Source organism: Ranitomeya imitator, chromosome 4 (assembly GCF_032444005.1).
Source record: "Ranitomeya imitator isolate aRanImi1 chromosome 4, aRanImi1.pri, whole genome shotgun sequence".
In the NCBI taxonomy this organism is placed as follows: domain Eukaryota; kingdom Metazoa; phylum Chordata; class Amphibia; order Anura; family Dendrobatidae; genus Ranitomeya; species Ranitomeya imitator.
Window position 1 is genome coordinate 360,142,432 of NC_091285.1, and position 144,179 is coordinate 360,286,610.

The following is a 144,179-nucleotide window of genomic DNA, read 5'->3' on the forward strand; positions in this document are numbered from 1 at the left end:
AGTTCAATCGGATTCAGGTCTGGGGAATGGGCAGGCCAGTCCACAGCTTCAATGCCTTCATCTTGCAGGAACTGCTGACACATTCCAGCCACATGAAGTCTTGCATTGTGCTGCATTAGGAAGAACCTGCACCAGCATATGGTCTCACAAGGGGTCTGAGGATCTCATCTCGGTACCTAATAGTAGTCAGGCTACCTCTGGCAAGCACATGGAGGGCTGTGCGGCCCTCCAAAGAAATGCCACCCCACACTATTACTGACCCACTGCCAAATCGGTCATGCTGAAGGATGTTGCAGGCAGCAGATCGCTCTCCACGGCGTCTCCAGACTCTGTCACGTCTGTCACATGTGCTCAGTGTCAACATGCTTTCATCTGTGAAGAGCACAGGGCAACAGTGGCGAATTTGCCAATCCTGATGTTCTGTGGCAAATGCCAAGCATCCTGCACGGTGTTGGGCTGTGAGCTCAACCCCCATCTGTGGACATTAGGCACTAAGACCATTCTCATTGAGTCAGTTTCTAACCATTTGTGCAGACACATGCACATTAGTGGCCTGCTGTAGGTCATTTTGCAGGGCTCTGGCAGTGCTCCTCCTGTTCCTCCTTGCACAAAGACTGAGGTAGCGGTCCTGCTGCTGGGTTGTTGCCATCCTATGGCCTCCTCCATGTCTCCTGGTGTACTGGCCTGTCTCCTGGTAGCGCCTCCAGCCTCTGGACACTACGCTGACAAACACAGCAAACCTTCTTGCCACAGCTCGCTTTGATGTGCCATCCTGGTTGAGCTGCACTACCTGAGCCACTTGTGTGGGTTGTAGAGTCCGTCTCATGCTACCACGAGTGTGAAAGCACAACCAACATTCAAAAGAGAGCATTGGTACTGAGATGTGGTCTGTTGTCCCCACCTGCAGAACCACTCCTTTATTGAGTGTGTCTTGATAATTGCCAATAATTTCCATCTGTTGTCTATTCCATTTCCACAACAGCATGTGAAATTGATTGTCAAACACTGTTGCTTCCTAAGTGGATAGTTTGATTTCACAGAAGTTTGATTTACTTGGAGTTATATTCTGTTGTTTAAGTGTTCCCTTTATTTTTTTTGAGCAGTGTATATATAAAAACACAGGTCATTAAAAAAAAAATGTAAATACATATTTGGTGTCACCGTTTTCAAAAAAGTTTGATATAACATATAAAATTAATTAACTCATACTGTAAATCCCGTAAAGAGAAAAAAAATTGAGACTAGAAAATTGCAATTTCTTTTCAGTGCCACACTTCCATAAAATAGAATGCAATAAGAAGAGATAAAATGTGGTATCTACTCCAAAATAATATCAATAAAATGAGCTTGCCAATCAAAAAATAAGCACTCAGACAGCTCCATCAATAGAAAGGTAAAAATATTATGGGTCTTGGAAAATGACAACAAAAAGCAATATTCTTTTATTGCAAACTTTGGATTTTTGTTTAACTCCTTCATGACAGTTGACATTATGTATACCTCATGGTTGGATAGGGGTGCCTGACCGATGACGTGTAGGCACGTCATGGCATTCATTCTTGGCACAGAAAATGGGGCTGCCAGTGATGGTAGTCTTCATAGGCTATGCCAGGAGCATGGTTTTAAAAGGCTTCTGTCAGTGTGGCACTGACAGGTATAATGCATTGCAATGCTGGTGCATTGCAATGCATGATACCAAGGATCAGAGTAGTAAAAGTTAAAGTCAGTCTGATAGAGGGACTAATTTAAAAAATATGAAAATATAAAAAATAAATCACAAAATACTAAAAAAAATGGGAAAAAAAATTAACTACACTGTTCAAAAAAATAAAGGGAACACTTAAACAATAGAATATAACTATAAAGTATAAGTAAATCGAACTTCTGTAAAATCAAACTGTCCACTTCGGAAGCAACAGTGTTTGACAATCAATTTCACATGTTGTGCAAATGGAATAGACAACAGATGGAAATTATTGGCAATTGTCAAGACACACTCAATAAAGGAGTGGTTCTGCAGGTGGGGATCACAGACCACATCTCAGTACCAATGCTTTCTGGCGATGTTTTGGTCACTTTTGAATGTTGGTTGTGCTTTCACACTCGTGGTAGCATGATTCGGACTCTACAGCCAGCACGAGTGCCTCAGGTAGTGCAGCTCATACAGGATGGCACATCAATGCGAGCTGTGGCAAGAAGGTTTGCTGTGTTTGTCAGCGTAGTGTCCAGAGGCTGGAGCCGCCACCAGGAGATAGACCAGTACACCAGGAGACGGGGAGGGGGTCGTAGGAGGGCAACAACCCAGCAGCAGGACCGCTACCTCAGTCTTTGTGCAAGGAGGAACAGGAGGAGCACTGCCAGAGACCTGCAAAATGACCTCCAGCAGGCCACAAATGTGCATGTGTCTGCACAAATAGTTAGAAGCCGACTCCATGAGGGTGGTCTGAGTGCCTGATGTCCACAGATGGGGGTTGTGCTCACATTCCAACACAGTGCAAGATGCTTGCCATTTGCGACAGAACACCAGGATAGGCAAATTCGCTACTGGCGCCCTGTGCTCTTCACAGATGAAGGCAGGTTCACACTGAGCACATGTGACAGACTTGACAGAGTCTGCAACGCCATGGAGAGCGATCTGCTGCCTGCAACATCCTTCAGCATGACTGGTTTGGCAGTGGGTCAGTAATAGTGTGAGGTGGCATTTCTTTGGTCATTTTAAGGTTTTATTGTTCTCAGCACATTCCACTATGTAATGAATAAAGATTTACAACTGGAATATTTCATTCAGTGATATCAAGGATGTGGGATTTTACTGTTCCCTTTATTTTTTTGAGCAGTGTATATCCATAAATATGTATCTTTATATAAAAGCAAAAATAAACAAATAAAGTGCATACATTTGATATTGCCACATCTGGAATGATCTGATCTATAAAACTGTCACAATATTTAACCCCCTTCAGTGAACAATGTAAGAAAAAATAAATAAAAACAAAATTGTCAAAAACTTTGCTTTTTCATCATACCAATAAAACACGATCAAAAAGTCAAATATAAAATAACATGGTATCTCTGAAAATGTCATCTTGTACCACAAAAAAACCAAGCTAAAATACAGCTCTGTTAGCGGGGAAATAAAATAATCTATGGTTCTTGGAATAAAGCAATGCAAAAAACAATTTTTTTTTTATTGTGTAAAAGTGGCAAAACATAAAACAAATTATATAACTCTGATATTGCTGTAATTGTTCTCACCCAAAGAATAAAGCTGTCTTATCACTTTTACCAAATCGTGAATGGCATAAAAAAAAATTCCTAATTTTTTGTTAATTTTGCCTCACAAAAATCAGAATAAAAAGCGATCAAAAAGGTTATGTTCCTGAAAATGGTACCAATTTAACAACAGCTCTTCCAGCCAAAATAAGCGTTCACATGACTCTGTCGGCAGAAAGGTTTAAAAATTATAGCTCTCAAAATATGGAGATGCAAAAATAAAGCGTCTTTTAGTGTGACAGCAGCCAAACATTAAAAAACCCCTATATAAATCTGGTTTTAATGTAATCGCATCAACCCAAAGAAAAAAGTTGTCTAATCACTTAGTGCAGAGGTTAGTCAAAAGTCATTTGCAGAGCGCAGAGGTCGGTTAGGTCGATAGACCGAAATGAGGGAGGAGATGCAAGGGGGTGCCGCACTGTGGAGAGCTTTGTGGTTGAGAACAAGTACTTTGAATTGTATCCTGCAATGAATAGGCAGCCAGTGTAATGACTGGCAAAGAGCGGACGCGTCCGAGTAACGATTAGCTAGATGGGCAACCCTGGCTGCTGCATTAAGAATAGACTGGAGAGGGAAAAGTCAAGTGAGGGGGAGGCTAATTCGTAGAGCATTGCAGTAGTCCAGGCGGGAGTGAATCAAGGCGCCAGTGAGGGTTTTTGTTGTTTCCATGGTGAGAAAAGGATGGATTCTAGAGATGTTCTTTAGGTGTAAGCGGCAAGAGCTGGCAAGAGATTGTATATGGGAGGTGAAGGAGAGATTGGAGTCAAACATAACACCCAGACAGTGCGCCTGCTGCCGAGGTGTTATTATGGTGCCACCCACGGAGAGGGAAATGTCAGATTTAGAGAGGTTAGTAGATGGCGGGAGCAAAAGAAGTTCAGTTTTGGAGAGGTTGAGTTTCAGATAGAGAGCGAACATGATGTTGGAGACTGCGGACAGACAGTCACTGGCGTTCTGTAGTAAAGCGGGAGTAAGGTCAGGGGATGATGTGTATAGTTGTGTGTCATCAGCATAAAGATGGTACTGAAAGCCAAATCTGCTGATGGTCTGTCCAATTGGGGCCGTGTAGAGGGAGAAAAGAAGAGGGCCTAGGAATGAGCCATGAGGTACCCCGACAGTGAGAGGAAGAGGAGATGAAGTGGAACCAGAGAACAGAACACTGAAGGAGCGGTCAGAAAGATAGGAGGAGAACCAGGAGAGAGCAGTGTCCTTAATGCTTAGTGACTGGAGACTAGAGAGTAGGAGAGGGTGGTCAACAGTGTTGAAAGCTGCAGAAAGGTTGAGAAGAATGAGCAGAGAGTGGTTACCGTTACATTTTGCTGTCAGAAAGTCATTGGTCACCTTGATGAGTGCCGTTTCTGTTGAATGTAGGGGGCGGAAACCAGACTGTGAAGGGTCTAGGAGGGAATGAGTGGAGAGGTAACGGGTAAGGCGGGAGTAGATCAGGCGCTCCAAGAGTTTAGCGATGAAGGGGAGATTAAAAGATACAATGCTACAGTGTTTTCCCTTTAAGTGGGAGAAATAGGGATTTACATATTTAGGAATTAAAATTACAAAATGTGGAAATCTAATTAAGTTGAATCGCTGATTTCGGAGGTTCATGGGGACTTAGGGAGGCAGACCCTTCTCCCATTGTCATGGGTTGCCAGAATACAAATGGTAAAAATGATGTTGCTGCCTAAGATTACCTACTTGTTTAGATGTCTCCCCCTCAAATTCCCATCTAGATGGATAGGGCTCCTACAATCCCTATTGTTTAAGTTTATTTGGAAAAACAAAAAACCAAGGGTGGCGATCGGGGCTCTGCATTTCCAATATTCCCGTGGTGGCATGAGCGTTCCAAATCTATCTTTGTACCACAAGGCAGCCATTCTCGAGGCTGCAAAGGATTGGTGGGCTGGGAATCTTAATTATAGATGGCTCCAAATAGAAAGTAGGCTTGCTCCCCCCACCCACATGTCTGCTCGATTTTTGCTAGAGGCTGAACTTCTGAAGCCCCTGAATTCAAATTTTACCTTACATATGATGTCCTCATTGATTTCTTATTGGAATAACCTTGATAGAACACTGACAAAATCCCTATTTATATGCATTTCTGTAAAAGCGATAGAGGTACACATCTCTGGGTTGTCACTGGACCTGTGGGTGGAGTCAGGTATAAGCACCCTTGACAAACTCTTACATGGCCCTTTTTTCCCCTCCTTTGCAGATTTGTCCCAACTTTACAAGATTCCCAAAACGTGCTTTTACCAGTACCTCCAAATTCGTCATTTTATCCATTCATGTACATTTCCAGCTTGGTGGAGTCCTGACCCATCAGACATGATGAAGAAATACTTTAAAGCAGAATACCCCAAGAAACATGGATTGTCTCTGTTTTATAGGACTCTTAATTCGCCAGCAGAGTCGGTTAAACTCCCTGATATAATTGTCTGGGAGAAAGTACTATCTTTCTCTTCCACCTTCGAACACTGGTGGACTGCAGCCACATTTACTAAAAGGTACTCTTCCTGCATTAACCATCTTGAACAACTAAAGAAGATACATATGAACTGGTATCTGACCCCGTTTACAATTTCCAAATTTAACAAATCATATTCCTCATTATGCTGAAAGGGATGTGGTAAAAAAGGGGATCTGGGTCATATATGGTGGTGGTGCCCTAAGATTAGAAGATTCTGGAATCAAGTGGCAGACAATCAGGACTCTGATAGGTTTCCCTTTAACCCTAGAGGGGTCCTTGGCAGTCTTAAGTATTGGGTTGAACCTTCTTCCCCCAAACCAAGTTCCAGTGATAACCCATATTTTGACAGCAGCCCTTCTGAGCTTGGCAAGGTACTGGAGAGAAGCTACTACCCCCACACAGGAGGAACTCATTGATAGGATAAATTCTCATTATCTACATGACCGTTGTTTGGTTCACTCAATAAAGCAAAAAGAGTGAGTCGCCAGTGGGAGATTTGGGAGACTTCTGGATTGGTGATAGCTCACACTTGGATGGTTTTTAATATTTTTCCTGGTTCTTATGGTCTTCTCATAATCAGATTGGTCAGCTTGGCATACAAAAATGTTTTAAACAAAGCTCCTAAAGCTCATTCCCTACCCCTGCTATCCATTAATTTACCTTTTCTGTCCAATCCCAGCGGTTATAAGATTTTTTTGAATAAAAAATGTATTGTTATAAAAAAGAATACAAATGGTTAATTGGCACAGTATTTAAGGTGGAGCTTTGTACCACATCATTCCCACCATTTGTGAACATGGCTAAAAAAAATCTCAGTTATTTATAATAGGCAATTAACACCATAATTCAAACTGTTTTAACTGTTGTTACTAACAGGGTTTTTAATTTATAAATATTCTAGTATAATGTCTTTGTACTAGTTGTATGAATTGAGGACATTTTCTTGGATAGTGTATACAAACCATTGCAGATAGAGAAAACTATGGTGTACTTGAATTTTTTGCAAAATCCTATTCTCTAATACCTAGTTTTTTTCTAATGTTTTTATTCTCAATTGCATAGAATCTTTTAAAGTTTAGTTTAGATATCTTATAAATTAAATAAGACTCCTTCATTGAATATTTAATTATCATAATGGTTTAATATACCTATTCACTTGAAAAGTGCTATTATTCACGATGGATTCAAACTATTATTAGAGCATTACATTTTCTGCTATCCCTTATTGTAAACTTGTTATTCTATTGAAAATGGATATCCTTAATTTAACAAAAGAAATTTTCTGTAAATGAACACTTCACAATGACAAATTGCTTGTGAGGAAACAATGGATTGTGAATCTTCTAGTAAATGTTTTATTCTCCTGCTCTCAAAGCATTCATTTATAAAAGCAGAGTATACGTTCTCTTGTGTAGGAGTTTTTGAAATTTTCAGATTTAAAAACAAGTATATTTCACAATAAATGAATAATAAAAACAGAAAATTTGAATAAATGGAATTCTTGTTTGTGAAAAATAGAACAGGTGGCCATGTACATTTCTAATGTTTAAGAAACATACACTATGTATGTACAGACTTGAACTATATATTGCAATAATTTAACACCGCCAAAGAAAAAGGAGTAGCAACAAGCCACAATATGGATAAAAATTACAGAAGATTTTTATTATACAGTTAGGTGAAAAACAGATCACAGGCCACCTGGGGTGCTGCTTTGGTCTGGACTCACTATGGGTAAGCTTGTTAATGGGTGATGGAACTCTGCTATGGCTGTTTTTCTACGGGCATCTGCCTATTTATTGTTGATCTTGTATAACTTCTGATGTAGCTATAGCAATTTTCACCAACTCAGCTTTTTCCCTAGTCCATTTACATTCATGACCATTTACTCACCCCTCAATTTACCTCTCTGTCCTCCTTGGTCTAAATTATTATGTGTATATGGGTGTTATGTATACCTTATTGTATAATAAAAATCTTCTGTAATTTTTATCCATATCGTGGCTTGTTGCTACTCCTTTTTCTTTGGCGGTTGCAATTAGTATATTTGGAGTACTCCACTACATTATTCTCTTTATATTTGAGTGGGGAGAGCTTGATTGCACTATGCTCTTCACCCCATTACTTCAATGGTGTTGTATGATTATTGTTTCAAAATATTTTAATACCACTCTTCAACTTTTAGAGTAAAAGAATTTAATCAGTCTAATTTACAGTTAGTAAAAATTCACAGACCAGGTGCCTGGAGAGAATCCAGATTTCTTAGACAGTGACTCATTAACCAATCTAAGTTGGTAAAGCAACTGGGTTTACTAAGATCAGTTTAAAAAATGATCCATTAGCTATCATGGCTCCATTTCAAAGAGAGGCCATAATGCTAGTGCGCAAAAGTGTAAGTGCTAATACCTTATTTGTGTACATTTAATAAATAGAACTAAAAATGTTGAAAAATGTATTTAGTACTAATTAAGCATTCCAAGTAATACTCTTTTTTTATAACTCCTACACACTTGAATGAAGAGAGCTGTACTCATCTCATCTACCTGTCTGTTCAATCTGCATTTGAATCTGCAAAGGTTAGGAAACCCCTGTTTTTCAATAGGTGGAGTTCTCAAAGGTTTCACCCTTACTTAGCAGACATTTATATCATAAATACCTGAGATGTTAGGTGTCTCCTTGTGTGTGTATAGAGAAAGCTGTCAGTCTAGCGTAGTAGACAGGGAGAATGACTCTTGGACTATTCACCAAGTTCCCTTTCAGCTATTTTTTTGTCTGAGACGCATTGGGTTTCAGAGTAAAACATGCATGTTTCTAACACAGAAGCTGGTATCACTAAAAAAATGTGGAAAATATTTTATCAAATTTTTCTTTCTGATTGATTATGAATTTTTGATATTTCTGCTTTCTTTGCACAACTATTTGGGCAGTCTTATTGACTAGGCAGCTGTAACATATTTGCAAGACATAAACTGTACCAATACCTTGTGATATGTGCACAGGTGATTGCATAGATGGTATGGAAAAAAGTTGGCCTGAGCTACCTTGTAACCTACTGTATTGCTATATGCATACTGTTTTACAATACACGTGTTACCTTCATTTTCTTTCAGATGACAGCTCAGTAGTGATCTCCTTGGAAAAGGAATTGTCAGTCAATTATGAATTGTACAGTCTAAATTTGTATACACACTGTTTGGGGGCATACACTATATCGGATTCCAGAGCTTTTTTCCTAAAAATCAGCAGAAGTCTGCCAAAGTTCTGTAAATGACAGAGTTCACTAAGGGCTATTTCAGACGTCAGTGTTTCCATTAGCAGAATGGGCCGCAAAGCGTCTGGCACACGTGCATACTGATGACAAATGGATGACATCACTGTGTCATTAGTGTGACACATATCGGTGCCTGGGAATCAGCGGTACTGTGCTTAAGTGAAGACAGCTCACATCACTGTCACCTGCTCGCACTGTGATCAGTGCTAGGAGGGGACAATTTTGAGAGATGTATTCAACCATTAACAGCAAGAGCAGGCAGAGGCTGATGAGGGTATTCATCAGCGCCACCTGTGCTCTAAATAAATAAATAATAAAAATGATGTGGGGTACCCCTGTATTTTTGATAATCAGCCAGGCAAAACTGACTGCTGTAGGCTGCAAAGCTCAGCTATCAGCTTCAACACAGCATGTTATCAAGAATAGATGGGTCCTTCCGACTTATTTTTGTAATTATTTAAATAAATACTTGAATAAACGGGGTGGGGTCCCCCTTCATTACAGTGATGAATATGCGGCTCCACCCCTATTGGAGGTGGAGCCGCATATTCATCACTTTAATAGGCGGCACCACGTGACCGCTCATACAGGAGAAGCTGCGGTGAGGACAGAAAGCAGCGCCAGCGAGGGAGCCGGGTAAGTATTTTATTAACAGCGGGGGGGCACACAGGGGGTGGGAGGGGGTTGGGGACAGGGATCTTTATTTTAAACACCCCCCCCCCCCCAAAAAAAAAGATTTTTCATATCTTCTCTCCAGCGAACGATGCTGGACAGAAGAAATGAATGGCGGCTTTAGCACCAGATGCAGGGGACAGCGCTTAACTGTAGTGCTGTCTCCTGCACGGTGCGTGTGGTACCCAGTCAGCACACGGGCGGCACACGGATGCCGCACGTGTGCCACACTGATGTACCATGTGAGCACACGGACACGGATAATTCCGGTACCGATTTTTCCGGTACCGGAATTATCTGGACGTGTGAGACTGGCCTAAGGGGGTAAGTAGTAGCCAGGTGCTGCATCAAATGACTTTGATTGATTTTTCATCAACAAGTGTGAACATCTCATAAAGCCAGGAGTCTCTGCAGTTTGCTGGACTGAAGCATTTAGCCATGTTTGCTAACACAATGCCAAGGAGAAACAATATCAGCAATGATTTTAGACAAGCAATTGTTGCAGCCAATAAATCGTGATGACAATGTGACCACTGTGTACTGAATGATGAATGTTTACAGCCCTGCCGTCGCCCCACCTACTGGACGCAATTGGCTGCTTGGACAATATAACTTCATTTTCCCTCTGCAGCTGCTCTTCCAATAAAAAAATGCATATATATTTAAAATGGTATTTCCCTGCTGGTTACAACTATGGATGCAAGTGAATACTGTTTTTTTTGCAGATCAGTTCCATTAAAGCCCATTTTCAAGAACCCACAGGAACGTGATTCTTCGGTAGAAAACCTCTCAGGCATAATGTAATTTCTTCCATGCGGATGTCTGACAGTGACTATGCCAAGATTAATTCGCCCTTTGGTTTATCTGGCTAGGCAGAGAAGAATTTTGGCTCCATTGGACTTGTTCAAACAGATGCTGTCTCAGCATGGACTCTGTTGACAGAATTCTGATTGGGATAAGCAATTCTAGCCAGAACACTATTTTCCAGAGGCCCTGGCATATTTGGAATCAATGTGTCAATTATAAACAGTGGGATCTGAATACAATCTGTTCTACTTGCAATGATTTTATCTTAGTTCTAATTTTACTTACATCTCATCTACATGTGGCTCTATTTTACTCTTTCGGTTATTCCATGTGCTTTGAGCATGGCAACACTGCTTGTTTGCATTTTTAGTCCTCTCTGCAGGCACGCATGCAGATGTCTGGCAAAGCAGCTTTTCCTAAGGCTGGCCTTTTAAGAGATTGATACAGAAAATTATAATAATCTAAGTGCATGTTTAAATTCAAGCTGGTGTCTGCCTATTACTACATAAAATGTTTAAAGAAGTATTAAATGTTTTGCATTGTTACGTAAACATGCCTAAATATTAAGTTCAATCAAATATGCACGAACTTTGGATTATGTTTCATAAAAGCACTCGAAAATGAGTAAAATACTTATATGTTATTACATCCACAAAAGCTAGCCTATATTAAGACGTAAAAAGAATGTCAATAAAAGAATGTTCAATAAAACACTTTGTGTAGTACAAAAGAATCTTATGATCAGATACAAAAAAAACCCCATATCATGTCCCCAGAAAAGTCATGATGTTTGAGCATCATGGATATAAGAAAGAGGGATGAAAAGGAAATTTGCCATGTTCTTGCAAAAAAAAAAAAAATACTTTTTTTTGTTCTGTTTAGGATCTCTATAAGCTTTATTGTTTGCTGTGGGTTACCATTGACCCTGTTGTTGCTAAAATACCACCTGGTTACTTAAAGGGAACGTGTCTCCTCTAGAAATGCTTTTTACCTGCAAATATGGGTGTAATCTTCAGATAGCTTTAAATCCTGTCTGACTAGTTCGCTGGAAGAGAGGCTGGAAGAAAAAAAAGAAGTTAAATTATTTCTGTAGCTGCTCTCTATCAGACAGAGAGGCAGTGCAGGGGCTGTTAGGGCTAGCTCGCACTTGCGAATAAATTGGCTGAATGCAATCCCAAAAAAAAAATCGGATTGCATCTGGACCAATGTTATTCTATAAGTGTGTGCTCGTCTGCCTTTTTTCCCCCAGTTCCGATCGGACTGAAAAAACCCTATAGCATGCTGCGATTGCATGCGAAATTCAGATCGCACACACCCATACAAATCTATGTGTGCATGTGAAGCATCGAACTGTACTCGAATGTCACCCGAGTGAAGTGCGATTCAAGCAGACCATGGCAATGGAGGAGATGGAGAAATTACTTTCTTCATCTCCTCCACCCTTGTGATCCGATTCTTGCATATGAGAGGATCGGAGTACAGAGAACTGACATTCGGCTCACGCTCGCAGAAGAGCTGGAGCCGAGTGTTATTAGCATATTGCATCCGATGCCATGCGCTAAAGTGACTCAGGCCTCACAATCAATGCTCACTACACGGTAAGGGCACTGTTATCACTCCCCTTCACTATGATGGATAGTCTATTCCACACACATACTCTGCTGTGATGGTTGTCAGAGTGCAAGGGTATGAGGGGGAGAACAATGAGTGGGGTAGTGGAGAGGACACTGAGGTGTAGTGGGAGAGGACACTAAGGTGTTGTTGGTGAGAACAATGATGTTGCAGTGGTGAGGACACTGAGGTGTGGTGGGAGAGGACATTAAGGTGTGGTGGGGGAGTACAATGATGGGGTGGTGGGGAAGTACAATGATGAGGGTGGGAGAGAGGACACTGAGGTGTGGTGGGGAGAACAATGAAGTGTGTTGGGGAGAGCAATGATGAGTGGTGGAGAGGACACTGGGGTGTGGCAGGGAAGAACAATGATGGGGTGGTGGAAAGGACACTGAGGTGTGGTGGGAGAGAGGATACTGAGGTGTGGTGGGGAGAACAATGAAGTGAGGTGGGGAGAACAATGATGGAGTGGGGGAGAGAACACTGAGGTGTGGGTAAAACAATGATGGGGTGGAGGAGAGTTCACTGAGGTGTGGTGGGGAGAAAAATGATGATAGTGGGGGAGAGAACACTGAGATGTGGTGGGGAGAACAATGGTGAGGGTGGGGGAGAGGACACTGAGGTGTGGTGAAGGAGATCAATGATGGGGTGGTGGAGAGGACACTGAGGTGCAGTGGGAGAGGACACTAAGGTGTGGTTGGGAAGAATAATGATGGGGTGGTGGAGAGGACACTGAGGTGTGGTGGGACAGAACACTAAGGTTGTGGGTGAGAACAATGAGGTGTGGTGGGGAAGGACAATGATGAGGGTGGGGAGAGGACACTGAGGTGTGGTGGGGAGAACAATCATGAGGTGGTAGAGAGGTTACTAAGGTGTTATGGGGAGAACAATAATTTTGTGAGAGTACTGTTCCTTTAACACTAGAAGTAAGTCCCAGAAATTTCGAGCTCCCCCCTGAAGTCCCGAAAGAGGGTCAAATGACCCTTAAGCCCCCGTCACACACAGCGAGATCGCTAGCGAGATCGCTGCTGAGTCACAAGTTTTGTGACGCAACAGCGACCTCAGTAACGATCTCGCTATGTGTGACACGTAGCAGCGACCAGGCCCCTGCTGTGAGATCGCTGGTCGTGTCGGAATGGCCTGGGCCATTTTTTGATCGTTGAGGTCCCGCTGGGTAGCACACATCACTGTGTTTGACACCTTACCAACGACCTCGCTGACAGGACGTCCCATTGAATCATCATGAAATAGCATCGTTGTACAGGTCGCTACAGGTCGCCGCATCGCTGCTGCGTCGTTGGTAAGATCTCACTGTTTGACATCTCACCAGCGACCACATAGCGACGCTTGAGCGATCCCTGACAGGTCGTATCGTTGTCGGAATCGCTTAAGCGTCGCTATGTGTGACGGGGCCTTTAGTCCAAACTGAATAGAACTAACTAGAAACTAAATGGCAAACTCAATGGAAAACAACAACCTCCTGTGGTGCGACAGTGATGGCCTTAATTATAGAACAAAAGACGGTGATTAGAGGATGTTAGCTAAAATCCTTCAGGTCATTCGACCCATCTCTGGGTTCCAAAGGTAGAAATGTTAAATGACCCCTCTCTGGGACTTCTAGTGTTAAGGTACCGTCACATTTCGCGACGCTGCAGCGATCTAGACAACGATCCCGATCGCTGCAGCGTCGCTGTGTGGTCGCTGGAGAGCTGTCACACAGACAGTTCTCCAGCGACCAACTGTGCGAAGTCCCCTGGTAACCAGGGTAAACATCGGGTTACTAAGCGCAGGGCCACGCTTAGTAACCCGATCTTTACCCTGGTTACCAGCGTAAACGTAAAAAAAAAAAAACACTACATACTTACATTCCAGTGTCTGTCCCCCGGCGCTGTGCTTCTCTGCACTGACTGTGAGCGTCAGCCGGAAAGCACAGCGATGACGTCACCGCTGTGCTCTGATTTCCGGCCGGCGCTTACACGGTGCAGAGAAGCACAGCGCCGGGGGACAGACACCGGAATGTAAGTATGTAGTGGTTTTTTTTTTTACGCTTACGCTGGTAACCAGGGTAAACATCGAGATACTAAGCGCGGCCCTGCGCTTAGTAACCCGATGTTTACCCTGGTTACCAGTGAAGACATTGCTGAATCGGTGTCACACACGCCGATTCAGCGATGTCTGCGGGAGTCCAGCAACAAAATAAAGTTCTGGACTTTCTGCTCCGACCAACGATGGCACAACAGGATCCTGATCGCTGCTGCCTGTCAAACTCAATGATATCGCTAGCCAGGACGCTGCAACATCACGGATTGTTAGTGATATCGTTCGGTGTGAAGGTACCTTTAAGCTGTTGTATGTTCTCTGAACCCCCCTTCCCATATGAGCATTGTTCCTTTAAGCCGCTGTATGTACTCTGCACCCCCCGTGGGAGTACTGTTCCTTTAAGCCGCTATGTGTTTTCTAGTAGTCTGAGAAATATTTCATTGGCATCAGCCATTTCATTGCCATTGGTAGGCCAAAAAAATAATATTTCAGGTCTGCGGTGTGGTTTTTTTCATTGTTGCAAATAACTAATAGCATCAGCCATCTCTTTGCCATTTCTAGGCCCAAAAATTATTTTTTTCAGGAATGGTGTGTGTTATTTACTTGTCTGGAAAATAAATAACTGACATCAGCTATCTAGTTTCCATTTCCAGGCCAAATAAATATTTTTTCAGGACCGCTGTGTATTGTCTAGTTTAGCAAATAAATATATCGCATCAGCCATCTCGTTGCCATTACTAGGCCCAAAAAATAAGTTTTTCTGGACTGGTGTGTGTGTTTTTAGTAGTCTGGGAAATAAATAATTGGCATCAGCTATCTAGTTGCAATTTGTAGGCTAATGAAATAATTTTTCAGGACCGCTGTGTATTTTCTAGTAATTTAGCAAATAAACACAACGCATTAGCTGTCCTTTTGCAATTTCTAGGCCAAAGAAATATTTTTTCAGGACCACTGTGTGTTTTCTAGTAGTTTGGCAAATAAATATATTGCATCAGCCATCTCGTTGCCATTTCTAGGCTCAAAAAATGTTTTTTTTTTCTGAACTGGTGTGTGTATTTTAGTAGTCTGGGACATAAATAATTGACATCAGCTGTCTAGTTGTCATTTCCAGGCCAAAGAAATTATTTTTCAGGACCGCTGTGTGTGTTTTCTAGTACTGTTACAAATAAATGAATCTGCTCTCCCACCATATCTTTGCGAGTTGTGTTTTAAAAAAAGCACTTCCAAAAATGAGGAGTGCATCAATAGTGGCTGTGGTGGTGCTGTTATAGCCACTGATAGTGGTGGTGGTGGTGTAGCTGATGCAGGGAGAGAACGTGGTCATTCTGTACCTACTAAGTGCCCGAATACAACACCTTCCTTTGGTGCACGCAGGCAACAGGATGTTATGAATCCTTTCATAGGCCCAAATACCACTGCACAAATGCTGAGCCCACAACATGTGGAAAAGGGGTTAGATTGGGTGGCTGAGAGTGGCTACAGCTCCTGCATATTATCTTCCACCCGGTCCATTGCAGAAAGTGCAGAGTTGGCACCTGAGGACCATGGTCATCCATCTTCCACCTCATCCCCTTGCAAATCAGCCAAGCAGTCTGAGCTTCAAGTCATGCAGAGTCTCTTCTGATTTTTGATGACTCTGCTGGGTGTGGTTCTGTGGTCCATCTACCTGGAATTGGAAGAGACTGAGTGCACTCATGCCCACCACTTGTTATATTGGAGGATGAGTGCGTGGGAGGGCTAGTGCACACGGAAAGTGGACCACCACAGGACATGTCAGATGTTAACAAAACTGCATCATCTTTCTGCAGCATGCAGACCAGCAAGGAGAGCAGAGTTGAGGAATTGGTGAAAGATGATGTGGGGGGTGATCAGGTCCTAGACCCCACATGGAGTGGTGGTCATACTAGTGATGTGCACAGCAACGGAGGAAGAGAATGTCACCACGCTGCCGCAGCAGCACCACAAAAGAGGGAGCAGGGTTCAAAGGCACAACGAGTGGCCCCTAGCAAGTACATCGGCTGCTACAGGACACTGCACCACTGAAATAAGCACACCAAAGGCCGCTCAAAAGAGCTCCCTGCTGGCTTGGCATTTATTCAGCAAATGTGCTGTTGACAAGCGACAGGTGGTTTGCATGCTGTGCCTTCAGACCCTGAAGCGAGGTATAAATGTTCTGAAGCTGAGCTCCACCTCTATGATGAGGCATCACATTTGCAAGCAAGAGGTACAGTGGAGCTCACACCTTGAAAAGCATGACAGATCTGTGCCTCCTACTGTTACATCTTCTGCTGCAATCTCGGCCTCTTCTTCACGCTCAAAATCAACAGGTCCACCTGCTTCACCACAAAGAGAGGATGACAGCATCATCACAACCACCACCAGTGTTGCCGAGCATCTCCACACCATCCCATGGAAGTTTTAAGCTTTCTATCCTCCTTGAGAGAAAGAGGAGATAATACCCTCATCACCCACGACCCATGGTCCTGAATGACAGCATTTCCAAATTACTGGACTTTGAAATGCTCCCATTCTGAATGGTAGAGATGGACAGCTTTAAAAACTGACGGCTGTCCCTTAGTATGTTGTTCCCAACCGCCGCTACTTTTCCACTTTTACACGTTGCGGACGAAATCAGGTGCGCACAGCACAATGGCATGAGTGGCAAGATCCACATAGCCACTTACAGGTGGACCAGTAAGCACGGCCAAAGACATTGCATCTCCCTAACTGCCCACTGAGTAATTGTAATGGAGGCTGGGACAGAGGTGGAAGGTGTCCTAGCTCATGTCCTACCACCACCTAGTTTGCTGGATGCTTATCTGTCCAGGTTGCCTCCTCCTCCTACTCTGCTTCCTCTACCGCCTGCTCATTCAGTCACAAGAAGACCTGCACCCCTAGATGTTCTTGAACTCCTCTCGGGGAGAAATATCACAATTCTCAGGAACTGCAGGCTAGGATCAAACAGCAGACAGATGAGTGGTTGGTGCCAGTGAACCTCAAGCCCGGCCTGGTTGTGTGCGATAACTGACAAAATCTCGTAGCTCTGGGCCTAGCCGGTTTGACACACATCCCTTGCCTAGCACATGTGCTAAACTTGGTGGTGCAGAGCTTCCTGAAAAATTACCCACACATGTCAGAGATTCTGCTGAAAGTGTGGGCAGTGTGTGCTCACTTTTGTCATTTTCACCCTGCTGCTGCTAGCCTGTCTGCTCTGCAGCATCACTTCTGCATTCCACTCACCAGCTGATATGCGATGTACTGTAAGAGGAACAACAAGATCGGGTATACCTTTCTCACACCAGTTCCAGAATTACTGGGACTGTCACCAATGCTGCAGGGGGAACACTTTCAGACAAGGACCGACCCTTGCATGTGACTGTGGTAGGCGGGGCTGGGTTAAAAAGCACTGGGCATGGGAAAAGAGGGGGAGTCGAGGCAGGAAAGCTAAGCGGACAGTCAGGTGCAGTGTTAGCAGAGACTGCAGAGCACCCCTTGAGCACAGGCTGACTGGACAGATCCCCTGCGTATCGGTCTACTGAAAGTGGACAACAGGCTGCCAGTTTCCCGCTAACCTCCACACCAGGAGGTGACTCTGAGATGAGACCAATGACTGTAACGTGCGCGCAGCGTAGTGAGAAGCAGGTGACTAAGCCAAAGCCCCTTAGTCAGGTGTACACCGCGGAGTGAGGCTTTGTTCCGGCGGTACTACGTACTGGACTGAGCACAGCATTTGGCGTTTGGGAGTGCAGGGGCACTCCGCATTCTTCAAAGACTCGTCTCCCGCTCCATAGATTGGAACCCCGTCCTATGCAGACACCTCTGAGACTTCATGTGCTGCTTTTGTCGGTTCCACCGTTGGAGAACCGAGATGCTGCAATCAAGAAAACTACAGACTGATAAGTTTTATTGCCTTTGTTTCTACCTATCGAACTAACGTTCGTCCCTGTCCCTTCCTAGCTCCCCGTTCTGCCCTACTCCCTTACACCATCCCTGCACAGAGTATTTGTGTTGCTAATAAACCTGTTAACGCTTGATGTGCTTCCTGTCGGTGATGACATCTCACGTTCCTGCGATTTCTACAGTACCAACAAGGTGGAACTCTACCTTGCATATACTGTATACTGGAGAGACTGTGTGAGCAGCAGCAGTAGACAATAGCAGAGTTTCAGCTGCGGCATGCAGGTGTTGAGTCCTCTTTCCGTCCCTGGCTTCCTGGATTGAGGAATCCAAGTAAATGACACGCAGCACAAAGGTTGTGTGTTCATAAACAGGGGTAGCCCCGGAGCACGCCTGCCTCACTGGGTGCTGTCCCTTCTTTATATAGTAAAAAGTTAGGCATTTACAGACATGCGCACATATTTCACAATCTCTTACAAAACAAGTCTATATTAGTGAAATGTTACAATATCTGGTATGTGGGTGAAGGACTATGATAACAAGAAGGAATGCGCGCGTGATTACTTCCACAAAAGAAAATGTCAAGTTTGCTGTTTAGAAGCAGATTTCTCAGGAGGAAGACAAGATGGATTCTTTGGTTCAGTCTGGTCTCCACAATTCCCCCCTTTGACATATTCTTTTATAATCTATCATAAATTCTTGCATGAAGTCTGTGCATTCTCTTCTTTATACGGCAGTATACTAAAACATTACAAATTCAAGCATAAAAAATGACAAGGATTAATATGACGATCGGATAACATATAAAAAACTTTATATTCTCGTATCAATTACACAAAATTTATTTGTGCATACCGAGATACCCTTGAGTACAACCTTGAACAATACATATATAATTACAATAACAATAACTATATGTATTAGGCTTTGCATAATTCCGGTAACCCACCCACCGATCCCTCTGAACCAATTGGCCGGGTTAAGAAAAGAAAAGGTATCTGACCACCAGCTATCCTTATTTTGGTCATTGTCTTTGTCATACTGATCCCTGAGTCGTTGTACATCTTTTAATTTAAATATCATACTCATAGTACTATTAGGGTCTATATAATGACAGCAGGTGGGTCCGATGATTTGACACATACCCCCTTGTGAGGCAGTTAGGTAATCCAATACCAGGGTATGTTGGTTAGTGACTATTATAAGCTGATTCTGTACAGCTATACTGGTATTTAATATGTCCAATATGTCCCAAATCTGATCATCTAGATAATCCGTGGCTCTAACTAATTTATCCCACATTTGTGTTAACATAGGATAAATAAAAATGGTACTAGCAATTTTGTTGCGAATTCCCATGCCTCCGTTGAGGTTAACATTATTAACATCAATATCATGAGTCTTATACTGCTTTTTTGCAATGACTTGCGTGTATCCATGATGCCTTTCCTTCAAGCTTGACTGATGTAGGTGTTGTCAATAGGACTTGGTAGGGTCCGTCAAATCTTGGTTCAAGAGCCTTTCTGGTGTGTCTTTTTATATAGACTTGATCACCTGGTTCCAACTTGTGACTTCCTTCAGTGTTGTCAGGATCTGGAAGGGAAGCAAAAACTTGTGCATGCACCTTAGTTAATTGTTTCTGAAGATTTTGCACATAAGAAGTCAATGACTCAATATTTAACACAAGTTGCTGTGGAAAATAACATCCTAAATTGGCAGTCCTGCCAAACAAAATTTCATATGGAGACAGTTTAGTCTTACCCCTTGGGGTATTGCGTATTGAGTAAAGGGCCAGTGAAAGGCATTCTGTCCAAGGCTTTCCTGTTTCAGCCATGGCTTTCTGTATTTTTAATTTTAAAGTTCCATTCATGCGTTCCACCTTACCAGAACTTTGAGGATGATACGGAGTGTGTAACTGACTTTCAACACCCAACATTTTCAGTACATTTTGAAATATTTCTCCAGTGAAATGAGTACCCCTATCTGACTCGATCACTTCAGGGAGACCATAACGGGGCACCAGTTCGGTAACTAGCTTTACAGCAGTGTTTTTAGCTGAAGCCTTCCGAACTGGATAGGCCTCTGGCCACCCCGAGAACATGTCCACACACACCAACACATACTCATACCCATTACTCTTTGGCAGCTGGATAAAGTCTATCTGCAACCGTTGAAACGGGTAGAGAGGTCGGACGTGGTGCTTCATAGGGGTCTTTGCTGTCTGTCCGGGATTATGTGTCAGGCATATAGCGCATGCAGCACAATAGTCTCTTGCGTAGTTGCCAAAACCTGGAGCCAACCAGACTTGCTTTGCCAGTAGTGTCATTGCATTTGCAGACACATGCGTAGGGTGATGTAATCCACCAACTACTATCGGGTACCAGGCTCTAGGTAGACATATTAGTCCATTTTTCTTCCAAATTCCCTCTTGTTCTTCTGCCCCTTCCTTTTTCCACCTGTCCCTCTCCTCTTCTCCTGCATCTTCCTGTGCTTGTCTCAGGCTATCTTCAGTATTTTCTGTGAGGTTTACAGTATGGACCTGTTGTAAGGGTTTGACTGCTGCTGCTTTGGCTGCTTTATCAGCCCTATCATTTCCCCTAGATTCCCTAGTGTCGAGTCTCACATGTGCAGCTACCTTGATTACTGCTACTTCTTTTGTTTCTTGTGCAGCCTCTAAGATCTGTTTGATCAGAGAAGCATGTTTTACAGGTTGTCCTGACGCTGTCATGTAACCTCTAGCTCTCCAGATTACTCCAAAATCAAACACAATACCATGTGAATACCTAGAATCAGTGTATATATTAGCTGTCTGATTCTCAGCTATTTTTAGAGCTTCAATCAATGCTGTTAGTTCTGCTTCTTGTGCAGATTGTTTCGGTGGAAGCGGTTCTGCTTTGAGAGTTTCAGATCCTGACACAACTGCATACCCTGTATGGAAGTTACCTGTGTCATCTGCAAACCTACTACCATCTATAAACAGCTCTAAATCTGGATTTTGAAGTGGTGTTTCGGATACATTGGGTAAGCCTACCGTTTCTTGTAAAATGAGCTCTGTACAATCATGTGTGTCTGTAGGGAAAAAATTTGCGTATGGATCAGTGTCCTTATTCCCCCCTTCAGACTCGAGAGGTAGCAGTGTAGCTAAATTGAGAGTCTGAAGCCTAGCAAATGTGATAGTAGAGGGGAGCAGCAAAGAACACTGCAGCCGCAAATGTCTGGCCATGGAAATGTGTTTTGGTTGAACCTGGTTTAATATCCCATAAACATCATGTGTAGTTTGAACTGTGAGTGGATGCTCTAGGACAATTTCTGATGCTTTGTCCAACAATAGTGAGACAGCAACAACTACACGTACACAGGTTGGCGCTGCTCTAGCTACGGGATCTAACCTTGCTGAAAGATATGCAATTGGTCTTTGTTTCCCTGCATGCTTCTGGGTAAGAACTCCTGTAGCATGGGAATCAACTTCTGCAGCCATAAGCTGAAATGGTTTGGTGTAGTCTGGTAGCCCTAACGCTGGAGCTGAAACAAGGGCATCTTTTAATTGTTGGAACGAAATCTGACCTTCTTTTGTCAACAAGTAAGGTTCACTTTTTACACAGTCATACAGTGGTTGCATTAGTTGACTGGCATGTATAATCCATTGTCTACAATGAGACACTATTCCTAAAAATGCTCGTAGCTGTTTATGATTTCTAGGCTCATTCATCTGTCTTATTGCTTCAGTTCTTTGAGGTGTAAGATGCTTTTTTCCTTGAGAAATGCAATGACCTAGAAAGACCACTTTGGTCTGACAAACTTGTAGCTTTTGTCTATTCACTTTACACCCTTCTTTTTCTAGGAAACATAGTAAACTCACAGTGGACCTTTCTGCAGTTTCTAGATCTGGGCAGCAAAGTAGTAGGTCATCCACATACTGCAAAATTACTACCTGTGGTTCGGGTTCAAACCTCTGAAGGACTGTTTGTAGGGCATTTGAATAAAGAGTAGGGGGGTGTATCATTCCCTGTGGAAGGCGTGTCCACGCCAACTGTTTGCCCTTAAATATAAATGCAAACAAATGCCAACTGTCTTGGTGTAAAGGAACCGAGAAAAATGCATTTGAAAGATCTATTACAGCAAACACTTGAGAACTGGCTGGTATCTGTGATAGTAACGTATGAGGATTGGGTACAACTGGGGTGATTGGATCTAGAACTTTGTTTATTTCTCTTAGATCATGTACCATACGATATTTGGGCATAGAACCCTTATCAAGAGTTCTCTTCTTGACTGGATACAGAGGAGTGTTAGCAGGTGATTGTATCTCTACCAAAACTCCTTTCTCTCTATATCCCTCTATCTGTTTTGTAATCGCTAGTTCCTGCTGGGCACTCACAGGGTATTGTCTGAGCTGTGGGAGAACAGTTCCTGGTTGCACAGATAGTTTTACAGGAGAGATATGCAATAATCCCACATCAGTGTCACCCTGTGCCCACAGTGTTTCTGGGACCGTTGAGAGGTCTAGATCTGTGGTGTACTCTTTTTCTTCAGTATAATCCTCAAAAGCCTGAATTCTGACATATTGTTCTAATATTTCTGCATCATCAGGGATAGTCAGCATAACTGTGCCATCTTCCCTAAAATTGATGTTAGCTTCTAATTTCTTTAGGACATCAGTTCCCAACAAACATGTTGGGGCACCTCTGGCATACAAAAATCTGGATGCAAAACATTTAGGTCCTAAGGAGACCTCTAGGGGCACAGTGTATGGTAGTGTTTGAATTACCCCATCATAACCCTCAGCAAAAGTTGTTTGTTGTGAAATATCTTCCGGGTTTGGAAGAAAATCTTGATTCAAAATTGAGGAAGTTGCACCTGTATCTATTAAAAATGGAATCTCTCTTCCCCCCACATTCACCTGTATTATAGGTCTTCTAGCTGGTAGGGAAGTTTGTAACACATTGAGTCAATCTGAGTCTGGTATGGGACCATCCACTATGGATGTCTGTTGGATGTCTGAGGGCTTATTCTTTGGTACAAATTTTCCTGATTTTATGTCTGCCTGCTTCTTTCTACATTCTTTCTGGAAATGTCCTGGTTTCTTGCAGTAATGACAGGGAAAATTATGTCTTGCCCTTCCACCTGTTGTGTTTGCTTGCGCTATTCTGACAGCCTTATGATTTTCTCTTAAATCCATAGCAATGCCCATACATCTTTGTTTCACTATCTGTGGTTGTTCTAGAGTTCTCCAATCTGGCGTAGCTGACTTGAATCTTTCCTTAATGCCTGGTTCAAGTCCCTCAATCAATTGTTTAGTATAGAGCCGGAGGACTCCTGGATCAGCAATATTTAATCCCTCATCTCTAAAGCTATCTTCCAGCTCCCGGGAATACTCATCTATGGATTGACCTGCTTTCTGCATAACTATGCCTGTGGATCCTCTCTCCCTCTGTTTTCCTTGCATGAACTGATTTAGAGCCTCTACAAACCGGTTTCCTGACTCTATCACAAAAGGTGCTCTTACATTTTCTCCTGCTGGTCTTTGAGCCTGTGTTGCTACAATCAGCTCCTGAAACATTCCCGATGGCATTTTTAGCCTACATAATTCCATTCCATCCATCCATGAACCATTATGTGTGCGAATTATTTGCTCTATATAACTAGCAAATCTATTTGGGTATCGAGTTGGATCTGGTGCATTCATAAGAAGAGACATACCCTCAGCTGGTGTCCATGGAAAATACTGCTGTGTTTCAATTTGCCTAGTAATTCTTTGATTAGGATTCTCGGGATCAGCTTCTCTCACTCCCTTTGTTATTATCCTAACAGGTGCTAATAACTGATGGCCTTTAGGGGCCCCACAGGCGGAACACTCAGTTCTCCAATCCGGATTCTGCTGGCCACAATTTTGGCATACCCATCCTTCCACCCCGCTTAACCCAGGATATAAATTTGGTTTGGTTTGTCCTCCTTCAGAAGGTACAAATGGTTGAACATTCGGATCTAGGTAAGGAGGAGGAACTGAATGAGTCGTGGCACAACATTTTCCCGTACCCATACTCCATTTGGAAGTGTCTGGATCATACTTCCAATTCTCCTCTTTAGCTGTTTTTGAGACCTTTATCATACAGTGTATGATTTCTTCCCACCCATTGTCTTTGATAATTCCACCTCGTTCTTTACTCAGTCTTTCCCATTCAGTGCTAAACATAAGTGCTTCTGAAATTCCCAATTTTTCTCTTACCCTTCTGATCTGCCTTCTGACTGTCTTTCCACATCTTTCCTGTATGATATCTTTTGCTTCTACTTGTCCTAAGACGGATTTTGTCTGTTTATTTCCCATTTTTCTTTTCAATAATAGCTACACTTATCCTAGGTGACGTTTGGACAATCACCTCACTAGAGTGATGTCTCGTTGTCTTCTTTCCTAGGGAGCTAAGATATTGAAGGGCTGATCTGCTCCGTTCTTTCTAATGTGCAGAATAAACTTGATTCCTACAATGCACGCAAACAGGATCAGCAACACCAAACAGATCACCAAACTCTCCGTCTCTGTTATCATACTTGTCCCAGGCTCATGGACTCGTGTCCTGGGCTCATTCTATCAAACTCTTATCCAAAAATGAAGGAACAAGTTTCTCAAAGAGAGTCAAGCATGGGCGGAGGTCTCCCCGAAAGGACGCAACCACATGACCCAGTTAGGCTGACTTCACTAATAAGACTTGTCCTAACAATTTCGGCTTATTGTTTTACGTACTTTTATCCTTCTTTCATAACATGCCACAACCTTCACACTGTTCACACACTGTTCACACACTGCCAGGGACAGGACTCATAAATCTATACAATATGGTAACCCGAGTTTTATAGGTATCTACTCACTACTAGACTAACCCAGCGTGACACGGCTCGTAGAGATCTTTCGGATAATACAGGGCAGATAAAAGAGAACTAATAATGTCTCTTACCTGGCCAGGTTTTTCAGTTCATTTGCCGTCCATTATCCCAGATCTCCGTTGTCCGTATCCGCAGGTGAATCTCGAGCAGATACTCTCGCCTCGGGTCCCTGTTTCGGGCGGCAAGAAATGTTGAGTCCTCTTTCCGTCCCTAGTTTCCTGGATTGAGGAATCCAAGTAAATGACACACAGCACAAAGGTTGTGTGTTCATAAACAGGGGTAGCCCCGGAGCACGCCTGCCTCACTGGGTGCTGTCCCTTCTTTATATAGTAAAAAGTTAGGCATTTACAGACATGCGCACATATTTCACAATCTCTTACAAAACAAGTCTATATTAGTGAAATGTTACAATATCTGGTATGTGGGTGAAGGACTATGATAACAAGAAGGAATGCGCGCGTGATTACTTCCATAAAAGAAAATGTCAAGTTTGCTGTTTAGAAGCAGATTTCTCAGGAGGAAGACAAGATGGATTCTTTGGTTCAGTCTGGTCTCCACACAGGGCTGAGTCATTCTTCAAAACAACACCACTTCTTCACCAATGACTGGGCCATGGGGACATGTGTGCTGTATTGTTCTGCTTTGAATATTCCACTAATATGGCCAGTGCTGACAATGCAATCATCAGCGTTATTATACCACTTATGCCAGCTGGAAGAAACAAGCCAGGCCATGATGGATGAGGTGGTAGCACAGGAGGAGGAGCAGAGCCAATTCAAACCATTATCAGGCCTGTCATCCAAACATGTCTATGCAGGTGGGTTACTGTCCCTACATCTGCCAGGTTCCAAATTATACAGCAAAGCGACAGTTTGGGAGTAAGATGATGATGATGAGATGTGGGGGAGGAGGAACAATCATGTTCACAACAGGGTGACACTCAGATCAGCTCACGGGCATCACTGGAGCATGGCTGTGGGGAAAAACAGAGTACCCATACTATATACCTCCCACAGATGATGGATTGCCGATGCCTCTAGGCATCCTGGCATACATGAGCCAACACATGCTGCAGTGCCTGCGCAATGACCGCGAGTTGCCTATATTGTTACCAGATCATATTGCTGGGTGGTAACCCTGCTGGATTCCCGCTACAAGGACAACGTGCTATAATTACTTCCCTCACTGGAGAGGGATCAAAAAATGCGTGATACGAGCAAATGCTGATAGAAAAAGCACGCCACAACATCCGGCACCATGATCTGATACTGTCCGTTTTAGCAAGTCCGTTTGTCTGTTTTTTACCGCAACATGGCAGAAGAGTATGTGTCCACACAACTTCATGTGCTAACAGATGGGTCTGCCCCATTTAACGTCTGGGTTTCCAAATTGGACACATGACCTGAGCTTGCCCTTTATGCATTGGACGTGCTGGCTTGTGTGGGTTTAGCTTGGCAGGGGATGTCTTCACAGACAGGCGCATCCACCTTTCCATATCCAACATGAGGAGGCTAATATTCCTTAAAATGAATCAGGCATGGATACCACAGGATTTGTCCATACCTGTGGATGGCTAGACAACTATACTAGCCTGAAAAACAAATTTTGGCCAAAATTATATAGTCAAAAGATGGAAGAGATCCATCAAGATAAAATAAATAATCTTTATTGTAATTAATCTAAAACATGATTTAAAAAAATCAAAAATGGCAAGTAGGGGACGCTGCTAAGTCTTTCACACAATTAATACTAGGTATATACACAATTATAATATGGCCAAAAAAGATACAGTATTCATCAGATAATGTTAAGTCCAATGACTATTTGTTCAGGCCTTGCTATACCATAAAACTCTAGATACATCTCCTTAATGTTGGAACTCAATGTCAGGTCCAATGGTGTAAAGTTATAATTAGATCTACCGACAATAGAAAAAGTATGCCTATAGACTCAGTGAGTAGTCAAAACTGTCAGAGATCTAATAGATCAAAAGAACTCCACTGAGGAGGAGTAGGAAAAGTAAATCCAATGATTAATAAGAAGAATTAGGTGGCAAAACGCATGTCGGAGTGAGTGGACGCTGCATCGGTCATCATTAAGTAATATTCTTGGGTATTCACTAGTGATGAGCGAAAGTGGTCGCCACTACTCGGTACTCACCCGAGTATTACTGTGCTCGGTGTACTTGGCGAGCACCGAGTATTTCCGGCATTATTGGGCGGGAGCTCGGGTCTCTGCCCTGCAACTCTGGCGCTCTTTAGAGCGCCAATGACAATGCAGGGATTGGCTGCCATGCACTGTAATGCTGCAGCCATCTTTGTTGTGGCATTATAGTGATTGGCTGGCCACACAGCGTCATCAGGTCTATAAAAGACCTGGCACCGCCCTGCTCGCCACATTCTGCTCCAGACTTAGGTAGTGTAGGAGAGCTGTTGCCGAGATAGGGTCAGAATCATCCTTTTAATAGTTAGTGTGGGTCTGCTAGTGTGCAGTCCACAAATCCTGAGAAACCAACAGTCCTTTTAGGGCTAATTCAGTGGTCCCAAGATTGCAGCGCTTGGTAGGCAGGGGAGTCTATGTGCACATATCCACATCAGCGCAAGGCCTGCAGACACTGTATGTGAGTACATAGATCTCACTGCATACCTCCAAAAGCTCCATTCCTGTCTGCTGCTGCTGATTTTCTATATACCTAGCTGCAGTAATCCGTGGCAATTTTTTTTCTGCTTATACCTGCTCATTTTATTCTAAAGGAATCCAGAGCCCCCTTTTTTCTACATTTATTTGCTTGGTCACTCTGCAGACTACAGTCAGGTCATTGTAATAGAAGAATGTGCAAATCTTAGAATTTTTTTGGCCCAGGCATCAGATGTGAATGTGCCAAAAAAATCTGTCCTTTTTTTTGGTGCTATCTAATATTTAGCAGTGTCTTACAACATTTTGGGACACCATTTTACCCTAAAATCTGTAACTGTCCCAAAAATATTTAGCTACAGTTCTTAGAATTATCACTGTTATACGCCACACGCATCGCCTATCATTGCGCAAAATATATTTCAATTTTAGGACTCCTTTTTTTGTGTCATAGCCAACTTGTTAGCACAATTTTGGTGTGCCCAAAAAAATTAAGGCCACATTTAGATCAGTCTATTATTCTCATGGGTTTATGAGAAATCGCTCCTGTCAAACCAATCTAATCAGTTTTTATGAAGAGGTAAGCTATAGGCTGGACCACGGTGAGTCATTGGACGTGGTATATCTCGATTTTTCCAAAGCGTTTGATACCATGCCGCGCAAGAGGTTGGTACACAAAATGAGAATGCTTGGTCTGGGGGAAAATGTGTGTAAATGGGTTAGTAACTGGCTTAGTGATAGAAAGCAGAGGGTGGTTATAAATGGTATAGTCTCTAACTGGGTCGCTGTGACCAGTGGGGTACCGCAGGGGTCAGTATTGGGACCTGTTCTCTTCAACATATTCATTAACGATCTGGTAGAAGGTTTACACAGTAAAATATCGATATTTGCAGATGATACAAAACTATGTAAAGCAGTTAATACAAGAGAGGATAGTATTCTGCTACAGGATAAGTTGGAAACTTGGGCTGAAAGGTGGCAGATGAGGTTTAACAATGATAAATGTAAGGTTATACACATGGGAAGAAGGAATCAATATCACCATTACACACTGAATGGGAAACCACTGGGTAAATCTGACAGGGAGAAGGACTTGGGGATCCTAGTTAATGATAAACTTACCTGGAGCAGCCAGTGCCAGGCAGCAGCTGCCAAGGCAAACAGGATCATGGGGTGCATTAAAAGAGGTCTGGATACACATGATGAGAGCATTATACTGCCTCTGTACAAATCCCTAGTTAGACCGCACATGGAGTACTGTGTCCAGTTTTGGGCACCGGTGCTCAGGAAGGATATAATGGAACTAGAGAGAGTACAAAGGAGGGCAACAAAATTAATAAAGGGGATGGGAGAACTACAATACCCAGATAGATTAGCGAAATTAGGATTATTTAGTCTAGAAAAAAGACGACTGAGGGGCGATGTAATAACCATGTATAAGTATATAAGGGGACAATACAAATATCTCGCTGAGGATCTGTTTATACCAAGGAAGGTGACGGGCACAAGGGGGCATTCTTTGCGTCTGGAGGAGAGAAGGTTTTTCCACCAACATAGAAGAGGATTCTTTACTGTTAGGGCAGTGAGAATCTGGAATTGCTTGCCTGAGGAGGTGGTGATGGCGAACTCAGTCGAGGGGTTCAAGAGAGGCCTGGATGTCTTCCTGGAGCAGAACAATATTGTATCATACAATTATTAGGTTCTGTAGAAGGACGTAGATCTGGGGATTTATCATGATGGAATATAGGCTGAACTGGATGGACAAATGTCTTTTTTCGGCCTTACTAACTATGTACTATGTATTATCTTAGGCTGATGGCTGGTGTATCTGTGGTGGAAAAATCTTTTATTCGCAGGCATACGTTGCATAGTTCCATCTGCTAGCTTTGTTCTACTAATTTTTTTTTTCAAAAATTAACAACAAACATAAAAAAATTAATACAGTCTGTTATTTGAGGCTGAGGCTTGGTGTATCTGTGGTTGAAAATTTATTGGCAGGCATACGTTGCATAGTTCTGTCTGCTAGCCTTGTTCTACTCATTTTTTATTGATTTCAAAAAATCACCAAAAACATTAAAAAAAATATAGTCTGCTATCTCAGGCTGAGGCCTGGTGTATCTGTGGTGGAAAAATCTTTTATTGGCAGGCATACGTTGCATAGTTCTGTCTGCTAGCCTTGTGCTACTCATTTGTTATTTTTTTTTTTCAAAAATTACCAGCAAACATAAAAAAAATTTTACAGTCTTTTATGTCAGGCTGAGGCCTGGTGTATCTGTGGTGGAAAAATCTTTTATTGGCAGGCATACATTGCATAGTTCTGTCTGGTAGCCTTGCTCTACTCATTTTTTATTGTTTTCAAAAAATCACCAAAAACATAAAAAAATAGTCTGTTATCTCAGGCTGAGGCCTGGTGTATCTGTGGTTGAAAAATCTTTTATTGACAGGAATACGTTGCATAGTTCTGTCTGCTAGCCTTGTTCTACTCATTTGTTCTTTTTTTAAAAAAATTACCAACAAACATAAAAAAAAATACAGTCTGTTTTGTCAGGCTGAGGCCTGGTGTATCTGTGGAGGAAAAATCTTTTATTGGCAGGCATACGTTGCATAGTTCTGTCTGCTAGCCTTGTTCTACTCATTTGTTCTTTTTTTTTTTAAATTACCTGTAAACATAAAAAAATAATACAGTCTGTTATGTCAGGCTGAGGCCTGGTGTATCTGTGGAGGCATACTTTGCATAGTTCTGTCTGCTAGCCTTGTTCTACTCCTTTTTTATTTAAAAAAAAATCATAAAAAGCATAAAAAATAAAATATACAGTTTGTTATCTCAGGCTGAGGCCTGGTCTAACTGTGGTGGAAAAATCTTCGCTTAGCAGGCATACTGACCACATATAATTTTTCTACAAATAAATCCATTGGGATGGAACACATCCACCCCACGCTGAAGATTGCAGGCCCTACATCATTCAGGGTTGTCCCCACAGTCTACAGCTCTTGCACCTCCTCCTCCTCCTTGTCAGCCTCCATCTCTGAAATGAACACATCAGTCATAAGCTGGAAGCAGCACTGCCTCAGCCAAGTGGCAACAGGCTGTGCTGAAGCTAATTTGCATAGGTGACAAACCGCACAATGCAGAAGAGTTGTGGGCAGCGCTGAAAGAGCAGTCAGATATTTGGATGACACCGTTGAACCTACAGCCAGGCATGGTCATGTGTGACAATGGCTGGAACCTAGTGGTGGCTCTGAGGCAAGGTGAGCTCACACACGTACCTTGCCTGGCCCATGTGCTTAACCTCGTTGTTCAACATTTTCTGAAAAACTACCTGGAGCTGCCGGATCTGCTAGTGAAAGTACGCCATCTGTCTGCCCATTTTAGAAAGTCAGCTACAGCTTCAGCCGCCCTTTCTGTGCTTCAGCAGCGTTTGCAGCTTCCGGCTAACCGACTGGTGTGTGATGCCCCCACTCATTGGAACTCTACACTGCATATGTTGGAATGGATTTGTGAGCAGAAAAGGGCAGTTGTTGACTACCAGCATCAACAAGGCCGTCAATATTCAGTTCCGACTCCACACATAAGACCTCAGGAGTGGACATGGATGTCAGACATATGTACCATACTCCAGAACTTTGAGGACTGCACCAAGATGGTGTGCGGCGATGACACCATAATTAGCGTCACCATCCCGCTTCTCAGCATTTTGAAAACCTCTCTGCTCACAATTAAAGAGGATGCATTGCAGGCAGAGCAAGAGGACATGCAGCAAGGAACCATGCATGGTGATTACACTCAGCCCAGCCTCATGTCGTTGCAACGTGGATTGGTAGACAATGAGGAGGAGGAGGAAGAACAGGAGATACTTTCATGCGCTATAGACAGTACTACAAGCACAGCTGTCATACTGTCTGTTCAGCGGGGATGACCTGAGGACAGGGAGGAGGAGGACAGCATGGTCAGTCATCCTGTTAGTGAGGACACTGAAGTCTTGCCTGTTAGCAGTCTGGCACACATGGCTGACTTTATGTTGCGCTGCCTTTCCCATGACCCTCGCATTATTTAAATTTTCGGTGACACTCATTACTGGTTGGTGACACTTCTGGACCCATGCTACAAGGAGAACTTTCAATTTCTTCTTCCAGAGGCAGACAGGTTTACAAAAATGTTGCAGTACCAGAAGACCCTTGTAGCGGTATTACTTTAAAAATTTCCATGTGATAGCGCTGGCAGCAGACATCAGAGTTTGTTGTACAACCAAGGAGTCCAAGCGAGAGAGACAGAAATACAATCCAGCTCAGGCAGGGGAACAATGGCAAAGTTCTGGGGCAGTTTGATCAGACCCTCCAATCATGCCGCCACAGAGGCAAGGGGTGCTGGCACAAGAAGTGCAATGTTTGGGAAGATGCTGAGGGAGTACCTTGGAGATCGAACAAACATCCTCCGTGATTCCTCTGTGCCTTTTAATTATTGGGTATCCAAGCTGGATACGTGGCATGAACTGGCTCTCTATGCCTTGGAGGTCCTGGACTGCCCTGCTGCTAGCGTTCTGTCAGAGCGGGTTTTTAGTGCTGCTGGTGGAATTATAACAGATAAGTGTATCGGCTTGTCAACTCACAATGCTCACAGGCTGACTCCTATTAAATTTAACAAGGGATGGATTGGGCAAGACTTCTGTACACCACCGAATGAAAACAGCGGAACATAACCTCAAGTATATTGTCTTTTTTGTGGAGGTGTATTCTCATGCACCTCTTCCCAACCACACATTGGTATCCGCTTCCTGATTTGGTCTGTTTGGTGTTATCCTCCTCCTTATCCTCATCCTCATCATCCACAACCAGTACAACACCAGGGTGAACATATTCTGTGATGCAAAAGTCACTCAATTTTTGTGCAAGGGTGTTTTTATGATGCCCGTTACTAATTAGAAGCCAAAAAAAATACAATAATACAGGACCAGCTCTGGGACGTGGGAACTCTGCTGACCGCAATCCCTAATCCTATCACACACACTAGAAATAGCCGTGGATTGCTCCTAACGCTCCCTATGCAACTCGACACAGCCTAAGAACTAGCTAGCCCTAAAGATAGAAAAATAAAGCCTACCTTGCCTCAGAGAAATTCCCCAAAGGAAAAGGCAGCCCCCCACATAAAATGACTGTGAGTTAAGATGAAAATCACAAACACAGAGATGAAATAGATTTAACAAAGAGAGGCCCGACTTACTGAACAGACAGAGGATAGGAAAGGTGACTTTGCGGTCAGCACAAAAACTACAAAAAAACCACGCAGAGGGCGCAAAAGACCCTCCGCACCGACTCACGGTGCGGAGGCGCTCCCTCTGCGTCCCAGAGCTTCCAGCAAGCAAGACAAAAATCAAAATAGCAAGCTGGACAGAAAAATAGCAAACAAGAGAAAAACAGGCAGGAACTTAGCTTCTGCTGGAGAAGACAGGTCACAAGAACGATCCAGGAGCGAACAGACCAATACTGGAACATTGACAGGTGGCATGGAGCAATGATCTAAGTGGAGTTAAATAGAGCAGCCAGCTAACGAATTAACCTTGTCACCTGTGGAAGGAAACTCAGAAGCCGCAGCCCCACTCACAACCACCAGAGGAAGCCCATGGACAGAACCAGCCGAAGTACCATTCATGACCACAGGAGGGAGCTTGACAACAGAATTCACAACAGGGAACTGTCATCAAAATGAGATGTACGTATATTCTTCCCATTTATTCTTATATTTTCCAGTTTTACTATCTCTGGACCATCCTCTTATGACATAGTATATACCTCTCCAATCTAAAAATATTGAAATACTATTATATTATATTTTTATTTATATCCCTGTCTTTGAGCTGTTGCTAGGGACCAATATATCTCATTGGACACATTCTTGCTTCATATCTATGAACTTGTGTTCACCCCTCCCTTTTGTTATTTACTTTCATAGGTGGATTCACATCCTTTATTTATTTGTTTGATTTCAGTTCGATTTATCTTTATGTATCTTCATTCTCCACCACTAGATCACCAGGGTTAACATATTCTGTGCTGCTACAGGCAGTCCAATTTTTGGCAAGGGTGTCTATGATGCCCATAGCATATTTGAAAAAAAATGTACCCCCCATGGTAAAATGTTTGACAGGCAATGCACTTTGTGTATGGGCATTACAAGTCTAGGAGACCCGCTCCTTTACATTGGACCAAGTTTTTAATGAGGCCTTCATGAATGTCTCCTCATTCTCTCCACTAGATCACCAGGGTAAACGTGTTCTGTGCTGCAACAGGCAGTCCAATTTTTGACAAGGGTTTCTATGATGCACATAGCATATTTGTAAAAAATGTACCACCCAAGGGGAAATGTTTGTCAGCCCATGCACTTCGTTTATGGGCATTACAAGTCTAGGAGACCCGCTCCTTTTCATTGGGCCTAGTTTTTAATGAGGCCTTCATCAATGTCTCCTCATTCTCTTCACTGGCTCCCATTCCCTCAGCGTATCCAGTTCAAACTACTAATACTGACCTACAAGGCTATTCATAACCTGTCTCCTCCATATATCTCTGAAATAATCTCCCCATATCTTCCCTCACGTAATCTCCGGTCCTCCCAAGACATCCTTCTCTCCTCCACACTTATCCGCTCCTCACCTAACTGCCTCCATGACTTCTCCAGAATATCCCCCATCCTCTGGAATTCCTTGCTCCAACAATTCCGACTATCAACCACAATCGGATCCTTCAGATGGAACCTGAAAACCCACCTCTTCAGGAAAGCCTACAGCCTGCACTGACCTTGCTGCCTCCTCACCACTACCGAAGCTACCTCCTCACCAATGCTGGAGCTCCTATAACCCTCAACCTATTGTCTCCATCCCCACCATCCTGTAGAATGTAAGCCTGCAAGGGCAGGGTCCTCGCCCCTCTGTATCAGTCTGTAATTGTTAATTTGTTTTCTGTAAGCGATATCTGTAATTTGTAATCCCTTCTCATGTACAGCACCATGGAATCAATGGTGCTGTATAAATAAATAAAAAATAATAATTCTCTGCCACTAGAACACCAGGGTTAATGTGTTCTGTGCTTCTACAGGCAGTCCAATTTTTGGCAAGGGTGTCTATGATACCCAAAGTATCTAATATTATATCTAATATTTTGTTGTGTATTAAAACATTTTTGGACACCATTTTGCTTCCCCAAAAATCTGTAGTTCGGCCAAAAATATTTAGCTACAGTTGTTATATTTATCACTATAAGGTGTACGCCACACGCATCGCATATCATTGCACTAAATATCTTACAATTTTAGTACTCCAATTTTTGTGATAGCCAACTTTTTGACACATCTGTGGTGTGCCCAAAAAAATCAAGGCAACATTTTGATCAGTCTGTTATCTCTGGGTGACGCCTGTTGTATCTGTGGTGTCAAAATCTTTGGTTCGCAGGCATACGGTATGTTGCATTGTTCTGTCTGCTAGCCTTGGTCTACTCAGTATTTATTGTTTTACAAAATTACAAAAAACTTTGACAAAAATTTATACAGTCTGTTATCTCCGTCACACGCCTGGTGTATCTGTGGTGTCCAAATCTCCGCTTTACAGACATACCGTATATACTCGAGTATAAGCCGACCCAAGTATAAGCCGACTCCCTAATTTTGCCTCAAAAAACTGGGAAAACTTAATGACTTGAGTATAAGCCTAGGGTGGAAAATGCAGCAGCTACCGGTAAATTTTAAAAGTAAAAATAGATACCAATAAAAGTAAAATTAATTGAGACATCAGTAGGTTAAGTGTGTTTGAATATCCATATTGAATCAGGAGCCCCATATAATGCTCCATAAAGTTTGATGGGCCCCATTAGATGCTCCATATTAAAGTATGCCCCACATAATCCTGCATAAAGGGTAATAGGGGTCCCATAAGATGCTCCATAGAGATATTTGCCCTATATAATGCTGCACAAACGTTATGGCCCCATAAGATGCTCCATACAGACACTTGCCCCATATAATGCTGCACAAACGTTATGGCCCCATAAGATGCTCCATACAGACACTTGCCCCATATAGTGCTGCACAAACGTTATGGCCCCATAAGATGCTCCATACAGACACTTGCCCCATATAATGCTGCACAAATGTTATGGCCCCATAAGATCATCCATACAGTCAATTGCCCCATATAGTGCTGCACAAGCATTATGGCCCCATAAGATGCTCCATACAGTCACTTGCCCCATATAATGCTGTACAAGCGTTATGGCCCCATAAGATGCTCCATACAGTCACTTGCCCCATATAATGCTGCACAAGCGTTATGGCCCCATAAGATCCTCCATACAGTCTCTTGACCCATATAGTGCTGCACACGCGTTGTGGCCCCATAATATGCTTCATAGAGTGACTTGCCCCATTATAGTGCTGAACAAGTGTTATCGCCCCATAAGATGCTCCGTACAGTCACTTGCCCCATTATAGTGCTGCACAAGTGTTATGGCCCCATAAGATGCTCCATACAGTGACTTGCCCCTTATAGTGCTGCACAAGTGTTATGGCCCCATAAGATGCTCCATACAGACACTTGCCCCATTATAGTGCTGCACAAGCGTTATGGCCCCATAAGATGCTCCATACAGTCACTTGCCCCATTATAGTGCTGCACAAGTGTTATGGCCCCATAAGATGCTCCGTACAGTCACTTGCCCCATTATAGTGCACTTGCCCCATTATAGTGCTGCACAAGTGTTATGCCCCCATAAGATGCTTCGTACAGTCACTTGCCCCATATGCTTTTGTGCGATTAAAAAAAAATCACATACTCACCTCTCTTCGCTCAGGACCCCCGGCACTTTCAACATTTACCTGCTCCTCGTGCGGCTCCGTCTTCAGCACTGACGTTCAGCAGAGGGCGCGCACTGACTACGTCACCGCACCCTCTGACCTGAGCGTCACAGCCAGAGGACGATGAAGACGGAGCCGCACCGGAACGAGGAGCAGTAAATATCGTGCAGCGCTTCCCTCCCCGTATACTTACCTGCTGCTGGCACTGTGCAGTCCCTGCTTCTTCCAGCGCTGCATCTTCTTCCTGTATTGAGCGGTCACAGTTACCGCTCATTACAGTAATAAATATGCGGCTCCACCTCTATGGGAGGTGGAGCCGCATATTCATTACTGTAATGTGACCGCTCAGCACAGGAAGAATCTGCAGCACTGGAAGAAGCAGGGACGTGCAGGGACCGCACCAGCAGTAGGTAAGTATAATTAGACAGCCCCCGCCCCCCCTCACCTGCCGACCCCCGGGTATGACTCGAGTATAAGCCGAGAGGGGGACTTTCAGCCCCCAAAAATGGGCTGAAAATCTCGGCTTATACTCGAGTATATACGGTAAGTTGTATTTTTGGGTCTGCTAGCCTTGGCCTACTCATTATTTTTTCATTAAAAAATATTTTTAAAAAGAAATACATTTTTTTAACTGTCTGGTATCTCCGTCAGATGCTCGGTGTAGCTGTGGTCTCCAAATACTTGCTTTTCAGGCATACTGATCACATATAATTTTTCTCCAAATTAATCCATTTGTATTGAGCTTTTAAAATATTTCAGTTTTTCATTTGAAATGGGCAAGGCAAGGGGCAAGGGATAGGGAAGTGAATGTGATGCTAATTGTACATGCAAAGGACGAGGCCGTGGCCAAGCTGAAAGTGGGCCACAACAAAGACCCACATCTTCGCGCTCGACCTTCCTGTCCCAGTTTCTAGGGGACTGCAGCACATCACTATTGAAGCCAGAGCAGTGTGAAATGGTTGTTGGTTGGATAGCGGATAATGCTTCCAGTCACTTAGCAGCCACCACCACCATATATTCCACAAGGTCTTTCCATTTTTCCAATATCTGGACCATCCTCTTATGACCTAGTGTATACCTGTCCAATCTAAAAATATTGAAATACTATTATATTATATTTTTCTTTATATCACTGTCTCTGAGCTGTTGCTAGGAACCAACATATCTCGTTGGACACATTCTGGCTTCATATGTATAAACCTGTGTTCGCCCCTCTCTTTTGTTATTTTCTTTCATAGGTGGATTCACATCCTTTATTCATTTTTTGGATTTCAGTACGATTGATCATTCATTATGTCTCCTCATTCTCTGCCACTAGATCACCAGGGATAACGGGTTCTGCGCTGCTTCAGCCAGTCAAATTTTTGGCAAGGGTGTCTATGATGCCCATAAAATATTTTAACAATTTTACTCCCCCATGGGGAAATGTTTGTCAGCACATGCACTTAGTGTATGGGGATTACAAGTCTAGAAAACCCGCTCCTTAACATTGGGCCTAGTTTTTAATAAGGCCTTCCTACACATATCATCATTCCCCGCCACTAGAACACCATGGTGAACATGTTCTGTGCTGCTGCAGCCATTCAATTTTGGGGCAAGGGCGTCTATGAACCCCATAAATAATTTTAAAAAATGTATCCCCCATAGGGAAATGTTTGTCAGCCCATGCACTTGTATGGGCATTACAAGTCTAGGAGACCTGCTCCTTTGTAATGGGAAACATTTTTTTTGTGAGGCCCTCCTCCATAATTCTTCCAAAGGGGGATTGTGTTGCGGGCAAATTTGGTCAAGGTGGCCCTTGAATTCAATGCATAAAGAAACAGAATGGCAGGACCAACTGAAGAATGTGAAGTGGGTTTTCCTGTGGCCATCTGGTACCTGGGTTCAAAGGCTTATTGGGGTGCATATGACTTGGTAGCAGGGCAGGCCTTGCAGTTAATACATAGGAAAACAGTATGGGATTACAAAATGAATAATGTGAAGTGTATTTTCCTGTATCCATCCAGTACCTGGGTTCAAAGGCTGATTGGGGTGCATATGACTTGATAGCAGGGCAGGCCTTACATTCAATGCACTTTTGTTCAGGAGGCTCTCCTGTACCTCTTTTGAAAGGGGTATTTGATTATGTTGTAATTCTTGGCAGTCCAGCTACTCACTGCATAGGCAAATAACAGCATAGGAGACCCAATGTTTAATAATGTCCCTTTAAGAATATTAATGCCGCCTGATGCCCCTCTACAAATAGGGTTTTTGACTTTAAGAGTCCCTCCTTCAGAAATTAGACAAGATGTGTCTCCTTATATTTCACACACCACATGGTCAGCTAAGGTTGTTACATGTTACAATGACATTTCCCAGTGAATGCATTTGTATTGGTTGAAAGCAATGTGAAAGTTGAAAAACGCATAAAAAACGTGTGTGAACATAGCTAAAGTCGTGAAGGAACATTTAGGTCTGGGGTAAATTATTTTGCCTTATACAAGTCATTAGCCTGGAAAGGATGTACCTTAACATATTTCCCAGCAAAATCCATTTTGGCTTAGTTTGTGTATGTTTTTTGGTGCACCAAATGGAGTAAAACTCTGACAGCATTGCTTACAGCTGTGACCTAAGAGTCAGAAATGTTTCCACGGGCGATCCCCATGATGTTCCCGTGTCATTTCTGCAGTGTTTCCATCCTTTTCAGATGTTTTTAGACCTTAAAAGGGGAAGGGGGGGGATTACGATAAATACACTCGGGTTTACCACAGACTTACATTGAGCTCGCTGCTCGGGTCGAATACCCGAGTATTCCAATTTGCTCGATCCGAGCAACGAGCACCCGCACATTTTAGTGCTCGCTCATCACTAGTATTCACTCCTCGGCACCTTACGGTATGATTTCACTATTGAGGGGAGTTTCAATCACTGGCGGTACTTCAGGATTCAGTTCCTTTATTGCCTTGCACTTATTCATATTCTATCTTGATGAATATCTTCCTTCTTTTGGCCATATACTTTTGGCCAAAATTTGTTTTGCATTTGTCTTAGAGAAGCGCCATTTAATTTACTATTTTGGACTTTTGTGACTAACTATAACAGCCTATTTGTAATTTATTTCATTTGGGTGCCTCCTGCCCAAATTAAAAACCCCCAAAACTGTGTTGGCTACTTCCTCCTCCACCTCTTACACCTACACTGCCACATCCACGTCTTCCTCCAGGTGGTCCTCTGCCCCCTGGTTGAAGGATGTTAGTTTATTTTGGGCTCATTCTATATTCTTTAAAGTCAGTTCCCTAAAAAAAAAAACAGTGTTGGACTACTCCTCCCTCACCACTTCTACCTACACCGCTACGTCCACCTCTTCCTTCACTTGAACCTATGCCTAGTGGCTCTAGATAGCTAGTTTTAGTTTTGTAAATTCTAAGTTGTTTTCAGTGAGTTACAGAAGATTGTTTTCAGTGAGTTACAGAAGAAAAAATAAAATAAAATACACGGAAAAAGAAAACAAAATACAAAGAGAGGAGGTATAACTTTGCCTTTAAGCAGCTGTGTGTATTCTGCAACCCTGCCTTCAACTTTCTCAGGGAAATGTGAAAACGTTCTGTGGGTGAAATTTGTTACCAGCTTCTGAGGATGAAATGTGGAAACATGCTCTTTGGGCAGAATTTGTTATCAGCTTCTGTGGTATTCAGTGCATTGCGAAAGTATTCGCCCCCCTGGAACTTTTCAACCTTTACCCACATATCATGCTTCAAACATAAAGATACCAAATGTAAATTTTTGGTGAAGAATCAACAACAAGTGGAACACAATTATGAAGTTGAATGAAATTTATTGGTTATTTTAAATTTTTGTGGAAGTTCAAAAACTGAAAAGTGGGGCGTGCAATATTATTCGGGCCCCTTTACAAGTTCATTGTGGATCTCTGAATGATCCAATGTTGTCTTAAATGATGATGATAAATATAATCCACCTGTGTGTAATCAAGTCTCCGTATAAATGCACCTGCTCTGTGATAGTTTCAGGGTTCTCTTTGAAGCACAGAGAGCATCATGAAGACCAAGGAACACAACAGGCAGGTCCATGATACTGTTGTGGAGAAGATTAAAGCCCAATTTGGATACAAATTGATTTCCAAAACAGTAAACATCCCAAGGAGCACTGTGCAAGCGATCATATTGAAATGGAAGGAGTATCATACCACTGCAAATCTACCAAGACCCGGCCATCCCGCTAAACTTTCATCTCAAACAAGGAGGAGACTGATCAGAGATGCAGCCAAGAGGCCCATGATCACTCTTGATGAACTGCAGAGATCTACAGCTGAGGTGGGGCAGTCTGTCCATAGGACAACAATCAGTCATACACTGCACAAATCTGGCCTCTATGGAAGAGTGGCAAGAAGAAAACCATTTCTCAAAGATATCCACAATGGAATGGTTCACAAATAAACGCATCCAGGTGTTAGAATGGCCAAGTCAAAGTCCAGACCTCAATCCAATCGACAATCTGTGGAAAGAGCTGAAAACTGCTGTTCACAAACGATCTCCATCAAACCTCACTGAGCTAGAGCTGTTTGCCAAGGAAAAATGGGCAAGAATTTCAGTCTCTCGATGTACAAAACTGATAGAGACATACCCCAAGCGACTTGCAGTTGTAATCGCAGCAAAAGGTGGCGCAACAAAGTATTAAGTCAAAGGGGACGAATAATATTGCACGCCCCACTTTTCAGTTTTTGAATTTCCACAAAAATTTAAAATAACCAATAAATTTCGTTCAACTTCACTATTGTGTTCCACTTGTTGTTGATTCTTCTCCAAAAATTTACATTTGATATCTTTATGTTTGAAGCATGATATGTGGGAAAAGGTTGAAAAGTTCCAGGGGGCCGAATACTTTCGCAAGGCACTGTAAATGTGGAAACATGCTCTGTGGGTGAAATTTCTAGCTAGACTGCAGGTAACAAGCCTTGCTGTGGACCGCCAGCTCGATCCAAGATCATACTATCAGCTTTTCATTGGTGGATTTGTAACATATGCTTCTACTGTAGACATTTTGGGTCTGTATGGGTACTTTGCCCTATTGTCTGAGTGTGAAATTTTTAATCAGCTTCTGTGGTTGAAGTGTGGAAACATACTCGGTGTGGAATAGAACTCTGATTCTCCATTACCCATGTGCACTCTTCAACCCCGCCTCTGGTGGTACTGCACTGAAATTTGCTATTAGTTTCTGTAGGTGGGCACTGTGCACAAAAGCCTCTGTGTACTCTGCAGCCATGCCTGTATGAGTAGTGTGCCTAAAAATTATTTTCACTATACCTTTATGGCCGGGCTCAAAGCTTATTAAAGAATTTAACTTGTCATTCCAATTACAGAGCCTCTAAATTCTCATGGATGGCTATTCTGTCTTGCTACTTTAACTGCTGACTCAGTTGACAAGTGATTACCGTATATACTCGAGTAAGCCGACCCAAGAATAAGCCGACCCCCCTAATTTTGCCACAAAAAACTGGGAAAACTTAATTACTCGAGTATAAGCCTAGGGTGGAAAATGCAGCAGCTACCGGTAAATGTCAAAAGTAAAAACAGATACCAATAAAAGAAAAATTAATTGAGATATCAGGAGGTTAAGTGTTTTTGAATATCCATATTGAATCAGGAGCCCCATATAATGCTCCATACAGTTCATGATGGGCCCCATAAGATGCTCCATATTAAAATATACCCCATATAATCCTGCATAAAGGTTAATAATGGCCCCATAAGATGCTCCATAGACACATTTTCCCAATATAATGTTGCACAAATGTTGATTATGGCCCCATAAGATGCTCCATAAAGATATTTGCCCCATATATTGCTGCACAAACGTTATGGCCCCATATAGTGCTACACAAACCTTGATTATGGCCCCATAGGATGCTCCATACAGACACTTGCCCCATATAATGCTCCACAAACGTTAATTATGGCCCCATAAGATGCTCCATAAAGATATTTGCCCCATATAATGCTGCACAAACGTTATGGCCCCATAAGATACTCCATACAGACGCTTGCCCCATATAGTACTGCACAAACGTTGATTATGGCCCCATAAGATGCTCCATGCAGACACTTGCCCCATATAGTGCTGCACAAACGTTGATTATGGCCCCATACAGACACTTGCCCATATAATGCTGCACAAACGTTATGGCCCCATAAGATGCTCCATACAGACACTTGTCCCGTTTGCTGTTGCTGCGCTAAAAGAAAAAATCACATACTCACCTCTCCACCCCTATGGAAGGTGGAGCCGCATATTCATTACTGTAATGAGCGGTACCATGTGACCGCTCAGTACAGGAAGAAGCTGACGGCACCGGGGAAAAGACATGCAGGGACTGTGCCAGGAGCAGTCGAGTATAATTAGGCAGCCCCCGCTCCCCCTCCCCTGCCGAGCCCTGGGTATCACTCCAGTATAAGCCGAGAGGGGGACTTTCAACCCAAAAAAATGGGCTGAAAATCTCGGCTTATACTCGAGAATATACGGTAATTTGCTTGACGTTTATCAGGTTGCCTCTCCTGAATAGAACCCTGATTCTCCATTACGTGTGCTCTGTAACTCCCCCTGTGAGCGGTTATATTGGATTATTGGATGCTGAGAGTGCCTCCAGTTCCTTCACTTTGTGTTATACCAGGTCCCCTCTTAAAGGGAAGGTGCCACCAGTTTTCTTGCATTTTGTTTTTTTGTGAAATTAAGCTTAAAATAGTAATTAAAATGTATTAATGCAATGTTTGCATTGTTTGCAAACATTTCTATATGAAAAATATTATACATTTTTCTACAAATATACATATTTACCACTAGGGGAAGCATTTTCCGTTTTAGACCTCAAGCAGCTATAGTAACATTTAGCAGCTGCACTGTTAGCAGCAAAATTGGGGCAGTAACTGCTGACATCACCATTTTCCTCCCCTTTTGGGTGGTCTAATATCCCTGGGGCAGAATGAAGAGCAGCATCACAGGGCAGCACCATTTTGTGTGTGACTGCCCTGTGACCTGCTATCACCAGCAGTTACTGCATCAGAGGCACAGCTTGTTTACAGAGGAGCAGAGCACAGTGGGCTCAGCAGCGTTTTTTTGTGAATAACATTCTTGCCATCCCCCTTCCCCCACCTTAATCCCTGTCCTGTCAGCTGCCCTGCTCTCTCTCTCTCCAGGTGTCACCTCCCTCTCTGCAGGCTGTGAGTGCAGCTTACCAGAGATCACAGGGACTGTGTGTGAGGGGGAGGCAGAGACACAGCACGAGAAGCGTGTGAGGAGCAGAGGATGTGTGCCTGCTTGGAGTACAGAGGAGCAGTGAGGGCTTCTTCTGTCCTGCAATAGAGAGTAAGTGGAGCTCGGCAGATAGCGCAGGGCTATAATAAAATGGCAGCTAGTCACACCTACAGCAGTGAGTTGTGCAGCCCTCAGAGGCGTGCCCAGCTCACTGCTAATGCTGCTGCAATGTTACAGATAGGGTCAGCGCCGGTCTATTATCTCCTATGTCCATGGGGTGCCGTAATCTGACACTGATAGGGCCCTACTACTGCTGCAAAACCAAGATGTCAGCCCCCAGTGCATTCTTTAAACTTATATAACACATGAAATCTGTTCCACATGCATTTCAAACTTGCTTATAGCAGCATGTTATGCTACATTACAGTGATTTATTAATGACCTAGAAACGCGGTACCTTCCCTTTAATCATGGACCCAGTTCGAACAAACAAAAAATAGAAACTGAGTACAATTCCATTATCCCTCGCTGAAGTATTCAGGCTGTGGTTGCCTGCTTTGAACACTAATTTTTCAAGGGAAACACTTTGGGCCCCCAAGACCCTAATGCAACAACATTGGGGAGATGTCCCAAGGCAAAGAAGCTAGAACTAGTGTAAGCAAACCGGGCAGCAGGCAGCCAGCTGTATCCAGAATCAAATTATGAGGTTGGCTGCTCTACTGTATGCTACAGAAGAAAAAAGGTTGGTTCTGTGATATTTGTAAGCTGCTTCTGTAAGGGTACTCTGCCCCATGCTCTGTGGGTGAAACTTTTCATAAGATTCTGTAGGGGTACTGTGCTTCATGCTCTGTTGGTAACATTTTTAAGCTGCTAATGCAGGGGTATTCTGCCCCGTACTCTGTGGGTGAAAGTGTAAGTTTCTTCTGTGGGGTACTCTGCCCCGTGCTCTGTGAGTGAAATTTTTTATAAGATTCTTTAGGGGTACTGTGACTCATGCTCTTTGGATGAAATTTGCAAGCTGCTAGTGTAGGGGTACTCTGCCACATGCACTGTGGGTGAAATTTGTAAGCTGCTTCTGTGAGCGTGCTCTACCCCATGCTCTGTGGGCGAAATTTGTAACTGGACAGGCAGAAGCAAACCTTAGTCTCTGTGAGGGCACAGTTAAAATTTTTGATATTCATTTACTTCCTATTTTACCATGATTGCTATGGTGACAGTAATTTCCCTATCCACATTAGTTTGCAGAACAATTGTCCTGCTCTTATTTCCATCATTTTGCAGCCCCCTAGCCCTTACTCTGACCGTTTTTTTAAAGCCATTTTACAGCACTGAAGTTCAGATTCCCATTGGTTGCAGTTCGGCTAATCAACAAGCTTTTAGACTGTAGGCACTTCCGGAGCCATTGCACCACGTGACTCAGCTTGTATAAAGGCTGGATCACGAGTGCTGCCGCCATTCTGCTCTTATTACAGTAGGAATTTGGACCGCTGTGTGTTTTCTAGTAGTGCTGCAAATAAATAAATAATCGGCACCAGCCATCTCGTTGCCATTTGTAGGTCAAAGAAATAATTTTTCTGGATTGCTGTGTGTTTTCCAGTAATGTAGCAGAAAATAATTATTAGCACTTCCTGTTTACTGATATTTTTTGCAACAGAGTATTTCTTGGTGTTACTGTGCCTTTTTTTGTTCCAGTTTTTTGCTGGTGTGAACAATGTCCTTACAGGCTTGTTCACCGTGTGCATGGCTCATGTGTTTCTGTTTTAATAATTTTGTTTTCTTGTTTCTACAATACTAGGGAGGTTTCCACTCCTCCTTGTGAGCCATGCACATAAAAGCCGTTCTATGCTACGTGTCCACATTGGACATTACCTTTCTGAATCCTGCTCATACAGGTACTATACATATGACAAGGTTTTTAAATACATCAGATACGGATTAAATACATTAGTTAGGACAATTCTAATACGAGTATACCTTGACGTTTGGTAGAGTGGCTTAAAATACATTTTTTGCAAAAAACGTATTAACCAAATACCCTGTGTTTTTCCATCCTTTTATTAGCACTTGCTGTTTACTGATATTTTTTGCAACAGAGTATTTTTTGGTTTTACTGTGCCTTTTTTTGTGTTCCAGTTTTTTGGTAGTGTGAACAATGTCCTTACAGGCTTGCTCACCGTGTGCACGGCTCATGTGTTTCTGTTTTAATAATTTTGTTTTCTTGTTTCTTGTTTCGGGTGCTCGTTGCTCAGGTTGAGCAGATTGGATTACTCAACTACTCGACCTGACAGCGAGCCCAATGTAAGTCTATGGGAGACCCGAGTATTTTTACTGAAAATGATGGAAACACTGCTCAAATGGCACGGGGACATCATGGGGATCACCGCTGGAAGCATTCCTGACTCCTAGTTCACAGCTGTAAACAATTTTTTCCGAGATTCATGACATTTTTCCCGGTGCCACAAAAAACACAAAAAATCTAAACCAAAATGGATTTTGCTGGGAAATATGTTAAGGTACATCCTTTGCAGGTTAATGACTAGCCTGTAAGGTCAAATAATTAACCCCAGACCGAAAATTTCCTCCACCACTTGGGCTTAGTTCAGACGCAGCGTTTTTGAAACATTTTTCAACTTTAACATTGCTTTCAACCACTACCTACAAATGCATTCACTGGGAAATGTCATTGTAACATTTAACAACCCTAGCTGGCCATGTGGTGTGTGACACATAAGCAGACCCATCTTGTTTCATTTATGAAGGAGGGACTCTTAAAGTCACAGAGCCTATTTGTACTGGCGCATCAGGCGACATTAATCTTCTTAAAGGGCCATTATTAAACTATGGGTCTCCTAAACTGTTGTAGCCTATGCTGTGAGTGGATGGGCTTCCAAGAATTACGACGCACCACAATACCCTTTTTATAAAATGTCCAGGAGGGCCTCCTGAAAAAATGTTGCATTGAATGCAAGGCCTGCCCTGCTACTAATTCATATGCACCCCAATAAGCCTTTGAACCCACGTACTGGATGGGCCCATGAAAATCCACTTCACAATATTCATTTTGTACTCCCGTACTGCTTTGTTTTACACATTGGTAGCAAGGCCAGCCCTGCTGCATAGTCAGTCATATGCACCCCATTACGCCTTGGAACCCACATACTGGATGGGCCCATGAAAATCCACTTAACAATATGCATTTTACCTCTACCATCCTTTCCTTTGTTTTTATAAACTGGTTAGTAAATATTTAGATTATATTATCTAATCTTTGTGAGTATCTGCTGCTGTACCCCTCATCCTGTGGCTGTCTCTCATCCGCTTTTCATTAGGTGTATTATGGATGTTTTGATGCACAAAAATCTAAGACCGTTACTGCTACTGCTCAACCTCTAACCAGGAAACCAGACTGGAGATACTTGTGTGACATGTGCTACTGCCCAACCTAAATGTGTTACGGTGAATCCTGTTCAGACAAGATCACATTTAGTGACAGAAGAAGCTGACACAGTACTGAGGACATTGACTTTTGGTGAGGAGGCTGACAGTAGCCCTAAGAAGGAGGAAGGTGTGGAACATCATGTCACTCCCACAGAACATCTGGTCACCTCCACCACCAGACAACCATCCACACCAGGACCAAGGTGAGTGACTACAGTAAGACAGACACAGAAGTTCTGACCAGCTAGCTATGTTAAAACAGTTGCCTGATCATGAGAACCAGCCTTTCCTATTTTACAGACAAATACAGACAATAGAATGGATGTATAAGTTCACCCAGGCAGACCTAGAGAGTTTGATTTGCAATGGCACTTGGCACTCATTTAGTATGTTCAACAGGAAAATTTTATTGGATGTGGAAAACCCAGAAAAGAATAAAAACGTTTTGGTCAACAAGACCTTCATTAGTCTAACAGAAAAATAATAAACAAATGTACAAAATTATGAAAACAGAATAGAACATCATATGTATACATCATATGATGATATTTACAAAGAGGATATATTAATATCTTCATATCATAGACATAGCATAAAGATTACATTGATTATATATTTTGCATTTGTGAGGATGCCTACTCTAGTCAACACAGTATAGCCTGGACTGGGAATCACCCTGCAGATGGACTTGTCTAAGTTGAATTTTCTTGATTCATTGATCCTCAACAGATCGGAACAACCTCTTTAGTTATGATAGATTCCATTCCCCGCCTATGCAAAGGTCTTTACACATCTCACAATTTCAATAGGTAAAGGGGATAGTGTCCAATGAGTAAGTTACGACTCGACGAGATGAGTTCTAATTTCGAGATGAGGGGATATCCCCATGGGGTCCTACATCGGGCACGCAAAACAGGATCAGTTCCTACCAGATGGAACTTAGAACGTGTTCCCTTCGTACACACCTTCCACCCCAGTACCTATAGAATTCAGAAGTCTATCCATAGACATTGGCATATTCTTACAACTGCCTCTTGCTACACCCAAATACATACGTTTCCATGTCTTCAATGTTTGCAGTGTAATAAAATTCTCAGTGGAAATATGATCCATTACTCTGGTAAACGTTATCCAATAAGGAGCTTTTTTTACCTGTGATTCCACCAAAATCATTTACCTGATCAAATGGTCGTACGGTCTCACCTCGTCAGGGCAAAATGTGAGATCTGGTTTGGCTGTGTGAGAGGCGTCTGACGGGGATACGAGGGGCAGTACCCCAAAACACAGTGTCTGTAAAGTGAGAATCTGGTTTTGTCTATTATCCTACGTCATGTGACAAGGCTCTTTAAAGGGTAGACATTGACTTCTAGGATTTCTACTTCCTATAAGTGGTACTAGAGTTCTAGTCCTCTTCCTCTCTGAAGAGACAATTTGCATATTTCTCAGAGAAGCATTGCGACTTAAAAGTTTCCTCATCTTGATATGCTTAACATGTCACTCGCTGCAAGGAGAAACGATACCCCTTGGATCCTGGACTATTGCTCTGAGAGATTCATGTTCATGATAAACCTGTTAGTAATGCAGATTTGCTTTTTTTGTAGATGCTTCAGATATCACCAGTATGGATGATTCTACATTGGATATGCAGTAGAATCCTCACATGAGGTAACCCAAGCTGAACCACTCACTACTCACATGTCAGCACAGGAGGCAGAGTTGATGGCACTCTCTGAGGCATTTAGAACTGCTGCAGGTAAAGTCGCTAACATTTATTATTACAGCTCTATCTGGAGAAGTAGAGCTTTTCTTACATCAGCTGGTAAGCCTATTAAAAATGCAGAGCTGGTGAAGTAATTTAAATGGAGGCACTGATGTTACCAGCCATGGTTGGCATAATCAAGGTGAAAGTACGCACAAAAGGAGACTCCCTGGTGGTAGAGGGCAACAGAAGGGTGGACAAGGCTGCTACAGTAGCAGCAAGGTAGTCTAGGAAGCAGAGGACCATGGTGGGAAATAAGAATAAGGCTACTGAGGTCCCTGTTCCAAGTGATGGCGCAAGTAACACTTAGCCCACCTCACGCCTCAAAAAGGCACTTATATACAATGGTAAATGCTTTCTGGATCGCTCCTGGTTTCAGTAATGCAGCAGCGGTTCTGCCTCATCTGTTCACAACACAACCCAATTAAAAAGGGTTAAAGTCCCTAAGAAAGTGAAACCAAGGGCTCTCTACCAGTTTGAGAGACTGCAGATTGACTAAATACAATTACTGAACTGGGAGTGTATGAATATGTCCTGGTATGTGTAGATCTCTTCTCTGGTTGGCTGGAAGTCTATCTGGTAAAATGCGCTAATGCTAAACAACTTCAGACAAAATGTTGAAAGAACTAACCTGCAGATACGGTATCCCAGACACCATAGACAGTGACAGGGGTACACACTTCACTGGAGAAATAATGAAAGAAATTATGCAGTCCCTTAGAATAGAGCAAGTATTTCATACCTCGTATCATTCAGAAAGTAGTGGGAAAGAGCAGAGGTTAAAAGGAACACCTAACTAAAAATTCAAAAGGCCATGGCGGACACAGGAAAGAACTGGAAAGAATGCTTGTCCCTTGCACTCTTCTCAGTCAAACACAATCCCAATAGAAAGACAGGCTTGTCTTCTTTTGAAGTCCTGTTTCATAGTGCCCCAGCACGGTACTTTGAAAGTCTATGGTGGCCTATATAATAACTAATGATGAGAGAATTTGTTCGGAAAACGATCGCCAAACATAAATTCGGCACGAATATGGCACATTCGGATTCGTGATTGGAAACATGAGCAAAATTTTATAAAATCTGAAAAAATTGGTTTCATTTGGTAAAACTGTGGGAATATATTTATGTTGCCACAAAAGTATTTTCAGCACTTTAGCAACGATAATGGTGACGGGTCATGCGCGTTTGGCACGTGTTTGATGAGAGGAAGATATTTGCAGAGCTCAGAGGTGCGGTGTTCTTGTAAACAGTCATTTTTCCCCCCTAACTTTATGTGTGCACATTGCGGCTAGCCAATCAGGGCGCAGGAAACATCCACAATGTCCTCACACAATGGCTTGTATCATTGGCTACTGATATCACATGTCCCACTCAATACAAAGAGCCGACACCTTGTTTTAGGACCATCTTGACAGAGGGCAGAGAGGCTGCTCCTGATGCTGGCCCTGTTAGCAGCAAGATTTTAGCTAGTTAGCTAGGCGGTTGTATATCAATCAGATACTGTAGCTAGCTAGTGTCTATTGTGGCTGTTAAATTTACCTTCCAGCAATTTTTTTTTTGGCCATTACTGAGGTCCACCGACAAAGCCAGCAGGGCACATGTCCTAAAAGTGTGTTGTGCACTGCTTCTATTGTGCTCCATGCACAAGTATAGCATTCTAAAATAATATTTTTTTTACTAGCTAAAAGTGAAAAAGCCTGCTGTATCCCAGATTTTAGCTAGTTAGCTAGGCGGTTGTATATCAGTCAGATAGTGTAGCCAGCTAGTGTCCAGTGTGGCTGCTAAATATACCTTCCAGCACTTTTTTTGGGGCCATTACTGAGGTCCACAGACAAAGCCAGCAGGGCACATGTCCTACAAGTGTGTTGTGCACTGCTTCTGTTATGCTCGATGCACGAGTATAGCATTCTAAATAATATTTTTTTACTAGCTAAATGTGAAAACAGCCTGCTGTATCCCACCTTGTCATTTTGTGCTGTGCTGACATGAAACTGTCTGCAGACCTAAGACACATTAAAAACAATTATAATTTTTCAGTTGCAAAAAGTTAGACAACCTGCCATATCACATTTTGTTGGGATGAAATTAAGCTGTAGAGGCCTGATCCAGAGGCCGCAAAAAATTCTTCTGTTCTTAGTGTCATACACTAAGGGACCTGACTTTCAAATAATTTGCAGCATCTAGTGTGTTATAGAGTCCTGATCCAGAGGCCACAAAAGATTCTTGTGTTACTAACGTCATACAGTAGGAGACCTGACTTTCAAATAGTTTGCAGCATCTGATGTGTTATAGAGGCCTGATACAGCGGCCACAAAAAAATCTTCTGTTCCTAGTGTCATACAGTAGGGGACATCTCACATTCAAATAGTTTTAAGCATCTAGTGTGTTATAGAGGCCTGATACAGAGGCCACAAAAAATTCTTCTGTTCCTAGTGTCATACAGTAGGAGACCTGATTTTCAAATAATTTGCAGCATCTTGTGTGTTATAGAGGCCTGATCTAGAGGCCACAAAAAATTCTTCTGTTACTAGTTTCATACAGTAAGGCACCTGACTATCAAATAGTTTGCAGCAGGTAGAGTGTTCTCTTGTGTTCCTAACATCATACACAGTAGGGGACATCTGACTTTCAAATTGTTTGTAGCATATCTTCGTTTGTCATACAGACCTCATCCACACTCAAACAATTATTTTTTTCTGTGACTAACACGATACAGCACGCCATATTTCAACTTGGAATTTACTGTTGCTGAAATTCAGCTGTTTGCAGAGGTGGTACAGAATGTAAAATCTATTTTTTTGTTGCTAATACTGTGCTCCTACCACACTAGCTGAGCAACATGCTGGGGAAAAAGTGAGGCCGTGGTGGAAGGGGAATTAGGCTTGGTGTTCAAGGTGTACATGGGGTAGGTGGTATTGTTTGTGAAACCACTAGTAAACCAACGTCATGTCCTACGCAATGACAACTGGCAACTGCTGTTACTGGACGGGCTACTCCATTACCATTCTTTTGCAGATGCACAGCAGTAAGCCTTGTCGATAATGCATAGAAAGAGCATGTGCTTGAGTGGATGGCAAGCACAGCTTCAAGTGGCCTCTCCTCCTCTTCCTCCAGTCCACAGAGGTGGTACTCAAATTCCACTTTGCCCAAATGTATTTTTAGCTTGGATCCGGAGCATGATGAAGTAGGGTTCGAACAGCATCCTGACCCTAGTTATCACATGTTAACCTCTGGGGGGAGGTGATCCCGGTGCTGTCAAGCAGGAAGAGGAGGAGGGTGACTCCAAGGGCAAGGAATGTGATAATACAGAGGATAATGATGATGAAGTGTTAGATCCCAGTTGACATGAACACAGCTGAGTAGTTCATCTGGGGAGGAAGACGAGGAGGTTACGTTGCACCGTACTTCACAGACACGTAGTGATGCAGCCATGGCGAGCAATGCATCCTCAGCCACAACTTTGCCTGTGACCATCAGCATCCATGGATCTGCAACTCGCACGAGTGGAAAGGGTTGCCTAGCCTGGGTTTTTTTATTGACACTGCAAAGGATGAGGCAATTCACGTAATCTGACAACTTTGCAAAAAAATTGAGTTAAGGTAAAAAGTGCAATAATTTGACTACAACATGTATGAACCTTCACATGCACAATCAGCACACTTTACTGTTGGAATCCCACTGTGCAAAAATGCAGACCAGCGGACCTCAACAACCATTAGCTGCCCCATCAATCACATATGCTGCTTCTTCCTCCTCCTCTGTTACCATGCCAACTATTAAGATGCAGGTCTTTGACTGCAGTACCTCGGGTTCTTTACCCGCTCCAGTCAAACTGACTGAGAGCCTGCCATCAGCTGTAACGGAAGCGGACATGCCTGCTGTTTTTGACCGATCTCAGAGAAAGAGCACAACACTGGTTTCTCAATCCACTGTAACATCTCCACCTGCACCTCTCTCACGATCCAGCAGTTTGTCCGGCTCACCGTACTCGGCCCTCTCTCAGCACTGCAGCCAGCCTACGGTTCCACAGTTGTGGTCATGTAAAAGATTGTTTCCTCCTATGCATGACAAAGCTAAGAGGTTGAACTCCACCATCTCCAATCTGTTGGCCACAGAAATGCTGCTTTTCCACTGGGTAGATACAGACGGTTTCCAAAAGCTGATGGCCATCGTAGTCCCCCAGTACCAATTGCCCATTCGCCATTACTTTTTTAAGAAAGCTGTGCCTGTTCTACTTCAGTATGTCAAAGACAACATCACCCGTTCAGTGCCTAAATCTCTGTCTGCCAGGGTGCATTTCACCACAGACACTTGGATGAGTAAACATGGCCAAGGGCGTTACGTCTTGCTGACTGGGTGCTGTGAGACTCTGGTAGCTGTAGGGACAAGTGCTGCTCCACAAGTCTTGGAATCCCCAAGGCTTGCAGGACAAACCTCTACATTTAATACTTTCTCCACTGCTTCTGCCACCTCCTCTATCTCCTCTAGAGCCTCCACCTGCACCCTCAACCTCTGCGTTAATGAGACACGTGTTCCAACAGTGCAGAGTGAATCCTCAACCCCTCCATATTGCGCAGCCAGGGCTCACCGCAATCAGGCACTATTAAAATTGACATGCTTTGGAGATCGCAGTCATACAGCTGAAGAGTTGTAGACAGCTCTCCAGGCTGAGTTTGATCAATGGTTGGATCTGCTGAACCTGTATCCGATAATGGTGCAAACCTGGTGGCGGCCCTACACCGAGGCAAGCTCAGAAACATGCCTTGCATGGCTCACGTCCTCAACCTGGTGGTACAGCATTTTCTCCGCCACTATCCGGGCCTGGGTGAGCTGCTCCAGAAGGTACGTAAGCTGTGTGCTAATTTCCACCAGTCGCACCCCTCTGGACATCGACTTGCTTCGATACAGAGGTCTTTGTCCATACTAGTTAACAGGTTGATAAGCAATGCGCAGACACAGTGGAATTCCACTTTGCAGATGTTGCAGTGACTGTGGCAGCAGCAATGAGCCCTGACAGAATATGTGTTGTCATATAACCTAGGCAGTACGGACGTGGCGCATATCACGTTTACAAAGTGGACACAGATTAAGGCCCTCTGCACCCTTCTGCACAGCTTCGAAATGGCTACTAAGATGGGTAGCGTTGACGACGCCGTCATCATCATCATCATCACTAGTGTGGTCATCTATGTGCTGGAGCAGACTTTGAATAGCCTGCGGAGGAGATGGTGGTCCCAGAAGAAGAGGAGGAAGGAGAGGAGGATGCAGAAGGGATAACATTGTCTCTAAGTTCAAGACTGTTGTTACACAGGCTGGTGCCAAGGGAGGGTGGATTACTGCGATCGAGGGGGGCTGGTGATAACGGACAAACTGTTATTGAAGGTGCAATATCCCAGGAACAAATAGAGGAGGAAGAGGTGATGGGCGAGCAACTGTCAGATGAAGAGGATAATCCTCCCCTCTCTGTTGTTCGTGGTTGGCAGAAGGGGATGGAGGAAACGAGCTTCATTGTTACCCAGCCACCAACACAGCATGGGCTTGGACCTCATGGTAGAACCTGACATGAGGGCCTTCTTGCTGCAATATCTGCAACATGACCCCCGTATAGTTTTGATTAGGAATACTGCTAACTACTGGGTTGCCACTCTGTTAGATAAAACCAAATTTTACCAGATGATTTCCGCCCTGGAAAGGGACCCGCGAATACTGGAGTATCAAAAAACACTTTTACACAACCTTAAGAGAGCTTTTCCCCAAGACAGTAATGAAGCACACAGTTCACATCGCAGCTCTGGATTTCCAACCTCCAGCATGTCAATTCGCCAACGCCAAAACATTAGCAGCAGCAGTGGAAGAAGCAATTTTTGTGAGTCCTTTGACCCTTTTTTTTAGACCAGCTCGTGCACCAACACAATAGAGTACTACTCTTTGATATGAGCCAGACAGCTGTATAACTTGTGCAATAACCACACCGCATTGCATGGACTGGCCTGGCACCTCTGCTTACCTGAGCAAGACAGTATGATGTATTTCTATGCAGCTGTCAAGCTCTGGTCAGGAGAGCCAACAGCCAGTATGAGTGAGTTTTACGATACGATTCTCGTGAGAAATACGGCAGTCTGTCCCTGCCCTGACACGTAGTGAATGAATGGAGAGGATAGTGCAGGAGTATCTAGAACTGAATATTAATACCATCAGGGAGGGTTTGGACCCTTTCACATTTTGGTCTTCCAAAATGGATGAGTGGCCTCAGCTCGCCTCACATGCCTTGGAAGTTTTATTGTGCCTGGCAGACAGCGTTCTCTCAGAACGTGCCTTCAGTGCTGCTGGTGGTGTCCTGACTGATAAGCGCAGCTTGCTGTCCGCTAAAAGTGTAGACTGCCTAACTTTCATCAAGATGAACAAGTCATGGATCTCCAAGGACTATTGAACCCCAATCGCAGACTATTCAGACTAGGTGATATTGCGTTTTTTTAGTGTATTAATATCACATAACTGCACTCTGTGATATCTTTAATGTGACTTCTGTGCCTGCTGTGGCTGCTGCTGCTGATAAGACAAATTTGTGGAAATTTGAACAGTCATGGTTGGTCTACATCTGCTGGGTTAGCTGTTGTGGAAGACATGTCAGTCCCAATTATACTATTTTTATTCTCATGACAGTAATTCTACTTTGGTGGTGTCAGGCACTCATTTTTAAAGTGTGTTGTTCCCTATTATACTATTTCTTTTGTGGTATACAGATGCACACAAGACCCTATGGCATGCAGTTTAATTCTTAGGAGCTGACTGGAGCCCAATATCTATAACCCCCTGATGAATCCCTATTCCATTTGTATGGGGTGAAACGCATTGGGATGCAGTGTCTTTCCGCCAACAAAAGCTAAGTCATTAGACAAATTATGGTTGGGAGGTGGTCATTTACCATTTTTTAAGTGAGGAGTTAATCAAAATGCCAGCTTTTTATGTCAACACTCCTGGATGGGTGTCCATTTGTTGGATTCAGTGAAAAAGGAGTACCAGGCGATAATTTTACTAAAAAAACAGTATAAATCTTTATTAAGTATAAAAAAAACAAAAAAATCACATTATAAAGAGCAACCCATACTCCAAGGAGGTACAGATAGGTGAGGAGGTAACCACCGCAGCAGTGCAAAATATCAGGCATTATTACATAGCCATAGTGCAAAAAAGACCACAGAGAGGGATGCCCCCATTTACTAAAGTAAACATAAATCACACAAGGTAATACATGAAAAATGCGAGGGGACAAGCTTACCAAGGTCTATGAGGTAGAGAGGTGGTCACCCAAAGGACGGATGTCAACCCCGACGTGCGTTTCTCTGGCACAAACGCAGCTTTCTCAAATCAATAAAAATTGTATATGACGAAAAAAGTGATGGTAAATGAAATTTTTAATTTAAAGTAAGAGAGGACAAAAATCAGAAACAACCTGGAAAAAAAGTAATAAATAAAAGATAAAAAAATAAATAAACAATAAAAAATGGAAAAACGAAAAAAGGTGAGACATTGAATGAATAATGAAAATGTAAGGAATTGTAAGGGTAATGGGTGGTAATGAAAACCGGTGACAGTAAAAAATGACTAAGGTGGTATATAAATAAGGTAATGGACCACAAGTGTTGTCCACCTAAAAATACTTAAGAGTGGAGACCACAAAAATGAGGCAATGGATTCAATGCTTATCTCATGCCATGAGGTGAAAACTCAAAACCATACGTGTGAAAAAGAATATGTATTGACATATCGGTGAAGAGAACGCGAAAAACAATTAGTTTCATTGTGAAAAACACATATGATAAATGTCACTACAAAAATAGTGGTGTTTACGTCCTGGTGGATACTTGTGTGACCTAAGTTATATGGAAGAATGATTCAAAATGATTCAAGAAAGTGATTATGAGTGAGCTGTTTACAGACACTAAAGAGTGCGCCTGTGTAAAAAAATGTTTCGTTATGAAAGTATAGTCATAAAGAAATGTGCAAAAAGATAAAAGAAAGGCCCTCAAAAAGGTGATTAACTGTAAAAGATTTTATTCATACATTTTATTCATACATTATTCTTTTCAGGTCCTCCATATCGAGAAAGATGATTTCCCAAAAGGCATTATAAAAAGAAAGAAATAGAGAGGGAGAAACACAGCCTCCAGCATCATCGGCATAAAACCACATCCCTCTTAACAATCATGTACAATTACTATGTTATCAATCACAATTTTAATCCATCTGATCCATAAGTTGCTCTTGGGTTTCTCCTAAGTTCTTGTTTCTGTGCAGTCGCATAATGGTTCTCCTCCAGATCTGCTTCACGGTTCCAAAATCCACTTCCATCAGTGATAGAAAGCCTATATCTCCATATTTCTTTAAATGTCCAAGGTTCCGGAATCCAACTAAGTGAGTAATAGAAGGCCTGTACCTCAGTATTTCCTGAAGTATTCAGACTGAAGATCCCCGTTATGCTCAAACAGTGTGGTCCAGGTTAGAAGTCTCACTTTAATTGACATTGTGTAATTCAGGGGCCTAAACACCCCCACCAACAAATATTGCACAAATTCCCTGATGTGAAAGAAATTATCAAGATTTCTTTAGGATAAAGTTGATTAAGTAGGTTGAGGCTTCCATGTCGATATTTATATCTCTACATCCAACCATTTAGAAGGGATTGATGATATAAAAAAAAAACTACTAATAGGCTTGCTTCTATTCGGTCCCGAGGGAAGAGAAATCAAGTTGATAAGAAGATGGAAAATTCCAAAACAAATGCGTAAAAAAATGCATAAAAACATTACATACAAAGCTGTTTAAAAATAATAAAAATTGGAGATAAAAATAAAAAAGCCTTTTCCTGCGAATCACAGGAATGGGGCATAACTCATGATCTCAGTAAGACCTTTAGGACGTACTGTGTCAAGCCTCCAGATCCATCTTGCCTCCAGCTGGGAGAGACCCTTCTTAACATCCCCTCCACGGCAGTCCATGAGAACACAATCTATGCCTATGAACTGCAAAAGTTTTTAGTCACAGTTATATGAAATTTTGCAATGCCTAGGAACTGTTTTTTTTAAACATCATTTTTATTTTTTTTAAACATAACATTGGATAGGATAGGATATATAACATCAGCAATGACACTGTAAATTACCAAAAATATATATACAAATCTTACTTATCAGACAATGGATCCACATAACTTTTAAAATAGTATATAGATCCATAAATAGATCTCTGTCTATGCCTTGTAACACAAATTGTGGGGAAATAATAAGAGAAAGAAAAGACAGGCTGAATACATAGAAGGATAATAGGGGAAGGAAGGGAATCTTTTTTACTGTATTTTGCGTAGTCAAAAGTGTCATTCTATGGTAATATATGCTGTATCTTTAATCTACATTATACATCTGGAATAGTTCCCAAGACCCCTAAAGTCCCGCTCAGATCCTCCAAACAATACCATTCCGTGTGACGGAAGGGACTAATCATTCTCAATATTTCATGAGGCCTATAATGAAAACAAACGAACATTTTCCACAGTGGAAAACAGTAAGTGTTTCATCTTGGCTATTATCATATTATTACGAACGATGGGATGCTTGGTTTAAGCCATTCACCAAATATACCACGTAAGGCTACAACTAAGAATGTGTGAATGTTTTTAAGGATCTTTGCTTTAACTCCTGTGGGTTGTGTCTCCAGAGGTCTTAAGTGATGAAATAACATAGTTTGTGACTTTTTTTGGAAGATGGATTCCCCAGCATGATCGAACCTGCTCCTCTATCTGTTTCCAGTACTCTTTAACTGCCCTGCATTCCCACACCCCGTGCCAATGATTCACTGAAGGTGTTCCGCACTTAGGGCATGCTGTAATCCTGGAGATGATGGAATATTGAAACCATATAATGCTGTATGCATGAGCTTAAAATAGCTTTCCCTCCATCTGTCACAGAGAATGGATTTGTTTTACCTGTTCCCAGCCCTGTAGAATTGTATCTGCAATATCTTTATCCCGGTCCATTTCTCCCAAGTCTTAAACAGCTTGTTCTGCTTTAGCTTCAGGAATTTATGTCTTAATGTATTGTATATTGAGGATATGCTCGCATTCTGAATGTTCAGACCCACTCTATTATCTAGAATATGTAGTCCCACTTCATTAAACAACCTAGGAAGTCTAGATAAGCAAAAAGAATGAACCTGCATGACCTGTAGAAAGTGTCTGCTTTCTATATGGACTTTGTCAATGATTTCTTGTGGGCTCAGCCATCGTTTAACCTCTGTATGCATAATATCGCCTGCTTGTCCTATTGCTCTTTTGATTTCTGTTCCCTGGGGAAATTCTGGGTGTCCAAATAGTGGCATATGTTTAGAGATCTTGAAGAGAAGACCAAATACCTTCCTTACTATCTTCCATTATATGAAAGTATCCCAAAGCAGTAGGGAGGATTTTACATATCGCGGAAGTTTGGCCTGTTTTGTATGTAGCAGAGCATTTAATTCCCATGGCGCCGCCAACTGTATTTCCAATTGGATATTAGGGTAGCAGTTAGTCTCCTGTAGCCTATATGTCTATGACATTCGGAAAATTGATCCCACCTTCACTTCTAATAAGCATCAGTTTTCCCAATGCGATTCTGAGTCTTTTACCCGCCCAAATAAAATGGGTGAAAGCTTTATTTATTTTGTTAATATCTAGATGTTTGAGTATCAGTGGTAATATTTGTAATGGGTATAGGAGTGTAGTAAAGCTAGTCATTTTAATCAAGTGGCATCTTCCCAGAAGAGATAGTGTTAGATTCTGCCATCTCCAAAGTTCTCATAACACTTTTTCGATCACAGGTGTATAATTTAGTGACTATAGTTGTGCCGGAAGACTGCCTATCTTAATTCCCAAATAGGTGATATGTGTCTTTGCAATATGTAATTCTAAACCTAGTTTCTTCATTGTTCTGCTGGTGTTTTTTCCACCAATTCCAAGAGCTCACTCTTGGCAATATTCATCTTATAGCCTAAGTATTCCCCAAATTTCTGGATAAACTGAAAGATATTTCCTAATTGTTCCAGTGGCTGGGACAAGAACAAGAGGACATCATCTACAAATAATGCTATTTTAGCTTTACTAGCGCCCACCCCGATTCCCTCAAATAAATCTGACTCTTCCATGTAAAGAGCGAAAGGCTCCAATGCCAAGTTGAACAACAGTGGTGACATCGGACACCCCTGCCTGGTCATTTAATATAGATCAAATGGCTCAGAGAGAAAGCCTGGTGTGTGTATTCAAGCAGATGAGTCTCTATACACCCCATCCAGGTATATTTTAAAATTGCTCCTTATGTTGAACGAGTCCAAAGTCGCCCCCAGCCAGTCCCAGCTAACATTATCAAAAGCTTTCTCTGCATCCAGAGCCAGTAGAGCTGGTCTCTCTCCTGACTGGCTGCGGCGACCCACCTTGTCCAACATAGTTAGTACCTTTCATATGTTTTTCACTGCCGCCCTACCCTTAAAGGGAACCTGTCACCTGAATTTGGCAGGACCGGTTTTCAGTCATATGGGCGGAGTTTTCAGGTGTTTGATTCACCCTTTCCTTACCCGCTGGCTGCATGCTGGCCGCAATATTGGATTGAAGTTCATTCTCTGTCCTCCGTAGTACACGCCTGCGCAAGGCAATCTTTAGGTGTTTCTGGTATGACCCCCATTAAGAGAATAGTGTTGTAATAATTTGTTAGCAATGGGGAGATATGTTCCCTGAGGGCCCTATAAAACTTCCTGCTAAATCCATCTGGACCTGGTGCTTTTCCATTTTGAAGAAGACATATTGTTTCTCTCACCTCTTCTTCTGTTATGTCTGCATTAATTACATCTTGTTGTTCTTGTGTTAGTTTTGGAAGAGTGACTTGTTGGAGGAATTTTTTACCTTCTACCAAATTAGTATGTGAGGGTTTATATAATTCTTTGTAAAAGCTTTGTAGTATACAGTATAATTGATTTTCCTAAGGTCAGAGGTTATAGTTCCCTGGCCATCTCGTAATTTATCTATTGGATTCACCTACAGATGCCCTTTTGCCAGTCTTGCCAGCAATTTCCCCGTTTTGTTCCCATATCTCAGCAATTCAACCTCCTGCCTATCGAGGAACATCTGCTCCCTCCTATGAATCCAGGTTGCAAACTCTTATCTGGCCAGCTTCCATTTTTTTCCTGTTTTGAGTTGTGGGGCTCTGCGAGACCTAAGCTTTGCACTAGAATCTAAGTATTTTTCCGCTACTCTTATCTTGAGTGAGGCCACAAACATCATAATTTTGCCTCTTAGCACCGCTGTGCCGTGTTCCAGTACAAAGCATGTTGGTTTGCATGTTCCTTGTTGTCCCATTCAAATTCCAGCCACCAGCCCCATAATTTGTCATTAAATCCCTCATCTTTTGTAAGATAAGCTGGAATTTCCATATGTAATGTGTTCCTTTTATCTGGTTATCCACCAATTCCATACCCATCGGAGCATGGTCAGATATGACCAGGTCGTGGATCTCCACTGACTTCATTCTATTTAATAGTATTTCCGAGGTCAGCAGATAATCTATCCTTGACCAGGATTGGAGTGCAGGAGAGAAGTGGGTAAACTCTCTATCCTCTGGATGCAACCAACGCCAAACATTCCTCAATCCAGTTTGTAGGCCGTCCCGGAGGCCCAGAAAAGCTGTCACCATATGAAATTTTGTTTAGGTCTAGTCCCAGGTTAGGGGTATTCTTCCCTCAGCAGCTGACTATGCAATATGATACTTTGTCTGCTTATGTAATTGAACTGACCAAAAAACTTGTTAATATCCATTCTCGAGTTTTCTCTTTAGTGCCAGATCCAGATTCAGTATCCGGTACGCACTCCTTGAAGCCAGGAGAATGGGTGTTGGTGAAAAAGTTTGCAAGGAGAACACTCGATCCCAGATTTGATGGTCCTTTCCAAGTGCTGCTGGCGACACGAACCTCTGTGAAACTGGAGGGAAGACGCACTTGGATCCACGCATCACATTGCCAGAAAGCTCCCATACCAGAAGATAAACCCAAGCCTGAATGATGCTGTGGATGCCCTGCCTGACCAAATAGATGACCTACCTGATGAAGAATACACACCGCTGACTACGCATGCTGATGACTAAGAGACTATGATTACAATGCCATGAACCCCTATTAGAGACAGATCTCCTGACTGCCCATTCGCGAAAAGCCTGTATGGAGGGGGGTGTATGCACTAGGCATGCATCAGCTCACCGGCAGCATAAAAGAGTTGCAGCGCTTTGGGACAGGAGGTTAGGATTAGGGCAAGTGATATCTAAGTGGGGATTGTGATGGAATTATATATATATTTCATATAGATCTCACTTGCAAATATACTCATATATACTCACAGCTAATATATACACTATAATCAATTGCTTAAAATGGCCGCCGCAAACCAGACATGTATTGAGACTTCCCGAGATGAAAAGCAGAACAACACCAGATGTGCTAAGTGATGAGTAGATATCTCAAGTTTGTCCTAATTGCAGAAAAGGCGACAGTTACACTTTAGTTGCTTAATCAGCATTCATACTGTCACGGGGCTACCGCGACAGAGAGGTTCCAGAGAACCGCAGCGCTCTGGGCCTCGTTCACATGCAGTGAACAGAAGCTCTTCACCTGTATTCTGACCTGGCTGCTTTGTGCCAGCAGTGCAGGAGTTAACCTTATTGCTGAGTTGCTGAGAGCTGGGTCTCTCTCAGCTGAAGTGGATTTTGTAATCTGATCCTCTATATAGACCCAGTCCTGACTTCAGCTATTGTCAGTGATCAGTTCTACTGCCTGGCTTGGAGGTTGAAGGAGCGTAGTGTTGGAGGTTTATTTACAGAGATTGGTGTGTGCTGTTTTGGTTGCATGTTAATCCTGTTTTCCTTCCTAGTTTTCTCCTTCTCTTCCCTTCTATGTGTACCCTCTGTGGTTGTGTGAGCAATTGGCGAGTTTGAGACTTTTAGTTACCTTGTATGTATACCCTGTTATTTGTTGTATTATTACACTGGTGCAGTCCACCTCCTTTGGGGGAGAGGGGGCCACTGATAGGGCCTGCACAGGAGACAGGGATACGCTGGCGGCTCAGGTCTCCTAACCATCATAGGTACCCCTGAGATAAGGGAAAGCCAGGGCCCCATTATAGTGGTAGGGACAGGTGCGGGTCCCAGTACGCCATCCTGCCCCTTTATCGCTGCTTACAGCGTGACAGTATCACTGACCTTAAAAATTTTTCTTGGTCCAATATGGACCCCATTGCTGCTTTAGCTGGACAATTACAGCAGCTCAGTCTAGAGGTGGCTGACCTCCACTCGGCAGTTGTACAGCAAATGTTGCCTTTTTTTCCGCGAAAAAATCGCATCGCGGAAAAAAATCAACATATTCATTAAATTTGCGGAATTGCGGTGACTCCGCACACCTAGGAATGCATTGATCTGCTTACTTTCCGCATGGGGCTGTGCACACCATGCGGGAAGTAAGCAGATTATGTGCGGTTGGTAACCAGGGTGGAGGAGAGGAGACTCTCCTCCACGGACTGGGCACCATATAATTGGTTAAAAAAAAAGAATTAAAATAAAAAACAGTAATATACTCACCTTCGATGTCTTCCTGCCTCTCAGCGGTGCACACTGCCGCTTCCTTTCCTATAGATGCTCTGTGTGAAGGACCTGCGATGACGTTGCCATCTTGTGATTGGTTGCGCGACCGCTCACGTGACCGCGACGTCATGGAAGGTCCTGCACACACACACCATCTATAGGAACGGACGCCGCTGAGGAGATCGGCTGTCTGCGGGTGAGTATAACCATTTTTTTTATTTTATTTTATTATTTTTAAACATTCTATCCTTTACTATTGATGCTGCATAGGCAGCATCTATAGTAAAAAGTTGGTCGCACTTGTCAAACACTATGTTTGACAAGTGTGACCAACCTGTCAGTCAGTTTTCCAAGCGATGCTACAGATCGCTTGGAAAACTTTAGCATTCTGCAAGCTAATTACGCTTGCAAAATGCTAAGAAAACTGGGAAAAAAACGCAAAAAAAAAAAAAAATGCGGATTTCCTGCAGAAAATTTCCGGTTTTCTTCAGGAAATTTCTGCAAGAAATCCTGACGTGTGCACATACCCTTACTCTGCTGCTGGGTGTCCCTTCTCATGCTGCGGTTCTTTGTGATCACCGAGTGCTGTGTATTCATTCCCCTCCCTTGGCAATGCTATATTGTCTCTTGTTACATATGATATCTATCATTGGTCCTTGGACAGGTGAAGTGTTACTTTCACTTTGTTTCTGCGCTCACTTCGAGCGCTGTATCGCTGCTTAAATTGTTACTCTTATGTATGTGATGCAATTTTAAACTCACTAATTATAATTTTCGTAATTTTAGATCACTACAAACCACCACAAATTAATTTTCATATATATTTATATTTTTTAATGTAAAATAATAAAACATGATTTTATTCCACATTCAATGTAAAGATTCCAATGGATTTTTGATCAGAAAAAGCAGCTTGTTGATTCCACACGGTAGTTCATCTGTAAGGCATTCGCTTCTGAACTGGAATAACTCCTTTTCTTGCAGGTTCTTGTCCATTTAAGTAGAGATTGTTTCTTTTTTTTTATTTCCTCCTAAATGCTGCAAATTTGGACCTATTTGTCTAGCAATATATAAGAAATCATTGTATTTTTTTCATTATATATACCTCTCTAATCGTTTGAATTGTTAATTGTGTGTTATCATTGAACTTTGACACTGAGTCTTCTGACCTGTTGGTGCCCATTTTTTTGTAACCTAGCAAAACTATTTATACCTGTGATGCCTGTATATTCTGTGTGGTATTTCCTGATGAAGGGGGCATGAGACCCCTGAAACACGTAGAATAAAACCACTGTGAATCAACTATACTCTCCTGAAATTCATCTTACGGCAGCGCAGAACTTTAACTACAAATCTTATTTTCTCTGGTTGGTGAAGACCTGTGGATCTGCAGCAGCTGCTATCTATATGCTCTAATCTCATCCTAACCAGGTGAGCAAATTTGGTGTATATTCTCCTCTGTGTAACGTGGATAAGACCCTATTGTGCTCTTTGTCTCCCAATTGTTTTGCAATAGTTTTTGGACTCTGGGGCAGGGTTTAATTTAATTGATGCTGGGTTTGTTCAGGCACATGGGCTTAAGACTCAATTGTTGTCTAGACCCATACCTATAAATGCTATTAACTCTGCACCTTTGAGCCAGGGGACTTTCACTCAGATCGTCCGTGGGGTGAGTCTACAAATAGGGGCGTTGCACTCGGAATCATTAGATTGTTATGTGTTGGGGGGTTTGCCGTTGCCTGTAGTTCTCGGTTTACCATGGCTCACGTTACACAACCCGTTGTTAGACTAGCAGACTCGGGAGATTACTAGATGGAGTGAGTTTTGTCAGGAACATTGCCTGGGTATTCGGCTGGCCGGATTGAGTTCTCAGGTTTTGCCAGAGTTCATCTCAGATTTTGAGGATGTATTCTCTGAGGAGGGGAGTCGAGAGCTACCTCCACACCGTCCTTATGATTGCACCATACGTCTCATTCCTGGTGCTAAACTGCCTAAGAGTAGGCTATACAACATTTCTGCCCCAGAGAGACAGGCCATGAAGGACTATATCACGGAGAGTCTGGCCAAGGGTCATATCAGACCCTCGTCATTACCCATTGCTGCCGGGTTCTTTTTTGTTAAGAAGAGGGACGGGGGTTTACGCCCATGCTTAGACTTCCATTAATTAAATCAGATTACGGTCCGGGATTCTATTCCGCACCCTCTTATTCCAGACCTCTTTAACCAAATTGTGAGGGCTAAATGGTTCTCCAAATTAGACCTCAGGGGGGCATATAATCTCATTCGGATGAAGGAGGGGGATGAATGGAAGACGGCGTTTAATACGCCAGAGGGACATTACGAGAACTTGGTTATGCCTTTTGGGTTAAGTAATGCTCCTGCTGTGTTTCAACACTTTGTGAATGATATACTTAGTCACTTAATAGGTAGGTTTGTGGTGGTATATCTCGATGACATCTTAATTTATTCCCCTGACCTCGAGTCTCATCTGGATCATGTACGACAGGTCCTTCAGGTACTCAGGGACAATAAACTGTTTGCCAAACTTGAGAAATGCATGTTTGCGGTCAAAGAGATTCCGTTTCTGGGTTATTTCTTATCCTCCACAGGTTTTTGTATGGATCCGGCTAAGGTCAGGGCGGTCTTGGAGTGGGATCGTCGTGAGGACCTTAAGGCTTTACAGAGGTTTTTAGGTTTTGCAAACTTCTATCGCAAATTTATTAAAGACTTTTCAGTAGTAGCCAAACCATTGACAGACATGACCAAGAGAGGCACGCATTTCTCAGTATGGTCCAGTGCAGCCAGTAAAGCTTTTGAAACTTTGGAAAAGTGTTTTTCCACTGCACCCATATTAATACAGCCTGACATCACTCAGCCATTTGTGGTAGAGGTGGATGCCTCTGAGGTAGGGGTGGGAGCTGTACTGTCTCAGGGGATTTCTCCGAGTAAGTGGCGTCCGTGTGCATTTTTCTCGAGAAAATTATCTCCTACGGAGAAGAATTATGACATTGGTAACAGGGAGCTGTTGGCAATTAAATGGGCATTTGAGGAATGGCATCATTTTTTGGAGGGAGCACTTTACCCTGTCATGGTGATCACAGATCACAAAAATGTTATACTTAGAATTTGCAAAGCGTCTTACACCTAGGCAGGCAAGGTGGTCCCTGTTCTTCGCTAGATTCAATTTCAACATTACGTACCGGCCAGGAAATAAGAATGTCAAGGCTGATGCATTATCCCGTTGTTTCCCAGGGGGTGGGGATAATTGTGAACCAGGTCCTATACAGCAGAAGGGTGTAGTAGTCGCCGCTAGGGTTGAGTGACTTTTAGTTTTTTAGGGTCGAGTCGGGTTTCGCGAAACCCGACTATCTCAAAAGTCGAGTCGAGTAAAATCGGCCGATTATGTCGAAAAGTCGGGGATCGACCGAAACACGAAACCCAATGCAAACTCAATGGGAAATCTAACTTTTTTTTTTTTTCTTCTTCTCTCTCTCTCTCTCTCTCCTCCGTCCCTGAACAGAAAAGCTGGTGTTACACATTGCAAATCGCTACAGCGCACAAGCGACAAGATGGCGATAGGCGTACATGCCCCTAAGACCTATGTCATCACTCTGCCCACGCTCCTTCATTGGCTGAAAAAATGGCGCCAAACGCGTCACACGAAACGCGACTTTGGCGCGAAGATCGCCGACTGCATGGCCGATCCCACACTAGGATCGGGTCGGGTTTCATGAAACCCGACTTTGCCAAAAGTCGGTGACTTTTGAATTTGTCCGATCCGTTTCGCTCAAGCCTAGTCGCCGCAATTAATTCTGATCTTGAGAAAGAGGTGGTAGAGGCACAGGGGGACGCCCCAGCAGCCTGTCCTTTAGGTAAACTTTTTGTTCCAGCTAATCTCCGTCTCAGGGTCATAAATGAGCATCATGACTCGGTTTTGGCCGGACACCCTGGAAGTAAGGTTACCGCGGACCTACTCACTCGGCGTTTTTGGTGGTCTGGGGTATGACATGATGTACAAGAATATGTCGCTGCCTGCAGTGTGTGTGCGCGTTCCAAGTCCTCTCGTTCTCGCCCGTCTGGGTCTCTCCAACCTTTGATGATTCCCAATAGACCTTGGACTCATTTGTCAATAGATTTCATCACTGACTTACCGGTTTCGGAGGGTAATACAGTTATTTTAGTCGTAGTTGATAGATTTAGCAACATGTCTCATTTCATTGCGCTCCCCGCATTACCAAATGCGAAGACTCTGGCACAGGTCTTTATTAAGGAGGTTGTGAGACTGCATGGTATTCCTTCAGATATTGTCTCAGACCGTGGGGTGCAGTTCATTTCTAAGTTTTGGAGGGCTTTCTGGGGACTCATTTGTCGTTTTCTTCAGCTTTTCATACTCAATCCAATGGTCAGACTGAACGCGTAAATCAAAATCTTGAGACTTATCTCAGGTGTTTCATCTCAGAGAATCAGGAGGACTGGGTTAAATACTTACCGTTAGCAGAATTTGCTATAAACAATCGTACTCATGAGTCTACTGGTAAGTCCCCGTTTTTCGGGGCATATGGTTTTCATCCTCAATCCAGTTCATTTAATAGGAAGGATTCCTCAGGTGTTCCTGAAGAGGAGAGGTTTTCTTCATCCATCACGTCCGTATGGCAAGGGGTTCTTGATAAATTAAAGATGATGGGTTCCAGGTATAAGAATGCGGCTGATTGGTGACATGTGGAAGGTCCGGACCTGTGTGTGGGTGATTGGATTTGGTTGTCCTTGAAAAATATTAAGCTGAGAGTTCCCTCGTGGAAATTGGGCCCTAGGTTCATTGGCCCTTATAGGATTGTGGCCGTCGTGAATTCCGTTGCTTTTCGGCTGGCTTTGCCTCAGTCATTTAAGATCCATAATGTTTTTCATCGCTCCTTACTCAAAAAGGTTGTGATGTCATCCAATCAGTCCCCTTCACCTCCATCTCCGCTCCTTGTTGATGGAAATCTCGAGTTCCAGATTTCCAAGGTTATGGATTCTCGTTTAGTTTGCCGATCCTTACAATATCTGGTACACTGGAGAGGGTGCGGTCCTGAGGAAAGGACGTGGGTACCTGCTGCCGATGTCCATGCGGTTAGGTTGGTTAGGGCATTTCATACAGCTCATCCTGAAAAACCTGGTCCTGAGGTTCCGGATGTCCCTCGTAGAAGGGGGGTACTGTCACGGGGCTACCGTGACAGAGAGGGTCCAGAGTGTGGGCCTCATTCACACACAGTGAACAGAAGCTCTCCACCTGTATTCTGACCTGGCTGCTTTGTGCCAGCAGTGCAGGAGTTAACCTTATTGCTGAGTTGCTGAGAGCTGGGTCTCTCTCAGCTGAAGTGGATTTTGTAATCTGATCCTCTATATAGACCCAGTCCTGACTTCAGCTATTGTCAGTGATCAGTTCTACTGCCTGGCTTGGAGGTTGAAGGAGCGTAGTGTTGGAGGTTTATTTACAGAGATTGGTGTGTGCTGTTTTGGTTGCATGTTAATCCTGTTTTCCTTCCTAGTTTTCTCCTTCTCTTCCCTTCTATGTGTACCCTCTGTGGTTGTGTGAGCAATTGGCGAGTTTGAGACTTTTAGTTACCTTGTATGTATACCCTGTTATTTGTTGTATTATTACACTGGTGCAGTCCACCTCCTTTTGGGGGGAGAGGGGACCACTGATAGGGCCTGCACAGGAGACAGGGATACGCTGGCGGCTCAGGTCTCCTAACCATCATAGGTACCCCTGAGATAAGGGAAAGCCAGGGCCCCATTATAGTGGTAGGGACAGGTGCGGGTCCCAGTACGCTATCCTGCCCCTTTATCACCACTTACGGCGTGACACATACGTGTATTAATCACAATATTCCATATATATATTTAGATAACCAATAACAGTGGAGCTTGACCATATGGTAATCAACTATCCACCCCTTTCTATATGGAATTATAAAACCATGTATGTACAAAAAACCAGCAGTATTGATGGAATGCTATTCTGTCACCGTGGGTGTACAGTGTCATTCTTGAGCGCTTAAAATACTCAATCTAATTGGGAACTGCCACAACACACAGAGGGATAGATTTATTCTAACCAAATTTAAAGAACATGACCAGTCGGCAGGACTTAAACTCCCTCCTGGGGCCTTGATATATGCAGTAGTCACAAATGTGTAGGCATTAGAATGGGTATAAAGGTGGCATGACGGTTGCCTCATATGGAGGATCAAAAATGGTGTGAGGGGGCATAAATGCCTTGGGATGTGGTGTCCACTCTGTGACAAGCAGATTAGCACACTGATGAAGGTCTTGACAGACCGAAACATTTGTGATGTGACTACTTGTGACTACTGTATGTATTGCACATTAAAATTCTTCACTGCATTCAAGAGAGTGCTATTCATATTAGTCCATTAACCAATTTTCCAAAAGAACACATTCAGCTATGATAGACACACAAAGGCCCCCCAAAATATTAGACAGGCCACAAAATGTTTAAGTTCAAAAACATATCATTTTATTTATATCAAATGGATAAACACCTCAAAACAAATACACGATCAAATGATGTAGAAGTAACTCCGATCTAGAAACAGATCCCGTGTGAATACACAGATGCCTAGGCACTGACACCTATATAATAAATATTAAGCAAGCCACAAGTGACTTCAACCAAATATACCATCATAAGAATCCTAAGTAATATGTCTGATGAATAACCTAAGAAAAAAACCCCATATAAAAGTGCTTAAGTGCATAAATGTAAATTACTTCCCATACAAATCAATATGGCATATATTAAATGGCTCTAAGGTAGTGATTCAGGGGATATTACCATAACATTAGTGATTAATATCCTGGTTACAAAAGCCTAAAAGAAAACCGGACTAAAGTGCCAAAGTGCCTACAATGATTGCGGGTTCATTTACTCACTGTTAGGGCTGGCGGAACGCACCGAGTAAATAGAGAGATGTTATTTGGTGCATTCGCAGCCCGGGGTCCGCCGTGCAGGAGAGAACCTGCTGCTGGCAAATAGTGGCCCTATATGGCGGTAGAAGCGAACTCTGTTACTTCTAAGAAAGCACTGTGTCCTGTTAACCTCACAGGAGTACACAGCGATTGCCGAGCAGATAGCAGTTTGTGGTTACGCAATCATACAATATCCTCCCCAGAGGAGCCGGTATTCTAGGGGCTTATTTCAGTCGGGTCCCCGAACACATTCAAACTTAACGACACTGGCGCAAAACACATAACTTAGATTTGATACTAGCACATGGCTGCGCGGCCATGCAAACCTTTTATAGCTGCAGTAAGTACAGGACCTTCCTAGAAGGACCAATAAGAGGCTGCCACAGAGCCTGAGCAACTTCAGGACCTTCCTGGAGAACCAATGGGTTTTGCTGCAGTATCTAAGCATGTGACCCTCGATCTCCAATGAGAGATCTTACCCTGGGCATGCTCAGAAGGGAAAAAGCAGGACTTAGTCCCAAAAGCGTCTGCTCGCCGCTGCCTGCACTGGCTTCAATGGCAGAAGCTGGAAAAGCAGCAGTAACCCTTTGCACAGAGTCAGACTGAGCGAGACGCTGGGACCGACGTCTCCACTGAGCAGGCTCCACTGTGGCAGGAGATGAATGGGAGACCGCAGCGGAGACGGTCACTTGTGGCTTGCTTAATATTTATTATATAGGTGTCAGTGCATAGGCATCTGTGTATTCACACGGGATCTGTTTCTAGATCGGAGGTACTTCTACGTCATTTGATTGTGTATTTGTTTTGAGGTTTTTATCCATTTGATATAAATAAAATGATATGTTTTTGAACTTAAACATTTTGTGGCCTGTCTAATATTTTGGGGGGCCTTTGTGTGTCTATTCAATAGAGTGTGCCCGGTCTTCTATATCTGGTTCTATCATTGTCATGGAGATGAAGAATGCTACTGCTCTGATACCATCAGAGTGCCTATGTAAATGGCTTCTATGTCCATAGTGACCAGCCACATATTGGGCTCAAGATGGATACCCTCAAATCTCCATATGCAGTCAGTGGAATCCTTGAGATAAGAGGGTAGAGTCTCAACTATTGGTTTTAAGTGCCAATAAAGAAACTTACAGAGTGGTTTGCATATACTCCCATTGCTGGACACGATGGGACATTCTGGAAGGTTGGCTACGTCCTTATGGATCTTCAGTAGCATGTAAGGACAAGGGGTCTGTGGGTACTCTACAGTCAAAAAATCTTTTTCCTGTTTGGTTACGGTTCCATCCTAAAGAGCTTTTTCAAGTATTCTCTGTAATAAAATGCGAAATGAGTTATTAGGGTTGTATGTGAGGCATTTGTAACACTTAGTATCTTTAATCTGTCTAAAAACTTCTCTCTCATATATTGAAGATGGCTAAACCACCACGTCCCCCCCTTTGTCCGCAGGCTTGATCATGTGCGGGACAACATCAAGGTACGCTGCCCTAGTAGGTTATGTGCTCCCACATTGCAGAAACAGACTTCCTGTCACACTCCTCTAATTAAGAACAGGTGATAGCGCTCAGTACTCTCCTTAAATAGGCCTCCCTCCTGCTTTGTTCCTCAAGCACCCCTTCTGAGGAAGACTAGCCGAAATGCATGTAAAGGGGTCTACTGTCGCAAATACTATGTCTAGACCTTGCAGAAAAGACTTAATGTGGTGCATAAACATGTGTTTTCCTCCATTCCAGATGTTAATGCTGGGAGTAGCAGGAGTATTGCACCCTACAGAGACACTGGATAAACTTTTAAACTTTTAAATATGGACTGGTACAACAATCATATTCGACTCAAGCTTTTCTTATTAAGGACATGGAAGGAGAAAAGCCAAAAGGACTGTTGTATCTGCACACACAGCCCATTATCTGCAAGGACTATGCCGTAATTAGCCTTACGTCTGGAGTTCGGATGGTATTAACACCACACTGCATACACAATGAAACCTGGACTCAATCTAAGTTTTTAGGAAAAGATGTCCATCATGATGTATCTGTCTCATATATTCGGATGGGTCACTAATCCCTGGTTCCAGTTGCATATAATACAACTTAAGAGACTCTTGGTGGGGGAAATACATTCTCCTTTTTAAATTCAGCCAACCAGGTTAAGGGTTAGAGGGTTGGATTTTTGGCTTTGTACAGACTGGCATGCAGAATTTACTGCTTTGTTTATTGCTCTATGTAGCCATAAAAATCCTAATATGTGTATTATCTAAGCTACAGAATAGTGTATGTGCCAAGAAGCCGAGTGCTGAACCAACCATAGTAACCACTGCTGACAGGGGAGTGGATGTACACACTGAGGGTGGATGGGCAAAGCAGGTAGGAAGTCCACTTATGAGTACTAGACCCATGAGACAGTAGCTCCTTTGTGGACACCAACTAACCCTGTGGCAAATGTTATACCATGTACAAAAGGGAGGAATTGATATAAAAGGTTTAATGTTTTCCTCTTTGTTCTACATTTTGTTTAGTATTACCCAGTCTTATATTCTCATAGTCGAGGATTTCATACTTTCTTATCTCATATTCAATGTTTTGAGGTGCTGCAGGATTCTACCTTCCCATATAAATGTAGTCTATCAGCCCATGAGAGAAGTCTCACATAGGATAGGTCCCAGCCACGAGAATCTCCTTATTGTGGCAGCCGGGTAACCATGAACTGGTCAATTTATGCGGTAAGTATTCTCAATTTTTCCTTTTTTCTAGAGCAGTAATGCAAATAAAATTTCACATAAGTAATGTTTGCATGCTATAGCACTAAAGCGTGCCACTTTATTTTGTTAGTTACATGATAAATAAAGTCATTATGACCTGGGTAATGGGGAGGTGGGGGTGGCTACATGAGTTACATTGTTTGTAAATGGTATGAAAATAAATATTCACATATGAATAAATAGAATTGTTTTCCTCACGACATGTTTGCATTATTCTCTCCAAACGCTCTTTATTTTGGAGGGCCTTATCTTTTATTTTGATCCGGCATATCTGACTTTGGGTCAGAACAATAACAGCTACAACAGGCTCACCTGTCAAACTAATTATCACTGGTGTTTGAGACTGATTTCAGTGATCCAAAGAGCACCGAGGCACAAACCATCCATGAGTCTATTTGAAAAACAAAAAAAATTTCATCTTTATGACACTTAAATACAATTTGCGTAATAATTTGGAATGCAACGTAAACACTATGCAATTCTCCAATCCCAGTAAAACATCCCCTTTAAATGTAAGAAATAGTATATCCTTTTAATATTCTATACAAATATCAGGACTGGTTCAAGGTTCAAATAGGTATCACACACACACTGGTATACATCAATTGGAATGTACAGGTTTACATAGATTGTCATTTACAGCTAAATGCACGCAGCTAAATATACTGACTTAAGCTAATTAAAAATATAAATATAATTATTCAATAGTTAATTTGCTGATGCAAATGAAATAAAGAAAACAAACAGACGTTTGGTTAATTTTAAAAAATACATTTCATCCATCTGTTTCTGACAGTTCCACAAACACTAAAGTTATTCTCAACAAAATGCATTAGTCCAAACTAGAAAAAGCACTCAACAGCTTGTTTGTATTGTATTAGAATTTTAGGTTTGACAAGTGCTGGGAGGTAAAGATTTTTGACCATTATTTGCTTTACCCCCAGTTGATTTCTTACGGGGAATTGCAAACTTTATAATGAAGCTCAGATTGTGCACTGTTTTAATTCATAGCTTTATTGCTGTTTCATTTTTATATTTAGTTCTCTTTAACCCGTTCTCAACAACTGACACACATGTACATTAATTAAAGCGTACTCTAGAGTGATAAAAAATGTTTGTACTGTCCATGCCCTTCAGCTATAAAGATGAGATGCTTAGAGCACTTGTAGAAGTGAGCTAAAGTGTGGGAACTGAAAAGGGCTTCCCGCCAGAGCGCTGAACAGGAGCAGACCGTGGCTGCAGTGAGGAGAGTGTTAAGGTACCTTCACACTAAACGATATCGCTAGCAATCCGTGACGTTGCAGCGTCCTCGCTAGCGATATCGTTTAGTTTGACACACAGCAGCGATCAGAATCCTGCTGTGATGTCGCTGGTTGGGGCTAGAGGGCCAAACCTTTCTTTGGTTGCTGGCTCTCCCGCTGACATCGCTGAATCGGTGTGTGTGACACCGATTCAGCGATGTCTTCGCTGGTAACCAGGGTAAACATCGGGTAACTAAGCGCAGGGCCGCGCTTAGTAACCCAATGTTTACCCTGGTTACCATCCTAAAAGTAAAAAAAACAAACAGTACATACTTACCTAACGCTGTCTGTCCCTGGCGCTGTGCTCTGCACTCCTCCTGTACTGGCTGTGAGCGTCAGTCAGCCGGAAAGCAGAGCGGTGACGTCACCGCTCTGCTTTCCGGCCGCTGTGCTCACACAGACAGTACAGGAGGAGTGCAGAGCACAGCGCTGGAGGACAGACAGCGGTAGGTAAGTATGTACTGTTTGTTTTTTTTACTTTTAGGATGGTAACCAGGGTAAACATCGGGTTACTAAGCGCGGCCCTGCGCTTAGTTACCCGATGTTTACCCTGGTTACTGGCATCGTTGGTCGCTGGAGAGCGGTCTGTGTGACAGCTCTCCAGCGACCAAACAGCGACGCTGCAGCGATCCGGATCGTTGTCGGTATCGCTGCAGCGTCGCTTAACCCCTTACCGGCATCGGACGTACTATACCGTCCGATGCCGGCTCCCCTGCTTTGATGCAGGGCTCCGCGGTGAGCCCGCACCAAAGCCGGGACATGTCAGCTGTTTTGAACAGCTGACATGTGCCCGTAATAGGCGCGGGCAGAATCGCGATCTGCCCGCACCTATTAACTAGTTAAATGCCGCTGTCAAACGCAGACAGCGGCATTTAACTACCGCTTCCGGCCGGGCGGCCGGAAATGACGTCATCGCCGACCCCCGTCACATGTCCGGGGGTCGGCGATGCGTCTCCATTGTAGCCATAGAGGTCCTTGAGACCTCTATGGTTACTGATTGCCCGTCGCTGTGAGCGCCACCCTGTGGTCGGCGCTCACAGCACACGTGCAATTCTGCTACATAGCAGCGATCAGCAGATCGCTGCTATGTAGCAGAGCCGATCGGCTTGTGCCTGCTTCTAGCCTCTCATGGAGGCTATTGAAGCATGGCAAAAGTTAAAAAAAAAAGTTTAAAAAAATGTGAAAAAAATAAAAAAAACATAAAAGTTTAAATCACCCCCCTTTCGCCCCAATCAAAATAAATCAATAAAAAAAATATCAAATCTACGCATATTTGGTATCGCCGCGCTCAGAATTGCCCGATCTATCAAATAAAAAAAAGTATTAACCTGATCGCTAAACAGCGTAGCGGGAAAAAAACTCGAAACGCCAGAATTACGTTTTTTTGGTCGCCGCGACATTGCATTAAAATGCAATAACGGGCGATCAAAAGAATGTATCTGCACCGAAATGCTATCATTAAAAACGTCATCTCGGCACGCAAAAAATAAGCCCTCAACCGACCCCAGATCACGAAAAATGGAGACGCTACGAGTATCGGAAAATGGCGCAATTTTTTTTTTTTTTTTTTTAGCAAAGTTTGGAATTTTTTTTCACCACTTAGATAAAAAATAACCTAGTCATGTTTGGTGTCTATGAACTCGTAATGACCTGGAGAATCATAATGGCAGGTCATTTTTAGCATTTAGTGAACCTAGCAAAAAAGCCAAACAAAAAACCAATGTGGGATTGCACTTTTTTTGCAATTTCACCGCACTTGGAATTTTTTTCCCGTTTTCTAGTACACGACATGCTAAAACCAATGATGTCGTTCAAAAGTACAACTCGTCCCGCAAAAAATAAGCCCTCACATGGCCAAATTGACGGAAAAATAAAAAAGTTATGGCTCTGGGAAGGAGGGGAGCGAAAAACGAACACGGAAAAACGAAAAATCCCCTGGTCATGAAGGGGTTAATGTGAAGGGGCCTTTAGGCCACAGTGCACAGAAACAGGGCGGCCACGTGAGAAACTCACCCATATCGGCGGTTGTGCAGGGGAACGTGCGCCAGACAGAGAAGCGCAGCATGGACGTTAAAGTGTCGGCTGGCACACAGAGAAGCACATGCCATGCAGAGCATTGCAGCACAGCCATTTCAGGTGACGGCGACTGCTCAGAGAGATATGTGCCGAGTGGATTATTGCAGAGAGTTCTGCCACCCTGCTCCACAGTTAAATGGACTAAGGGCTCAGCGGGCCAGAATTGGAACCGTGTGTTGGGCGGGAACGCCTGAAGACTCTTCACTGATCTACGCCAACATCCCATTAACCACCAGACCTCCAGAGAGCGATGGACAGTGGAGCTATGATAAGTGAATCTGATAACCAAAGACTGTCTAGTTAACCAACCATTATACTGTTTTAGCTTGCATCCCCCTTTCCCTTTTATCTCCTTTATATCTTTTCCCCTTACCCTTTTACGAGGAGTACATCCCTGATGTATAATTAAACAATAGTTAACCCCTGCTTTGCACATCTGTGTCACTGCATCCAAGCACCTGTGTGTTACATTGGGCATAGTCGGCAGGATGCAGTCCGGGGACACAGACGCTGCAGACCATTCCACCATAGACACCCCCAGGTCCAGTTTGCCGCTGGGGACAATGCTTAGTAATCTTTCAAATTTCACAGGAAGCAACATGATTTTGTAGGATTGGACTGAAAGGGTCAAGGGCACGCTGTGTATGCACCCCATGGCCTCTGCGCTGCAGGCAGAGATAGCGTTAATGACACTAGACAGTGAGGCCCGGTCTTCCTTAATGTTTTGCGCTCCGCATGAGCGGGATACTCTGGAGAAGGGTGGTACAGATTTTAGAAGAGATGCAAGGGGATCCCACTGATGTTGGAGAGTTGCGCATTTGTTTATTTGGTTGCGTTCAGTGAGAAGGCGAGACGGTGACGCAATACATCAATGCGTTACAGGAGGTGCATGTCCATATTACTAAGAGGGAAGATGTGGGAACTATGGGAGCAGGGCCTCCTGATAGAATTTTGAGGGATCAATTTGTGTTGGGTCTTAGGGATACACCTCTTAAGCAGACATTGCGAGAACGTTTGCTCGTTAGCCCACGTATGACCTTCTTGGAAGTGGAAGCGCATGGAAGAGAGCAGGAACAGGAGGTGACGGCCCTGGCAGGGATGGCCAGAGCAATGAAGTGCCTACCCCACCTGCAGTAGAGCTGGAGAGGGCCCGAGAGATCCGGAAAGAGATACGAGAGATGCAGAGTGAATGATCCAGCCTCAGGAGAGACCCTGTTCTAGCTCAAGAGCCACTGAGAGGAGACACCTCAACTAGAGACAGGAGTGATGCAGGATCTCACCTTTCTGCTGGACCCCATCAAGGAATGAGACCCCTTGGTGCCGAAGGGGTCTGATGTGTTTTAAGCCTAGGAAGACAGGACATTATGCTCGAGGCTGTGCGAGCCGGAGACGACCCCCACCAAGGCAGCCGTTATACTAATGGGCTCTGTGGCTGGGGGACGCAGACCAGAGCCGGGAAGCTTACTTCAAACGACACTTCCCAGAAGTCTCGCGGCCAGAGTGGGGACCAGTGATAAGATTAACAGTGGCCAATCTGTTGCCCATTCCGATCGCAGGAGTGGTCTGGATGGAGATTAAAGTATGTGGGAAGGATGTAGGCTGCAAGGGGGTCATGTTGGTCATAGGAGATGCCGGTCGTGGACCCATAATGACTCTTGGAATGAATGTGCTGAAGAAGATGGGACAACTTTTGATTAATGAGCCTCAGGAACCATTCTTGAATCAATGGAGCCCACGAACCCCTCAGTGGAAGGTGTTCCAGAAATTAATCCAAACAACTTAAACCCAGGAAATGTTGAGAGACGGAAGAGTCTTGGGGAAAGTGACGGTACCAGCAGCTGCGAAGATTACCCTACCACCCGGCCAGACTGTGCTCACATTGCCAGTACAAGCTTGTATTCCCTTGGAGGAAGTGGTAGTACAAATCGAGCCAATAGCGATGGATCAAATATCCCCTGGGTTACTTGTCACTCGGACACTAGCCACAGTTCATGACGGCAATGTTGTAGTACGGTGAGTCAACCTGGATACTGAAAGTCTCACCCTTCTCTCCAAGAGCTTATTGGCCCATACTTGGGCATGCCAGAGAAGCTAATGCCACCCGAAGTTCAATTGGCTGTTGTGAGAGGGGATCCCTGGACTCTAGCAGTTACAGCAACACAAGAGTCCCCACCTAGCAGCCAGAAAGGGGGTAGGAGAATCTTAGAGCAGATGTGTGCAGAATTGATGGGCCTATCACTGCAACAAGTGCAGCAAGTACAGTATGTACTGGAGCACTATCAGGAGGTTTTTGCCTGCCATGAAGAGGACTTTGGTTGCACTCTGACCATCGCTCATGAAATTCCCACTGGGAGTGCCATGCCAATCTGAGAAAGATATCATCATATACCCCCCCAGATGTACAAGGAGGTGAAGAAGATGCTGGCTCATATGCTGCAAAGTGGAGTAATACGAGAGAGTCAGAGTCCGTGGGCAGCCCTCATTGTGCTAGTCCAAAAAGAAGGACTGAACCCTACTGTTCATTGTCGACTATAGGCGACTGAATGCCTGTATAATGCAGTACTCTTATCCTTTGCCCAGAATTGAGGAATCCCTCTCTGCTTTGGGAGAGGCAAATTGTTTTTCCACCCTTGATCTGGCCAGCGGGTACTGGCAGGTGTCAATGGCTGAACAGGACCGGCTGAAAAAAGCATTTGTATTGCCCATGGGACTGTTCGAGTTCAATTGCATGCCCTTTGGCCTGACTAACACTCCAGGGACGTTTCAGCACTTGATGGAGAGGTGTCTGGGATACTTGAATTTAGAGGCTACTTAGATCTAACTGGATGACATCATCGTATATGTGCCCACCTTTGAGCAGCAACTTCAGTGGCTTGAGCAAGTGTTGAGTCATGGCCAAAAGGTGAAGCTGCAGAAATGCCATCTTGTGAAGGAACAAATTATGAAAGATTCTCCATTTTGTGCTAGATTCTCCATTTTGTGCTTTGACTCCATTTTCTTGTTGGTTAAAGATACATTCTGTTATTTAATTAGGTAAAAGGTTACAGCTGCCATGAAGTAATTTTATCTTTTTTTTTAACAAGCCTGTTATTCAACTAGGCTATGGTTCATAATTGGTATAAAGACCTTGAGTGTTCTAACTCGAGCCAGGGGGGGACTTGGGGGTGTATTGCTATACAAGACTGAGGCACCTGTTAATATGTTTTTTATGCCAAAAAGACACGACCATATATGTAGTTTCTGTTTTTTCTGTATCCTCATAGGTTAAGTTTTTCCTGCATTTTTATAGGTTAAGTGCTGAAAGTGTGTTTTTATACTATTGGTTGAAGTAGAATTTGCTAACATGATAAAACTGCAACACAATAAACGGGGGCCCAGAGATCTGCTCAATCCCCCATACAGAGGCACGCGTCTCCGTCTGGTCATTTTCAGTTGCAGGCAACGCCCTGTAGATTAATTTGGAAATCACTGAATTAACCATGAAGGATCAATTTAGATCCTCCTTCAACAATCTCTTCCGTAAGCAGATCTAATATTTGGGACATATTGTGTCTAGTGAAGGTGTAAGACCTAAACAAGAGAAAGTGGTGGTGGTGCAACAATGGCCCACTCCTGCGACGGTGAAATGTGTACAGGCTTTCCTGGGGCTTAGGCTACTTTCACACTTCCGTTGGTAAGGGGCCGTCGCAAACCATCGGCCCGACGTACTGACGGATGTTGTGCAAAATAGTGCACAACGTGAGCAGCGGATGCTGTTTTCAGATGCATCCGCTGCCCATTATGAGTTGTGGGGAGGAGGGGGCGGAGTTTTGGCCGCGCATGCGCAGTCAAAAATGGCGGACGCGTCGCACAAAAAAATGTTACATTGAACGTTTTTTGTGAAGACTATCCGCCAATTACCAACGCATCCAGTGCACGACGTATGGAACGTGTGTTCATACGTTGCGATGCGTCGGTAATACAAGTCTATGTGCAAAAAACGCATCCTGTGGGCAACTTTGCAGGATGCGTTTTTTTGAACAGAGCGAGGCTTTGCTACGTCTTTATAAAGACGGAAGTGTGAAAGTAGCCTTACTGGCTACTACCGAAGATTTGTGAAAAACTTCACCCATATAGCGAACTCCTTGCTGGAACTGCTAAAGGGAGTGTCAGCCGGCTCGAAGAACCGAATCCTCCAGTGGGGAAACTGTCAAGAGGAAGCCTTTTGAGCCTGGAAAATGGCTCTGACTGAGGTCTCCATACTTGCCTATGCCAATTTTTCACAACCATTCATCCTTCACACCGACAGAAGTCTACACAGCCTGGGAGCAGTTCTGTCAGAGGTACAAGAAAAGAACAGATGATAGTCTACACGATTCGGTCTCTGCATGACTCAGAGCGAAACCCAGACAAGTATAGTTCTTTCAAGTTGGAGCTGCTGGTCCTGGTATGGGCCATAACTGAGTACTTATCCAGATCAGAGGTTCTGGTGAGGATGGATAACAATCCCTTAGCTCATCTCGAGAATGCAAAACTAGGGGCCCTGGAGCAATGGTGGGTGGCCCGCAGGGCAAAGCATCAATACAAGATTGTATACTGGTCCAAGGCTGAGAATACTCATGCTGACGCCATCTCCAGAGTGACCCACGAATGTCTTGGCCATGACCGAGATGAAGAGCTTGAAGCAGTAGAGATCCCTGGATTCCGAAACCTATTTACCTCGATGGTGGCAACTCAGGGACAGATCAAAGAGGAGTCCAAAGATCAGGTATTGGGGCAGTCCCGAGATGACCGGATCCAATGCCAACAGATTGACAAGGAGACTGCTCAGCTGTGACAGTGGGTGGCATTGAAGCAACTTCCTACTAGGAGGACGAGGAATGCGCTGTCCTCAGGCACCCTGTGGATTCTAAGACAATGGGAACGACCCTGCTTGAGAGATGGATTGTTATATCAGAAAGTGCAGCTGTTGCAAGAAGAGGGAATCACTTGGCAAATAGTGCTCCTGGAGAAGTCGATCAAGATGGTAGCCACCGAGGCTCAAGAGCGAGGGGCTCACTTCGGTGCAGAGAACATGTTCTGGTAGCTACAGAGATTGGTGTATCACCCACGACTGAGGAATGCGGTGGAAGATGCTTGCCAACAATGCAGAAGCTGTGAGCTGGCTAAGCTTCCAGAACACCGGGCCCCAACACAGACCATTTTGACCTCCGCCCCTTTGGAAATCTTGATGATCGACTACCTGATTGTAGGACCAGACCATCTTGGCTATGAGCATTGTCTGGTGATGACTGACCATTTCACCAAGTTTGCTGTGGTAACTCCAACTAGAGATCAGACCACCGAATCAGTTGCACAGGCCATCTGTCGAGATTTCATCCGTGTGTACGGCTGCCCAAAAAGGATTCACTCTGATCAAGGCGTCTGCTTCCAGGGGCCAGTTATGGAAGAACTACACTGTTTGTACCAGATAAGGAAGTCCAGAACTACTCCCTATCATCATCAAGGGAATGGGGCCTGTGAATGCTTCAATCGAACATTGATCCAGATGTTGCGCAGTGTGGAAGAACACCGGCAGATATGGTGGCCTGAGTTTGTGGCAGAGCTGGTGTAGGTGTACAATAATTGAGTGCACAGCACAACAGGGCTCATGCCATACACCTTGTTGTTCGGGCAAAAAGGACGAGAGATTACTGAGCTGGAGCCGGAGGATGTCTACCCACAGATGGGGGTGTTCTCTTGAGTAAACAAACACCGGCACCAATTGCAGACTCTCCATCAACTGGTGCAGATGAAGTTTCAGGAACTTAAGCACCATCAGACGCCACCGGCTCTGAAACCCGGGCACCAAGTCTTAGTCCGGAATAAGCAGCCCCGTAGAAATTTGGAAAGCCGGTGGGAGTGGACTCGACAGTGAAACAACATGTTTCAACCTACACGGTCTTATTCATGGATTACATCTAAGGCTAGATTCACACTGCGTTACAGCAGCCCGTTCAACACATACGTTAAACGGGCTGCTGTAACACAAGTGCCGACTTTGGCAGATCGCTAGCGCAGATAGAGCATCTGCTAGCTCTATCTGCGCTAGCAGTGACGGACCCGGAAATGCTGCAGCCCGCGTCTCAGGGTCCATCACTCAATGACGGCACATGGCTAGCGCACGCCCATTGTGGGCGTGCGCTAGCGATGCGTCCGACATTGGAGTCAATGGCTGCACTAGCGGACTACGTTACACCGTGTTATGCCACGGTGTAACGTAGTCTGTCTAATGGACTGGGGGAACGCAATGTGAACCCAGCCTTAGAGTGACAGACAGACATATATGCATACCAGAAGGTCAAAGGGAGTGGTAAGACAAGTTAATTAGTTCAGATTAATTAGTCAGAGCCATGACTCAATCCTCCTTAGACATCTGAAAATAAGTAGTATACACATAAAAACAATATATCCAGCGTCGGACTGGAGTACCTTGGGCCCACCAGAGAAAAATCATTCTTGGGGCCCACCTTGCAGTTATATAGAAATAAAACCAATTCTGTTGCAAAATGAGGTAATATCAAACATAGTGTTTATTAGCCTACCACGGTAACCTTCAAAAGGAACCTGAAGACCCTACTCTTCCGACAAGCCTACATCCTGCAGTGATCCTCAGTCTACTGCACCACTGTGCGACCAGCTCTACCCTCTCCTACTGTATCCTCACCCATCCCCTGTAGACTGTGAGCCCTCGCGGACAGGGTCGTCTCTCCTTCTGTACTAGTGTGTGCCTTGTATTGCTCATATTTATTGTACTTGTCTATGTATGCCCCCTTTTCACATGTAAAGCGCCATGGAATAAATGGCGCTATAATAGTGAATAATAATAATAATTAGCCAATAAATAACCAATTTAACTTTATGTATAAATAACAAACTAAAGAAACACTCCAGACAAAAAAGAAAGAAACACTTATGTCTCGTTCAGGGGTGGTTGAAAAGTTGCATAACGCAACAATAAATATTTTTAAGGTACATTTCCTTAAAGTATAAGTCCCACAAATGGAACTTGCATCTATTTTGTGCACAGGGCCCAGTCACACAGTGATGTAAGTGGTGAGGTAGACCAAAATCTGGTCAACTCTCCACTAACAGCGAAACAGATGCCTGTTCCATTTGTGAGAATCACATCTACTATTGTGGCACATCCTGGAACTATGGGAGTACCCATTAAAGTGCAATAACAAACAATAAGTATTATTTACTAGATACAAATAAATATTATATAAACCCAACTTTACTGAACAGAATATATAGTTCCCAAAGAAATAGAAAATTCACCTTTCTCAATTTTAAAAATTGGAAATCAAATTTGCCTACCAGTCATTTCAGCATATTCTTAGCATCTACTCAGTAATGCAAATACTCAAAATTAGCTCAAAGTATGCTGAGAATATGCTGGGATCACTCAGCAGCACCATTGAAGCAGCACATCAAACTTGCTCCACCTCCAACACTGTTAGGCTCCCTTCACATGTCCATATAAAAAACGTACGTGTTACACCAATATCGGTGTCACTGATGTTTTCAATCTGTGTGTCGTCCATTTGCTATCTGTGTTTTTCCAGGATGGATACTGGAAATTAAATTACAAAGCCTCTCACATACTTTCAATGTTAAACACGGACGGCACACGTACAGCCCACAGACAGCATGCTTACATGGACCCATAGACTTGTCATCTGTGCTGCTGGGAAAACAAGCTCATGAGGGCAGCACCGTAGGTTAAATAGGGGGCCCGTGACATCCGTGAAAAACATGATGCTCGGTTATGTAAAGAGGGCCGTATAGTCACATAATAGAAAACTTTAGTCGAATTGCCATCTTCTTTTACATCCTACCTCACAAACAGCAGAATAAAAAGCAATAAAAAAAGTCTTACATGTTACCCCAAACTGCTCTGCTAAATCCCCTCTGGCTCCGTGGCCAATGGTTCGGGGTCCCTAATGGATATTGTTCACTTTGAAGTTTGCTGCCACAAGATGACTGCAGCCCAGTGTGGAGACTGGCAGAGATCCCCTGGAGCTACAAGACCACTGCAGCCCAGTGCTGAGACTGGCAGAGACCCCCCGGAGCATTACTGCTGGAGCCGCAGGGGATTTATCACTTCATGCTAATTGTTTTTACATTCTCAGAAAACCTCTGTAGACACTGTTCACACCCCCCATTTTTGCTGTGGATTGATCTACACAGTGTTGGCAGGAAACATTTTGCTTTTTTGCAGCCTTTACACTTGCATTTTTGTGTCCTATTCATTTGAATAGGGAAAAAAACGCTGCAGAAATGCTGAAAGACGACGGCAACAGATTTATAAAAAAAGTGTCTTCTGGCCGGTGTCCTTGTCTGGCTGCTGTACCGGGACAGCGCGGAATAGTATAGTGGGCTGCACTATTTCACACAATAGTATATTGAGCCATGTTCACACTGCGCTTCTGCAGTGTGTCCGGGGGCTTCTGCAGTGTGTCCGGGGGCTCTACCTTAATCCTCCTAAAATAGGATTCACATAAATCCCCTACGGGGCCACACACTGAACTGACACAAACAAAGGTCAAATGAATTTGGTTTTTTTTCTGAAATTGACCGTCTGATTTATTTTCTTAGGATAGGTGCACACGATCAGGATCACTGAACTGTGCGGATTCATCACGTCCAATACATTGTACGGGTGAAATTTATCTTGTAAAGACTGAGTGACTCCGTCTCCGTGTAAGGGGGTGTGCAGGCCGCTGGTTTGAGCCCTGCATTCCTGTGCATGCCTACCTAATGAAACTGGGTACTTTTTGTGTTTGCTGTGTGCCCTGTGTAGTTTATGATAGCTGACACTGTTTAATATGAAAAGGGCTGACACTGTTCTGATATCTGTGTGTTAGGGACAGGAATAGGGACAGTCAGTGGCAGTGGTAGGTCAGCATTGGTAGGGGTTATAGCATTGTAGTTACAGGTTAGTGTTAACGGGGCACTGTAGAGTAGGAGATTAGATTGTGTTGAGAACTGGTTTCAGTCAGAGTAGTGACAGTTGAGAAAGGGGCGGAGCCAGTGTAGTGGCAGGGAGAGTGAGGTAATTTTCAGTTGGTGGGAGGAGCTAAAGCTATGTGAGGAGAATTGTTCTAGAAGGAGTTGTGTCAGAAAGCTGAACAGAGCAACAGTGTAGGGGTAAGAGAGCGAGGCAGCCTGGAAGAATCAGTGGCTAGTCTGTGGGTTACCTCCCGTGACAGCCGGGACTTACGGTCCGAACAGGAATTGCGGTGGCAACCTGAATTTTCACCAAAGATGGGGAAAATGGACGGGGAGCACTCAGTATCAGCTAGCTGGATGGTTCAGGAAGCTGCGGGCCTGGGAGCCATGGTGCAGGAAGAAAAGCTGAGGGAGCAAACCAGGGAAAACGCAGGAGATGGATTACGCATGTATTGGGAAAATGGATGGACTGTAACTGTTATGAAGATGCACGAGTTAAGTAACGTTTTCTTGAAAATGAATCGGGACTTTGATAACATTTGTGTGTGTCTGCGACGGATTGGAGCCCTGTATGCTGTGAAGGATTCTGACTCACAGGTGGGTGAACTACTTGACACACACAGCACACCACAAAATGGACATGATATTTCTGTAGCGGAGCATCAGGGTGTGATGAGGAAGCAGCAGCAATCCCTGGGTACGGCTACCACCCTGGCCCCCGTTACAAAGTGGCGTAGTCGGCAAGATCCAGATGCCTTGCATTTGGAAAATGGAGAAACCCCTAAAACGGCAAAGATGGCGGCCATTAAAGACTTTAAAATGGCGGATGCTGGTGCAGAAGCAGGAGATAGCTCCGTCCATCTTGGGCATTCTAAACCAAAAATGGTGTAAAAATCTGTTGGGCAGAGACTGTGGCCTGAGGCCAGGGTAGATCCCCCTGTGAGCGGTGCCTGCCTGCGGTGGGCGCAACAAAAGAAAAAGAAACCTCATCTTCAGCAGCAGATTCCTGGAGAATGGAAAGATGATCCATCAGCACCAGCTCTGGAGTCACCAGTGACCGCTGGAGCACGGGCATGGAGCCCTTTAGATGATGTACGCGATTGGAGGGGAAGTGGAGCAGAGGCTAGTGGATGCTCCTCCGGTACCCCCTTTGATGATAAGTGGGGACAGTGACTGTAACTGCACCCTGGATCAGAAAATTGTGCTAGTTGATCCAGATGTGAAAAAGTGGGACAGTTCTGCATCCCTGAGGGCAAGAGCCCTGTAATGCAGTAAGAGACTGTTCTGCGTCCTGTGGGCAGGAGCCCAGAAGACAGTGCTGTGAGAATGGCTGCAGTTAAAGAATTGTTTTGAACGGTTTTCCCCCTCCAAGTTTTGTTGCGCCTATTGCACCCCTTCTGCTGGATTGCAGGACACAGACCTTATGAAGAGACGGTGCCCTATGGACTGTTGTTGAACTGTGTGTGGCTGCTCCGGAGACTGTGATAAAATCTGTGAAATGTCGTTGTTTAACCTGAATTTTGTTTGCAGGAGGTAAACTGAGCAGCACACATGTTTTAAAGGGACCCTGGCCTGGAAATAGGAGGGAGGGGGGGAAACGTATGCAGGATGACCTGATGAGTGAGCCAGGTCAGAAGAGAATGGACTGCATGCTCCTGAATGGTTGGAGCTGTAGTAATTTGGCCATGTGGACCATGAAGAAGAGTGTGGACATTCAAGTCAGTTTAGGACTGGTCAGTGGATCTGGAGAGTCCTATGGAGAACTGTCTGTCTGTCCGGGTCTCAGGAAGAGAAGACCGGGGTCAAATGGATCCATATTGGAGTCTGGACAACCCGAGGGTCGTGTCGGGTTACGCCAGGATTGTGCTCACGTGATGGTGAGCTGGTAAGCAAAGAACTGAACTGTTTGTTCCAAGATCCCAACCAAGTGGGACCGGTACCAGTCCTGACCAGAAACGGGTCAAGCGTGGTGGAAAGATGGGGAAAATGGACGGGGAGCACTCAGTATCAGCTAGCTGGATGGTTCAGGAAGCTGCGGGCCTGGGAGCCATGGTGCAGGAAGAAAAGCTGAGGGAGCAAACCAGGGAAAACGCAGGAGATGGATTACTCATGTATTGGGAAAATGGATGGACTGTAACTGTTATGAAGATGCACGAGTTAAGTAAAGTTTTATTGAAAATGAATCAGGACTTTGATAACATTTGTGTGTGTCTGCGACAGATTGGAGCCCTGTATGCTGTGAAGGATTCTGACTCACAGGTGGGTGAACTACTTGACACACACAGCACACCACAAAATGGACATGATATTTCTGTAGAGGAGCATCAGGGTGTGATCCCTGGGTACGGCTACCACCCTGGCCCCCGTTACATCCGCAAGATAAATAGACATGCTGCGGTCTGGAAAGAGCTCCGCATGTCTATCTCTGCACGAGAGCGGCAGGCATATGTGGATGCATAGTGGGCATGGGATTTCTTGAAATCATCCACTATTCTGTAACATCTGGCCGCTGCACAAGTACACAGCATCCAACTCGCAGCGACTACTGATCATGTGCACATACCCTCAGAGTTTGTTTTTGGTTTTTAGTCTAAAAGTGTCCACTTTTCTGTGGCTGTTGGAGCAGACGGACACGTTCAGAAAAAAAAAACCATCAAATGTGGTATTGATTTGAGCTCCATTCCTGTCATTGCAATCTATTGTTCTATAGGGGATTCAGGCAGAACCCACCAGGGCGCAGTAAAGAAAGACAGTGTGAACAGTGCCTAATATAAAACACAGGCATTAGACATTAACTGCTGATCCCTATTGTTGTGACACTACAATAACAGAACTATATATGCAGTACATATACACAGATATACACTTTACATGTACACACTTTATATATATATATATATATATATATACAGTATATATATATAAACATACACTATATACTGTATATACAGTATACAGACACATACAGTATGTTCAATTACATATATAAGGTATAAACACAGACACATTCAGTTTATATACAGTTATACATAATATACTGCACACATGCAGTATGCAAATATAATATACGCAGACACACATACTATATACTGTATGTACATGAATATTTATAAATATACACAATCATACTATATACTGTACTAGCTGAAGAGCCCGGCGTTGCCTGGGCATAGTAAATATCTGTGGTTAGTTATAGCACCTCACTTTTCTTATTTTCCCATCACGCCTCTCATTTTCCCCCTCAAATCTCTCATTTTCTCCCTTACACCTCATTTTCCCCCTCACTACTATTATTTTCCCCCTCACTCCTCCCTAACACTTGTCATTTCGACCTCACATCTGTCATTTTCCGATCACTCCACTATTTTCCCTCACTCCTCTCATTTTGCACTCACACCTTTTCATTTTCACCTCACACGCCTCATTTTCACCTCACCCTCTCATTTTCCCCTCAGTATATACATGTTTGTCATCTCCCTTATATATAGTATACACCTGCATGTCATCTCCTGTATATAGTATATACCTGTATGTCATCTCCCCTGTACAGTAAATAGTATATACCTGCTGTATGTCATCTTCTCCTGTATATTGTATATACCTATGTTTCATCTCCTCCTGTATATAGTGTACTGTATACCTGTATGTCTGTCATCTCCCCTGTATATAGTATATACCTGCTGTATGTCATCTCCTCTTTTATATAGTATGTACCTGTATGTCATATCCTCCTGTACTCCTGTATATAGTATATACCTGTGTGTCATCTCCTCCTGTAAATAATATATACCTGTGTGTCATCTCCCCTTTATATAGTATATATGTGTGTGTCATCTCCTCCTGTATACAGTATATACCTGTATGTCATCTCCTCCTGTATATAGTATATACACCTATGTGTCATCTCCCCTGTATATAGTATATATATATATATATATATATATATATATATATGTGTGTGTGTGTCATCTCCCCTGTATATAGTATATACCTGTGTGTCATCTCCTCTTATATATAGTATATACCAGTGTGTGTTAGGTGTCGAGTTCCCGCCTCTGCACAGGGGGAATCTCGAACCATCTCTGCTGCGGTCTCCCATTCTTCTCAAGCCGCAGTGGAGTCTGCTCAGCAGAGACATCGGTCCCAGCGTCTTGCTCAGTCTCACTCTGTGTATAGGGTTACTCCTGCTTTTTCCCTTCTGAGCATGCCCAGGGTGAGATCTCCCGTTGGAGATCGAGGGTCACATGCTCAGATGCTGCAGCGGTTCCCATTGGTCCTCCAGGAAGGTCCTGAAGGTGCTAAACTTCTGTGGCAGCTTCCCATTGATCCTTTATTGGAAGGTCCTATACATGCTGCAGCTATAAAAGCTTCGCATGACCGCACGGCCATGCGCTAGTGTACAATTGTAATCGTGTGTGTGTTGATGAGTGCAAGTCGTTCCTTTAAAAACCCATCCCTTGTGTATGACTGTTCGCGTAAGGTGTATGGCTGCAATCTAGCGCCCGGCTGAACTCAACACGAAACAGCGCCTACTGCTGTGACCGCCAGTACGGTGCCACGCGCCATTAGAGTGCTTCTTTAACCCAAGTCAGGGTGGTTAGTGGCGTCCACCAGTACGGCACAGTTTGCACTCTCGTGCTATTTAATTATTAGTTTTGTTACGTGCGGTACTGCGGCCCTGTGACGCAACAGGTTTCGCTTCCTTCACACAGGGTGAAGTTAACCCATGTGTGTATTCACATTGTACTGCCATATAGTCCATCATTACTTGGCAGCAGGTTCCATCTCTGCACGGTGGACCCCGGGCTGCGAACGCACCTTATTCTATCTTATTATTTGGTGCTTTCCGCTAGCCCTAACAGTGTGTCATCTCCTCCTGTATATAGTATATACCTGTGTATCATCTCCATTGTATATAATATATACCTGTGTGTCATCTCCCCTGTATATAGTATATATCTGTGTGTCATCTCCTCCTCTACATAGTATATACCTGTATGTCATCTCCTCCTGTGTATAGTATATACCTGTGTGTCATCTCCCCTGTATATAGTATATATGTGTGTGTGTCATCTCCTCCTGTATTTAGTACATACTGTACCTGTGTGTCATCTCCTTCTGTATATAGTATATACCTGTGTGTCATCTCTCCTGTATATAGTATATATCTGTGTGTCATCTCCCCTGTATATAGTATATATCTGTATGTCATCTCCTCCTGTATTAGACCGTGTTCACACGTTATTTGGTCAGTATTTTTACCTCAGTATTTGTAAACTAAATTGGCAGCCTGATAAATCTCCAGCCAACAGGAAGCCCTCCCCCCTGGCAGTATATATTAGCTCACACATACACATAATAGACAGGTCATGTGACTGACAGCTGCCGTATTTCCTATATGGTACATTTGTTGCTCTTGTAGTTTGTCTGCTTATTAATCAGATTTTTATTTTTGAAGGATAATACCAGACTTGTGTGTGTTTTAGGGTGAGTTTCATGTGTCAAGTTGTGTGTGTTGAGTTGCATGTGGCGACTTTTGTGAGATGAGTTTTGTGTGGCGACATGCGTGTAGCAACTTTTTGTGTGTCGAGTTGCATGTGACAGGTTAGTGTAGCAAGTTGTGTGCAGCAAGTTTTGCGCATGGCGAGTTTTGCGTGTGGCGAGTTTTATGTGTGGTGCGTTTTGAGTATGTGCAAGTTTTGTGTGAGGCAACTTTTGCATGTGTTGCAACTTTTGTGCATGTGGCAATTTTTCCATGTGTGCAAGTTTTGCGTGTGACAAGTTTTCCATGAGGTGAGTTTTGCACGTGTGGCGAGTTTTGCGTGACCCTAGTTTTGCAAGTGGCGAGTTTTGCGTGTGGCGAGTTTTGAGCAGCGACTTTTGTGTTTCGACTTTTATGTGGCGAGGTTGGTGTATGTGTGGTGAAATGTGTGCTGAGGATAGTATATATGTTCAAGCACGTGGTAGTGTGTGGCGCATTTTGTGTGTGTGTTCATATCCCCGTGTGTGGTGAGTATCCCATGTCAGGGCCCCACCTTAGCAACTGTATGGTATATACTCTTTGGCGCCATCGTCTCACTCTTTAAGTCCCCCTTGTTCACATCTGGCAGCTGTCAATTTGCCTCCAACACTTTTCCTTTCACTTTTTCCCCATTATGTAGATAGGGGCAAAATTGTTTGGTGAATTGGAACGCGCGGGGTTAAAATTTCACCTCACAACATAGCCTATGATGCTCTCGGGGTCCAGACGTGTGACTCCGCAATATTTTGTGGCTGTAGCTGCGACGGTGCAGATGCTAATCCCGGACATACACACATACACACACACATTCAGCTTTATATATTAGATATACCTGTAAGTTATCTCCCCTGTATATAGTGTATATACCTGTATGTCATATCCCCTGTATATAGTATATACCTGTATATCATCTCCTCCTGTATATAAAATATAGCTGTATGTCATCTCCTCCTGTATATAGTATATACGTGTATGTCATCTCCCCTGTATATAGTATATACCTGTATGTCATCTCCCCTGTATATACCTGTATGCCATCTTCTGGCTGTCAATTTGCCTCCAACACTTTTCCTTTTACATTTTCCCCATTATGTAGATAGGGGCAAAATTGTTTGGTGAATTGGAACGCGCGGGGATAAAATCTCGCCTCACAACATAGCCTATGACGCTCTTGGGGTCCAGACGTGTGACTGTGCAAAATTTTGTGGCTGTAGCTGCAACGGTGCAGATGCCAATCCTGGACATACACACACACATACACACACACACACACACATTCAGCTTTATATATTAGATATATGTACACACATACTATATACACATATACAGACACACACTGTATACTGCACATGTACTCACACAGATACACATATATATGTATACTTACCAGCCCCGCCCTGGCTTTGACTTCTGCTGTACTGCGAGATGCTCACCCCCACTCTCAATTTAACCTGACACTTGCAGGGAGAGAGAAAGAGGTGATGTGGGGGGGGGGGGGGGGTTGGGAAAGATGATCAAGGACTACAGAGGATGCACTGTAAGGCAGTGGTCCCCAAACGTTTTTGCATCAGGGACCGGCTTCAAGCAAGACTATTTTTCCATGGCCCCGCAGCATGGGGTGGGACAGGGCTTTGATCATATGGGGGCGGGGATATGGAGGGGGTTGGAGTTTAGTTTAGTGCATACTTATTTAATAACATTTATAATGTGAATGTGACTCAACTCACCATAGGTTTAGAATGAGTGGGAGTTGAGCACCCGTTAGGACCGTGGGGTACTCGGTACCAGGTGGGTTCTATTCTTAAAGGGGTGGTCACAGTGGCAGTGACCCAGTCCGTGGCCCTGGGCATCCAGTAAAAAAAAGGGGTTAATGGAAATGGGAATAAAGTCCAATGTAGTATGTTTGTTATGCCACCTGTGGTTTTGCCATTTCCAGGTGGATTGTTGTCCGTGTAGATGCTAAACTTTGCTGATGCCAAGTAGTGCTTGTAGCTTTCCGCTACAGTCCAGACTATGGTGAGAAACTCTAACTTAAACTTAAAGGAACTATATTTGTTGGGGTTCCTTTCGGTGGGATGAAGCTTTCTGCTGGCATAGGCAATCTCTCTGTGCCTTTCTGCACCGGGAACACCACTGCTCCCAATCGCACATTGCTGGCATCTGTGTAGAGTACAAACGGTTGGTCATAGTCAAAATAGGCGAGGATTTCATCTCCTATGAGAGCCAACTTCAACCGAGTGAAGGATTCTTCTAGTCCGTTGTTCCACTCAAACGGAGGACTCTTGTTCTTAGTCTTCTTGGATTGGCCCACTAGCAAGTCTTGCAGGGGTGCAGCTATCTTGGTGAAATCGTTAATGAATTTTCAGTAGTAGACTACCAAACCGAGGAACTGTTGTACTTCATGAATGGTGCTGGGTTTTGGCCAGTCCCTGATCATGGTGACTTTGTCAGGGTCTGAACTCTCTTTTGCCCAAAGTCTAGTGGGTGTTTGCTGAATGCTCATACTCATGGACCACCTGGTTGGCCCCATGTTTTTTGTGCAAAGGAGTGGAATCAGTGCCTACGTATAACTATTGACACTAATCCTCCAACTGTCCTGCAGAGCCATTGACCTCCACCTTGTCAGATGGGACCAAGGGTTCTGTTGCTTGTATTGCATTGTCACTGACAGTAAACAATTTAGCAAGGGTGGCATACCTGAGTAAATGGACCTCTTTTTCCCCATAATTCAGGATGCATATTGGTACCATCCCCTTGCGGACATCAACTACCCCTCTGGCTGTCAGGATGGTGAGCCTACTTTCAGAATACACTGCCTCTACCAGGGCCTGGTAGTCTTGACCCCTAAGGCCTATTGCTGCTCGACACCAGATCTACATTTCACTCCTGGGGGTATTGCAATGGGGACTGGATCACTCACTCTGACGCTGCCGACTTCTCCACCAGGCAGTTCTACCTGCTGTCTCTGCATCAGTGCTTTGATCTCCTTCTGATGACACGCAGCTCACTGGAACCAGCAGTTTCGGCCACCTGTTGTAACAACACAATAACCACACCTAGACAGTTTTCTATTACATTAGTACCTAAGGTCATCATTGGGTTACATTTTCGCCTATCAATATCTACAATTACCAGACCTTGGACTTTCAACTCCACCCACCCCACTTTAATGGTCACCTCCTTATACCCCACTTGTGGCAAAGGCTGACCATTGCTGGCTACTATTGTCAAATCACTATCTGGGCGACGGGTAATGTCTGAGTCAGCCCAGTTTCATTTGTAAAGAAAATATGGCATAGTTGTCACCTGAGAGCCGGTGTCCAATAAAGCGGAATGCTGTCAATCACAATTGGGAGGATCTGTCGTCCTCCGACGTACTGGGCTTTTTTGTGAGCCTGGTCATCTTACTCCTGGGGGTTGGTCCTCTGCCCCATGGGTTCCTCATTTAAATTGCAGAATCTTGCAATGTGTCCCACTTGCTGCAACGGTGACAAATGGGTCATCCATTCTGGTCGCAGCGGTCGTTGTCTCTCCCTCTGGTTGGTGGGATCCTCTTCTGCCATCACCAAGGGACATCATCTGGACTGGAAGCCAGCTGGATCTTCTCCCTTGGGGACTCTTGCAGGGACTGCAAGGTTTTGACTAGTGCAGCTACAGTTTTGGTCAGCTCCTGGACCTGGAGACGCAGTTCCGCAGAGGGCTCATTATCCAGGGTCTGCGTGTCGGCTTCCACCAGAGTCTGTGGAAAGGATGCAGCTTCCTGGTGGTATTTAATTGCTGGGAACCTAGGGGGCTCTGTGCAGCTGGAATTTGGTTCATGCAGCACCCGGATGGCCCTATCTTTAAAGTGTGCAAAATCCACATCAGGGATTTGCAGGGCCAGGATGCGGAGCTGTGTCCTGTGGGTGCTGGACAGGAGTCCCTCAATAAACTGCTCCTTTAACAATCTGTTCCCATCTTGCACGCTGTCATGGTCAATCTGCTAAATGGCCCGCAATGTGGACAAATCTGAACTCATCATCTTTCCTCCATCTCATAGATCTTCCTTACCTGACCTATCTATCACAATTAATGACATCACGCTTTCCCCCGTACCGGAAGTCCGCTGCCTCGGAGTAACCCTTGACTCTGCCCTGTCCTTCAAACCGCACATCCAAGCTCTTTCCACCTTCTGTTGCCTCCAGCACAAAAATATCTCCAGAATCCATCCTTTCCTCAACCGTCAATCTACTAAAATGCTTGTGCATGCCTTCATCATCTCCTGCCTTGACTACTGCAACATCCTTTTCTGTGGCCTCCCTGCTAACACCCTTGCACCTCTCCAGTCCATCCTTAACTCTGCTGCCCGAATAATTCATCTCTCTCTTCGCTACTCCTCCGCTTCCCCCCTCTGCAAATCTCTTCACTGGCTCCCATTCCCTCAGCATATCCAGTTCAAATTACTAATACTAACTTACATAGCCATCCATAACCTGTCTCCTCCATATATCTCTGAACTAATCTCCCGATATCTTCCCTCAAGTAATCTCCGGTCCTCCCAAGACCTCTTTCTCTCCTCCACACTTATTCGCTCCTCACCTAACCGCCTCCAAGACTTCTCCTGAATATCCTCCATCCTCTAGAATTCTTTGCCCCAACACATCCAACTATCAACCACATTCGGATCCTTCAGACAGAACCTGAAAACCCACCTCTTCAGGAAAGCCTACAGCCTGTGTTCTGTCCTCACTAGCTGAGGCAGGCTCATACGTAGCTATACAGTCAGCTAAACCGCTATACCGGGGTCCAATAAGGAGACTGTGGTTGAGTCTGTGCTTTATTAAACGTAGTGGTATATTGATGCGGTGAAACTGTGAACAATGATATACATAGAATCAGTGCATGGCATAGAACAGATACATAATACACATGATATACATTATGCATAACATTTAGAAAGCTAGTGACTAAACTGGGAGTACAACTGGTTAAACTAAGCTAATATAGAGCAGGAATATCTATAGGAAGCATAAAGACATACCGGCAATGCAATCGCAAGGGGGATGAAGTGAAGCGTCTTTCCTTGAAGGCAAACTGAAGAAAGTGAAAGGAAAAATGGAGGGAAATGGAGGCTGAGCTACCATAATGCATTGCAAAGGAGGAGGAGAATCAGACATGGATAATACAAAAACAAGATTGAACTGCCAACATAACTCTGACCGCTAGAGGGAGCCAAAGCATCACAGATGAATAAAGGCATGAATATATCAATACTGTATACTGAGGAAACTGCAATTATGCAAGCAAATAATCAGGGTAACAATATTAGATGGCGGAGACAGAACACTCCCCGTCTGGCATCAACGGATGTCACTACTCCTTTCTTCCGAAGGCAACAATAGGACCAGTTCAGATACCGGTCTGGAAAATGTCTTAGGTTCATTCCCTTTGGTCATCCTTAGCTCAACTTTGCGGACGTTGCCGTCCTTGCTCGGGAACGTTGCGGTAACTAGACCAAGTGGCCACTGGTTCCGGTGAATCTGACAGTCTTTCACAAGAACAAGGTCACCTATGTTCAGATTAGGTTTAGTAGATTGCCACTTCGTCCGTGGCTGCAGGGTAGACAAATATTGTTTGCGCCACCTGTCCCAGAAAGTATTTGCAAGACTTTGTACCTGTCTCCATTGGCGCTTGTAGAGGTCCTTCGCGTCGAATCCTCCGGGAGGGGCACTGGACAGTCCTGTTTTCTGGGTAAGTAAAGTAGCTGGAGTCAATAACAAAGACTCCTCAGGGTCGTTAGGAACTGGAACCAGGGGTCTTGCGTTAATTATAGCTGCAGCTTCAGCCATGAAGGTGATGAGACTTTCGTGGGTGAGTCTCGCTGCTCCTTCTTGAAGAAGAGTGGAGTCAAGAATTCTCCGTACTAGACCAATCATTCGTTCCCAAGATCCTCCCATATGTGAAGAGTGAGGTGGGTTGAATGACCATGTGCAGCCTTGGTCACTGAGGAACCTCTCGAGAGTCTTATAGTTTAGATTTGAGGGTATTCCTAATTCCTTTGCTGCACCAACGAAGTTAGTACCTCTGTCTGAACGTATGTGCTTGATAGGACCACGGATGGCCATCAAACGTCTTAAGGCATTGATGAAGCTTGACGTGTCAAGGGACTCGATGACCTCTATGTGGACGGCTCTGATTGACATGCAAGTGAACATGACTGCCCAACGTTTACTATTGGCTTGGCCGCCTCTCGTACGACGTGTAACAACTGACCAAGGCCCAAACACATCGAGACCAACGCTAGTAAAGGGAGGGTCTGGGCTGAGTCTATCTGCTGGTAGGTCAGCCATCTTTTGGGTTTGAGTTGAACCACAAAGCTTACGGCAGGTAACACATTTGTAGATGACACTACTGATGAGTCTTTTTACACCGATGATCCACAAGCCAGCAGATCTGATGGCTCCTTCTGTAAATAGTCTTCCTTGGTGCTTGACCAGATTGTGGTAATGTTGTACGATTAGGTAGGCAACATGACATTTTCCGGGAAGTATAAGAGGGAATTTCTCCACAAACTCCATCTCAGCTTCTTTGAGTCGGCCTCCTACCCTCAGCAGGCCGCTGTTGTCGATGAATGGGTCGAGTTTTCTCAATACGCTGCTCGCTGGTATTGGAGCTTTGTTAGTAAGACATTGGATTTCTGCCAAGTAGGTTTCTCTTTGAACAGTGAGGATGATGTGATTTCTAGAGAACTCTAAGTCGGGGGTAACGTAGGTATTTTTACAAAGATGCCAACCTTTACATTTTTCTGTGCCACAAGTTCTGGTAGCCATGAATGAGCGAGCTATATGTGTCAGGCAGGTAATGGCTCGAGTAAGTGACTTCCAACTTGAGAATCTGTCGAACCTGCAAGATCCAAGCTGGATAACAGAGGTCATTGTATGTAGTGTAGACACCTGAGGGCGGATTTCAGCATCTGAGTCCTCTCCTACAAGTTCGAAGGTGTCTGGAAAACATTTCTCAATGTACAATAGTTTTGGTCCAGAGAGCCACGTTGTGCTTCCTTGTCGACTTGCGTCAACTACTCTAGTTGCATGATCTGCGGGATTCTGGTCTGTGGGTATGTAATCCCACTGCTGTGGGTGAACTGATCTCCTGATTCGTAGCACTCTGTTATTGACATAAACGTAGAATCGCCTGGTTTCGTTGTGGATATATCCCAGGACTACTTTGCTGTCTGAGTAGAACTTGGCTTGTGTCAGGTCGATATCCATTTCGGATGCGATGAACTCCGCTAACTCAACGGCTAAGACTGCGGCACAAAGCTCTAACCTGGGTATAGTGTGCTCTGGTTGTGGTGCGAGTTTGGCCTTTCCCATGATGAAACCAATGTGGCACTGACATTTAGAGTCTACAGTTTTGAGGTAGGCAACAGCGGCAATTGCTTTGACAGAAGCATCTGCAAATACGTACAGTCTTTGGCTCTGTATCTCAGTAGATGGCACAGGGGTGTACGGTCTTGGCACATGCAGGTTGGAGAGTGCTGCTAACGAGTTCTTCCACTCTTCCCACTGGATCCTCTTATCAGGTGGCAGAGGTGCATCCCAGTCAGATGTTTCCCTAGTTAAGTCTCTTAGTAGGGCCTTGCCTTGTATTGTAACAGGAGCTGCAAAACCCAAGGGATCGTACAGACTGTTGATGGTAGACAGGACGCCTCTACGTGTGAAAGGCCTTTCTTCCTGGCTGACCTGAAAGGTGAAAGTGTCTGATTGTAGATTCCAGAGAAGCCCGAGGCTGCGTTGCATTGGTGCGGGGTCTGACCCCAGGTCCAGGTCTCTGAGACCATTACATAGGTCCTGAGAAGGGAACGCTTCCATGAATTCTTGGCTGTTTGAGGCTATTTTATGAAGCCTAAGGTTCGAGCAGCCAAGCATGTCCTGAGCTCTCCTGAGAAGACTGATGGCAGTCTCATTTGAAGGCATGGCTTTTAGACAGTCGTCGACATAAAAGTCCTTTTCTATGAATTGTCTGACATCTGCTCCGTATTCTGCTTCTCCTTCCTGAGCCGACCTTTTGAGTCCGTAAATGGCGACTGCAGGTGAAGGACTGTTGCCAAAGATGTGCACTCTCATGCGATACTCTGTGACTTCTTTAGTAGGATCATTGTCTCTGTACCAGAAGAATCTTAGGAAGTTCCTGTCTCTCTCTCTCACAAGGAAACAATGGAACATTTGCTGGATGTCAGCGATGAAGGCAATGGAATCCTTACGGAAGCGCATAAGTACACCCAGTAGTTTGTTATTGAGGTCTGGTCCTGTCAGCAGAACGTCATTCAGGGAGACATCATTAAATTTAGCACTGGAATCAAACACGACTCTGATCTGGCCTGGTTTCTTAGGGTGGTATACTCCGAACATGGGTAGGAACCAGCATTCTTCAGAGTCTTTGAGAGTGGGAGCTAGTTCTGCGTGACGGTTTTCAAAAATCTTTGACATGAAGGAGAAAAAGTGATCTTTCATCTCTGGTTTCTTTTGCAGATTACGAATGAGAGAGGAGAAACGTTGTAATGCCTGATTTCTGTTGTTCGGTAGACGTGGTCTGTGGGTTTTGAAGGGAAGAGGTGCGACCCAGCTGTTGGTCTCATCTTTAACGAGTCCCTTGTCCATTACCTCTAAGAACAACTTGTCCTCTACCGACATTGCCACTTGGTTGTCCTGCTTAGTTCTCTGGAAGACTGTGCCCCCTAACTGATCCTCATAGCTTCCCAACACTATACTGCTGTCGTGAGTAAAGTCTATTAAATGATCAGGTAGTTGGATGCTGTGTGGCAGTTCCCTGACATGGAACTCATTGTTACAAGGTTGAAACAGAGATGGACGTCCTTTCTCCACTGTATTTGTCAGCATGCTTGTCACAGAAGATGGGGCGTGCATGCGTCCCAAGCATACGTTGCCAATTATGACCCATCCTAGGTCTAGCCTTTGGGCATAGGGAGCATTGTGGAGTCCGTTGATATGACGTCTCACTTTATGAACCTGTAGGATATCTCTCCCCAACAGCAGAATTATCTGGGCCTGATGGTCGAGTTCCGGTATGAGGTGTGCTATTTGTTTTAAGTGAGCGTGATGGATTGCTATATCTGGCGTAGGGATTTCAGATCTGTTGTCTGGGATCTGGTTACATTCGATGATCGTAGGTAGTGGTAGGCAGAATTGTCCGTCTAAAGACTCGATCTGGTAGTCAGTAGCTTTCCTGCCTGCTGTTGTCACAGTACCTGCACACGTCTTTAAGGAGTAGGGAGTGCTTGGCCCTTTGATGTTGAATAGGTCAAAGAACGTTGATCTAGCCAAGGATCGATTACTTTGGTCATCTAAGATAGCATACAGTCTTACAGCTTGGTCTCTATGGCCCTTCGGGTATACTTTGACGAGGCATATTTTTGAACAGGACCTACTGTCTATTGTCCCTTTGCAGACCTTGGTGCATTGTGAAGTGATCTCTGGCGTAGCTGTATCAGTGTTCCTTTCCTCCCCGCCATGCTCACTGTCAGCTGGCGTGTTTTGTGTACTCCATGGAGCTGGGCCAGGGTGTAGAGCGGTGTTATGATCTGTGGTGCCACATTCTGTGCATTTTACAAGGAATGAAGAAAAATAAAGTGGCACTCACCCAATATTGCTATATGAAAAATGTCCTTTATTCAGAGTATACACTCACAGACATCGGGTGGAGAGGCGGCTTGGTAGGAAGGGAGGTGCAAGAGGAGGCAAGAGGATGACGGCCGTTTCGCGCCTGCGCGCTTCAACGGGTCCAGGTGCATGAATTAAACATCATGGTGTGAACAGGTGATACCATTAAAAACATATTTGGATACAAACACCAAATTATGCTAATAAGCACAAGTACAAACGCTTTTTGTATATACTATACATAATGCTAATACAAAAAATATAATTCTTACAGGAAAATAGACATGTCCAATTTGTCATTCAATCCTATTGCGCCTTGCGCATTCGTTTCAATAATCCACCTTGCTTCACGTTGTAACAATGCATTACCTCGATCTCCTCCATTCTGGGGATTTTTTACGATTTCCAAGCCTGCAAACCGCAAGACATTCGGGTCTGCATTGTGTATGTCACGCATATGCTTAATAAAGCGGGGACAGCCCTTCCCAGAGGAGACCGAACTATAATGTTCTCTGAACCTGTGGTAAAGTGGGCGGATAGTTTTACCAATATCGAAGGAATGGCATGGGCACATAATTAAATAAACCACATACTGTGATTTACATGTTATTAATTGGCGGACTGTGTGACAGATGGGACCAATATGAATGGGATTATCAAGTAGTCTAAATCGACAATAACTGCAATTTCCACATTTGTGGTTACCTGTAGGTTGCAGTTCCCTCAACCAATTTGAATTTTCAATGGCTGACAAGCGGTTTTTCACAATAAGGTCCCCCAAATTTTTTGTTCGTCTATAGGCGAAAATTGGGTGATTTTTTGTCAAAGATGAAAGTTCCCGATCAGACTGTAGAATGTGCCAGTTTTTTTGTATAGCCGCATAAATTACTTTATTCATCGGGCTATGCATGAATGTAAATACAAATTTATTACTATCACTGTCACTAGGGGAACTTTTTATTTTTTTACGATTTTTGAGCAGATCCTCTTGTGCTAATTTTCTAACCCTATTTTCTGCTACCGACAAAATTTTGGTGGGATAATTTCTTTCTAGAAAATTGGTTTTGAGTTCAGCTATTTGTTTATCGAAAACTTCCTCATTATTGATAATTTTCCTATATCTAACCATCTGGCTGTAAGGTATGCTGTTTTTTGTGTGAAAAGGATGAGCGCTATTAAAATGCAATAAACTATTTGTCGCTGTCAATTTTTTATGTACCGATGTATTAATTTTACCTTCGGCTATCTCGATCTTAACATCTAAAAATTCAAGCGACAAGCCCCCAAATACGGCGGTAAACTGCATATTATCATCATTATTATTGTTAAGATAAGAAACAAAATTCTCAAAATCCTGTTTTGAGCTGTCCCACACAATAAAGACATCGTCTGCAAACCTATAATAGGCACGTATAAACCGCAAAAACGGGTTCTTAATAGAGGTTATATATCGTTCCTCAAACACTGCTAGAAATAAATTCGCAAAAACACATGCGACCGGCGTGCCCATTGCGGTTCCGGTTCGTTGTAGGAACCATTTGTTAATGAACCTGAACGCGTTGTGTGATAATACAAAGTCCAGGCTTTCAGTGATGAAATCAATGAAGTCCTGGTCTTTATTACAGTTCTGTAATATCAAACGTATTGCTTCGATGCCTTTATTGTGGGGGATCCGTGTATACAAATTCACGATATCAATTGAAACTAATGAAAAAGTGGGCTGCCAATCTAAAGCGCGTAAAGCTAATAAAAAATCTCCAGAATCCTTAACAAAGGAGGGAACTTTATGCAGCAGGGGTTTGAGCAACCAATCCAGGAATTTAGACAAGGGCTCCGTTAGTGAGCCAATGCCCGATATTATAGGTCTTCCGGGCGGTTTAGTAGCATGTTTATGAATTTTTGGCAAACTGTACCAGTTAGGGATAGTAGGATGTTCAGGAAGCAGTTTCTCTGCTTTATTTTTTAATAGAACACCTTTTGTTACATATTTATTCAGATGCTTTCTCAGTTTTTCTTTAAATTTCGAGGTAGGGTTGAAATCTAACGGAGTATATGTACATCTATCATTCAACTGGGACATTGCCTCCTCAATATAGTAACTTCTATCAAGAATAACTATATTGCCCCCCTTGTCTGCTTTCCTGAATATTGTGTCATTCCACCGCTGCATTTCATGAATAGCATTCTCCTCTTCCCTTGACAAATTTTTTTGGGGGTGGCGATATAGAATGGCCTCCACGTCCTTTATCACCAAGTCCTGGAATAAGTCTACAGCATTTCCTGGAGAGATGGGAGGCATAAACGTTGATTTTGTGCCCCCTTTAAAGGGTTCTATGCTGGGGGCACCCTCTGTAATAATATTTAAGTCGCGTATTGTGGCCGTTGATTCATCCAGACTAGCAAGGAGCCATGCATCTTCAATATCTTTCTGATCAATGGGTGGAAAAGCCATAAAGCCTAAATTCCCAATACGGGCAGGACTTTCTGTAGAAGTATTAGAAGAAGATTTTTTCTCTTTGATATTTGAAAAGAATTTTTTTAGATGCAGCTTTCTTGTGGCTTTAAACAAATCGATCTTAAAATCTGTAAAATTAAATTCCTCTGGGATACAAAAATTTAAACCCAACGATAATACTTTTTCTTGCTCCTGGGTCAAAGTTCTTTTAGACAAATTAATTATTTGCAATTTGTTACTATCTGTTATCACTTTCTCCAGGATACTTGTTTGCGTTTCTTTTGTGGGTTTCTTTTTTCGTCCACCTCGTCGAGTCTTTTTTCTAAAGGGATATCACTGTGAAGGCAAACAGCTGTGGCTCCTTGATTATCTGGACCCTCTTCTACCCCACTAGAATCGGAGTCTGTTACCCATCCATCTCTTTGCATTTTTCGTTTATTAAATTTTCTAAAAGATTGATTTCTTTGAAAATTCCTCTTTTTGCTGCTAAACTTGTTCCAGGAAAAAATCTGCCCAGTGGCAAAATCATTTTTGTCTCTCAAAAATGTATCTTTTTTCTTTTGTTTTGTTTCAATCTGTATTAAAACCAATTTTTTATTTAATTTTTTTAAAAATGCCTTATTTTGAATTTCCGCAACACGTGAACTCAGTTCTTGTTTAGCATTCTCCAATTGCTCACACAATACAGCATATTCTTTTTCATTTTGTGTAATTACTAGTGCCAGTAGATTACGTGAACATTGTAAGTGAATCTCTTCCCAAGCCTTCTGGAATAATTCGTCACCGCTGAATTGTGATATTTCCTTGTAAACCCGCAGTCCCCTTGGGACGCGTCCACATTCTGTATACGATTTTAAAGATTGAATAGTCCAATATAGTCTGATTTCCCTCTCAGCCAAAGAATATATCTTTGTTTCAAGCGTTTTTGTGCTTATAAGCAGTAATTCATCTTTATGGTTGCAATCCATAAAGAACTCCCCTGCACCCTCTCTACCAGCCTGTAAACCATCCTCCAATGCAACGCCTGGGTCCGAGTCCATATTATCTTCTTGACATATATCCATTGCGTTGAATATAGGCTTTATATACAACACTTGTGCTCAATTCAAAAAGTAAAGCAGACTAAACAAAAATGTAAAGGTAAAGATAGAATGGCACCAAGTGTTTCCTCCACGAATATGGTATAACGTGGGGTATGCCTAGACTGTCAAACAAACAGCGCTGGAAAATGGAGACTCAATTTAGAACCACTGTGGCATGCGGTAATCAAAAGCATTAGGGTGGTGCTCAACAAAAAAGCAATGAAGATCCAAGGAATGAAGAAAAATAAAGTGGCACTCACCCAATATTGCTATATGAAAAATGTCCTTTATTCAGAGTATACACTCACAGACATCGGGTGGAGAGGCGGCTTGGTAGGAAGGGAGGTGCAAGAGGAGGCAAGAGGATGACGGCCGTTTCGCGCCTGCGCGCTTCAACGGGTCCAGGTGCATGAATTAAGAACGTCACATCCTATATAGAGGACTAAACATCATGGTGTGAACAGGTGATACCATTAAAAACATATTTGGATACAAACACCAAATTATGCTAATAAGCACAAGTACAAACGCTTTTTGTATATACTATACATAATGCTAATACAAAAAATATAATTCTTACAGGAAAATAGACATGTCCAATTTGTCATTCAATCCTATTGCACCTTGCGCATTCGTTTCAATAATCCACCTTGCTTCACGTTGTAACAATGCATTACCTCGATCTCCTCCATTCTGGGGATTTTTTACGATTTCCAAGCCTGCAAACCGCAAGACATTCGGGTCTGCATTGTGTATGTCACGCATATGCTTAATAAAGCGGGGACAGCCCTTCCCAGAGGAGACCGAACTATAATGTTCTCTGAACCTGGACCCGTTGAAGCGCGCAGGCGCGAAACGGCCGTCGTCCTCTTGCCTCCTCTTGCACCTCCCTTCCTACCAAGCCGCCTCTCCACCCGATGTCTGTGAGTGTATACTCTGAATAAAGGACATTTTTCATATAGCAATATTGGGTGAGTGCCACTTTATTTTTCTTCATTCCTTGGATCTTCATTGCTTTTTTGTTGAGCACCACCCTAATGCTTTTGATTACCGCATGCCACAGTGGTTCTAAATTGAGTCTCCATTTTCCAGCGCTGTTTGTTTGACAGTCTAGGCATACCCCACGTTATACCATATTCGTGGAGGAAACACTTGGTGCCATTCTATCTTTACCTTTACATTTTTGTTTAGTCTGCTTTACTTTTTGAATTGAGCACAAGTGTTGTATATAAAGCCTATATTCAACGCAATGGATATATGTCAAGAAGATAATATGGACTCGGACCCAGGCGTTGCATTGGAGGATGGTTTACAGGCTGGTAGAGAGGGTGCAGGGGAGTTCTTTATGGATTGCAACCATAAAGATGAATTACTGCTTATAAGCACAAAAACGCTTGAAACAAAGATATATTCTTTGGCTGAGAGGGAAATCAGACTATATTGGACTATTCAATCTTTAAAATCGTATACAGAATGTGGACGCGTCCCAAGGGGACTGCGGGTTTACAAGGAAATATCACAATTCAGCGGTGACGAATTATTCCAGAAGGCTTGGGAAGAGATTCACTTACAATGTTCACGTAATCTACTGGCACTAGTAATTACACAAAATGAAAAAGAATATGCTGTATTGTGTGAGCAATTGGAGAATGCTAAACAAGAACTGAGTTCACGTGTTGCGGAAATTCAAAATAAGGCATTTTTTAAAAAAATTAAATAAAAAATTGGTTTTAATACAGATTGAAACAAAACAAAAGAAAAAAGATACATTTTTGAGAGACAAAAATGATTTTGCCACTGGGCAGATTTTTTCCTGGAACAAGTTTAGCAGCAAAAAGAGGAATTTTCAAAGAAATCAATCTTTTAGAAAATTTAATAAACGAAAAATGCAAAGAGATGGATGGGTAAGAGACTCCGATTCTAGTGGGGTAGAAGAGGGTCCAGATAATCAAGGAGCCACAGCTGTTTGCCTTCACAGTGATATCCCTTTAGAAAAAAGACCCGACGAGGTGGACGAAAAAAGAAACCCACAAAAGAAACGCAAACAAGTATCCTGGAGAAAGTGATAACAGATAGTAACAAATTGCAAATAATGAATTTGTCTAAAAGAACTTTGACCCAGGAGCAAGAAAAAGTATTATCGTTGGGTTTAAATTTTTGTATCCCAGAGGAATTTAATTTTACAGATTTTAAGATCGATTTGTTTAAAGCCACAAGAAAGCTGCATCTAAAAAAATTCTTTTCAAATATCAAAGAGAAAAAATCTTCTTCTAATACTTCTACAGAAAGTCCTGCCCGTATTGGGAATTTAGGCTTTATGGCTTTTCCACCCATTGATCAGAAAGATATTGAAGATGCATGGCTCCTTGCTAGTCTGGATGAATCAACGGCCACAATACGCGACTTAAATATTATTACAGAGGGTGCCCCCAGCATAGAACCCTTTAAAGGGGGCACAAAATCAACGTTTATGCCTCCCATCTCTCCAGGAAATGCTGTAGACTTATTCCAGGACTTGGTGATAAAGGACGTGGAGGCCATTCTATATCGCCACCCCCAAAAAAATTTGTCAAGGGAAGAGGAGAATGCTATTCATGAAATGCAGCGGTGGAATGACACAATATTCAGGAAAGCAGACAAGGGGGGCAATATAGTTATTCTTGATAGAAGTTACTATATTGAGGAGGCAATGTCCCAGTTGAATGATAGATGTACATATACTCCGTTAGATTTCAACCCTACCTCGAAATTTAAAGAAAAACTGAGAAAGCATCTGAATAAATATGTAACAAAAGGTGTTCTATTAAAAAATAAAGCAGAGAAACTGCTTCCTGAACATCCTACTATCCCTAACTGGTACAGTTTGCCAAAAATTCATAAACATGCTACTAAACCGCCCGGAAGACCTATAATATCGGGCATTGGCTCACTAACGGAGCCCTTGTCTAAATTCCTGGATTGGTTGCTCAAACCCCTGCTGCATAAAGTTCCCTCCTTTGTTAAGGATTCTGGAGATTTTTTATTAGCTTTACGCGCTTTAGATTGGCAGCCCACTTTTTCATTAGTTTCAATTGATATCGTGAATTTGTATACACGGATCCCCCACAATAAAGGCATCGAAGCAATACGTTTGATATTACAGAACTGTAATAAAGACCAGGACTTCATTGATTTCATCACTGAAAGCCTGGACTTTGTATTATCACACAACGCGTTCAGGTTCATTAACAAATGGTTCCTACAACGAACCGGAACCGCAATGGGCACGCCGGTCGCATGTGTTTTTGCGAATTTATTTCTAGCAGTGTTTGAGGAACGATATATAACCTCTATTAAGAACCCGTTTTTGCGGTTTATACGTGCCTATTATAGGTTTGCAGACGATGTCTTTATTGTGTGGGACAGCTCAAAACAGGATTTTGAGAATTTTGTTTCTTATCTTAACAATAATAATGATGATAATATGCAGTTTACCGCCGTATTTGGGGGCTTGTCGCTTGAATTTTTAGATGTTAAGATCGAGATAGCCGAAGGTAAAATTAATACATCGGTACATAAAAAATTGACAGCGACAAATAGTTTATTGCATTTTAATAGCGCTCATCCTTTTCACACAAAAAACAGCATACCTTACAGCCAGATGGTTAGATATAGGAAAATTATCAATAATGAGGAAGTTTTCGATAAACAAATAGCTGAACTCAAAACCAATTTTCTAGAAAGAAATTATCCCACCAAAATTTTGTCGGTAGCAGAAAATAGGGTTAGAAAATTAGCACAAGAGGATCTGCTCAAAAATCGTAAAAAAATAAAAAGTTCCCCTAGTGACAGTGATAATAATAAATTTGTATTTACATTCATGCATAGCCCGATGAATAAAGTAATTTATGCGGCTATACAAAAAAACTGGCACATTCTACAGTCTGATCGGGAACTTTCATCTTTGACAAAAAATCACCCAATTTTCGCCTATAGACGAACAAAAAATTTGGGGGACCTTATTGTGAAAAACCGCTTGTCAGCCATTGAAAATTCAAATTGGTTGAGGGAACTGCAACCTACAGGTAACCACAAATGTGGAAATTGCAGTTATTGTCGATTTAGACTACTTGATAATCCCATTCATATTGGTCCCATCTGTCACACAGTCCGCCAATTAATAACATGTAAATCACAGTATGTGGTTTATTTAATTATGTGCCCATGCCATTCCTTCTATATTGGTAAAACTATCCGCCCACTTTACCACAGGTTCAGAGAACATTATAGTTCGGTCTCCTCTGGGAAGGGCTGTCCCCGCTTTATTAAGCATATGCGTGACATACACAATGCAGACCCGAATGTCTTGCGGTTTGCAGGCTTGGAAATCGTAAAAAATCCCCAGAATGGAGGAGATCGAGGTAATGCATTGTTACAACGTGAAGCAAGGTGGATTATTGAAACGAATGCGCAAGGCGCAATAGGATTGAATGACAAATTGGACATGTCTATTTTCCTGTAAGAATTATATTTTTTGTATTAGCATTATGTATAGTATATACAAAAAGCGTTTGTACTCGTGCTTATTAGCATAATTTGGTGTTTGTATCCAAATATGTTTTTAATGGTATCACCTGTTCACACCATGATGTTTAGTCCTCTATATAGGATGTGACGTTCTTAATTCATGCACCTGGACCCGTTGAAGCGCGCAGGCGCGAAACGGCCGTCATCCTCTTGCCTCCTCTTGCACCTCCCTTCCTACCAAGCCGCCTCTCCACCCGATGTCTGTGAGTGTATACTCTGAATAAAGGACATTTTTCATATAGCAATATTGGGTGAGTGCCACTTTATTTTTCTTCATTCCTTGGATCTTCATTGCTTTTTTGTTGAGCACCACCCTAATGCTTTTGATTACCGCATGCCACAGTGGTTCTAAATTGAGTCTCCATTTTCCAGCGCTGTTTGTTTGACAGTCTAGGCATACCCCACGTTATACCATATTCGTGGAGGAAACACTTGGTGCCATTCTATCTTTACCTTTACATTTTTGTTTAGTCTGCTGTGCATTTTACACTGACCTTGCAATCCTTGGCGAGATGAGCTGTGGACGAGCAGCACTTGTAGCAGATACCGTTTTCTTTCAGGAAGCTTCTGCGATCTGGCATAGATTTTCCTCTGAAGGCTCTGCATTTCAGGAGAGGATGAGGCTTCTGATGAAGTGGGCACTGCTTGTCAGGGTCCTGCACCTTTGTCTCTGATTGGGAGCAGCCAGCAGACCTGTAATTAGAACCTGGAGAAGAAACATAAGTCTTGTGTACTTCCACAGATGTTCTGCGTGGATTTGCAGGTGGTGATGGTGTGGCATATGGTATTGCAAAGTCAAAGCTGGGATCGTTTCTAATTCTCGCTTGTTGGTGTATGAAGTCTACAAAAACGGAGAAGGGAGGGAATGGAACGCTGTGTTTGTATTTGTACGTGGAACCATGTGTGAGCCACCTCTCCTGTAGATTGTAGGGCAACTTCTGGACTATAGGGTTAACACCTCTGGCTGTGTCGAGAAATGCAAGTCCCTGTAGGTCGTCCTCGTATTTGGCAACTTGGACTTCCTTTAGCAAGTCGCTTAGCTCTCTAAGTTTCTGGAGACCTTTGTTAGATATTTTAGGAAAGTCATCGATTCTTTTGAACAAGGCTCTTTCTATTACTTCTGCTGAGCCGTAACACTCATCCAGCCTTTTCCAGATCTCTTTGAGGCCAGTCTCAGGGCGGTTTATATTAATGTCTGTGATCCTTACTGCGTGTTTCACTGACTCTTCTCCCAGGTATTTGACTAACAGGTCTATCTCTTCCCTGTGTTGTAGCCCCAAGTCTCTAATGACATTTTGGAAGGAAGCTTTCCAAGCTCTGTAACCTTCAGCTCGGTCAGTGAATTTCATGAGTCCCTTGGCAACCAGTTCACGTCGTGTGAAGAACTTGTCAAATTCTGTCGTGAACCGGTTGTCAGCAGAGTATACTGGTGATGGGTCGCCCTGATAGTGATGTGAGGTGCGTTCGTACCTGTTAGTGTCCTCATGGTGGCGCCAGCCGGTGTCGTATTGCTTCGGCCTGATGTACGGTGCGTCAGCAGGGTGATCCACGTTGGTTACCTGATGAGGGGCAAGGTAGTCATTAGCAGAGTTGTTTTGCCTCACATTTTCGAGTTTGTTTCTGTCCTGAGCCTCGTGACGACTCTCGCTCACTTCGCTGGAGGTGTCGTATTCTGGTTTTGGTACTGGTTCAGGGTTATAGTTTGGATCAGGAAGGTCATTAACATACTGAGATGTGCGTTGTGGTGAGTCTTGCAGTGGAAACTCCAGACTCGACGTACTGCTTTGGCTATGCAGCTTGGGATTTTGCGCGGCTTCTAGCGATTCTGCTTCGGCGAGGGCTGCGGCAGCTTCCCTTTTTGCTGCTAGGCTTTCTAAGGCGGCATCCACACGTGCCTTCTCTAACTGCGACCTTCTCTTTTGATCGGCTCTCTCTAAGCGCGACCTTCTCTCTTGATCGGCTCTCTCTTCATCTATGCGTGCTTTTTCTAATTTAAGTTGCATCTCTTGGTCAGCAAAGCTCGCTCGTATTTTGGCAGCTTCAGCATTTGCGCAGGCAATGGCGACAGCGCTGCTGATAGATGCTGTCTTTGAGGAGACGGAAGTAACAGATCTTGTCCTATGCGATTTGTGAGACATGGTGTCTTGGGAAAGTGCTTGGCTGTGCAGAGATTGCTGTAGCTGTATTTAGTCTCTGAGTAGCCGGTGACTTGAATCCCACTAGTTGGATGGCTGCCGTTTCACTGTTCTGTCCTCACTAGCTGAGGCAGGCTCATACGTAGCTATACAGTCAGCTAAACCGCTATACCGGGGTCCAATAAGGAGACTGTGGTTGAGTCTGTGCTTTATTAAACGTAGTGGTATATTGATGCGGTGAAACTGTGAACAATGATATACATAGAATCAGTGCATGGCATAGAACAGATACATAATACACATGATATACATTATGCATAACATTTAGAAAGCTAGTGACTAAACTGGGAGTACAACTGGTTAAACTAAGCTAATATAGAGCAGGAATATCTATAGGAAGCATAAAGACATACCGGCAATGCAATCGCAAGGGGGATGAAGTGAAGCGTCTTTCCTTGAAGGCAAACTGAAGAAAGTGAAAGGAAAAATGGAGGGAAATGGAGGCTGAGCTACCATAATGCATTGCAAAGGAGGAGGAGAATCAGACATGGATAATACAAAAACAAGATTGAACTGCCAACATAACTCTGACCGCTAGAGGGAGCCAAAGCATCACAGATGAATAAAGGCATGAATATATCAATACTGTATACTGAGGAAACTGCAATTATGCAAGCAAATAATCAGGGTAACAATATTAGATGGCGGAGACAGAACAGCCTGCACAGACCCCGCTGCCTCCTCACCATTACCGAAGCTACCACCTCACCAACACCGGAGCCTCTGCAACCCTCAACCTATATATTCCTGTAGGATGTAAGCCCGCAAGGGCAGGGTCCTCGCCCCTCTGTATCATTCTGTAATTGTTAGTCTGCTTACTGTATTGTATGTAAGCCCTTCTCATGTACAGAACCATGGAATTAATGGTGCTATATAAATAATAATAATAATAATAATAATAATAAATAATCAGGGCTACCATCCAAGAACAATTCAAAACCAAATTACAAGAGCAACTAGAATATCAAGGAATCATCTCCTACATTACACAGCTAAAAAAGAAAATAATTGGGTGCCTCTAGTAGTCACCTAAAATCCAAATCTAGAGGTGCTAAGGGGAGCTGCACGGAAATTACAACCTTTACTACAAAAAGATGCCCACTTACAATGCATTTTTCCAGACCCCCACTACTTTGTTTGAGGTAGCCCCCAAATCTAAGAAGCATCATTGTCAGAAGCTCCCTGACCTCTCTAAAAGCTGCAGGAACCTTTCCTTGCAACCAGAAAAAATGTAAAACCTGTCCATTTATAATGACCACGGACAAGATAAAGATCCCCAATTCCCATCAGGACTACAAGATACCAGATATTTTCAGCTGCATCACATCTAATGTGGTGTACCAAATTATTTGTACCAAATATCCAACTGGATATAGGGGAGACAGGGCAAAAACTGAGAACAAGGATGAACTCTCACCTTGTGGGGGCATCACAACACAGAACCAGAGGACAATAAAACATTCACACTCCTTATCTATGAATAGTGTTGAGCATTCCGATACCACAAGTATCGGGTATCGGCCGATATTTGCGGTATCGGAATTCCGATACCGAATTCCGATACTTCCCGCGTATCGGATACCGGAATCGGAAGTTCCCAGAATTCAAACTGAACGCAGCAGCCAATGAGGAATGAATGGAAGTGTGGGCACATCCTGTTTAGCATGGTGGGCATGTAAGTACTGGCAAGGCTGTGATTGGCTGCTGAAATGATGTCACTCTGCACTATAAAAAACGCTGCTGCCATTTTGCGCTCACTCTGCTGTGATTTCAGTTAGGGACAGGACGCTGTGTTCTAACTGAGGGCCAGTTGAGATAGCTAATTGCTTTATTTTCCTTTCCCAAGGCTAATTTAGCAAAACGCTGTGTGTTCTTCACTGTTCACCTTGCTCTTGCCTTGCAGCGCTGTTTTAACAGCGTTCTGCAAGGTCTCTGTGTGTGTGTGTGTGTGTGCAGCTCACTCTGTAGTCTGTGTGCAGCCATATACCCGGTTGTATTCAGCTCAGGGGGGGTTCACACTGCCTCACACAGTTGTCCTTTTTTGCTCATAGTGCAGCCTGCTGCACATTTTTTCTCAAATTTCCTATTAGTGTCTTTCCACCCGTCTCCAGCTAAATTGTGGAAAAACACTACATAGGATAACCTAGAGGGGGGTTTTTGGGCCTTGCAGCGCCGTTTACGGCTGTCTGCACGGTCTCTGTGTGAGCGCAGCTCGCCCTGTAGTCTGTGTGCAGCCATAGCCGGTTGGATTCAGCTCAGGGTGCGTTACTGCCTCATACCTTGAAAAAAAATTTCCTTTTTTTCAAATAGTGTAGCCTGTTTAAAATTTTTTTTAAAAAATTCCTATTAGTGTCTTTCCACCCGTCTCCAGCTAAATAGTGGAAAAACACTACATAGGATAACCTAGAGGAGGGTTTTTGGGCCTTGCAGCGCCGTTTACGGCTGTCTGCACGGTCCCCGTGTGAGTTAAACTTGCTCTGTAGTCCGATCTGCAGAAAAAAAAAAGGAAAGTTCACCAAACACAACTTAACACTTGTGTAAGCCACATTTGAAAAATAATAAAGTTTAGTCCACACTTTACAACATTAGTGTTTCTTACACCTGTTAGGAGGAGCATTTCAGGAATAAGCACACTAAGGCCTTAGTACTTTTCTGCTTATCTTTATCTGTCAACCAAGATGAAGAGGGCAGGGAGTAAGGCACGTGGGCGTGGGCGCGGAGCAGGGAGAGGAGCAGGGAGAGGACGTGGTGATTCTGTGCCTGCTGCGGGCACCGATGACTCGTCGTCACTCAGTTTCAGCAGGGAACAGTCCTTCATGCGCAGCTTTGTCGGAGAGCGCCGTGCACCGCTGCTGCGTGAAGACCAAATTGAAGCCGTTGTCGGGTGGATGGCAGCTAACGCCTCGGCATCGACTTCAGTTAGTGCCACATCCTCTCAGGCAAAGAGCACTGGAGAGCAGCCATCTGTCTCTTCACCACCTGCCAAATTGGCCAGGCAGTCAGAGAGCCCAGGACAGGAGCTGTCTCTACTTCTGTTCTCTGAATCTCTTGGCTTGGAAACAGGGGGCCAGCCAAGCAGCATTGGAGAAATGGAAGAAGATGCAGTGTGCAGTGATGCCCAACAGCTTTGTCTCTCTGACTCTGAAGAGGCGGGTGGGCCAGTGCCTCCGGTGACCACAGCGCAGTACGCATCTGATGATGAAACTCAGGTGCCGCTTTCTGGTGCGTACTGTGCTACCGAGACTACCCAGGAGGAGCAGTTGGTGGCAGAGGGTAGTGGAGATGATGAGGTCGTTGACCCATCGTGGCGTGAGGAACAGGAAGGTGGTGGGAGCAGCTCTGAAGAAGAGATTCCCCTTACGGGCCAAAGAGGGAGAGGGAGGGGGAAGACTGCGGAGCCTGTAGCCTCCACTTTGGCACCCGTTAGGAGCCTGTCTCTTTCCAAAGCCAAAAAGGGCGCTCCCAAGACTTGCAGTGCCTGGTCCTTTTTGACACAGTTGCAGATGACATTTGTTTTGTCAAATGCAAGCTGTGTCATCAGAAAGTAAAAAGAGGGAAAAATGTCAGCAACCTCAATACCACAAATATGTGGAAACATGTGCGGACCAGGCACGCGGTGGAGTTACAGAAACACACTGAAGATGTAGGCCAACCAACAGCGGCAGCTACCACCTCTTCAGCTCGTGTTGCCTCTTCCTCCAGCTCACGCACAGCTGGTTTGGCTTCCTCCCAGGATCGCCATGGAAGAACCTCTGGCACTGTTGTCCAGAGACCTTGTGTAATTCCACCCACAGCACCACCTTCCCAGTCATCCTCACACTCCCAGTCTACTCTACAGCCATCGGTAGTACAGGCATGGGAGAAAAGGCGGGCATTCTCGGCCAACCATCCCCGAGCACAGGCTCTGAATGCAGGCATTGCCAAACTGTTGTCCCTGGAAATGCTCTCATTCAGGCTGGTGGAGACTGACAGCTTCCGTGACTTGATGGCATTGGCAGTCCCACAGTACAAGGTGCCCAGCCGCTTTTACTTCAGCAGGCAAGCTGTCCCTGCCCTGCACAGGCATGTTGAGGGAAACATAAAACATGCGCTACTGAACGCCGTCAGTAGCAAGGTCCACCTCACCACCGATGTGTGGACCAGTCAGCATGGACAGGGGCGATACGTTTCCCTCACTGCCCATTGGGTTAATGTTGCTGAGCCAGGTACAGATCGTGCGAGTGGCGCAGGACGTGTCCTGCCCACTCCAAGGATTGCAGGAATCCAGTCTGTACGCATTGACTCCTCCTCTTACACAAGTTCCTCAGAATCATCTCTGCAGGAGCTGTCACAGTCCACCTCCACATGGACCCGTGAACGTTTACCTATGACCGACATGAGCACAGCCATGGCCAAACGTCAGCAGGCCGTCTTGAAACTAGTTTCATTGGGGAATCGAAGCCACACAGCGCAGGAGCTCTGGAATGCCATCAAGCAGGAGAGCGATGTGTGGTTACTGCCAGCGAATCTCCAGCCAGGCATGGTAGTGTGTGACAATGGCCGAAATCTGGTGGCAGCTTTGGCCCTTGGCAACCTCACTCACATCCCATGTCTGGCACATGTGCTCAATTTGGTTGTGCAGAGTTTTCTGAGGGACTATCCGGATCTTGATGCCCTGCTGCACAAGGTCCGCCTAGAGTGTGCTCACTTGCGGCGTTCCAGCTTGGCAAGATCCCGCATTGCTGCTCTGCAGCGCCGATTCCGCCTTCCGGAACACCGCATCATATGTGACCTACCTACCCGGTGGAATTCCATGTTACATATGTTGGAGCGGTTGTGTGAGCAGCAGCAAGCAGTTATGGAGTACCAGCTGCATCAGGCGCAAAGAAGTCGCAGTCAGCGCCGATCAGACTTCACAACCACAGAGTGGGCCACTATGAAGGACGTCTGCCAGGTTTTGCGTCCTTTTGATTATTCCACGCGGATGGCAAGTGCAGATGATGCACTAGTCAGCATGACTGTCCCCCTTATCTGCCTGCTTCAGCAAACTTTGCAAGGGTTAAGGGATGATGTTGTGGAAGAGGTGGAGGATGAGGAGTCACCTTTTCCATCAGCTTCTGGAGAGTCAGCGCCACGTGGTTCCTCACAAAGGGGTACGCAGGGGCCACTTTGTGAGGAGGATGAGGAGGAGTCAATGGAGGAGGAAGAGCTCCGTCCAGAGGAGGGAGCGACACAATTGTCCAGTGGTCAGTGTGTACAGCGAGGGTGGGGTGATGACGAGCGGGCAGAGATCATGTCTCAAGCAGGGGACAGCGTTTCTGGGCCAGTTGGCAGTCTGCAGCACATGGTGGATTTCATGCTGCAGTGCCTGAGAAACGACCGCCGCATCGACCACATTCTCAACATGCCTGATTATTGGGTGTTCACCCTCCTCGATCCTCGCTACCGGGACAACGTCCAAAACCTCATCCCAGCGTTGACCCGGGAGCGTAAATTGCTGGAGTACCACGACATACTGGTGAATTCCATCATCTTCTCCAGTCCAACTGAGAGGAGTGCTGCTAGTGCTTTACAAAGCAGCTCAGTGCGTCGAGGCAGTGGGGGAGGCTCTGCCCAAAGAGGGAGCAGAAGCAGTGCCTCTGCCCAAGGCAAGCCCAGTATGGCACAACTCTGGCACACTTTTGTGTGCCCGCCCCACATGTCTACACCATCACCGGCGGCTCCAGTCAGCAGGAGGCAACGGTTCCGTCAGATGGTGACAGACTACATGGCTTGCCCTCTTACTGTACTCCCAGACGGCTCTTCCCCGTTCAAGTTTTGGGTCTCTAAGCTGGATACATGGCCAGAGCTAAGCCAGTATGCATTGGAGGTGCTGGCTTGCCCTGCGGCTAGTGTCTTATCGGAACGTGTCTTTAGTGCCACAGGTGGTGTACTAACAGACCGTCGCATGCGACTATCCTCCGATAACGTTGACCGGCTTACTTTCCTGAAAATGAACCAGGCCTGGATCTCGCAGGAATTTGCCACTCCTCTGCCTGATTAAGTAATTGGGTGTCATCCAGGTCTCCTGATGTGTTCATCTTTCTACCACCTGAACTGCTATTCCTGGGCTCCAACACCGCCAGTTGCGGCTCAGAAGTGCAGGCTGCACAGTAAAAACATACGACCCAGTGTTATTGGGTTTCAGTACCATCTGCTGATCCCCAGCTGTGTAGCCGGCAATGTGTCCTGCGACTGCCACGCTGGCACAACAACCTAAATGTAAGGGAACCTGTCCCCCCCACCCCCCCGGCGTTTGTTACTGAAAGAGCCATCTTGTGCAGCAGTAATGCTGCACAAGGAAAAGGTAGCTCTTTTATTTTAGCTCCTTGCACACGCAGAACTTAACACTTATAAAATGTGTTCACTGATACCGTTATACCGTCCCGGAGCTGGGACTTTCCTTCGTAATGTGACGCAGCACAGCCGTCATTCCTACCCCCTTGGTGCCATGCGCTGCCTCCTCAACGTTGTTTTAAGCTGTCACGGAGACTGCACTGTTCTGTTATCCCTTGGCCATGCCCTATTTGCGCTGCCTGTCTTCTGACATAATTTGGTGTCAGGCTGGCTGCGCCTGTGCGGCCGCGCTGCCCGAGATCCCGCCTCGCAGTGTCTTCTGATTGAATCACACTGCGGGCCTTGGATCCATGGGCATGCGCAGTGCATATCTTCCCCTCGGGCTCTCGCTCATCTCCCGCCGCCTTCTTTAGACTATGCGCCGTCAGCTGATCCCAAATAGCATGCCACAGCCGTGACACCGCACAGTCTGAAGAAGAGGGAAGGAGGGGAGTGAGAGTCGAGGATATGCACTGTGCATGCCCATGGATCCAAGGCCCGCAGTGGGATTACGTTAGACGACACTGCGAGGTGGGATCTGGAGCAGCGTGGACGCACAGGCACTGACAGCCTGACACCAAATTATGTCAGAAGACAGGCAGCGCTAATTGGGCATGGCCAAGGGATAACAGAACAGCGCAGGCTCCGTGACAGCTTAAAACAACGCTGAGGAGGCAGCGCACGGCACCAAGGGGATAAGAATGACAGCTGTGCTGTGTCCCATTACGAAGGAAATTCGCACCTCCGTGACGGTTTTACGGTATAAGGGGACACATTTTTAGTGTTTACTTCTGTGTTTGCAAGGAGCATAATTAAAAGAGCAACCTTTTCCTTTTGCATCCTTAGTGCTGCACAAGATGGCTCTTTCAGCTACAAACGTCTTGGGGGGGGTTAAAGGTTCCCTTTCAACTTGCTCCAATCAGGCTTCGGCCTACACTCTGTTCCTCTGCTCCTCCTGCTGTCCCTGGGCTCTAACACCGCCAGTTGGTGCCTGGAAGTGCTGTCTGCACAGTCAACAGTCGCTCCTCTGTTATTGGGGTTCAGTAACGTCAGCTGATCCCCAGCTGTTTGTGCGGCAATACCTCCAATCTGCTCCTCCTGCTGTCCCTGGGCTCTAACACCGCCAGTTGGTGCCTGGAAGTGCTGTCTGCACAGTCAACAGTCGCTCCTCTGTTATTGGGGTTCAGTAACGTCAGCTGATCCCCAGCTGTGTATCCGGCAACGTGTCATGCGACCGCCACGCTGGCACAACTAAAATGTAAGGGGACCTGTCCCCCCCCTAGGCGTTTGTTACTGAAAGAGCCACCTTGTGCAGCACTAATACTGCACAAGGAAAAGGTCGCTCTTGAAATTATGCTCCTTGCAAACGCTGAACTACACACTCATGTAATGTGTCCCCTCACACCGTCAAACTGTCCCTGAGGTGGGACTTTCCTTTGTAATGTGACGCAGCATAGCCGTCATTGCTACCCCCTTGGCACTGTGCGCTGCCTCCTTAGCGTTGTTTGATTCCGTCCTGGACCCTGCGCTGTTATGTTATCCTTTGGCCATGCACAGTTTGGTTTGCCCGTCCTCTGACATCATTTGTTGTCGTCCTGGCTGCGCCTGTGCGTCCACGCTGCCCGAAATCCCACCTCGCAGTGTCGTCTAATGTGATCCCACAGTGGGCCTGGTATCCATGGCCATGCGCAGTGCATATACTAGCCTCTCACTCCCCTTCTTCACGCTTCTTCAGACTAGGCGGCATCAGCTGATCCCTAATAGCATGCCACGGCCGTGACGCCGCACAGTCTGAAGAAGCAGGAAGGAGGTGAGTGAGAGGCGATGATATGCACTGCGCATGCCCATGGATCCCTGGCCCGCAGTGGGATTACATTAGATGACACTGCGAGGTTGGATCTCGGGCAGCTTGGACACACAGGCACTGCCAGCCTGACACCTAAATGATGTCAGAAGACGGGCACCGCTAACTGTGCATGGCCAAGGGATAACATTACAGCGCGGGCTCCGTGACAGAACCAAACAACGTTGAGGAGGTGGCGCACGGCACCAAGGGGGTTGGAATGACAGCTGTGCTGTGTCACATTACAAAGGAAAGTCCCACTTCCGGGACGGTTTGACGGTGTGAGGGGACACATTATATGAGTGTGTACTTCAGCGTTTGCAAGGAGCATAATTTTCGGAGCCACCATTTTCCATGTGCAGTATTACTGCTGTACAAGATGGCTCTTTCAGCAACAAATGCCTGGGGAGGGGGGGGGGGTGGGTTAAAGGTTCCCTTTCAACTTGCTCCACTGCAGGCTTCGGCCTACACTCTGCTCCTCTTTGATTCCCTGGGTTTCAACACTGTCAGTTGCCACCTGGAAGTGTTGTCTACACAGAAAAAACACTAGCTGATGTGTCAGTGGGGTTCAGCACCGCCAGCTGTTCCCCTGCTGTGTAGTCGGCAACGTGTCCAGCACAAGTCACGCTGACACAACAGAACAAAAGCTGCCACCTGTGCAGGCTTCAGCCTACACTCTGCTCCTCTCCTCCTCCTGCTGCCCCTGGGCTCAAACACCGCTAGTTTTTGCCCGGAAGTGCTAGCTGCACAGAGAAAAACACCAGCCAATGTGTTAGTGGGGTTCAGCACCGCCAGCTGTTCCCCTGCTGTGTAGCCGGCAACGTGACCTGCAAACGCCACGCAGGCACATGAACTGAAATTAAAGGGAACCTGGCCCCACCCCCCCAGGTGTTTCTATGTATAACAGCCACCTAGTACAGCAGTAATGCTGTATTTGTACAAGGTGGCTGACTTTTTCTCATTGCCAACGTGGAACTTAACACGTACAAAATGTGTCTCATTGAGACCATTCCACTGTCCCTGAGGTGTGACTTTCCTTTCTAATGGTACGCAGCACCACCCTTGGTAGCGCTGCCCGTCTTCTGACATCATTGGTTGGCTGCCTGTGCCTGTGCGTCCACCCTGCCCGACACAACCCCCCTCATTATCTCATATATTTTGGCTGCGAGGGTGTGATTGTTGGGCATGTGCAGTGCATATGTTCGCCTGTCTTAACTCATCTCCTTCTGCCTTCTTCAGACTGTGCGGCCTCATGGCCGTGGTAGGCGATAAGGGATCAGCTGAGGCCGCCCAGTCTGAAGCAGGTGTAAGGACATGTGTGAGCGGCAAACATATTTACTGCACAAGGCCACGAATCCCAGCCACGCAGTGTGATTTTTTGAAAACACACTGCGGGCCTGGGATTCATATCCATTGCTAACCGCACCGGCCAACATGAAATGAGGTGAGAAGACAGGCAGCGCTCACAGCGAATAACAACGCTCAGGAATCTGCGCCCAGCACCTAGTTGTAAATTTTGACACCTGTGCTGCGTCTCCTTAAAAAGACAAGTCACGCCTCCACTACTGTTTGACAGTATAATGGGCTAAATAGTGTACGTGTTTTATTCAGCGTGTGCAATGAGCAAAATTAAGAGAGCAACCTTTGACTTGTGAAGCATTAATGCTGCACAAGGTGTGGCTCTTGTACCTTGCAACACCTGAGGGGGGGTTAAAGGTTACCTTTGAAATTGGTTCAACTAGGCTTCGGCCTACACTCTGCTCCTCTCCTCCTCCTGCTGACCCTGGGCTCTAACACCGCTAGTTTTTGCCCGGAAATGCGAGCTGCACAGAGAAAAACACCAGCCAATGTGTTAGTGGGGTTCAGCACCGCCAGCTGTTCCCCTGCTGTGTAGCCGGCATCGTGTCCAGCACAAGCCACGCTGGCACAACCGACCAAAAGCTGCCACCAGTGCAGGCTTTGGCCTACACTCTGCTCCTCTCCTCCTCCTGCTGCCCCTGGGCTCAAACACCGCTAGTTTTTGCCCGGAAGTGCTAGCTGCACAGAGAAAAACACCAGCCAATGTGTTAGTGGGGTTCAGCACCGCCAGCTGTTCCCCTGCTGTGTAGCCGGCAACGTGACCTGCAAACGCCACACAGGCACATGAACTGAAATTGAAGGGAGCCTGCCCCCCACCCCCAGGTGTTTCTATGTATAACAGCCACCTTGTACAGCAGTAATGCTGCATTTGTACAAGGTGGCTGACTTTTTCTACTTGCCCACGTGGAACTCAACACGTACAAAATGTGTCTCATTGCGACCATTCCACTGTCCCTGAGGTGTGACTTTCCTTTCTAATGATACGCAGCACCCCCCTTGGTAGCGCTTCCCGTCTTCTGACATTATTGGTTGGCTTGTTGCGCCTGTGCGTCCGCACTGCCTGAAACAATGCTCCTCGTTGTCTTACTTATTTTGACTGCGAGGGTGTGATTGATGGGCACGAGCAGTGCATATCTTCGCCTGTCTTAACTCATCTCCTTCCGCCTTCTTCAGACTGTCCGGCCTCATGGCCGCGGCAAGCGAGAAGGGATCAGCTGAGGCCGCCCAGTCTGATGCAGGTGTAAGGACATGAGTGACAGGCGAAAAAATTTACTGCGCAAGGTCACGAATCCCAGCCCCGTAGTGTGACTTAAAGAAAAGACACTGCGGGTCTGGGTTTCATGGCCATCGCTAACCGCACCGGCCAACATGACATGAAATGAGGTCAGAAGACAGGCAGCGCTCACAGCGCATGGCCAAGGGATAACAAGAGCGCAGACTCCTGTACAGCAAATAACAACGCTCAGGAAGCTGCGCCCATGCACCAAGGTGTTATTTTGGACACCTGTGCTGCGTCTCCTTAAAAAGACAAGTCACGCCTCCACTACTGTTTGACAGTATAATGGGCTAAATAGTGTATGTGTTTTATTCAGCGTGTGCAAGGAGCAAAATAAATAGAGCAACCTTTTACTTGTGCAGCATTAATGCTGCACAAGGTGTGGCTCTTGTACCTTGCAACACCTGAGGGGGGGTTAAAGGTTACCTGTGAAATTGGTTCAACTAGGCTTCGGCCTACACTCTGCTCCTCTCCTCCTGCTGCTGCCCCTGGGCTCAAACACCGCTAGTTTTGGCCCGGAAGTGCTAGCTGCACAGAGAAAAACACCAGCCAATGTGTTAGTGGGGTTCAGCAACGCCAGCTGCTCCCCTGCTGTGTAGCCGGCAACGTGACCTGCAAACGCCACGCAGGCACATGAACTGAAATTGAAGGGAGCCTGCCCCCCACCCCCAGGTGTTTCTATGTATAACAGCCACCTTGTACAGCAGTACTGCTGCATTTGTACAAGGTGGCTGACTTTTTCTACTTGCCCACGTGGAACTCAACACGTACAAAATGTGTCTCATTGAGACCATTCCACTGTCCCTGAGGTGTGACTTTCCTTTCTAATGATACGCAGCACCACCCTTGGTAGCGCTTCCCGTCTTTTGACATCATTGGTTAGCTGGCTGCGCCTGTGCGTCCGCCCTGCTCCAAACAACGCCCCTCGGTTTCTTATTTATTTTGTCAGCGAGGGTGTGGTTTATGGGCACGAGCAGTGCATATGTTCGCCTGTCGTCACTCATCTCCTTCCGCCTTCTTCGGACTGTGCAGCCTCATGGCCGCGGCATGCGAGAAGGGATCAGCAGAGGCCGCCCAGTCTGAAGCAGGTGTAAGGACGTGTGTGAGCGGCCAAAATATTTACTGCTCAAGGCCACGAATCCCAGCACCGCAGTGTGACTTTATGAAAAGGCACTGTGGGTCTGGGATTTATGGCCATCGTTAACCGCATCGGCCAACATGAAATGAGGTCATAAGACGGGCAGCGCTAACAGGGCATTGCCAAGGGATAACACAAGAGTGCAGACTCCTGTACAGCAAATAACAACGCTCAGGAAGCTGCGCCAAGCACCAAGGCGTTATTTCGGACACCTGTGCTGCCTCTCCTTAAAAAGCCAAGTCACGCATCCACTACAGTTTGACTGTAGAATGGGCTAAATTGTGTACGTCTTTCATTCAGCGTGTGCAAGTAGACAAATTAATAGAGCAACCTTTCACTTGTGCAGCATTAATACTGCACAAGGTGTGTCTCTTGTACTTTGTAACACCTGAGGGGGGGTTAAAGGTTTCCTTTGAAATTGGTTCAACTAGGCTTCGGCCTACACTCTGCTCCTCTCCTCCTCCTCCTGCTTCACCACGGGCTCTAACATCGCTAGTTTTTGCCCGCAAGTGCTAGCTGCACAGAGAAAAACACCCGCCATTGTGTTAGTGGGGTTCAGCAACGCCAGCTGTTCCCCCACTGTGTAGCCGGCAAAGTGTCCTGCAAACGCAACGCAGACACAAAGCTGCCTCCAGTGCAGGCTTCGGCCTACACTCTGCTCCCCCTGCTTACCCTTTGCTCCAGCACCGCTAGTTGGGGCTCTAGGAAGACAATCTTTAATAGGCAACGCATCTGGGTTCCAGCACCGCCAGCTGGTTCTCGGCAGTGTTTTTGTCACGGGTACTCCCTCGTGCCCAGCCTGGTTTCAGCACCATCAGCTGTTTCCGGGTTGTGTCAAACTCGCTGAGACGCCTATGCTTGCCCCGTCGTGTTGCAGTCGGGTTAGCCAACTCCAGGGTGCCTCCAGTTTAGGAGCTTCCTATGTGGGCTGCATGAATTGGTAGTCAAGGCTGGTTCTGTAGTGCCAGTAGGCCCAGCTCCCCCTGTAGGACTGTTGGGGTTCGGTAACTGCGGCTGCCTCGCGGCCTAGCTGTTCTCTCCTCTCCTGTGGGCCTTCGGGTCCACCACCTGGTTCCAGCACCGTCAGCTGGTTCAGGGTCGAGCCTTTGGCTTAGGTGCCTCCTCCTGGGTATCCGAGTTCCGCCAACGCCTGGCGGTCCTCGGTAGTGCTTTTAAGCGCGGGCACCTACAGCTTAGTAACCGGGTTCCAGCACCGTCAGCTGGTCCTCGGTCGTGCCATTGGCTCTTGCACACTGGGGCAACGCATCCGGGTTCCAGCACCGCCAGCTGGTTCTCGGCAGTGTTTTTGTCACAGGTACTCCCTCGTGCCAAACCTGGTTTCAGCACCGTCAGCTGTTTCTGGGTTGTGTCAAACTCGCTGAGACGCCTATGCTTGCCCCGTCGTGTTGCGGTCGGGTTAGCCAACTCCAGGGTGCCTCCAGTTTAGGAGCTTCCTATGTGGGCTGCATGAATTGGTAGTCAAGGCTGGTTCTGTAGTGCCAGTAGGCCCAGCTCCCCCTGTAGGACTGTTGGGGTTCGGTAACTGCGGCTGCCTCGTGGCCTAGCTGTTCTCTCCTCTCCTGTGGGCCTTCGGGTCCACCACCTGGTTCCAGCACCGTCAGCTGGTTCCAGGCCGAGCCTTTGGCTTAGGTGCCTCCTCCTGGGTATCCGAGTTCCGCCAACGCCTGGCGGTCCTCGGTAGTGCTTTTAAGCGCGGGCACCTACATCTTAGTAACCGGGTTCCAGCACCGTCAGCTGGTCCTCGGTCGTGCCATTGGCTCTTGCACACTGGGGCAACGCATCCGGGTTCCAGCACCGCCATCTGGTTCTCGGCAGTGTTTTTGTCACAGGTACTCCCTCGTGCCAAACCTGGTTTCAGCACCGTCAGCTGTTTCCGGGTTGTGTCAAACTCGCTGAGACGCCTATGCTTGCCCCGTCGTGTTGCGGTCGGGTTAGCCAACTCCAGGGTGCCTCCAGTTTAGGAGCTTCCTATGTGGGCTGCATGAATTGGTAGTCAAGGCTGGTTCTGTAGTGCCAGTAGGGCCAGCTCCCCCTGTAGGACTGTTGGGGTTCGGTAACTGCGGCTGCCTCGCGGCCTAGCTGTTCTCTCCTCTCCTGTGGGCCTTCGGGTCCACCACCTGGTTCCAGCACCGTCAGCTGGTTCCGGGTCGAGCCTTTGGCTTAGGTGCCTCCTCCTGGGTATCCGAGTTCCGCCAACGCCTGGCGGTCCTCGGTAGTGCTTTTAAGCGCGGGCACCTACAGCTTAGTAACCGGGTTCCAGCACCGTCAGCTGGTCCTCGGTCGTGCCATTGGCTCTTGCACACTGGGGCAACGCATCCGGGTTCCAGCACCGCCAGCTGGTTCTCGGCAGTGTTTTTGTCACGGGTACTCCCTCGTGCCAAACCTGGTTTCAGCACCGTCAGCTCTTTCCGGGTTGTGTCAAACTCGCTGAGACGCCTATGCTTGCCCCGTCGTGTTGCGGTCGGGTTAGCCAACTCCAGGGTGCCTCCAGTTTAGGAGCTTCCTATGTGGGCTGCATGAATTGGTAGTCAAGGCTGGTTCTGTAGTGCCAGTAGGCCCAGCTCCCCCTGTAGGACTGTTGGGGTTCGGTAACTGCAGCTGCCTCGCGGCCTAGCTGTTCTCTCCTCTCCTGTGGGCCTTCGGGTCCACCACCTGGTTCCAGCACCGTCAGCTGGTTCCGGGTCGAGCCTTTGGCTTAGGTGCCTCCTCCTGGGTATCCGAGTTCCGCCAATGCCTGGCGGTCCTCGGTAGTGCTTTTAAGCGCGGGCACCTACAGCTTAGTAACCGGGTTCCAGCACCGTCAGCTGGTCCTCGGTCGTGCCATTGGCTCTTGCACACTGGGGCAACGCATCCGGGTTCCAGCACCGCCAGCTGGTTCTCAGCAGTGTTTTTGACACGGGTACTCCCTCGTGCCAAACCTGGTTTCAGCACCGTCAGCTGTTTCCGGGTTGTGTCAAACTCGCTGAGACGCCTATGCTTGCCCCGTCGTGTTGCGGTCGGGTTAGCCAACTCCAGGGTGCCTCCAGTTTAGGAGCTTCCTATGTGGGCTGCATGAATTGGTAGTCAAGGCTGGTTCTGTAGTGCCAGTAGGGCCAGCTCCCCCTGTAGGACTGTTGGGGTTCGGTAACTGCGGCTGCCTCGCGGCCTAGCTGTTCTCTCCTCTCCTGTGGGCCTTCGGGTCCACCACCTGGTTCCAGCACCGTCAGCTGGTTCCGGGTCGAGCCTTTGGCTTAGGTGCCTCCTCCTGGGTATCCGAGTTCCGCCAACGCCTGGCGGTCCTCGGTAGTGCTTTTAAGCGCGGGCACCTACAGCTTAGTAACTGGGTTCCAGCACCGTCAGCTGGTCCTCGGTCGTGCCATTGGCTCTTGCACACTGGGGCAACGCATCCGGGTTCCAGCACCGCCAGCTGGTTCTCGGCAGTGTTTTTGTCACAGGTACTCCCTCGTGCCAAACCTGGTTTCAGCACCGTCAGCTGTTTCCGGGTTGTGTCAAACTCGCTGAGACGCCTATGCTTGCCCCGTCGTGTTGCGGTCGGGTTAGCCAACTCCAGGGTGCCTCCAGTTTAGGAGCTTCCTATGTGGGCTGCATGAATTGGTAGTCAAGGCTGGTTCTGTAGTGCCAAAGGTAGTGATGGCTAGCACTCGACTAGAGTAGAGGTCACGGTGCTAGTGAAGGGAACTAGAAGTTCCGAAGTCACTGAATATGAAAGATCACTGCACACGCTCAAAACGAAAATATGCTCTCAAGTGGAAGTTTATTTGATAGTTGATGCAGGAACAAGCGACTAGTCAATTTTTTGACTTTTCGGCTAAAGCATAGCCTTGGTCACAACGTCGCTAGAATGCAGAGTCCGTCTTGGATTCAGGGTAGTGCGGATGTAGCACTGGTATAAGGTAACGGCCCTATGGAAGGCTTGGATTAAGGGCTGAGTAATGTCTCTTTGCAAGAATCATAGACTGGGTAAAGATTCAGGTACAGTGCCCCAGGTCTGTAGTTATGTTAAACTGCAAAGGTACTTTGCTAAGTGGTGTGCCCAGAATATCATAGGTAGAGGTATTTATCAGATGATTCTTGGGGTACCGCACCCAAGTATACAGCAGTCCATGAAAGTTGTATAGGTGTGGAACTGACGAAGCCGTGTCAGATTAGGAGACAAAGGTTGTCCTGGTTGTCCAATCAAGTGGGCAGCGGTTGGCGCTGTGAGGCAGAAGGCGTTGCTAGAGACACAGCCGTGTCTTAATCGGTGCTAGCGCTGGGACTTCCCAAGGAGAGCCGGTGCTGACACTCCCGTGTCTCAGCTGTGCCCGGCATGGAGGGGAAGACTTCCCAAGGAGAGCCGGTGCTGACACTCCCGTGTCTCAGCTGTGCCCGGCATGGAGGGGAAGACTTCCCCTCCATGCCGGGCACAGCTGAGACACGGGAGTGTCAGCACCGGCTCTCCTTGGGAAGTCCCAGCGCTAGCACCGATTAAGACACGGCTGTGTCTCTAGCAACGCCTTCTGCCTCACAGCGCCAACCGCTGCCCACTTGATTGGACAACCAGGACAACCTTTGTCTCCTAATCTGACACGGCTTCGTCAGTTCCACACCTATACAACTTTCATGGACTGCTGTATACTTGGGTGCGGTACCCCAAGAATCATCTGATAAATACCTCTACCTATGATATTCTGGGCACACCACTTAGCAAAGTACCTTTGCAGTTTAACATAACTACAGACCTGGGGCACTGTACCTGAATCTTTACCCAGTCTATGATTCTTGCAAAGAGACATTACTCAGCCCTTAATCCAAGCCTTCCATAGGGCCGTTACCTTATACCAGTGCTACATCCGCACTACCCTGAATCCAAGACGGACTCTGCATTCTAGCGACGTTGTGACCAAGGCTATGCTTTAGCCGAAACGTCAAAAAATTGACTAGTCGCTTGTTCCTGCATCAACTATCAAATAAACTTCCACTTGAGAGCATATTTTCGTTTTGAGCGTGTGCAGTGATCTTTCATATTCAGGTTCTGTAGTGCCAGTAGGCCCAGCTCCCCCTGTAGGACTGTTGGGGTTCGGTAACTGCGGCTGCCTCGCGGCCTAGCTGTTCTTTCCTCTCCTGTGGGCCTTCGGGTCCACCACCTGGTTCCAGCACCGTCAGCTGGTTCTCGGCAGTGTCTTTTGCTCTTGTACCTTCTGCTCCCCATCCTGGTTCCAGTACCGTCAGCTGGTTCCGGGCAGAGCCTTTAGCTTAGGTGCCTCCTTCTGGGTATCCAAGTTCCACCAACGTCAGGTGGTCCTTGGTAGTGCTTTCAGGCACGGGTACCTCCTGCTTAGTAACCGGGTTCCAGTAACGTCAGCTGGTCTTCGGTAGTTCCATTGGCTCTTGGACCTTCGGCTACCCATCCGGGTTCCAGTACCGTCAGCTGGTTCTCGGCAGTGTCTTTTGCTCTTGTACCTTCTGCTCCCCATCCTGGTTCCAGTACCGTCAGCTGGTTCCGGGCAGAGCCTTTGGCTTAGGTGCCTTCTTCTGGGTATCCGAGTTCCGCCAACGTCAGGCGGTCCTTGGTAGTGCTCTTTAGCACGGGTACCTCCTGCTTAGTAACCGGGTTCCAGTAACGTCAGCTGTTCCTCGGTAGTTCCATAGGGTCTTGAACCTTCGGGTAGCCAACCGAGTTCCAGTTCCATCAGCTGGTTCTTGGCATTTTCTCAGCCTTCTTGTACCTTCTGCTACATTTCCAAGTTGAAGACCCTAACGTCGACGACCAGAAAGACCACCCCGATGACGACGACGACGGCGGAGACGACGACGGCGGAGACGACGACGGCGGAGACGACGACACTGGAGAGGACGACCCTGGAGACGACGAGATGGAAGACCGTGAAGCAGAAGAACAAGAGGCTGCAGAACAAAGAGCAGAAGAACATTAAGCATAACACTTAATATCAGAGCAAAAGATATTATCTAAATTATATGCAGAAGAAGACTAAGCAGTGTATGGGGGTGAGTCCGTTCCTCCTCGTGGTGCCCCTGGATAAAGCCTGATGCTGCAGGCCAAACTGAACGCGGACAAATGTAACTTTTGTGACTGGCAGAACGGAAGGTGTAATCTTCCAACTTTTATAGATAACAACTACGGGAATGCCTGTCACAAATGAGAATATGATAAAGAAGTAGAATAGGAAGAATAATAACAGTTGAATAAAATGAATAAGTAGAATAGGAAGAATAATAATAGTTGAATAAAATGAATATGAAGAATGTAATAAAAAAAAAAAAAAGGTAAAGGATGAAGAAGAAGATGAATAAGGTGAAGAAGAAGTTGATGTCAAAGATGCTGATGATGATGAAGATGAAAGTGTGGGAAAAGTAAAAAAAAAAGAAGGGGAAGGGCGTGGAATAGTGAAACATCAATATCTGACAAAATAAAAAAAAAATGTACATAGTCAATATCTTTGTCACTCCGAACGTCTTTCAAAAAAAAAAAAAACATGCTATTCTATTTGATTGGGCTAAACGTCTATGACTTTAATGTCTCCGCCACCTCCCCAAATACATCCTGCATTATTCTTAGTTGTTTTCCTTCAAGTAGAATGAACCTACAAGGAAAGAAAGGGTTTATTTTAATTCCGATATTTTGGTCCCATTGACTTGCATTGGGATCGGGTATCGGTATCGGCGATATCCGATATTTTTTGAATATCGGCCGATCCTATCCGATACCGATACTTTCTGATATCGGAAGGTATTGCTCAACACTATCTATGAACTGTTTCAATATTTATGGACATAACTGTTTATCACTCTCCCATAATGGTAGTTCTGCTTCACGTCGCCTGTCTTATCTATGACATTATATCTGTGCTGTGTTGTGATAAATATGTGATTCTTCAGAATTTGTATAGACCTGAGTAGTCTCAAAAGCTTGCAATTTGTTACCATATTTTCAGTTAGCCATTAAAAGGTATCAACCACTGAGGACTCTCAATTCTAAATATTTTTCTATCTTCCCAGACAAAGTCAGTGAGATCAGAAATTAACACCTTAGCAGGTATGGACTCGGGCTGAAATTCAGCCCTGGCATTTGAAATCACACAGGCCCATGCCGTTCCTGTCCCCCAAGCACTAGGTGGGATATATTATAATATTTCCTTGGATAGAGGAAAGCAAGATTTACTACAAGAGCAATATTTCTAATGATACCAGTGGCTTGGTGAGGTAAGTGACGGAGTCATGGACTTTATGCTCCGTCAAAACTCTTAACAGTATGGGTGTCTTGAGAACACCGATTCTATTAACAACGCAGCAGACAAGGCAGCCCACAATCAGACAAGTCCTTCTGGCATTTGCCAGAATTGCCAGATGGCCAGTCCGGCCCTGCGCCTTAGTGTCCCTCACATATCCAGGTAATTGTTTGACAAGCGGCTGCAAAAAATGATCCACCCAAGCACCCAATCTTTCGTTCAAAGATCCAATGCCACAAATAATAGGTCTGAATGGGGGAGGAAAACAGTTCTTGTGTATTTTAGGGAGTGCATGATAGATAGGAACCACATTCAAATAATCAAAAAAAATTTGTGTGAAAACCCCCTCATTCAGACCTTCCTGCAGTAGGCTGGTAAGTTTTTGTTTATAAAACACAGTAGGATCGCTTGCCAGAGAAATGTAAATATCTGGGTCATGTAACATTGTTAAATTCTCGCTGAAATAGAGTGATGAATTTAATGCAACAATCCCACCTCTCTTATCTGCAGAGCGAAAAATCAAAGCTTTGTTTTGTTGCAATTCCTCTATAGCTTTTATTTCCTTGTTCGTTAGATTACGTTTAATCGATCCACAATTTTGAGCAAAGCTATAAGGTCTTTTTCAACTAACTCTTGAAATGTGTCTAGGACACTGGGACGAGACTGGATTGTGTAAAAAAAAAAAAGGGTTACTGGTCATAAACTTATTAGTGGGAAACTGATCATGCAGTCTAGATTCAGCCTCTAAATGTCTTAATTCAACTGTGCACAGCAAGTCCTGGAAGGAATTTTCACTATAGGAGCTACCATATTCTGAACTGTGAAAGAGCAGGAATCATGTTCACTTGAAAAGTGCCCATATCTGCATATCTATGCTTTTTAATATGATGATAAATAAATGTCAAGTTTTAAGAATCATATCTCCTGTGGTCACTGGAGACAACTTTTTGTGCACAAAAGTGGAGAAGAGTTGCCAAAAATCAGGGAGGTGCCCCCAGCTCCGGTCCCCGACTTCGATGGAGAAGAGGGAGTGTTGACTCCATGCTCAAACCTCAATGATGTGCCGGCTACCTCCCCTGGGGAGATGACCACTGACTCGCCAACGCTGGAAATCGCCAAAGTGGCAGACCCACGGGGTCAGAGCATCCCTCAGCCCGAACTATGTCACTCAGAGCAAACCACAGCCGGAGGGCCTCCCGCCCGCTACTAGCAAGATCAGTTTATTTGGCAGAAAATTATCCAAGAAATCGAAAACTGTAAAACACTAATGAAAGAGTTCTCGCCCATGGAATAGTGAGCTAAAGGAAGTCAGGGATGTAGAAATGAGGTAAAAGGGGTTGCGCGGGAACTGAAAGGGGCGTCCCACCAGAGCACTGAAAAGGAGCCGACTGCGGCTGCAGTGAGGAGAGTGTTAGGCCGCAGTGCGCAGAGACAGGGCAGAGGCGTGAGAGACTCACCCATATCGGTGGGTGTGCAGGGGAACATGCGCCAGATAGAGCAGTGCAGCACGGATGTTGAAGTATCAGCTGGCACAAAGAGAAGCGCACGCCAGGCAGAGCATTGCAGCACAGCCATTCAGGTGACGGTGGCTGCTCAGAGAGATACGTGCCAAGTGGATTCTTGCGGAGAGTTCTGCCTCCCTGCTCCACAGTTAAATGGACTAGTGGCTCAGCGGGCAAAACCGATGACCGCCCGCTGCCGCCAGAAGTGGAACCATGTGTTGGTCGGGAACGCCTGAAGACTCTTCACTGACCCCTGGCAACATCCCATTACCCACTGGACCTCCAGAGAGTGACGGACAGCAGAGCCACGATAAGTGAATCTGATAACCAAAGACTGTCTAGTTAAACAACCATTATACTGTTTTAGTTTGCATCCCCTTTTCCCTTTTATCTCCCTGCGAGGAGTACATCCCTGTTCTACAATTAAACAATAGTTAACCCCTGCTCTGCGCATCTGTGTCGCTGCATCCAAGAACCTGTGTGCTACACTCTTAAATTATTGTTATAACTCTTGTAATTCCATGTGACAGGAAGCTGCTCCTTACTGTTTCCCCTTCCTTATTGGATCTTATGTTACACAGCAGTGTTTAGCTCCCCACTGTGAGTAACAGCAAGCCTGAAGCCTGAGAAGAGGCGGCATGGCCCTCTCTCTGCTATTAGCCCTGCAGTGAAAGAGACATTATCAGCGGGCTGGCTGCTGTTATTAAAAGCCGGGAGCATGTCATGCCCCATCACCTCAGACTTCAGACAGGGAGACATTAAAGAGAGGGTGGGGGGGCTGGTGTTACAGCATCTGCTTTTTGCGGCACTTTCCATCCCTCAATCTGGGACATTACAGCAGTGTGCATCTCCATGCTATTATCATCCAGTCTAATAGCTGATTGGATGCAGAGAACAGGGGGTGTGGCCACACCCCCTCTTCTTAGCCTGGTTGTTCCTCAAAGAGGGGAGCTGAACACTGCTGTGTAATGTAATGTCCCAGACAGGAGTGGGAAGCAGTAAGAGCAGCTCCTCTCACACGAAATTACAATGATTATAAACATAATTAAAGTGCAGTAAGTATCTCATCTTTATAGCTTATGAGGGTATGGACAGCAAACTTTTTTTTATCGCCCTGGAGTACTCCTTTAATGAGGGCAAAAACCTATGGATGTGAAACCCAATGTAGTGGTAATGTGACTTATAGATGCTTTCCTTTACTAATAGCTTGGATCTAGAGATGAGCGAACCCGAACTGCCTAGGAGGATGCTTTAGGAGAGAGAGAGAAAGAGGGAGACAGAAAAAGAGAGAGAGAAAGAGGGAGATTCTTCATGACATCTGGCAATCACAATGTCAAGGCTATGAATCAACTGAGCTCCCTGTCCCATACGTAAGGTTGGGCTGTATTGGACCCAACAGAGGCATTAATTCCAAGAGCCCATTTTCCATCTATAGTGTAAATTCAATTTTAATTTTGTGCCATGACTCTGTTGCTGGGTATCCTGGTATCAGAGTTTCCTTCCCTGTCCTTAACACAAGAAGCACCCTAGCTTGCCCTGTTACCCAGATTACTACTGATGGTGAAGATGCTGGGGCCACGTGCCATGCTTTTGCTCCTAAATTTGCCCTCAGTCTGTGCCCCTCCCTCACCCAGGGAAGAGGAGAGTAGTAGTGCACCATAATACACCAACCAGACTAACATGATAGTGCAAACAGGAATGAAGGAAAATACCAATCATAAAAATATATTCACACAAACAGCAGAGGTAAATAATGGGGAGTGGAGGATGGGGAGAAAACAAAATAGGAGAAGAAAGGGATTAGCACATACTCAAAACCTTGCAACAGTTTCAGATAAATCCACCAAACACCTTCTTAAACAACAACCACAAAACATCATTTCCAACCATGCATCATAAGCTAGCTCTGGCAATGAGTGCTAGCCAGGGCCTAGATTATATAGGAGATGGGAGTGGCTCACAGCAAACAGCTGAGAGCCTTAATGCAGGAAAGCTTCCAAGAGCTCTCAACTGAGCAGATTAACCCCTGCCCAGTGAAAAGAAATCTGCACCATTTAATATGAAGGTAAAGTGCTTCTAATGAGTGCATGAGTAAGAGAAATCAGATGCTGCAATCTTCTGGCTCCTCTCTGTCATGGTAAACCCGTGACATTTCCCACCTTCTATGAGGGACCTCTGGAATCTCAGATCCGGGTTTATCATGGTATGCCACATGAAAAGACCAGATCAACCTGTCATTGTGGCCGTCAGATGCTGGTACCGGCATCCTCTCGTCAGGACTGTAACCATTCCAGTGTACCAGATACAAAAGCGACCGACGAACTAAGCAACAATCAACAATCTTAGCTATTTGAAATTCCAAATTTCCATCCACAATGACCCGAGATGGCGGTAGCGTTAATGGTACAAAGGATGCAACATTTTTTAATAGAGATTGAGGAAATACATTATGAATCCTAAAGCTGGGCGGCAAAGCAAGGCGGATGCTATGAGATTAACGAAGGCCAAAAACTTATAAGGATCAATGAACTTGGGACCCAGTTTCCAACAGGGAACCTTCAACTTAATGTTACTTGAGGACAACAACACCAAGTCATCAACACACAAGTCTGGACACACCAAACGTCTCCGATCAGACACACTCTTATATTTGGACCCCATCTTCCTCAAATTATCAAGAAAACTCCTTGTCATACAGACGTAATTGTTGATGAAAACTGTTCTTCTTCAGATATTACTGAAGAACGATTCCTATTAAATGAGCTGAACTGAGGATGAAATCCATATGCCCCGAAAAATGGGGACTTACACATAGACTCATGACAGCGATTATTTACAGCAAATTCAGCTAGAGGTAAGTAGGTAATTTAATCCTCCTGATTCTCAGACACAAGACACCTAAGATAAGTCTCAAGATTCTGGTTAACCCATTCAGTTTGCCCATTTTCCTGCAGGTGAAATGCTGAAGAGAATAATAGATGGATCACCAAATGAGTACAAAACACCCTCCAAAATTTGGAAATAAGTTGAACCCCTCGATCAGAAACAATATCGGTAGGGATCCCATGTAATTTTACAATCTCTCTGATGAAAATTTGTGGCAAAGTCTTGTCGTTAGGTGACGTGGGTAGAGCAATGTCATTGACACTATACTGAATCTGTCCACCACTACCAAAATTACAGTATTACCTGCCGACATGGCAATCGCCGATGGTTGGAGAGACCCAGACGAGTATGAGAGGTTTTAGAATGCGTACAGACACTGCAGGTGACTACATACTCCTGAACATCCTGATGTACAGTACCACTGACCACCAAAAAAGTTGAGTAAGAAGATCTATGGTGGCTTTATTACCGGGATGTCTGGCAAAGACCGAATCATGATGTTCATTAAGAACTCTCAGATGGAGATGAACAGGTAAAAACAGTTTACAGGCAGCCGGGAGGACCTCCTGAGCCTCCACAACCTCTTTCTCAATATTGGAGCATATAGACGCAATAACCACCTTTTTTTTGTAGTATAGGAACTGATTTACAATTATCTCCACCCCAGGAAAACAACAACATCCACCGTAATGTTCTCTGGACTATATGTAACAAAAAAGTTAAACCTGGTGAAAAACAATACCCATCTTGCCTGTTTAGATGTTAGATGTTTTGCAGACTCTAGATATACAAGATTCTTATGATCCATGATTACCATAATTGGATGAACTGCCCCCTCCATAAAATGATGCCTGTCTTCAAAGGCCCACTAGATTGCCAAGATTTCCCAGTTACCAATTTTATAATTTTTCTAAGCGGGTGACAGTTTTTTTTTAGAAAAGTATGTACATGGAAGCCATGTGCACCCTGCAACAATACAGATCCCACCCCTACTTCAGACGCGTCAACCTCTACAATAAATGGCTCAGTGACATCAGGCTGCATGAGTATCGTCACAGATGCAAAACATTTCTTCAAGGTATCAAATGCCTCCCTGGCCAGACTGGACCATTTGGAATCACAAACTTAAGAGAGGTTTTCCCCAAGACAGCAGTGAGGCACACAGTGTGCATCACAGATGTAGAACCTCCGACACGTCAATTAGTCAACGCCAAAACATTAGCAGCAGCATCAGTAGTGTAAGTGGCAGAAGCAATCTCTGTGAGTCCTTTGACACATTTTTTAGATCAGCTCATGCAACAGCACAACAGAGTCCAAGTCTAACTCATGGTGAATAACTAGAGAGGATGGTGCAGGAGTATCTAGAACTCAATATTAACACCATTATGGAGGGCTAAGACCCTTAGGTCTAAGAGGTATTGTTTCTCCTTATGGAGAGTGACATACCATCTCTGGCTTGTCAAAGTAAGGAGGCTTATTCGCCGTGCAATGCTCCTCTGGGAAATATAATATGCAAATTGCCTCTTCTGAGAAAAAGAGGACTTAAACTCTATAGCGCCACCTGTTGGAAGTAGCGATCCTACAAGTCACAATCAACCCTTTAATGAGTCATGTAATATGACTTATGATAAAAGCCAAATCAGTATCTCAATTCGCAGACACGGTGTTTCGGGCTGTTGGCCCTCGTCAGTGCGAAGCATGAGAACTAATTTGACTAGGTGAGAGGCTCTGGACTGGGGTCCAAGGGGTATCGTTTCTCCTTATGGAGAGGGACATACCATCTCTGGCTTATCAAGGTAAGGAGGCTTATTCGCCATTCAATGCTTCTCTGGGAAATATAATATGCAAATTGCCTCTTCTGAGATGGTATGTCACTCTCCATAAGGAGAAACGACCCTAATACATTTTGGTCTTCAAAAATGGATGCGTGGCCTGAGCTTGCCTCTCACACCTTGAAGTCTTTATCATGCCCGGCAGCCAGCATTCTCTAAGAACGTGTCTTCAGCGCTGCTGGTGGTATCCTGATGGATAAGCGCAGCAGACTGTCCCCTAAAAGTGTAGACTGCCTAACTTTCATCAAGATGAATAAGTCATGAATCTCCACTGACTTTTGCACCCCAATCGCAGACTTTAACGGACTAGGCAGTGTTGTAGTTTTTAGTGTGCTACATTGATCTTGCGTAATTGCTGTTTGTGATATCTTTAACGGGGCTTCTGTGCCTGTTGTTGCTGCTGCTGCTGCAGATGTTAACACTAATTTGTGAAAATGTGAACACTCCTAGTTGGGTTTCCATCTGCTGGGTTGGCTGTAGTGGAAGACGTGTAGGTGCCTATTATACTATTTATATTCTGGTGAAATTGATGCCACTTTGGTGGAGTCTGCCACTAATTTTTGGAAATGTGGAGAGTCCTGATTGGGTCTCTCCATCTGCTGGGTTGGCTATAATGGAAGAGATGTCGCTCCCCATTATACCATTTCTACTCTCGTGAAATTGATGCCACTTCGGTGTCATCAATTCCTAACTTTTTAAATTTGAAGACTTCTAATTGAGTCTACATCTGCTGGGTTGGCTGTTTTGGAAGAGATGTCGCTCCCCATTATACTATTTTTACTCTGGTGAAATTGATGCCACTTTGGTGGTGTCTGCCACTAATTTTAGGAAATGTGGAGAGTCCTGATTGGGTCTCCCCATTTGCTGGGTTGGCTGTAGTGGAAGAGATGTCGCTCCCCATTATACTATTTCTACTCTAGTGAAATTGATGCCACTTTGGTGGTGTCTGCTGCAAATTATTTTAAATTTGAAGACTCCTGATTGGGTCACCATCTGCTGGGTTGGCTGTAATGGAAGACATGTTGGTCCCTATTATAATATTTCTACTTTTGTGAAATTGATGCCACTTTGTTGATGTCTACCACTAATTTTTGGAAAGGTGTACGCTCCTGGTTGGGTCTCCATCTGCTGGGTTTGCGGTAGTGGAAGAGGTGTCGGTCCTCATTATACTAGTTCTACTCTGATGAAATTGATGACACTTTGGTGGTGTCTGCCACTAATTTTTGGTAATATGTAGACTCCTGGTTAGGTGTCTTTCATGTGTGTTGCCTATAGCAGTAGGCCTCTGACATCAGCAGGCCTACATTTCCTTTGAGTCAGAAACCTGTGTTACTATCCTTACATTTTTCTGACAATAGTAGTCTACGAAACTCAGCCTCACACACCTGTGAGTGTGGCTGAGCATGAAAGCAGGTTGAGCTGTTGTATGTGGTATCAGAGCTCCCAACACAGCAGGCCTACACCAATCCCTCACCCAGCTTGTCTTAATTTGAAGTTCAATTCATAGCTGTAAATGCTGGTTCAGACCCTGATACCTCATGCATGGCTGATTGCTGCCGTGCTATTCTAAAATTTGTACTGAGGGTGAATTGAGGCCACTTTCTTGGTGTCTGCCCCTCATTTAATGTGTTTTGGCAGCTTTTGGGCCCTTTGGCAGATGTTTGTGTATGCGTTTGATTTTTCCCCCCATTGACTCCAATGACGTTCGGCTATGTTCGGCGAATATTCGACTAATAAATTGGCGAATATTGCAAAATCGGCAATTGTAATTCGAACCAAACATTGAAATATTTACTCATCTCTAGTGAACAGGGTTTACTTAAAAAATAGCTTCAGTATATAGTTGACATTGGACAAACAGTAACAGACTGGAACTGAGAGTGAAAGGACCTTGGCCTAACAGGCTTACATTCTACTTGTTGATAAGTAAAATGGTAAGGTTTCAACATACTTTTGATCAAATATTGAATATTGGTGAAGAATATTTTAGAGTAAGGCCACTCAGTTGCCATGTCCCAGAAAAATGCATACATGTAATTGCCTGAGACCTCCACGTATTTGGACCCATTTGCACAGTCCTAAATATGAAATATAACTTTGAGAACTACATATTTTTTATTTGGTCTATATGAGCCAAAAATATGTAAATCTGATTCCGCCCTTTCAAATAATATTTCCACTGAGAAAGATAACTTGATTTAAAATACCATAGTTTTACAAAGTATTTTACTTCAAATACTCTGTTCGTATTGTTGGCTCTCAGGTTTCCAATTGTGCTTTGAGGACTGTAGCATTGATTTATACAATAAGGGCTGTGTGCTGTGAATTTGTATTCATATTCTGATGAAAACAATTTTATACAAAAGAAGGAAAATCAGAAAAATGCTTAATAAGTTACCCTAGTCAAATATTCACAGCTTTTACAGTAAACCATTTTTCCTCTTAGAAACACAGGCTTTAAGAAAATTCATATTGAACTACCTGTGTTCTCTGTATGTAGCAAATGCATTTAAAAATGTTAGAGTCTAGCTATATATATCAAAAACTATCTCGTGGTGGGAGAGTTTAACAGTAGTGGATATCAATGAAAATATATAGTATTACATTTATGATGTGCCTTTAAAATATAATGGGAGCCATTTATTATTATTGCATGTATGCTACTTTCAAGAGTAAAGCTTTGCTAATTATGGTGCATGCCATGTTTACTCCATAATATTCAACCTTGACTGCCAGCAGCTGGTCCAAGCCCAAATCTACTCTTATGAAAACTTTATTTATTTTAATTATTTATTAGGCCTTATGTTAGGGTTGGCGGAACGCACCGAATATATTTAGTAGCTGAGATAGGTGCATTCGCAACCCGGGATCCACCGTGCAGGTAAGAACCTGCTGCTCAGCAAGGCGGCGAAGCAAATGAGTACAAATGAGCTCTGTTACTCCACTGCGGCAGATGCAGAATGGGAGACCGCAGCAGACATGGTTTGAGATTCCCCCTGTGCAGCAGCGGGAACTCGACTCCTAACACCTTAAAGAGGTTGTGCAAAGTTTTGCAAGGACACCCTATCCATAGTATAGAGGCTAATTTCCCCTCGCTGGTGATTCAACCACTAAGGTGCCCTCCGATCCTGAAAATGGAGTGCTAAAGAGTCCCAACAGTATGGAGAGAAGCCTGAGCATGTATACCTTACATTCCATACATGATAGAACGCTGTACTTGGCTGGTCACCAGCACTCCCATTAAGAATTAATGGAGTGTTGTTGCACACACTCAACCTGCACTCCATTTCCAACATGACAATGATCTAAAACACACATTTAAGCCACAGTTGCATCTCCAAAGAACAGGGTAAAAGTGATTCAGTGGCTAAGTATGTCTCCTGATTTGATCCCAATCAAACACCTATGAGAAATTCTGAAGAGACAAGTTGAGCATCACTCTCCATCCAGCATCCAAGCTCTAAAAGAGGTCCTTCTTGAATAATGAAAAGAGATAGATGTTGCAATATGTCGGCAACTTTTTCATTCCATGCCTAGAAGACTTGGTGCTGTCCTTAGAAATTGAGCTCATACAACATACTAGATGTACTAGTTTTTGATGCATTTTGCATTCATTTTTGCATAAACTAGTTTGAGTAAAACTGAAGATTTTGTAATAAAAGTTATATTATTAACCATACTTTCATGTTCTAACTTAAAAATACAAGTTCTTCTCACAAAATTAGAATATAATCAAAAAGTTAATTTATTTCAGCCCATCAATACAAAAATATATAGAGTCATTACAAACAGAGTGATTTATTTCAAGTGTTTATTTCTGTTAATGTTGATGATTATGGCTTACAGTGGATGAAAATCAAAAAGTCATGAATAAACAAAAAACAGCAATTCAGGAATACTTTTGCGGGGTCGGGGTTATGCCTTTCCATGTGTGATAAAATAATAAAATTGATAAGGCTGTTTTATTCTACAGGTCAGTACGATTACAGCGATACCACATTTTTAACTTTTTTATATGTTGGTACTTTTACACAATAAAAACTATTTTATAGAAAAAATAATTATTTTTGCATCACTTTATTCTGAGAGCTATAACTTTTTTATTTTTCTGCTGATAGAGCTGTATCATGGCTTGTTTTTTGCGGGACAAGATGTTTCAGCGGTACCATGTTTATTTATATCCGTCTTTTTGATCCTGATTTATTCCACTTTTTGTTCAGCAATATGATGATGATGCCTTGTTTTTTGCCTTTTTTTATGGTGTTCACTAAAGGGATTAACTAGTGGGACAGTTTTATAGTTTATGGGTCATTGAAGATGTGGCGATACCAAATTTGTGAACTTTTATTGTTTATATTTTTTCATACAAATATTTATTTATAGATACAATATCTTTAGATTTTTTTATTATTTTTTATTTTTATTTTTAAATTTTTTTACAATTTAAAAAAATGTTTTACTTTTTAACTTTGTCCCTCTTTGGGACTATCATTTCTTGCAGGCTGATAGCTTATACAACATCCCCATGTTGTATAAACTGTCAGCTCTGCATTGACAGAGAAAGTTGCTGGTCATGCACTGCACATGGTCGGCAACTTTCCTAGCTCTGATGACTCGGATGTCGTTATGATGACATCAGGTCACCATGGCAACGATTAGGGCCCTGCATCACACTGCGGCGTCTCCGATCCAAAGGCAACAGGACTGTCAGCCCTCTGTCAGCTCCCGGAATGCTGCGTTCGCATTCGATCGCAGTATTTAGGAGGTTAAAGTGCCGGGAGCAGTGTGTGACCACTCCTGGCACTTAGTGCTGGGTGTCAGCTGTCAGAATCAGCTGACACCCAGCGGTGATCGTCCGTGAACGGCCTGTGTGAACGGGCGATAGTGATAATGCAATAATCCGTCCCTGGTCAGATAGATCCAGGTCACATGGACGGATTATTACGTAAGATGTCAGAAAGTAGTTAGAAAAGCAAAGGTTTAAATGCTACACTGTATTAGAAGACGTACGTTTTAGTGAATGTTAATGAACAAGCAAGCACAGCTGGCCTTTGGTTTTAAACACCTAAAATTGACATGAAGTAGCTCACACTTTCATACGATTGAACACATTTAGGCAGTGTGGCCATGATGAGCTTTTGATGTGTTTCTGCCACAGAAATGCAGTAAAAATGCATTTGTGCTTTTTACCTGCGGATTTCCGCATCTAATGCAAGTCTATGGGAAAAATCTGTGAATTAATCTCGGCGCACTTGCAGGAGAAGTTGACAAGTTGTGGATTTGAAACATGTGTAAGGTACTAGCAGGAATGCGGGATGCAGTGACGAGCAGGAGGCAGAGCAAGAGTTAATGGGATTTTTATACATACTGGTAGTTATCACAGCAGTAAATACTCCACACGGGGAGTAACGGGGTAAGTATACAGACCCACAATATGTATACGGCAATAAAGTAACAACGATGGGTCAAATAACAGGTTAACTTATCAGTCTCTGGTTCCTGGACAATGGTGGCTAGAAAATCCCACGTTGGGCCGTAGGTGGCTCGAGAAGTCTCTGAGCTGGTCCTGAAGAAAAGTGAAGCACTGTCTCTGTACCACGACAAAGTATCCTGATCTTCCTGTACGTGGTCTTGTGATCCTGGAGCGAGGTGCTGAACAGGGAAAGGTCTGCTGCACAGCTAAGGATGTGCAAAGTTCTGAAATGAAGGCCGCAGTCTCATGGCTGTAAACCGTGCGCAACGCCGGATCAGCGTTGCAAAGAGAGTCAGCAGATGTCAGGTGCATCAACCGGTTAGTACTGTAGGGGTCGGAGGGTAATGGTGAGTTGGTCTCAGGAGATGCACAGTCTGTATGCGCGGGGAATGGAACAATGCAATGCAGGCCTGTTAGTTGGCATTGGTCAGCGGAGAGGGAGTCAACCTTCTTCTGTCAGAGTTAATGTGAGGCGGTCATTTAGGAGCACTGAGGAGGCAGCCCCAGGGATAAGGGAAGTGCCAGGAACCGCAGCAGCTCCAGACAAAAACCTCCAAAGGAGGATAGACACAGGGTTAAAGGTAGAAATCGGTCACAGGAGCGCTGAAAAGAGACACTGACACTGGACACAGTTTAGCTATAACGCGTTTCAACGGACATGCTGTCTTCATCAGGTGGGAGTTTTACTGAACTGAACTATATCCAGTGTCAGTGTCTCCTTTCAGCGCCCCTGTGACCGATTTCTACCTTTAACCTTCTCCTGTAGCACACTCTGGGTGCCCGTTAAAAGCCCCATTCCTGCACGCTCTGTCTCTTTTATATCACAACCGCCCCCAACAGTCAGGTGCAAAAGTCTACTCCGGTCAGAAAGTGCTTCCTCCGGCAACAATGGTGACAGTCCTGACAGATCCGGCCCGGACACACAAAAGAGACCACTATTCTGGTTCATCTTCCTACACATGCACCACAGGTCAGGTTATGCTGAGTAAAAAAGAAGCATAGTAGGCACGAGATTTCTATAAATCTCATCCACTTTACTGGAACCATAAGATGCTTAGTTTTTTCAATTGCAAAAACATGCAGATCCCCAAACTCTCCAAAAACTTATCATAGGCACACTGCATAATAGGTGCAGAAATGTCACAAAAAATCTGCAAGATCAAAATCTCACCAAAAGCTTCTCATGGGAACATAGCCTTATGAATGCACTGCTCCCTGGTTTGCTGGGGGGCTGCGCTCCTGAACATTGATAGTTAAAGCAACCAACATGGTTATGCCTTTGGTCCAATCTGTGCTCTCACTAAGGCCATGTGCACATGTTGAGTATTTGGTAAGTTTTTTTACCTTGGTATTTGTAAGCCAAAGCCAGGAGTGAAACAATCAGAGAAAAAGTATAATAGAAACACGTGCATCACTTTTTTGCCTACTTCTGTTTTTGGCTGTCAAATACTGAGGTAAAAAACTCAACAAATACTCAATGTGTGCACATGGCCTAAGACTACGCTCCCATGTTGAGCATTTGGTGAGTTTTTGATGTTACAGATTTTTTCTAGCATTTTTGCACATATTAGGTAAATTATGTTACTTGCGTTTTAAATTGCATTTTTCAGTGTTTTTTTACATGTATATTTATAGTTTATTGACACTGCAGATTTTGTCTATTTTTGGTATGTCATGTTTAAAATAAAGCTGCGATAAGTTTGATACTTTCTGGTATTTGTCTTTGAAAAAAATTTATTTGTACAGACATTTGCTGATTGCATGAGTTTTTAGTGCAATTCTACAGGAAAAACACACTAAAAACACGTGTGTTCTTTACCTGTGGATTGTCCGAATCTAGCGCATTCTTATGGGGAAAATCTGCCCAGAAGATGACGTTCACATTTAACATCGGTTGTCAGGCAGCCTGGAAGGGGTGGGATGTCACCTACAGGGGGCAGGGCCAGCTTGGAACCCCCCTTTCCTGTGTAGTCAGTTCCAGACGACTGGCCACAGGGCGTGGTTTGGTTGTCATACAGGATGACATCGTTCACAGTGCTGATGCTATTCAGGGGTCCTGGGATGCTGGGTTCCCCAGCGTCAGCTGCTGCCAGAAGACATGAGACACTATGTGCCCTGGTTCAGGTATGTGGCAGGAGGTTCCTTTCTCTCTGCCCTCCTCACCCCTTCCTCTATCTCTCTGCGGTGCCTGGTGATCCATTAGTGGGATATTTAAGCCCGCCATATCC